This window comes from Blennius ocellaris (genome assembly GCF_963422515.1).
Source record: "Blennius ocellaris genome assembly, chromosome: 19".
Taxonomy (NCBI): domain Eukaryota; kingdom Metazoa; phylum Chordata; class Actinopteri; order Blenniiformes; family Blenniidae; genus Blennius; species Blennius ocellaris.
The window spans coordinates 14,077,215-14,219,114 of NC_137668.1; the positions used below are offsets into that span (position 1 = coordinate 14,077,215).

General features: G+C 43.1%; 12 protein-coding genes and 1 long non-coding RNA gene across 14 annotated transcripts; 7 read left to right on the forward strand and 6 right to left on the reverse strand.

The window, feature by feature from the left end:
* Positions 1–1,387: 1,387 nt before the first annotated feature.
* pdcd6 (programmed cell death 6) lies at positions 1,388–18,992 on the reverse strand. 2 transcript variants are annotated; one of them, XM_080514762.1, is made up of 6 exons: positions 18,802–18,992; positions 14,468–14,529; positions 5,407–5,451; positions 3,959–4,117; positions 2,858–2,967; positions 1,388–2,377 (listed from the first exon to the last, which is right to left on the reverse strand). In XM_080514762.1, exons 1-6 carry the CDS (start codon positions 18,882–18,884, stop codon positions 2,279–2,281), a joined length of 558 nt encoding a protein of 185 aa, XP_080370888.1. In that variant the 5' UTR covers positions 18,885–18,992; the 3' UTR covers positions 1,388–2,278. The 2 variants fall into 2 exon arrangements, with proteins under 2 accessions (XP_080370888.1, XP_080370887.1); XM_080514761.1 differs by having other exon boundaries at positions 3,947–4,117.
* An 832-nt stretch (positions 18,993–19,824) lies between these two features.
* rec8b (REC8 meiotic recombination protein b) lies at positions 19,825–30,658 on the forward strand (the record flags this gene model as incomplete). The annotated part of the gene is made up of 18 exons (XM_080515270.1): positions 19,825–19,880; positions 19,982–20,050; positions 20,951–21,093; positions 21,971–22,046; positions 22,410–22,518; positions 23,512–23,575; positions 24,204–24,271; positions 25,120–25,201; positions 26,102–26,165; positions 26,285–26,516; positions 26,613–26,747; positions 28,285–28,360; positions 28,594–28,751; positions 28,870–28,909; positions 29,036–29,111; positions 29,397–29,498; positions 30,296–30,402; positions 30,532–30,658. 18 exons carry the CDS (start codon positions 19,825–19,827, stop codon positions 30,618–30,620), a joined length of 1,746 nt encoding a protein of 581 aa, XP_080371396.1. The 3' UTR covers positions 30,621–30,658.
* Positions 30,659–35,396: 4,738 nt separating this feature from the next.
* ipo4 (importin 4) lies at positions 35,397–45,013 on the reverse strand. The gene is made up of 32 exons (XM_080515108.1): positions 44,932–45,013; positions 44,786–44,856; positions 44,337–44,419; positions 43,958–44,044; positions 43,792–43,871; positions 43,488–43,529; positions 43,239–43,368; positions 42,905–43,084; positions 42,737–42,802; positions 42,544–42,645; positions 42,353–42,436; positions 41,981–42,136; positions 41,834–41,887; positions 41,637–41,746; positions 41,401–41,509; positions 40,620–40,749; positions 40,307–40,420; positions 39,961–40,074; positions 39,731–39,854; positions 39,499–39,610; positions 39,266–39,399; positions 39,078–39,155; positions 38,791–38,848; positions 38,582–38,687; positions 38,151–38,344; positions 37,991–38,041; positions 37,626–37,751; positions 36,919–37,145; positions 36,698–36,830; positions 36,473–36,577; positions 36,066–36,135; positions 35,397–35,960 (listed from the first exon to the last, which is right to left on the reverse strand). Exons 3-32 carry the CDS (start codon positions 44,400–44,402, stop codon positions 35,830–35,832), a joined length of 3,273 nt encoding a protein of 1,090 aa, XP_080371234.1. The 5' UTR covers positions 44,403–44,419; positions 44,786–44,856; positions 44,932–45,013; the 3' UTR covers positions 35,397–35,829.
* Positions 45,014–46,318: 1,305 nt separating this feature from the next.
* On the forward strand, positions 46,319–50,599 carry cops5 (COP9 signalosome subunit 5). Its single transcript, XM_080515234.1, has 8 exons — positions 46,319–46,584; positions 46,840–47,074; positions 47,458–47,586; positions 47,998–48,063; positions 48,258–48,343; positions 48,481–48,592; positions 49,341–49,489; positions 50,405–50,599. The coding sequence occupies exons 1-8, from the start codon at positions 46,448–46,450 to the stop codon at positions 50,493–50,495; spliced, it is 1,005 nt and encodes a 334-aa protein (XP_080371360.1). The 5' UTR covers positions 46,319–46,447; the 3' UTR covers positions 50,496–50,599.
* Positions 50,600–55,078: 4,479 nt separating this feature from the next.
* ppp1r42 (protein phosphatase 1, regulatory subunit 42) lies at positions 55,079–59,290 on the forward strand (the record flags this gene model as incomplete). Its single annotated transcript, XM_080515271.1, has 7 exons — positions 55,079–55,210; positions 55,295–55,461; positions 55,552–55,690; positions 56,606–56,722; positions 58,369–58,486; positions 58,627–58,774; positions 59,224–59,290. 7 exons carry the CDS (start codon positions 55,079–55,081, stop codon positions 59,288–59,290), a joined length of 888 nt encoding a protein of 295 aa, XP_080371397.1.
* Positions 59,291–61,266: 1,976 nt separating this feature from the next.
* tcf24 (transcription factor 24) lies at positions 61,267–62,002 on the forward strand (the record flags this gene model as incomplete). The annotated part of the gene is made up of 2 exons (XM_080515135.1): positions 61,267–61,698; positions 61,895–62,002. 2 exons carry the CDS (start codon positions 61,267–61,269, stop codon positions 62,000–62,002), a joined length of 540 nt encoding a protein of 179 aa, XP_080371261.1.
* A 1,411-nt stretch (positions 62,003–63,413) lies between these two features.
* On the forward strand, positions 63,414–65,711 carry LOC308144049. Its single transcript, XR_013937043.1, has 7 exons — positions 63,414–63,492; positions 64,320–64,358; positions 64,451–64,500; positions 64,713–64,783; positions 65,056–65,086; positions 65,303–65,350; positions 65,526–65,711. It is a non-coding gene; the product is annotated as an uncharacterized lncRNA (long non-coding RNA).
* Positions 65,494–71,816, reverse strand: mcmdc2 (minichromosome maintenance domain containing 2; the record flags this gene model as incomplete). Its single annotated transcript, XM_080515058.1, has 14 exons — positions 65,494–65,660; positions 65,947–66,056; positions 66,536–66,675; positions 66,759–66,938; positions 67,049–67,206; positions 67,300–67,505; positions 67,616–67,853; positions 67,954–68,082; positions 69,236–69,337; positions 69,440–69,562; positions 70,237–70,432; positions 71,339–71,398; positions 71,491–71,621; positions 71,720–71,816. 14 exons carry the CDS (start codon positions 71,814–71,816, stop codon positions 65,494–65,496), a joined length of 2,037 nt encoding a protein of 678 aa, XP_080371184.1.
* A 1,223-nt stretch (positions 71,817–73,039) lies between these two features.
* sgk3 (serum/glucocorticoid regulated kinase family member 3) lies at positions 73,040–82,854 on the reverse strand. Its single transcript, XM_080515401.1, has 17 exons — positions 82,799–82,854; positions 78,702–78,884; positions 78,489–78,572; positions 78,251–78,323; positions 78,049–78,124; positions 77,741–77,816; positions 77,470–77,522; positions 77,300–77,357; positions 76,941–77,024; positions 76,713–76,844; positions 76,106–76,218; positions 75,670–75,706; positions 74,808–74,894; positions 74,575–74,670; positions 74,272–74,427; positions 74,020–74,109; positions 73,040–73,829 (listed from the first exon to the last, which is right to left on the reverse strand). Exons 2-17 carry the CDS (start codon positions 78,795–78,797, stop codon positions 73,659–73,661), a joined length of 1,482 nt encoding a protein of 493 aa, XP_080371527.1. The 5' UTR covers positions 78,798–78,884; positions 82,799–82,854; the 3' UTR covers positions 73,040–73,658.
* Positions 82,855–86,020: 3,166 nt separating this feature from the next.
* mybl1 (v-myb avian myeloblastosis viral oncogene homolog-like 1) lies at positions 86,021–94,063 on the forward strand (the record flags this gene model as incomplete). The annotated part of the gene is made up of 16 exons (XM_080515122.1): positions 86,021–86,043; positions 88,554–88,653; positions 88,821–88,892; positions 89,164–89,256; positions 90,018–90,238; positions 90,322–90,511; positions 90,596–90,670; positions 90,977–91,087; positions 91,868–92,098; positions 92,187–92,579; positions 92,661–92,800; positions 92,877–92,991; positions 93,077–93,193; positions 93,332–93,439; positions 93,518–93,697; positions 93,792–94,063. The coding sequence occupies 16 exons, from the start codon at positions 86,021–86,023 to the stop codon at positions 93,915–93,917; spliced, it is 2,295 nt and encodes a 764-aa protein (XP_080371248.1). The 3' UTR covers positions 93,918–94,063.
* An 11,088-nt stretch (positions 94,064–105,151) lies between these two features.
* Positions 105,152–106,358, reverse strand: rrs1 (ribosome biogenesis regulator 1 homolog; the record flags this gene model as incomplete). The annotated part of the gene is made up of 1 exon (XM_080515272.1): positions 105,152–106,358. The coding sequence occupies exon 1, from the start codon at positions 106,346–106,348 to the stop codon at positions 105,152–105,154; it is 1,197 nt and encodes a 398-aa protein (XP_080371398.1). The 5' UTR covers positions 106,349–106,358.
* Positions 106,359–127,405: 21,047 nt separating this feature from the next.
* On the forward strand, positions 127,406–127,918 carry crhb (corticotropin releasing hormone b; the record flags this gene model as incomplete). The annotated part of the gene is made up of 1 exon (XM_080515377.1): positions 127,406–127,918. The coding sequence occupies one exon, from the start codon at positions 127,406–127,408 to the stop codon at positions 127,916–127,918; it is 513 nt and encodes a 170-aa protein (XP_080371503.1).
* A 1,647-nt stretch (positions 127,919–129,565) lies between these two features.
* trim55b (tripartite motif containing 55b) lies at positions 129,566–134,042 on the reverse strand. The gene is made up of 8 exons (XM_080515205.1): positions 133,770–134,042; positions 133,110–133,279; positions 132,200–132,377; positions 131,599–131,694; positions 130,984–131,217; positions 130,864–130,886; positions 130,483–130,607; positions 129,566–130,391 (listed from the first exon to the last, which is right to left on the reverse strand). Exons 1-8 carry the CDS (start codon positions 133,887–133,889, stop codon positions 130,252–130,254), a joined length of 1,086 nt encoding a protein of 361 aa, XP_080371331.1. The 5' UTR covers positions 133,890–134,042; the 3' UTR covers positions 129,566–130,251.
* Positions 134,043–141,900: the final 7,858 nt, after the last annotated feature.

Below are 141,900 nucleotides of genomic sequence, written 5' to 3' on the forward strand. Positions count from 1 at the left end.
GGAGATTGTCTGGACTGATGTCTTGTTTTGTTGTTTTTTGTTTAGCAGGGAAAAATGGAGATTAAACTTCAGGATCATGTTTTAAGTTTAATTTGGGGAGGGAGTTAATGGCATGCATTTACAAAAAGCCATTTTACATGAATGCCCTTATTAATTCATAAAACATGCATTTAATAAACTCAAATGATGTCTTGTGCTTATTTGTTGTGTTAAATGCACTTACTTGTGGAAAAGTAGAGCTGCTAAACTGTTTCATTGTTTTAAAGTACTGACAATTAACACCTTCAGTGCTTCAAGACTTATAATAAATATATACTCCCCCCCACACTTATGTTATCACAAATAAGCGATTTTTGTCATACTCATTTATATTATGCCTGTCCGTTGTTCTGTTTTATGTACGAATTACATTTATGTGACAAACACACTTTCCATGTCTAATTTTTCAGAAATATATTCGTGTAAGGCAAATCGATTCATATAACACCATTCAGACAAAGCACAGTGATTTACAAAGGAATAAAGAAAATGTGTGTTATTTAAAGGGATTAAGAAAGAGATAAAAAGGAAGAGTAAATAATGTAAAAGCTTTAATACAGATTTTACTCGATTCATCACATTTATTATTGAATGGAAGGCATTGACATAATAGTGTTTTGAGGGCAAATTTTAAAAGGCTGTTATTATTTTAGTGTAGTTGTTGAATTCCAGGTACGAATCCGTAATTAAACCCAGATATCTGGATTGATTTATCCCTTCATGTGAAATATATCAAGAGGTCATTCATAGTAAACAAACCTGTGTGGGTTGAAGGCAGTATGGCGGCCTCTGCCGCCATCTATCGGCCACAATATGTCACTGCATATTTTCAACTCTCCTCTCTTCCGTCTTCCGCCCTCTTTCACACAGCTCAAACATTTCTTTGCAAACAAAGTCGTGGTCACCGGCAGCCCGAAGCTCTTGCTCGGACACTTTACGTGTCTCGTTGATGACAAACAGTGTCTTAATGCCATTTAAGCGAAAAGCTCGAGGCTTGACATGAACTAAAATAGGCGACAACTTCACCACGATCGATGGTGTTTCTCGAAAAAAGAAAAGAAAAACTAAACTCAGAAAGCTACGAAGTTAAAACATGGAACGTAAAGAAAACTTTTGACAAACTACGAATTCTCAAACAACTCCTTATCACGGTGTAATTGTTTAAATCCGCCCGGACAGAAACGACGCCACCCGTAGAAGGTTCCGGACACTTGGTGCATTGCGGTGGTAAAAACTGCAAAAGCCCAGCAGGGGGCGACATTGAGCTTGTTCAGAGTCAACCTGGCCCCCTGCAATGCACATGGAAACTCAGCAACTGTAAAATAATGACAGCAAAAGCAACTTGTCTTCTTCTTTATTTTTTTAATAAAAGATGTCTCTTTTGTGTCGTTTGTTTTTACACATTTTTAAGGCATCATGCACAAAAAAAAAAAAAAATCAGCCATACTAAAGGCATTATGCTTTACCCTCTACCAAAAAATTATATGTTCTAACATTTTGAAGATTTCGCCGTTAAAAATAAGTTTGTACAAATATGGCATGTAAGCTGGCATGTCAGTGAATCCCAAAGCAGAGCGCCACCTGCTTTCACAGTTTTTGTAAACATGGCTTTGAGCAAAACAGGGCAGAGGAAAAGTCGAGAGAAAGGGAACGCATGCTTCAACGTGGGGTTAAGTTTCCCTGAAAAAGCATGCAATGCATTTTAAATCATATTTACAATGCATTATTTTATTCTCAACAGAGATTTTTATATATATATATATATATATTCTTTTTTTAATTCTATCAATTAAAGTTAAGACATTAAAAATGTTATCAACATTAACAGACAGACTAACAGACAGACAGAAACAGATGTTCATATCATTCCTCCCAACCCAGAGTCCCCAACAGACATTTATCAGATTGGTCAACCTACAAAAACACTACAAGATCTTTTTTTTTTTTTTTTTTTTAATAAATGAAGCATTAATGTTGTGCTTCCAGATGAGTACTGTCGTCTGGAGGATATGACAACCTCAAAAGAAAAAAAACTTAAGGTATCACCAAGTCATTTTTTTTCCTAATTTACAGCCCAGCTAGGGGTAAAAAAAAAAATGTTGATTAAAAAAAAAAAAAAATCTTGTAGTGTCCACCAAGGCAGACATCCAGGAGGTGCCTGTAGCTTTGGCACAGTTGTGTCCAGTTGTGCTCTTTTTTTAAATTGTATTTTTTTTTTATTTTGGGTGATCCGTGTGCGTTATACTATATTGAAGACCATGGAAAGATACTGTTCATATGAAACCTGGATCCAGCCATCCTGGTCTGTGTCGTACCGCCTGAAAACATCAGTGAGCCTCTGTGGGGGGAAAAGCACAAAATGAGCAATGTAGTCAAAATAAGTCATTCGATGCGATTAACAATCACAGTTCAAACCTACGCCGGCGCAGTGATGCCGATCGACATGTCCAGGGTTTAAATTTAGCTCAGGATAAAAGACAAAAGCTTCTGCGCCGAGCAAGCGAGGCGGTTCTTATTTCTTCAAGCGTCAGTTGGACTTGGCAGCTTCCTCTATCGTTGTATAAACCTACAGTTAATATGGGGAATGAGCACTCGGTCTCAAGTAAAATCAAAGACTGCTCTCCTTTTTGAAAACTTGAGCTCCTCGCAATCTTTGGAACGCAACAGCGCAGAACCTCTTCTAATAGTGTAGGTATGTGGGGAGAAAAATTATATATTTGATGTCATGGAAGTAGATTTGGATACCAAATATTACCAATAAACACATATTGAACTAAAAAAAAAAAAAACTCAGTATTGACAGATCTGCATGCATTACCTGTAGTACAATACAGCACTGGATGAAATCGTCGAAGGCCACCTGTCCCTTCCTCTGGCGGTCGAACTTATCTATCAGCGTACCGTAGAACTGGTCGGACAGACGATATCCTGCACAGCAGAACGATTTCAGTCAGTCTTTCCACACAAAGTTCAATTCAGCAGATTCTTCTACTGCAACAGAAACCGATTCTGAATCCAGCTTTCACAGCAGACCTGATGGGGGGGGGGGGGATCAGCCCAAGGTTCCAGAAAGCTCCTCGGCAGTGAGAGGGCAGAACAGCCGAGTACACAGGGGGCCTTGGCCGGGTAATGACTTCTTACTGAACCAGAACATTTTTAAATGGACTGTGGCGGTGTGGCGGCGGCGGTGTGCTCCGAGCAGAGCTGCTGTGGGCCGGCTCAGGTGGATTAACGAGTTTCGGAAGTGGCAGAGACGCGTTGTGATGCGCTCCCATTAAAAGCATTTTTGCAAGGCCGGCGCCCTGATGAGGACGCACCAGTGTAGAGCATTATTGCAGTCGCTGAATTTAAACTGGAGCTCGGGACACCGTTTTAGTGACGACGTCAACACAAAGAATGAGGAAGCCTCAGTTTCTTTGGTTTTACTTCTTTATGTCTCAATCTGGTGGTTGAGACATAAATCAGGTAACGGCTATTGCAAATACATTCAAATATTTTTGTCCTTTCAATGACCGATATCACCCAAAAGCATGAAGACCGCAGGTCTCAAAGAGGTAAACAAACATTTATTTAATGCTCGTAGCTTGTAGCTTGTAGCTTAGACACAAGTTGCAGCTAAAACTGATGCCAAGTGTTTGCTGCAGTCTTAAAAAAACAACAAAAAACCCCATCTTAAACTTTCGGCCATCTCCCATTTTGTGCGCGGCCGGTGACGTGGGAATCGGAACGTGTTCGTTACACGGAACAGCCAGTGGAAACCTGCACGCTCTTCTTTTGGAACAGTGATCTTAAAAAGAACTTGAAACCTGACCTGCACACCCAGAGAAAGCAGAGACACGGGCCACGGAGCGAGCCCTCCACCACCGGCCATCGAAAAGTTTCAAAGAAAAAAAAAAAACGAGCATACTTTGCTGCTCACCGAATCCAGTCAGCGCCTGTTTGAGCTCGTTCTTGTCGATGAAGCCGGAGTTGTCCCGGTCGTAGGTGCGGAAGATGTTCTGCCAGTCCGTGATGTACTTCCACACGCCGGCAAACTCGTTGAAGTTCACGCCACCTTTGTTTTCCCTGTCGAACATGGCTGCGGGGGGGGGGGGACGAAGGAGAGAAAAGGAGGCGCGTTACAAATGGTGTATGAATCCGGAGGAGTGGGGAGCCAGTGGGGCGTCGCGCACAGTTTCATCGGGCTGCTGGAGGACAGTGGAGTTGACAGCGCGGTTCAGAAAGACTCACACTTGACTAACCCCACCAGCGCCTCATGAGACGGTGCTAGAACAAAAACGGCTTGATCTCCCCCCCCCCCCCCCCCCCCCCTCCCCATCGATACTCCTCTCCCTCACGCAGTTCAATCCAATTACCTCCCAACAAAGGGAGGCTTATCACGATTGGGTTTAGAGTGCGTGGTACAGTGGGAAGTGGAGAATTCACTGTGGAAGTCACGCAGAGGACCCAACATTCTAAATCAACAGACGGTCATTCAGGGAGATGAGCTTTTCCGGCTACTTCGTAACCAAAAGATGTGCGGAAAGCGATCAGATCTTGTATCATTCAAGTACACATTGATGAATTGTTGTCGTGATGGAGGTGGTCTCATGAACAAAGCACTCATGGAGTCCAACATCAGACAGTCGGAGGAAGATGCTCCATGATTGAGCTCATAGTTCTTATTAAAAAATGTAAATAAAACAAACATATCTATGACCTTGTGGAGAAACAAGCTCATGTGTATTTAAGGGCTTGGAATGCATCACAGTAGCTGTGGCTACAGGCTAATGCTATTACTATGTATAATTAGGCGTCCGTCATGTACCGTTAGGAGTTAGGAAGTCTGGGCAACTCCGGGAACAATGAGGAGTTGCTCAGGTAAAACAGGAATTTAGTGAAATAGTAACGGAGCTGCACTGAGACAACAGCTGCGAATTATGCGAATGCTACCAGTCAACCGTGTTGTAGACACAAGTCGCAACGCATTATTCATATTGCAAGAAACATCTAAATAAGACAATTTTAATTGGGGAAAAACACGATCTTGGAGATCAGCTGGGATCTGGAAAAGCCCTCGACTTTACATTTAAAGCTTTCATCGTCGCCAGTTAATTCCAATTTTCTTAAAAGCAACGACTATTCACTGTCGGTTTCCTGACGGGTCCTCTCTGTCCTCCACTTTATTAATGGCTGCAGGTTTCCACTAGTGCAGCACAACTGGATCACAAGACCAAGTTTGTTTTCCGGCCTCGCTCCCGTTGCTCACAAGCCAATCAATTGATCACGCGGCCGTGGCGACGGGTCGAATCAACAACCGCCGCGGCCTCTCGGTACAAGCGGTCGCCGTGCGGAGGCCCGAGCGCGTCACAGTCAGCAGCTACTTACAAATGATGGAGCGGACCGTCACCGGGTTGAAAGGAGTCCATGTGCCTGTGAAGCAAAAAGAGTAGAGATTATTAAAAAACAAAACAAAATGTCTTCAGAACGCACTGGTGAAAGACCACGGAGCTGCACAGGGAACAATTAGGAAAGAAGAAAAGCTGTAAAAGAGTGAATTATCCACAAGATTACACTCCGTTAACAAAGCACACGAGCTAAAAAGTTGTTGTTGCAGCAGCAGGGGATCGTTTTTTATTTTGGTGCGACTGTCTTAAGATTGCAATTTACATTGGACTTTTTTTTCCTCCGTTAAAATGTTTGTTTTGTCGTTCTAACTAATTAAAATCTGTCACGATAATTACATTTTAATAGATATATCGGTTTTTAAAGGGCACTGATGTACTACCACAAACTTATGAAACAAATTCAGTTGTTTTAATTAATCTATTCTGAATTATGTAGGTTAAATAACTTTATATAAGAACATATTGGACTGCCTACATTTTGGAATTAAAAAAAATATATATATATATTATTGTTTGAAAAGTAATTTATAGTCTCAGTTTGTGCAACTCACAAAAAAATTGTCTTTTGTACTCGTTTTGATTGTCATATGATAAAATATGATAAATTTATCATCAACAAAGACTCGTGTTGGTTTATGTGGTGGCTTACTGACGGGTTTTCATCATTGTGGGCCAGTTTAATGTCCGCTGCTCGGTTCGTGGAGTTAATCATGAACAAGAGGGGTGAAAAGCAGAAAAAGATTAGTCTCCTGTATGTTCTCCTCCAATCTCAAGGTTGGCGGTTCAATCCCTGATCTTACCCTCAGAAAATCTCTCTGAGCAACAGAGTGACGACATCTATATGTGAGATGGCAATAAAAAGCTTTCTGAGGTTCGAGTGCATTGTTCTTTATGTTTAATCATCTTGTGCTCGTATATCCACGAGTGTCCTGCGATTAGTTTTCCAAACAGAAAAAGACCATTTCAAACTTTAACTTGTAAGGAGGTTTAAAGTGATTTAGATTTTTTTTTTTTATACTAATGAAGGCAGTTGTTAGAAAGCCACCATGACAGATAAATTATACGACAGAACATGCTTTATAACAATATGAAGCCCCCCCGTGACACGTCTGAACCGAGCGCTCGTCAAACACATAATCTCACTCTGCAATTGTCGGTTTTCTGTAGTTGAGAAAAATGGCGACTGTTAAATTCCACATCTGTCAGTGACCTAAAATCCCATCTGCATCATACAGGGAGCAATGAATGACTGAACAAGGGAGCGATTTTGGACGCAGGCTTTTTTTTTGACAGCAGATGTTCACTTGTCAGTGCAGGAGAAGGTCCAGGTGGATCGACAACATTCATTTGCACCGTTGGGAGAACCTGAGTCCGTAAACAGCCACTATCCTAAACTCCCGGGACCTGCCACCGAACATTAACACCATTACGTTCAACATTACCCGCGTTAAATCCACCAAATTTGGACGGCAGTGACGTTCGAAAGCCGTCGGCAGCTGAAGCGACCGGTCGCGTAATGGAGGTTCGCCGTCGTGATTCAACAGGATACTCAGGAAAAGTGATGTTTGCACGTTCTCCCTGCGCATGCCTGGGTTATCTCGGCATGCTTTCTGCCTCGTGTCATCGTACAAAGATGTTAATCTTGAACACTGAAAGCACAACGCGCTGGAATCTAGAAAATCTGTGCTTGGACACATGATGGACAGAGGCCATGTTCAATTCCCACACTAATAACAAGCCGATAAAAAAAGAACAATAGAAGCATTCACAGCAAAACACCAGAGACATGATAAAAAGAGTATTGTGGCTTTCATGGTCGTTCCAACTCCGTTTGTCATTTTTCACTTAAAAAAGGACAAACTTCACTGATACTTGAATAAAGCCGTCAGTTCAACGGCGGGGAGAAGACTGGTGGACCTTGCGTCTGTTTCTACTTTACAGCCTGCCTCTCAACTCTCAAGACACGGAGATTTATCAGGGGCGCCTCAATCCTCGCCGACTCACCGCCGCAACTTATCATGAGCGACGGCAAGCAGTTCAGGCCCAGAAATAAAGAGGAGTGAGAGTGGGAGGATGCGGCGGAGAGGAAAAACACATCAAAGAGAAACGACGAGTGGAGGAAAGCTAAACAAAAGGGGAGGAGATGAGCTGAACAAAACACTTGCAGTTTTTTGTTGTTGTTTTTTTTTCTTTTCTCTCTCTTGGTGAAACTTGAACTCTCCAGCCCACTTCTGCTGACCCAAGATTATCCCCCTGCAACTCGATCCGCAGATCCTAAAACGGCATGTGCAGAATTTTAACGCATTGCCAACGTTGTGGAGGATTTTTTTTTTTTTTTTTCCCCCCCACACTGTGCTGTTTGGTTTCTGATTTTCCTCTCCAGCTCAAGCTACAAGCAGCGGTAAGCAGGTTTTGCAGAGGGTGGCTGGAGCTCAGATAAGAGCACATCGCCGAGAAACTCTGGCTTGATTGTTTACGTTCACCTCGATTTTTTTTTTTTTAACTTTCGAGTGCAGCTAGAGCCTCCAAATGAATAATGAAGAACGAGAAATGAATTTAGGAGTTTGGGACTTTACACTTTCTGACTGCTTAAAATACTGGCTGCACTACAGAAGTCACTCCGTCCCTCTCGGTGGGTTTGTTTTATTGATGGGTGAAGCCGTGTGGGGTGGATGTGGATGGGGCTGCTGTGGGACGTGGCCTCCGGCTCTCGCTGGAGCCGGGGACTGGGCCAGAATCTATTTTCCTCATTTATCTGTTGGAGCGCTGACAGAGAGCCACACATTAAGTATCATAAGGATATCGATTTGAAGCTAAATTCGTCGAAACTGGTCAGCTTGACTGAATTCACTCATTGCCAATCCTATATTATCTAATTACGCTAAATCTGCTTTTTTTTTTTTTTAAATAGATGCAATTACTTTTAGAGCTAATTTCGCAGAAGAAGCATATCCTAATTGGCTGGTGAATGTAAGCATTTACATTATTGGCATTGCGTCACAAGTCCGAAAGAAACGTGTGGTTGTAAAAGTCCTCGTTTCATGTCGGACCAGCTGGAAAACTGTAGTTTCTTGTGGTGAAGTGACATGAATGTTTTTTATAGTGTTGCACGGTTCACAAAAATGACTAAGGTGTGACCTTTCCCGATCCACACACGCACAAGTCGCTCGCTGTGAGGTCACCAGCGTTTGCCAGACGGACTGCGGCTGCCCAATGTGAGGTGGTTAGGACTGCTGAGGTGTGTGTGTGTGTGTGTGTGTATATATGTGTGTGTGTATGTGTGTGTGTCTAATGGCAAATGGGGACAATACCCGCTCTGTCCCCTCTGGACACTGGGCTCTCTCACTGGGAGAGGAGGGAGGCTGGCCGGCCGGTGGAAAAACAGAGTGGGCCGACCGCAGTGTGTACCGTACATATAACGGTCGTGGCGGCGCTCACCGAGATGCTTATACACACACACACACACACACACACACACACACACACACACACACCACTAATGCAAGCACATACAGAAGCGAACTTCTCCAAACACATGTTAAATGTTGAGCTTTACACCTCACAGATTCTGGAAACACACACCCAGTTTGAGCAAGTTTGACCTTGAAGGGGGGGGGGGGGGGGGGATCACTTTCAAATTCAAATGATGACAGAGAAACCGCAAAAACTCTTTCAGGCTCATCAACCATGTCTCATCATTATTACTATCAATTTAGTTCTTCCTTCTGGGATTTCTCCAAACAGTAAACCTGTCATTCACCGACCAACACGCTGGAGCATTTACAAACCTTATGATAGTATTCATACTGCACGGCACAAGCACCGGCGTTATTTTTCCACTATACTCATAACAAGCAATTACAAAAAGAATTTTCAAGTAATTTCGAGATATTGGGTTGAAAGACGAGCCATTAAAAATCATGGCACTCGTACTTGTTCGCAAACTGTTTCCTATATGAATTATTATTAGATTAATGGGATGTCTTAGACACGAGCTGTACTAATTCAGTAAAAATAAAAAATGAAATCTACTTTTATAAAGACTTGACACGATCACAATGTGCGAGTAATTACAGGCACTTGACACCGCAGGTTGGTGAGAGCTGGCCAATGCGGGGAAAGTGGGGAGAAACCGAAAGAAAAACACTTCAACTTTGTGAAAAGTGATGCAGAAACGAGTTCCAATGAGCTTTCAACAACTTGATCTGTAAAACCGTAAAACGTTATACAGACTGGGTATGCATGTAATGTTAAAAAAAAAAAACAACGCAGAAAATTGGGTCGAGTCTCATTTTAAAGCGAGCAGAAATGTGTCAAATAACGCTGCAGGTTGAAACTAACAGTTCTACAAAATGCCGCCCTGCATGTCAGCAGTTTCATGATATCACTTTGCTCGACGAAACCCAAATAAAGAAGTGAAGTGGCTGACGGCTGGGAGCGCGACAGCATGTCGGTACAATGTCTGCTCTGCTCACTGCCGAGCGGAGAGAAGGCCGAGAAAGCCATATTTGTAGTAAGTGACGCAGCTACAACGCACACAGAACCGATTACAATCTCATCGGGGATGATACGCAGTCGAGAGAGAGAGAGAGAGAGAGAAGGAAGGAGATAGACAGAGGAACAGAGGGGGAGGCTAAATAAGAGAGGACAAACAGACAGAGGACACAGCAGGAAGAGAGTCGGTGCCATATCCTCCGGAGGAATTTAGGGAGGAGAAATAGGAGAGGAGAGGGGAGGAGAGACATCTCTCACGTATATATATATATCTGTCTTCTTTCTATCCAAACCAAATCTGCTCCCCTGCATCTCAAAATCTCAACAAGTCGGATTTTTAGTGAGGTAAATCATTTTTTTCTATCGACTTCATATCCACTTGTAAATGAGGAAAATATGCCTGTAAGAAGTGACATTTATTTGCAATCAATATATAACATCTGCCAACTGAACAGGTTGAATTTGTCTTGATTTTTTTTTCCAAGTGTCTAAAGGAAGAATCCATATATTAAAGTGAACTGGTGCATATCAAGTCATTGTGTCTTATATTACCCTGCACATTTGGAGTATAACCTCGGACTGAGAGGAAAGGATGAGTGTAAACAACAGCATTGCCCTGCCTTGCTTCAGGGCTTTGATACTCGCTGCACTCCACACCCAGGAGAGAGAAGAGAGTGGGGGGGGGTGGGGGGGGGGGGGGGGGGGGGGGGGGGTAGACGTAGACCAACAAGAGATGGATTACGGTGCCATGGCCGGAAAGCTGGGTCAATGGAAGGAAAACGGATGTAAGTAGACGCAGGGTCAGTCGAGCCACGACAGACCGTCGAGGAGCCGCGGCGGCTGGTTTACGCGAGTTTGGCGAGCCGCAGGACAGGATGCGCCGCGCGGTGCGCGGTCCGTGTTCGGCTTCACTGGCTCCGTGTCACGTCACGGTACGCAATGAGTCTAACGAGCTGGCCGGGGAAACCTGCCGTTCCTGACGCGCACTCACAGCGAGGCACGTAGACACGACTGTGAGGGAACACGCAGGCACGCCAAGTCCATAAACAAAAACAGTGCTCACACTGGCTATTGGCAAGTATGGAGATGAACGCAGCACACACACACACACACTCGAGAAATACATGTGTCCATGCATGCATACACAAACACAGGAACACTAATCAGTATGCTGAGCCAGAGCCGCCGCGCACTGCCCTGATAACAGCTTCTTTCACTGCTGCTGCTTGCTTCAACACTTCTTTTTCCTCTTCCTTTGAAGTGCCCACAGAAGAAGAAAAAAAAAGGGGGTTTCTGGGGAGAGAAATCTGTTCAAAAGTCTTTGAAAAGCAGAAGGAGTGGTTCAGGCCCAGCACTTGATGGGGAACACATTATATTTTAATGAGAGGACAAACATCAACCTGCGCGACAGTTTCTGGGCGAGCGTCTCCCCGAAATCTACGTCTCATTAGGCGCTGCTGTCGCAAGGTCAAGAAAATATGCTGGTACAGTCGTACGTATGTATGGCAAGAAAATGGATTTCTCTTCTCGAGCGCTCTGGTGTGGCAGGCCTGCTCAGCAAAATGAAGCATTAAAAAAAAAAAACAACCCTCCCTTTCCCTACAAAGATAAGAGTAGAGAAGATGACCTGTGTGATTGATTTAGCACCGTTCCCTACATCTGCCAGCAAAATCTTAAGAAAGGGTGGTTGTTTGTTTTTTAAATTTGTTTAGGAGGCCCGGTGCATAATGATCCCATAATCCTTTTTGAATCTGTCTCCACCTGCACCACATAGAACCAAGAGGGGACTGCACTTCCAGCATCAGCAGCTGTAATCCTCATGTTACATCCCGGAGTCTTTTTCATGCTGAATTTTGAGTCATTTCTTCTCGTGCTCGGATCAGATTAGCTGTCATCCTGCAGCAATGCACACAAGCTGCTTGGATTATTCCCCAAACACGGCTTTTTTTATTTAGCCACTCAGTATGAGCACCCATGCTTGTGGGTAACCTCATGAAAACCTAAAGACAAAAAGCAGCCCTTTAATAGTTTTATTATTAAGAACTGAAAAAAAAGCTGTTACCAGCTTCGGCTGCAATCATAGAAATCCAACTGATAACAAGCTGTGACTGTGTTTTTAGGTAACTCGTGGGTATTTCATGAAGTCACTAGTCATACAAATTGTTTTCTGGGCTCGTCAATTAATCCAGAAAAGAAACTTCCCAATGTGCCGTTTTAAGCGTGAAGCCTCCTCGAACACAGCCCTGCTGCGTGAAAGCCCTGCAGTTCTAGCGTGTTGTGGGCAGTTGCGTGGCAGCCAGGTTGTCTCCATGAATAAAATACTGAATGAGGTTATCAATTAATATTTCAGGTGCCGGTGAGGGAGAGGGCACACATTTTCCTCCCATTCACATAAAAAACACACATGCTTAAATACATGCGTGGTATTTTGCTGACGGAAAGACAGCCAATCCGGCATGTTAAAGGAAAAACATCAATATTTAGGCATTTTGATGAAGCTGGCTTTAAGAGGAATTGCCTCTCTATAATTGAAAGACACAATTGCTTACTCATGCTCATTTATGTCGTGAAGACTGTACAGGAATGTCATTTTTGAGGGTTGTGGTTCAGGTGGTCAAGGCATCTAAAGAAAACCTGCTCAGTGTGTGAGATTATCCCCGACACAAGGTGCTAAGCTCCAAGTACCTTCTGTTGGAGGAGGAGTACCACCTTGTATAGAAGCTCCGCCACCCTTGGTGCGTCTGTTAAGGAGCGTATGTGACGGATTAAATGTACATGTAACATATGCTAAACGTCTATTTTAAGTCAGGAAGAACATGTTTCAACAAAATAAGATATCAGCATTGTAAGAGAAGGTAAAAATGATTCATCAAAGCTTTGTGACAACACGAAGGCGCATTGGATTAAAAGGTCCTTGAAAGAGACTTTTCTGGTTCTTTTTGAGATGCTTGAACTTTCTTAAGAGATCTTGACCTTTCATTGGTACAAGTCTACTCAGTGGTTTCCAATCGGCTCCTCTAAACTGTGGACAAGCAGCGGTCCCAGGGGATGGGTCATGCTTCGTCTGCTCTCACGTTGCACGTTTGGCTGCGATGTTCTGCAAGCCTCTCTTTCTTTGGGTGAAACGATGAGTTCAGAACATAAAGATGGGAGTCACCGGCCCTAAGTTGACCCCAACCCATTCAAACAAAATTAATCAAATGTGAAATCACAGAGTCATTGACCTTCACCGACATAGTTTGAGTCACGTTACGCCAGACGAAGTGTGAAAATGTTTCCCTTCACAAAAATTTGGTGACGAACCACATTTTGACAAAAACGTATTTGAACCGACATGCGATGCGTTTTGGCAGAGAGTCCGCCACCGTCGTCTTTATCCCCAGTGACTATTGGCTGGTCGCCCTCACCACTGTAGCCATGAAGCGCTTTGAGAGGCTGGTTATTATGGCCAACATCATAGAGCGCATCAACACTCATGTCATGTAACGAGTGTACGAATATGACATTAAAAGAATCCTCGAGTTAGAGAGTGTGACAAGTAAAAATGCATCTGACTGACATTTCATTCCACAACAACCCTATTTATACACTGACAGACATGTGGTTTGTTGTAGCTATTTTTAAACAGTCTCACGTTCAACACTGGAGAAGTTAAAAAAAGACAGGAAATGGCTTTTTGTACTATAAATGGTATTTTATCAGCCAGTTTAGTACCAGAAATAGTTTGTCTCCCGTCATAGTAGTAGCCAGAACAAACTGCCAGGGAAACGCTACCAAGGGACAAGAGAGCCACACAAAAAAAGCCATAAAAACATAAAAAAGAGAAGAGTTAAAAGCAAAAACACGAAAAATCTTCGTTTGTTATAATTAAACTAACCCCTCCTTGCAAAGTGTGATTAGGTGGTTATTATGGCAGAAGGGCGTTAATGGGAAGATTGAAAGATGTTTATGTTGCAGAAAAAAAACACAACAATCCAACTTTTCAAATGCAGTTGATCGATTTTACTACGACATCCCGGATAAAGCTGTATTTGCTTCACATTTCATATTATGAGTTATTGCAAATGAATCAGATAACTGGACTTTGAGGACTGAGACTGAATCCACATATAATCTGAAGTGCCGTGTTGAGTCGCGTCGACTGCCGACGCCAAAATATATCAGAGCCGATTTTATTTGACGTTAGCCTGATAAACTTTTCACCTGCTTCTCTGTAGTCGGAGGCTAAAAATAAAACTTCATTCATTCATTTTTCACGTCACCTGCCACCCAGAGATAAAAATAAAATCCTGATGCTTTGTTCTTCTCTGGGTTTTTTTTTGGCTTGGGCTCAGCAGTGACTTAAATCAAAAAGAGGCAGAGACCAGCGGTGTGTGACGAGGAGACGGGGGAGAGAGAGAGAGAGAGCGATCAAAGATGAGGCAGAGAGAAAATCATAAATGAAGAAAGGCGAGCCAGTGACAAGGGGAGCAAAGAGACGTGCTCAGAGAAAACAGAATATTAAAAGAAAGGAACAAAACGGAGAACGGGGGAGACAAGAAACATACCATTCGATAAGGCCTGCTGAAGCTCCGAGTCTGATATCACGCCGCTCCGGTCCTTGTCCACCCTGGGGAAGGACGAACACAGATTAGATAGCGCCCGCTTTAACCACTTCACACCCACGCACAATCCGCCACACAATAGTGGCGGGCTTCCTCACTCGCCAGGTGAAACGTTACCCCTCGGAGCGCGTGTGACCATTTCAACAGTCCACAAAGAATGAATGGAGGTCTATAATCAGGGAGCACAAAGCAGCTTGTGGCTCGGAGCAAAGAGCCCCGATCAACTCTAAGCGTCTGTGTGTGAATAAGTGTGTGTGTGTGTGTGTGTGTGTGTGTGTTGATGCAGAGACAGCGAAAGTGAAACTGAAGCCTGTGAAAGTATCTTTCAGCGTGAGCGGCACAGTGTCAACTTGCAAGGATTTCACATGGTGCGACATATTTTTTTTTCCCCAAGTGATGCCGGCAAACAAACACTGAGAACAGACGACTGCTGCAGATAAGTGTCTTTACAGTGGTACCATGGGCCAAAAGTAACACTTTATAGAGGTTAATTGATATTAAAAAAAACACTTCTACTGAACATCTTTTGAAGCCATCAAGAGGTAATATACTAGAATCACACATGTTAAAATAAACGGAGTGTCTTTGGAGGGCACGTGTTAACACGGCGGTTTGACCTCTCACCTCACATTGAGAACACTCGTCAGCGACCCGAAGGACTTGTTTACATGCCAACGATCGACTGAAAGTCCCCAGTTCCCTCTGGGATCCAGAATTGCAGTTAAATGTCTACTTCACTGGAGAGGCGCTGCTAAACCCAAAAGGGCCACCGGCACAGTCTTCAGTGATTCCGAGCACCGTTGTCGTGTAAACAAACACCACAGGCACCACAAAGGTTTGCCTCAATTGCATGCGTGTGTGATTGTCTGCATCCGTGACTTGGAATCACACCGGGGGCTTCTTCGAGAGCGCCAACCACTACGGCCTACTGAGCCTGGGAAAATCCACCGGGCCAATTTATTCAGGACGAGGAAAGTTTTTATCACCGCTGCGGTTTAGAATAATATTAATGATCATAACACTATAAAAGGTCATAAAATGAGGGGGAAATCTCAGTCTAAAGTAATGTTCGGCACTTCAGCGCATCCATATAAAACTCTTCAACTCTAATCAAAATCCTCTTCAAGCGACTGCCGCATTAATTCATTAGGTTTTCCTTAAAATACCATCTTTCTCACAATGCCCACGGAAGAATCAGCTGAACGAAACCGTACGACTGAAAAAGGTGACGACTCAAAATAGCCAATAACGTGATGCGAGAATTAACATATTCACAAAGCCTAGTGAGAAATAAGTCTTTTTTTTTTTTTTTGCTGGGATGCCGAGAAGACACCAAAACATTGGGCGGCGGGAGAGCGGCTCACATAATGGCTCTCGCAGCGCCGAGAGGCCGCTCAGTCAAACATCCCATGACTCAGTTGCTCCCTAGCAACCGCAACCTGTTGACGCGGAGCTCGTTTAACAAACAGTCGGAATACCAAGAGGGGAAGAGGGGGGGCAGTGGAGGGAGGGTGGGAGTTGGGGAAGCCCCAATTATTTGAAACAATGAAAAAAAACTGGACACCGATCCCAGTCCAGACTTTGTGAGCTGGATTTTTAACCCCTAAATGTGACATTTCTCCTCCATGTTGACTGCCTCTTTTAGGTTTTCTGTACTGTATTAATGTATGTGTATAAGCGTGCTTATGTTTGTGTGTGTATATATATATATATATATATACACACTTACTTTACTGCCACTGCCTTGGGGGAGAAGAAAAAAAAACTAAAAGTAAACAAACCTCCTTCAGTTTTCTTGGAAGGGAAAAACAACCTCTTTATAAATGAGCTTTTTGTCACACTGAAGGTGAGGAGTGGCCCAGTGGGTGCAGGCTGGAGGGGTACCCTGCCTTCACCAAACATTAATAGACTGACTCAAATATGTGTGTGTGTGTGTGTGTGTGTGTGTGTGTGTGTGTGTGTGTGTGTGTGTGTGTGTGTGTGTGTGTGTGTGTGTGTGTGTGTGTGTGTGTGTGTGTGTGTTAAAATTCCACTTTTCTCGCTATTCCCCCTTTGCCTGTTCTTACCAACCGAGTCACTCAGGCGCAAGCAGAATTACCTGACCGGTTAAAAAAAAAAAAAGAAACAAAAAACAAAAACAAAAGAAGAAACAGTGAAAGCATCATTAAACATCCCATTTGCTGGCAGAACAGACAGTTAAACATCTGGCGTTTCCATCTTTACACTGTCAAATAACGAGCTCGTACGCGGAGCGGAGGACCGGCGTGAAACAGCATGACTGGGTCGGTTTTTCCATTCTCCCAGCGTTTCACTGTTTCCTATTTAGCCGAGTCTCATATGAATATGGTTTTTGGAACGAATGCTCGTCCTACTTTCCACATAAGTGATCCAAGAGAGAGAGGCAACGTCTAATTTGGCTCCAACGGAGGAAAGGTCGAAGAAGATCCTGGTGTTGAACAGTGGATTTCACTGCTGCAGTAAAACATCAACACGCCATTATGTAATCTGTTGAAATCTGTTCCTAATTTTCTGTAATCGCCAATCGAGGCAAGCAATTCTTTTGCACAATCGCTGATTGAATGTTCAAGTTGTGCGAGGACTCCGTTTGAATATGGATTTCACTTGTGTTTTAGCCAATGTGCTCAGTTGTTGTTAGAACACTTTTATCCTAAAAATCTGAATAAGTAAAGAGACAGGCAGACACTTGGTGAACATTGTTGTCTTTCCATAGCAACAAATCTCCACCGTCTCGAAGGATTATGGCGTCTTAGAGGGCAGGGTGCAAGCATTTCTGTCATACCAGCGTCACACGCCGTGAAACAGACTTCTCGGTGCTTCATACCGAGCCGGATCGCAGGAGTTGCACCAGGAGCTTCAGAAACAGAGGGAAATTAAGACGCCAACTCGCAAACAACTCTGGCCTACTCTCATGTCCGCCATGTGCCCAACACCTCGCGAATGAATGGCGTCTCTGACGCAACTCACACGGAATCCTGATTAGTCAGGACAAAGGGTGTGTGCGACGGTGGATTTCCAAAAAGCTCCTCAAGAGAAGGCCGGTGAGTCACGAATCGGGTAGGTGTGCGCCTGCGTGTGACACGGGGGACTGAGCGGCGTCCCGCGTCAAACCGTGCTCTATTGACTCTTGATCACATGACTGAGGGAATTCCAGCACAGCTCTGCCAGATATTCACCAGAAGGAAGCAGATGAGGCAACAGCAGCCGGCTCATATGGAGAGAGAGAGAGATGCGGTCAGAATGCCTGTTGTTTATCTCATGCATCTGATGATGACTCAGTAGATGGCCGTCATGAGACACAGGGAGGGTACACACCAGGCAAAAATGTTTACACCCGGCCTGATTTCTCTGAGGTTTTGCACCATACATAAATAATTTGTTAAGGCTGTTTGAAGCCTCAATGCCCGCAGCCTCTCAGTGTTGTAAGGGAGAAGAAGAAGAAGAAGAAAAAAAATCCTCTGCAGTATTACATAACTCTATAGCTTACTATTACCAGGGGCCAACACGTATCAACACTTCTCAGTGCCTACTACTATGACCTTCTTTAGCTGCTGACACACTTTTTTGACTGGGGCTGTGGTGGAAGTGATATCACCATCAGTGGTCATGGCAGTCGCTGTACAAATCACACTTGTGGTGGAAAAAACATTAACAGTGAAATATTTTGTGCTTGTAGGGATGTATATAATGACATCAACCCCCAGTAAATAGACAGACTGCGTCATGTCGAGGTACTACTGTCAAGATCTCCTCCTGAAGGGAACCCACTGGACGTGTTTTCTTCTACTAATGTGGTACAAATTGATGCGCAGACACAAGTGGTTGTGAAACAAGTCATTCATTGAGGTAATTTGTAACGTCTGGTATACAAGTTTGTGCTGTCTTTTGTTTTTGCGGGTGGGGGAAACCCCCCCCTTCAAGGACTCCTAGAGGTCCCAGGCAACTCATCTGACTTCATTTTTTAACGCCGTTTTGAAAAAAAACAATGCAGCCGTGCGGCGCTGTCGCGGTGTAGTAATGAAACGTACACTTAATGAACGTTGAGTCGACGGAGATACAAAAAACTGGTAAATCACTACAGCCACTCAGCCGGGAAGGACACGAATAAGAAGAAGAATTTAAAAAAAACACACACAAAAAACCGAGCTGTCACATTAATATTAAGTATCAGCACCACCCAGTCTTGTCTCCGCGGCTTTCACTGCGGAAGGAGTGTCAGAGACGCGGCGAGGCGAGCCGCCGTCCGTCCACACACTCACCTCTGGAAGATATTCCACAGGAAGCCCTGGTCCGGGGGAGCGTTGATGTGCGGGGCGCCTCGGTACGAATTGTGGTACGCCATTTTAAAGGGAGTGCTCTGTCCGGCAACAACAGAAAAAAAATAAAACTGAGCGGGTAGGGAGAGTATTTCCTCCTGCCGTAGTTTCTCCTCCTCTGTGAAGAGCTTCACTCCGACGTCCACGTTAGCGCCTGCCGGAGGGGCGGGGCCAGTCGTTCTGCTTGGGAGGGGCGGGGCCAATCATTCACCACTTCCTCGCAGGGCGGTGACGTCACACGTTCCTCTGCTTTCCATAGATTAAAAATAGAAACTGGAAACTTTAACTCACTAAAACTCATGACAGAAACTAACTGGACTGGTGAGTTTCTACTTACCCGAATTCATGACAAGTTATATTTTCAGAAGGAGACGTACTTTACTTGTTTTAGTCCCTTTATCGTCATAAATCTTTTATTTTATAAATTCACCCCTTTTATACCTATTGCTTTATTTTAATGTTTTGCCTCGATGTACAGCTTTTATATAAGGCAAAACATGCATGTTTGATCGATGATGACTTAAAATATAACAACTGAAATATAAACGTCTCAAGGATATTTTCATAATTTCCAGTGCATTAATTATTAAACAACAAATACTGCACCAGTTGTGATGTACTAACGAGTCCATAAATTTGATGAATGAAAATTAAGTGAGTACATCTGCTCTGAATTGGTTCTGTGGGAATGGTTAGTGTTTCACATTAATTACGCAAGAAAGTTTTTGTTTACACTGAGATAAACAAAACAAGACAGGTACACTGTTTTATAAACGATTCCCTAAAATACCATGTTTCTGGAGTGTTGAACGCCTCACGGCTGTTTATGTTCGATATGAATCTCTGCTCTCTGATTGGTCGAGTGATTAATCGCGGGAACTGAACTGGCGCTAATTCTTAACCAGCTAATCTTTTCCATTTTCATCCATCGCATTCTCAAACTTTTTCATCTTCAACAAAAAAAAAATGTTTTACTATCCATTTGTCCTCCACCGTCAGTCTGGATGTTTCTCCACGATTTGGTGAGTTTTAGGAAGTTTGATTAGTTGTTGCCTGGAATGTAACTTTACTACTCAGTAAACTCACAGATACATGTTTATAAACATTATGAATGTTTATTTAGGTTAGCGGCGACAAAGGGGATCAGGATGAATCGCAGAGAGCTGCTCAGCGTCAATATCAAACAAACATGGTAAGAATCAGATTTTTACTTTGTCCTGTTTTTTTTTTTCTTCTAGTTCTTGCCAGAAATCAGAAACATAAACTAAATTAAGTTTTCTTTTTCCATTATGTCTGATTAAGTAGTTTTTCTAACGCCTGTGGGCTAAAACCAGCCTGCAAGAGGCTCCAATCATAGATTTTCTTTCACACATTTCCCAAGAGTAAAGAATACAGCACATTTACTGAGATCCGAGCTGTTATATTGTTGAATGAAAGATAGTTACCTCAAAGCATTAGTCTCAGAGCCATGTTGTCACAGTGGGTTTTGGATATTTCACTCTATTCTCTACAAGAATGTATTGTTAAAACTGGCTTCATGTTGAGATTGTATAGATTTTGCGTAGTAATTTTAGTTTTTGTGAACAAATACACATTTATATCACATACACCCTGTGCCACAACAAGGACAAACTTTAAAGTTTAAATTTAAATGTTATTAAGGAATTATTATACCTGTCTGGCTCACTCAGGATGAAATTGGACTGTATTTGGCCCCTGAACTAAAATATGTTTGAAACACCTAATTTAATACTAAAAGTTAAAAAGAGTGAGGTGTCATACTTGATTTTAGCATGTTGAACATTATTTAAAAATGGGAGAGCAGCATGGCACCACTAGAAATTGACTACTCCGTACCCAGCCCTTTTTAAACATAGACAAAATCTACATGTATCAGGTGTATTTGGAAGCAGTCACCTTTATATGATTATATAAAAATGAGGTGGGGGGGAAGAAGGCACATCGAGATAAAGTCAAGATCTGATTGTCACTCTCAGCAGGTGACACACAAACAAGAACAGTCCATGTATTTCTCTATTCTTTTTTTGTTGGATTGTAGATTGTGTAGCTGATTTTTGTTCCACGTTTACAGCGGCGACATCCTGGACTACGTGACCGCACGGGTTCCTGCACCTCAACCAAACCAGCCGAAGCCGCGGTTCTCCCTGTACCTGTCATCCCAGCTGCAGTACGGGGTGATCGTAGTGTACCACAGGCAGTGTGTCTTCCTGCTCGGTGAGGGGGGGAGAATAAAAAAAAAAATATGGCTCAGAGAAATGGGCTAGCCTCTTGGATTGAGCTAAAACCTTTAGGAATCATTTTTTTTTACTTCTGTAAGATTACCAAAATAAACCAAAGCTTTATTTGGGATATTTTCCTCTTCAAACTTTTTTATGTTGGCTGAGTTTAAATGTGGAGATGCTGCTTGTTGTGCTTATAGAAAATGCCCCGAAGCAATTGTTTTTGTAAGTTCTCGATCTCAGAGGTGCCGTTTGGGTGTAAAACCAAAGCGGAGCCGTTGTCGTGCATCTGTTTGCTCCTTCTCAACACAACCTGACATGTGTGATTTGGAAACCAGCAGCTGATAAAAGCCATATTATCCAACACGGCTCGACACTCTCAATTCATGCAGGTGTTAAATTACACCCTGATACTGATATTGCATCAGGCAGATTTGCAGTCATGCTGTTGTCACGGTTGATGGAAACAGTGAAACACAACGCAGGATGATCGGCAGTGGGAGAAGCCAAGAAAGCAGCCACTGCCTGTTGTCCACAATGGATTTGGCAATGGTATTTAATTACATCCACCAGTAGAATAGAATAGAACCTCCCAAGGCTTCAGTTATGTGTGAATACATTGCACATAATTTCAGTATGGCAGAGTTAAGCTTATCACTTAATTATGGAAAGAAAACTGCATTGGTGTGCAGACAGTAGTTTGGGACTTTGTTGAAAAACAAGAACCATTTCATGAAATAAGAACCTTCTGATGTTGACATCGATGAGTCCTGTTTATGAGAAAATTGTTACACTCACCTGTGTGACATTTGACGGTTCCTGCAAGCATCGACGCACAGCCGTGACTTCTTAAGTTCTTTTCTGTTTTCCAGAGGAGGTCCAACAGACAATCGGCCGCCTGGTGCGTTTCAAAAGCTGCATCCATATCGACCTGGCGGAATCTGAAAGGTCTGCTTTCAACAGGCAGTCTTGTACCCGGGCACATCTTTAAATTATACCGTATTGATGAGGTGGATTGTTTTGTGGAAAGACAAAGAAGGTTGAGTTTTTATTGTTGAGTGAGCGATTGGACGGATTGAGCGACTTTCACACGAGTGCCTTTGTAAATGTTTGATAAGCCACATTATGGCTCAGCGGTAATATATGAGCTCGCGTGTCTCCAGATGAAATGTATCATCGCGCACCGTAAACAGGCTTGGACGTTCATTTGTCAATCCACAAAACCAAGAGTTCCTTTTAATGACAATTCGGTGCAATATTAAACGTTTGTGTAACAACCATGTTGAATCACAGTTCATTTGTATCTGGCAGGATGATGTTGGACCTTCCTGACCGCCTGCACACGATGGAGGAAGCCGAAGGAGCTCAGGACCCCTTCTTTGGTCTCATGGGACCAGACGAGCTCCCCAGTCCATATAAAGTACACATGGTGTGTCTTTAACCTGCACACATGAACAAAACTAACAAATATCAACAAGGATCGCATATAAGACAGTTCATTTGTTGTGCTTCACAAAGAAATACATGAAATTATTCAAATCCTAGAAATGAAAAAGACATTAAGGAACATAAAAGTGCAATTAAAATAAGAGAATATATCGGGAAAGGTTTAGTAAATGAAGCTAATAAAGATGCATTTCGAAAAGTGAAATAATTAGAACGATTTCAGGGAGTGATGTGTTGAAAATCATGAAAACTGAAGGTTGGTGCTCAGGTGTAACTCCTTCCAACAGGCCATATAAAGCACTAATGTAAATGCATGTCGTATTCAGACATGCGTAAAGGTTCTGCTGTAGTTAATCCAAACTGTATGGTCTCGGCTCAGGGGAGGTGGAAGGGGGAAAAAAACGTCTTTATCTTTTCAGATTTCAGATGCTCTTTGAAACAAGCATCATAAATCATTTTGCGACCGAATAGATTGTAAGTGTGCGCCACTCCCTCGTTCCCATTACGTGTGCAGTAGCGACTCCTCCCTTCAGTCCTTTGCCTTTGTCAGACAGTAAATCATTATCATTTGCCACGGGCGCACTAAATCTGACAAGCATGGCTGAACTTTGCCCCACGTGGAATATTTTGCTGTGTAAAAGCAATTTTGTGGCTTTATTCACCAACACATGAGAATACACAGCGCGGGGACAGTAACACTGGAAGAATACCAATGAAAAAAGAAGACGTCTGTAAATATGAATTCAAATGTTTTGCGCTGTGGCGGCAGGCAGGCCGTACGCCGTCAACACCCAGGTCAATGTATCCACCTGGACAAAGCAGCTTCGGGCTTCTTTGGTGCACAAGAAACAAAAAGGAGAAAGATCAACTATTTTGTTTTGAACAATTAACCTTGCGTTTCGATCACCTCAGAATGAAAGTCTCTACCTTGTGTTTGCTGCTTAACGCCTGTCATGTTTGTTTCCAGGCAGAGTTTGTGATTGAAGAGCACTCCCTGGTGCCCAGTTCTGACAACACGCCCTACGAAAAGGGTGAGGGGGATTTTTTTATTATTTTTTTTTGTTCTGGTTTACTTCAGCTCAGGCCACATTTCAAAAAAGTTTGACAGGTCCTGGTGGATTAATAAGGTCATTCCATTGTAATATTTTCCAAATAAAAAAAACCAAAACCTTAAAGGAAGTGGTCATTTCATGTGTTTCTCTCAGAGTCTATAGTTGTATTCCAATATAATGACAATTAATTCTGATGGGAAGGTTTTAAAAGTTTAAAATGGGCAAATTTACTGTATTTATGTTTCTACGTGTGCTATCCATGAAGTGACAGTTCATTGAATTCCGTACTTTAAATCAAATTTCGGTAAGACTCTTCAGTTTTTTCTGCTCTGTGGTGGATGTTGAAGCAGCTTTGTATGATGTGTTTAAATGCTACTACGTTTAAAGTTGCATCGTCTCTCCTTCCTGGGAAATTGTGAATATATTCTGAGACATGGGAAGAGTCATCTCATTCAATCTGCACAAGCCGGGCTCAGATCTCTCTTCTTTTTTTTTTTTTTTTTTGCCCGTTATTCGAGCGCCATTAACAGAGGTGACTCGGCTTTGTCTCACATCCTTCAAACATGGCCGCCCGTTAACCCCCCCCCCCCCTGCTGTGCTGACCCAGGTTTCAGGTCGACTCCAGCTGCTATCACCCTGACAGAGAAGGAGCAGTTCATCATCAACGCTGCTGAGGTAAAACTCTCTGTCACATTCGAAGGACGAGTGGGGAGTGCGGGGGGGGGGGAACCACCACCGTCATCAGTTTTAGATGCAGCGCGACGTCCTGGTGAATCACTGGACGGGGATGTGGACCGTGTGTCCACAGCAGCTCCACTTACTGTCTTTGTCAGTGTGTTGACTCCTGTTTCTAATCCCACCTTCCATGTCATGCTCTGGTGGTGGAGGCCCCCCCGGAAAGTTCTGTGCATTTATGACAGACCTGCCACTTTATTGTCCAAGCAAAACCAGGTTTTCTTTCACAGATATGTTCAGAAGAGCCATTTATTTTCTGAATGGGGGTGTAAAAAGCAGTAAAGTTAATGGCGCGGAGGAACGAGGGCATAAAATATGTTGTCTAAATGACCGTCCTGAATTCACCTCTCTGTATTCACAGTGGGTAAAGCAGTGCGAAGTCACATTGTCATAGTTGTAAAATCCACCTGCGCTTCGCCACCGTGACTCGTACCTTCACACACTATTAGGCTTCTCATTCTGTCACTTAGGGACTGATAACGCTCCTCCTCGAGCCTCATCGGCCGACGAAGTCCATCTTGGCCTGATAAGATCTGACTTAATTACATCAGTCTGCGCTCACAGCTTGTTTGCGGAGATGTAGTTGCTCTCATTTCGGTTGTCCTCCGCCTCCTCTCGTCCAGAGGGTTTATATTTGCTTTGCAGGCACAAATATGATACCTGAACTTCTTGGCCGGATCTCGCTTTGGCATTTTGCACCACATCACTTATAATCGCTTCATCTTTAGTTTTACATTCCCTGAATCTCGTCTCGTCATTTTTTGTTTTGTTTTTTTTCTCTCTTGCAGCATTTCGAGGGTGATGACCTTCCCGAAGCGACGGCCAGAGACATCGACCTCCTGATGGATCAGCCAGATCTGTTTCGAGGAGGTGCTTGTTTCTGCTATTTCCTGCTTAACAACCATCACGCCTCTCCATATTCAGCTTTTGCTTGCTTGGTGTAAGAAGATGCCGTAGGCTTTTGCTTTTGTCGCTTTTTGACTGGCAGGACTCACAGAATAAGATTATAGATTATTAATCTACTCTGCCAACATGAATTACTTTGAAAATATTCAGTTTAATGCAAGCTTTCAGCTCAAATCTAAGATCGGAATCATTTTTGAATAATCAATTAATTAAATATCCACTCAATCTATAAACCTTTTGTTAAATAATCCTATCAGTTTTCATTGTAGGGCCTGTTGTCGCTGTAATAAATCGGCTGCACTCTGCCAATGTGAAAAGGAGGTGGCAGCATTGTTCTGAAAAGTTTTTTGACCATGTTCTCCAGCCACATGAGATCACAGACGTAACAGGCATTGAGATCTGTGTAATGGAGGCATGTTGTAGTTTTACTGTAACATGTGAGTCTCAATTGACCTTACATGCATGTATTTGGACTGTGGGAGGAAACACACACAGAAAGGCCCGGAGTCAAACCCACAACCTCCTCGCTGTGGGGCGAGAACATGCAGCCTTAGACTTTAATTTTAGCCTCCTGAATGAAAGTCCTGTATGTGTGTGAGAGCCAAATTCACAGCGAATGTTTTGACAGCTTTTCAATTGCATCTGTACGTATGATTTACACACCTGCTCATTCAGAATATACAACATTTTGGAAGATTGAGTTTCCTTTCACACTTTCTTTCATTACAGCGGCTGTTTAGTAACAAAAAATAAAGAAAAAAGCCTGTTCCTGTTCAGTCAGCTTTTATCAATTGGGATCATTTTGGGGGACTTGCTGTCATTTTAACGCCTGTAAGGCTCTTGTTCATTGTTTTGTTGACTCAGGAGAGGAGCAGCAGGCCGAGGAGAGGACGGGGGAAGGCGAGGTAGCTGGGTCATTTATTGACCAGTGAGTCTCATCAACAAACTTTAAACCGACACTAATGAGCTCAGGATCAAACTGCCAGTCTTCACTTCGTTTTCGTCCTTTTTCGTTCGTTGTGTCTGACTTCGTCTGCTGAGGCACAGACGCTTTGACTGCACTGACCGGTTCAATGACTGCAGGCTGAAGGAGACGATGGTGGGGACGGAGCTGGACGGCGTGTGGCAGCTGGACGAGGAGCCGGGGAAACCGGCGGAGGCTCCCGGGGGAGACGCAACCCGGGAGATGACCCCCGCGCAGGTCGTCCTGCCGTCTCCCCCCTCTGGACCGTCAAGGAAAGACAGCAGAGACAGAACCTCGTCAAGCTCTTTTGAGGAGGTGAAGTTCAGATGAAACACTGATTCTTTTTTTTTTTTGTTTGTTTTATTTCTGAGAGTAAACCCCTTCATTTGCGTTCTCCCGATCTGCCGTCAGCTGGCCGTCAGCCCCGTCAGGAAGAGCACCGCGGGACGCCGGCGTCAGCTGGTCTTCGCAGATCCCAAGATTCAGCTCTCTGACCGAGCGATGAAGGAGCAGATTGAGAACCCGAGAGCTGAGACATTGGAGCTGGTAATTAAACTTAATGACATGTTACTACTGCACATGAACAGCTTCCAAAGGATTTGGAAATGTTTTTAATTAATTATTTCATTTGCAACCAAACACAAGATCGCAAGCATGCCGTTTCTGCATATAGCTAAAGAAATTGGAGACTAAATCAGCGAAGTGATTACCGCTTTGGTCCAGTTAGATGTAGGAACGGACTGCAAAGCAATCAGATCAGAAATGGAAGAAGTAACCCTGTGAAGGTTATTCCTGCCGCCCATCTCCGTTCTCCTGACGCTCCAAGATAAGGTCACGAATGGAGAACGTATCGCTGCTCTGCATCTGCTCCATTTTCAAGGTCGTCTGCTTCACTTTCACTGTAACGGACATCATGTGCTCCTTTCTTCACCCACCGAGGCCCCCCACTCTAGTTTTACATCAGTTAAGTGTGAAATGCCCTGACGGATACATAAATTATCTTCTTTTCACATTTTGTCACATTAGTTTAGGCAGAAAAAAAAAAAAAAGAGCCCAAAGTACCTGTTAATAAATCAGAAACTACAACTTGATGTGTATGCTTGATGAACTTGTTTACCTAGGATTGCTTTCTCTGACACATATAAACATCTTTATTTATCGAAATGAATGTCTCCTACACCAGGCGGCGCTACTGCAGCTCATTCTGATTGAAGGCGGCTGCTAATCACTCAGTATCACTCCATTCTTCTCCTGGTGTCTGCTGAAGAGCTGCGAACGCTTAAATCCCTGACCTTGTTGATTTTCAATGGGAGTAGTTATAAGCAGTAACATGATTTTGATGGAAGTCTTCATTTCATTGGCGAAAATATCTTATGATGGTGCGACTTTGAGTTTAAAAATGGACCAAACGCATGATTTATTAAAAATATTAAATATCATCTACATCGGGACATTTAGTCTGTGCTGCCCGACCTCAGTATGATAACTTCCCTGTCGTCCTGCAGATAAATGCAGGTCGTTCCCAAGGTTCACTGTCGAGATCAGTGCGTCGTTGCTCTATTGAATTTTCTGTCCTTGCTGCTCTGTAATCAAATCTCTGCCATCAAAGTGTGTATTCACCAGGGTGTCAGTTAATTAAACTCTTGCTCTCCACTCCCTTTTCTCGAAGACTCATTGACTTCTTCACCAAACTCCTTTTCCTCCTGATATATTATATGTCATATATGGTAAATGGTCTAGATTTATATAGCGCCTTCTAACCACACTGAGTGCAGTCCCAAAGCGCTTCACATATCAGTCATTCACCCATTCACGCTCACATTCACACACCAATGGGACAGAGCTGCCATGCAAGGCGCTAGTCGACCACTGGGAGCAATTTAGGGTTCAGTGTCTTGCCCAAGGACACTTCGACACATAGACCAGTGTAGACTGGGATCGAACCTCCGACCTCTCACTCCGAAAGACGACCACTCTACCACCTGAGCCACGGTCGCTATGATTTGATTCTTATCTCAACTTTGCTCAGGAATAAAGTTTTCTGATCTCCTCTGACAGTAGCATTTTGTCTTTTCTCTCTCAGTCCGAGGTGCTGCTGGACTTCCAGATTCTGACCCGGCTTGCCACCCCAGCTCAGCTCTTCAGCGCCCCCTGTGGATGTCAGTACCAATAAAAGCTTATAGCTTTCAGGTTTATCTATCAAGATCTTAAGTGACAAGCCTTGTAAAAGCGTGAAGTCATTACTTTTATTTGTACTATTTACAGCACTTTATAGCATCCTGGCAATCATGTTTTGGTTTTTTTTTGCTGCAGCTACAAGACTTGACAAAAGGTCTTTACAAAAGTCCAAAATAGTCACAATAGACATTTAATCAATCTTCCCCTCCAGCAGCTCTCCTCCATGCTGACCTGCAGTCATTATGGAAACAGCAGGCCTTTATTACGGCCCTGCGAGATGAAGAGCGAGGAGGACAGGAGGAGGAGGAGGAAGCCGGAGTGGAGTCCGAACAGGACAGAGAGATCCTGAGGGCGGAGAGAAAGAGGAAGGAGGTGGGTGTGCGTCGAGCGACAATGTAGAGAGGAGCTCAAGAGCTCAACCTGTGTGGAGCGACACTAATGTGATTTGAAGCTTGCTTTCGATTTAATGAAACCGTCTTGTCTGTTGCAGATGTCCAGCGAGTCGGGACTGCATCCCGCAGAGTTGTCATGTGGGAATTTCTCTTTGTCAGACACGTCACATTAGTTATCGCATCATTTAAATTAATTTTTTTAGCAGCACATCATTTACTTCGAATGTCCGGTAACTGGCGGAGCGTCTGTGTGTGTATAAACAGCTGCGCTGGATGTGGCCCTGGACGTGTCCAAAGAAGACAAATCTGTGAGCGATGTGATGACTCCCGTCAGCAGATGGTAAGTCTCAGATGGTCAGACAGACGAGATGGATATGAAACGGCACGTCTGTGTGTGTTTTTCTGTCTTTGTGGGGTCTGAAACCTCTTACTGCACTTTATGGGGATTTGATCGACCTGGGGGGGAGAAAAATGCTGAATTTGTATTAATACAAGTGTTAAAATGTAGCTTCAGGGTGAAGGTTCACTTGAGTTGGTAAAGTTAGTGTTTCTTGCTAAGGAATAGTTTATAGCCAGAGGTGGGTTCCACAAGTGATGCTCTGCAAATGTGTGTGTGTGTTTGCAGGTCCATACAGGAGGATGTCCATCCACTGATGGAGCCCATTGCCGAAGAAATGATCGAGATGCCCGAGGCTCAGACTGATGTAGAGTGCAGGGAAACTCTCAGGTGCTTCGGATATCCCAAAATAAAAAAAAAGTTCCTGAAACACAAAAACACACTGAAGCTTACCAGGATTTTCTCAGTTACTTCAAGAAAGTCATGAAAAGCTTTTAACAGAGGCCCCCTGTCCTGGATTAGCCATAATATACTGTTTATATAAATGAATATAGAGTATGTTAGATGTAATGGTGCCATGCCGTCACATAGTGTGATGGATCCTCCAGTGTCGAGCATGGCTAAAAGCCAAATCTGTTTGAACGTAGAAGAAATGAGGCTTCTTTCTGAGAGCTTTTTCCAAACAGTTAAAGATTCTCTACTGAGATTCTCCCCTATTTTCTTTTTTTTGGCAGCAGCAGCACTACCTGAGATGTGTTCAAAAAGACAGCCTTTTTACATTTCATGAACTCAGCCCAGCGTGCAATGCTTGTAGTTTTACATGTACAATGCAGAAAAACCCTGAAAGTAGAATTGTGGAGCGTTTTTAGTATTCTGCATGTGATCGTACCCATATTTCCCTTGTGTGCTTATCTGAAGCTTTCAAATTTGACCTTCTTTCAACAATCATCCTGGGACATGCAATATCTTGTGTTTAAACACTGACTACAGGGAGATAAAATGTTCGCATCGCCCCCTGGTGGTGCATTGCACTAATAGTAGTGTGGAGTAGTGGTCTGGAGGTGAGAGAGGTGGGCTTTGTGGCTTGAAGGTCACAGGTTCAAATCCTTTATTCCCACCCTCATCAACAGCAGCTGTGATGGATGCAGTGATCACACCCTGCTCACCCTGTTCTTTTCTTCTCTTAGCTTGATCGCCTCCCTCCTACAGAAGCCTGGCAAAGTCTCCTTCCTCTCGCTGCTGCCCCCGGGGGCCGACCGCTTCACTGCAGCTCACACGCTCGTCAAACTGCTGGGTGAGGAAATCCCAAGTCCAAGCAAACAAGAGGCCTCTGTTCATAACCGATCTGGTCTTAATTACACGTCTGATGAGATCTCCTTGATCTGGTTGAATGATTATGTTGATGTTTGTGACGTTTCTACAGAGCTCGTCTCCGCTGGACAGGTGACTGTTCGCCAGACCAAACCGTACGCGAACATCACTGTGAAGCTCAAGGCTGCAGAGTCGCTGTGACTTCCTCTCAGATCATCTTGGTGTTTGCTGTTTTTACCCGGTTAAGATAATGAATTGGATCTCGCCTCCTTTAACCAGTTTAAAATGATGGTGTTATTAAATGTTGTTTAAAAAAAATGGTGGGTTAAATGGTTTTAAATACATGTGTTTTGATTCTAATATGTTTATACAGTTGTATTTTCATATATTTATACTCAATGACTTCATTACTGTTTCACATCCTGTTATTTAAATATGGACGGAAGATTTTGACCCAAATGAATTTCTGTAATTTTGAAACAACTTTCATGTGGTTTGTACCTCGTTATTTGTACTCTTCAGTTTTTAAATTCAATAAAATGTTATCTGCTCTGCAGAGAAAAATGCAATCTTGAATTATTTGTCAGGAGTGAATGCATTTAGACTCATCTTGTGTGATTATTATTTAATAAAACATAAAAATAAAATGATTAAAGATCATTCTTACAACTTTCCTTTGTTAAATGCTGTGACGTGATGATGCTGCCACCACGTTTTACAGTATGTAGAGTTCAGATTGTTTTCTGGGCCCAAAAACGTTCATTTCAGACTGGTGATTTCTTCATCTCTGCATTTGTGAACTTGTTTTTATAAAAACTTTCTGATGCTTTGTCTGCATTTCTTATGAAAAACAAACTGAGAAACAGCTTCTTTTAATGCCGTCAATCACATTGGCGAGTTCAGGTCATGTGACCACCACAAATGTAAACACGAGTGAAGATGATTTATTTGTTTCTTAGTGTTTCTGAATCATGGCACAAAAACGGCGCCTAAAGTATTTTTTTTTCACTTAACTTATTCAAATTTATAAACTTTATTTAGACTTTGACTGCACTGAATAGGTTTATTTACATTCATCTACCGAATCCTATACCTAAAAATCCGTTGCACATTGAAAATGGGCAGAAGAGCAATTTACAATACAATAGTAAATAGTAAACAATAATGAGATTTTCACCAATTTTTTGCAAGCGCTGGCACACAAAAAAAAAACCAACTGCCCAAAAACTTGGACAAAGTCTCTTCATGGTGCAGAAAGGAGGAAAATGTATGCAATGTGACCGGAGGGCACAGAAGACTGTGCGTCTGCCCTCCAGCAGGATCCGATTGTGCCTTGCTGGCAGAAAACGCCTGTCTGACCTCACGCCTCAGCAACCCCACACAATTAAAGTGTTTGCTTGTTAAATGCGCCGCTGTGTGTGCCTGCGAGAGGGACCTCATCAATGTGGCACCTCATTGTGACTGGGAGGTCTGAGCCGGGGTCAACGCCGCAGTCAGGGAGCACAAACATTCACATCAGCACGCCGGAATGGTAATTTCCTTTTATACGACCTGTGATGCATTCAGGCCTCAGAGCTATTCCCGGGAGCATCCTTCTCTACCTCCTCCTAATGTTTGGATGCAAAAAAAAAATATTTTTTTAAATACATTCTTTTCTGCTGTTTATAGAAAAACTCAGCCACATATAAGGCAAATTCAATGCAGTGTTTACGCGTGCCCTTGGACGCTGTCGCCTCGAACACATTCATCAAAAGTCGAAAATGTGACCGTGCACCGTGAAGGGTGAGTGCATCATCGTCCTGCTCAGCTCAAAGCTGTCAGGGGAAGGCAGAGGGCACTGGCGGGAGGATCCCAGCGAGAGACAAAGGCAAGACGCGGTGGAGAGGATTTCTTTCATTACACACTCATAAATCTACCGACCGCACCATGACGGGTGGCTTCCAAAACATCTCCAACATCCCAAACCTTTCCGAACAGGAATCCTGTGTCTGAGATCTGTTGGCTTAAAGAGTTCTACACTCATCCTCTCAAACCAACATTCAATCATAAACACAAGAAGTGTCTCTCTATTGTTACAAATGTTCTAATGTAGACAAAACAAGAAAGTGAGTGCACAATAAAGAGAGTAGCCAGAAAACAGTGCAGACCAAAGTGTGCTGCAGGGGACAGTTTGTGCGGAAAGCAATGAGACTGACGCTGCAATGGTACACTGGTATTTTGTGTTGCTGCACCTCATATCAGTAACTTTGTGTGTTTTGCCTCTGGACTGATGAATCAGGATACTTCGCCTCAAGGCGAACATCTGTTTTGGACCTGGAGAGACAAAGGCTCCTCTAAATAGGACAATTTAATCAGGGGTGGGGTGAGGACAGAATATCAACATCTTCTGTTTTACGAATCAAAATGCTTTTGCTTCGATATCTCTTTGCCAGTAGCTACAAATAAAACTACATTTAAAGCAACTTCACTAATGGCTTGAATACATACACTTATGCAGACACAAATGCAAACATCTGTGAAAAGCTGAACCATGGATCTTGTGGTCTTTAGACTGAAATGACATTTTCTCCAATAAAATGTAGTTTAAGTTCAGTTAAAGAGAGTCTTGCTTGTTTTCTTTATCAGGAATAGAATCATTTGTACTGTTTGTATTTATGATACAATTATAGCATATTAAGGGAAAGTCTCATCTTTTTCATTTGTACCTTTATGGTTGTGCCTGATTTTCTCTCGTCATTTTTGCACTACTTTATTAATATCGAATGTCTCTTTGTGGCCAATTCCATCAATTTGTACCTAATTTTGAGATTATTTTGTGGATTAACAAGGACATTTTACATTTTACAGTCTCTCTCTGTCCATGCCATGCCTCTAAAGCATTTAGAATTTATGGTACTGTTATTCAACATTCCTTCTGTCCACACTGAACATAAACAAGTCATGGCAGTGACGCTTTCAAAATAAATTCATTTGCATTCATTTCGTAATAGCCGTGTTGTCCAGGAGGCCACAGTCTGGAACACTGTGACTTCACTGTGGTCACACACACACACACACACACACACACACACACACACACACACACACACACACACACACACACACACACACACACACACACACACACACACACACACACACACACACACACACACACACACACACACACTGACTCAAACACCACCATGCGTACATCACTCCCCTGACAGTCTAATAAACCTAACATCTGAGTGACACATAGCTCACATTCGCAGAATCTGTTTATATATCAGCCTGCAGGGGCAGAGCTCCGGTCTGTATGCATTAGACGCACTCGAGCTTTCCACGAGCAGAGCTCTGAATCATCCACCCGCCCCAGGACGAAGGAGCACAACCCGAGTCTGTATCTGCAACTTCACGCTGTGGATGAAGGCTTGTTGGATGGTGAAGGTGCAGACACAGAGTCACAGAAGCAACAGATAAAGACAGAGAGGAGGGGAGGTGGAAGACCCATCGCTCTTTTCAGAGACGCAACTCGGTGAGTCAAGCTGGCCGCAGACGAGACAAACCACCCGGCGGAGGACGGGGAGGCCGGCGGACAAGCAAACGCCACGGCCCGCCGGCACAGCTCGCACGGCAAGCTGATCCGTGTGGAGCTGGAGTGGGACGTCCCCATGTCGGTGACGCTGCCCGTCGAGATGCAGCTGGACCCGGCTCACCAGCCCTTCCCCTTCCTGGACACCACGCTGGCCGACCTGGGCATTGAAGAGTGAGCGTGGCCCCTCCCTGAGTGAAAACAGTCCGTTTTCTGGGAACGTTTGATTAACTAAACGTATCGTTTTGTGTCTCGTGTGCTGAAGGTCAGAGGTGAAGGAGCGGGTGGTGTGGGTGGACACGAAAAAGACGCAGGTGAAGAACAAAGCCGGCAAGTTGAAGGAGAAGGAGATCACCATCCTGGAGGTGCCGCCCGACGCCTGCTGCCACGGATAACACTTGGATGCGGGTGCGAGGTAAAAGGCAATTTACATCTTTCCCCTTTTGCTTGCAGGTGAGGGTGAAGGCACAGAAGCCAGGAGACAAACAACTCCAGGAGGTGTTGTACAGCACGGAGGCCCACACCAACCGCTCCTTCTGCCGCACGGGGATGGATATTCTACCGTGGAAACAGCGGCACACAGGTCTGGATACACTTTACAGAAACAGCTTGGCTTCTAATTATGAACATTTGAGTCCAACTTTTGCAAATCTTGGTCAGATTTGTTGTAAATATCAGCATCCACTACTCAGATAAAAGAACAGGACTGTAAATAGATGTGTGGTGGAACAGTAATGACACATTTTGGGGGGGGGGATGAGCTACAATGGTGTATGGAATAAGATTAAAATACAATTTGTGGAAGTTGATATTTGGCAGTTTAACTCCCATGATAATCTTCTGCACCGCTTTATCCAACACAGTTCTCCTGGTGAGGCGTATACACATTCTCAGCTGCTGGGTCGCCGTCACAGACGTGTGGTATTTGAAACTCATCTGCAGTTTAAATACCGAGTATTCACAAATACTTTGTGTGTGTGTGTGTGTGTGTTTTCATGCCAGGGGAGGACGGGTTGACACCTGTGGAGATGACAATGGCATTAGACATGGAGAACAAGCAGCCTGGCGGCACAGAAGCTCAGGGGCAGCGGGACATCTGAGCGTCAGGATCCATGTCATCCAATGTGTTTGGGGGGGGGATTTAACATGACTCAACAGTTGGATGGGAAAGTTAACAGTAAAGGACATGTTTGATACAAGCCTGCAGCTTGCAATTAACTGCTTTCTATTAATATTTGGCACATTTGTAAAAAACACTTTGTGCACGTGTTGTTGAATTCTATTTATTTAGACTGAAAATGAGCACCGAGATGTTTTAGTTGTGCCTGTGGAGCGGATGTCCATTAATCAATTGCACAGAGTCTTTTTTTTTGTTTTGTTTTTTTAATAATGACTGAGGAGTTAGTGAGCTTTGCACACCGTTAGCCCAGTACAGAAACCACTTTGAAAGCAGACGAGGAATCTCTGAATAAGGCAGTGCTGGAGGTGAAACACATGAGGCTGTGAAGGTTACAGTCAGCTTCTTTACACATTGTAATACATGTACGTGCTCGATGGCAACGGGGACAGAAATCCTGTATCATTACTAACAACACTCTGCAGAAAAACAAAATACAAACCACAGTATCATGAAGCAGAACTTTAACCAATAAAACTTCAAAGAAGCATGCAGACGAGTTAATAAATTAAAAGCCAATTGTCAGAACTGTTTGAATTTCAGATACAACTTGTGGAATCGTTGAAGGGCTGTATTCACGCCCCCAAAACCCGTCCTGTTTTTTTTTGAAGCCACGGTATAAAAATTCTTCATCTTTGCCGGCTGTTGCTGCCTGCGGGCTACGAGGAGGCGACTGCTGCACTCAGATGGGCCTGCTGCTCCGCGGGAAGCGAGGTCACAGCAGCCTGGAAGTCGGCACAGTTGTTCTGGGCAAAATCTTTCAAGAGCGCCACCAGAGTGCCCTGCGCCTCTGTTGGGGGAGAGACAAAACAGTCAGGGGTGGAGAAGCGACCGCCGTCGTTTAGAAAAAGAGAACGGAAGCAGAGGTGCAAAAGAAATAAAGAAAAATCTTCACCTTCGTCAATGTTCTTGTTGCCCACGACGTGACCCGAAGCAGCAACGATGGGCTTCATCAACTTCACGACCTGAAAGAGAGCGGTGGATTTTTCACTCAGTCGGGTTTCCACGTTTTAATGAGACGTTTGTTCTGAATCGGATGCTTGTGTTGGTTCCAACAAGACGAGATACTGCAGTCATATTGGAGTGTTCTGATGGAATATGCACTGGAACATGGAACAGCTTCTTAATAATAATAAAAAACTTTGGCCTGGTGGTGTTTTGTATGATTCATCGTTCTCAACAGCCGACTTTATGTGAAATGTTCAACACGTCCTACAAGTGTGCGTCACCGAGTGTCCCCCTGATCAAACTACATTCAGCAGGGGGCGCTCAGGATCCAAGAATCTTGTCATTTCTCCTCACCAGAGCGGGACTGTGCTTGTAGAGCAAGGCCAGGCAGCTGAACACCGTCTTGTTCTCCTCCATGTCCTCTTTAAGAGGAAGATGACCCACGACAGCAGGTACAACCTGTTGGTGAGCAAATCATTCGGTCAACACATTTATGTCCCAGACTCCGACTTCAGATCAATACTATACTGGCAGGGTTTCTCACTGAGAGGTCTTATTATGGGTTTTGACGGGACCAACCTGCTCCAGAGGGACGGCCTCCACGTTGCTCATGATCATCCGGCACAGAGCAGCGCACAGGTTGTCGATCACTCGCAGGTCCGACTCCTTGGACAGCATATTGGAAAACACCGAGAGCATGGTGGGGTAGTCTCTGGGGTGCGTCGGGATAAGGAGCAACTTTTTTTAACGTGAACTCAAATCACTCCAGAGCGAAAGCACTTGGCGCGTGGGAAGGATACGACACGATGATGGGTCCCGCCGCCTGCGCCAGGCAGCCCAGTCCAAACACGCTGTTATTGCGGACCTCGGCGTCGCCGTCCCTCACCCCCGCCACCAGCACCGGGAGCAAGCGATTGGACAGGCGGCCCGCTAAGCCACGGCCTCCGTGCACACTGGCAAGAGCGTGAAGGATTTCTCCAATGGTGCCCACGGAGAAGGAGCGGTCTGCCACCGTGCATGACGATTTCTTTGAGGGTGAACAAACAACTTCAGTCTTTAAATGAAGCTTCGACTTTAGACAAACCCACAAACACAAACCCAGGCGATACAATCAAGATCACCCATTTAGACACGCCTGGCCTTAAAACTCCTCAAACTGGTTGCCTTGGAGGCAAAACATCATTGGACTTCTCCATGTCGTCATGTTCTTTTTGGACTTAATGACTTTGTATCATCAGTTTCACGTCGTACCTTTCTCCAATCCTGCTCCTGTTTTAAAGCAATCACATGTCCTTTTTGTAATTACACAACGTGGCTGATGTAAGCCTGTTAGACCAAGTGGCGTCCTTGCTGCAGGTTAATGAGTAATTTATTTAGAAGAGTAAACAACAGCTAACGGTTGGTTGTGATAGGGAAAAAAAAAAAAAAGAAGAAAAAAAAATCCATGCTTGCTTTATTAGTGTGGTTTGGTTAATCAGATTTTAACTGCATTGATGTAATGACCCACCGCTTTAGCCATGATGAGGGGAAGCAGGTCGTTGAGGAAGGGGGCGAAGCTGTCTGCGGCAACTGCAGAAGCCAGTAATGGGATTCCCTCTCCTGCAAACTCCTGAAGCATGGCGTCATACTCCGCCTGCATCAAACACACAAAATCAAGGCGCATTGATGAAAGAAAAGATATTGAAACCATTTCATTGAGGGCTACGTGTTCTACAGGCAACACAATCAATAAGAAAAGCTGCGTCCGCTAAGAAATAAGTAGCAAATAAAACAATCGATTAGTGCATTTGTCCCGAAACTCGGTCAAGAGCAGATCGCTGGTATATTGCGTGTGCAGATGGAATCAGTTATTCCTGTGACTTTATGTAGTACCTGTTGTTCTTCATCTTCAGCATCATCACCACCGCCATCCTGACAAACAGTCTAAGCAGGAATGGACAAAACACAAAACTTTTAACAACGTGAAAAAGAATATGGCACATGGGCTCATTTCATCAGCATGAACGTGGCTTTGTTTTTCTCTCTTCCTGACCTTTTTCTTCAGCACATCACGGATCACGTAGCTGATGGCTTTGAGGTGCGTTGCATTTTTGAACGCTTCTCCTTGACATGACTTGATGACGCTGTTCATGGTCTCGAGGACGCCCATCACGACCTGCCGCTCGGTCTCTTTTCTCACCGTCTCCACAAAGCAGGGAAGCACCACATCCAGCAGCTTCAACAGGGCTGGAAACAAAAACAAACAAAAAAAATGGAGATTTAGAAGAAAACATGAAACCAGCAGTGCTCCTACTTCAAAGTCTGACACAAGTTATGGACATGTACAGATTAAGCAGATCGCTAAACTGCTATTTATACCAGATTCTTTTTCTGACAAGAGGCTTGTTTGAGCTCCAAAAAGTCATTAATCGACATAACGGTAAGCATTACTGCTCCTTCCCCTCTCCCGGTCTACTGTATTACCCTGGTGGTTGGTCTCGGTGGGATTGTCCTCCCACACTTTGTGCTGAGCTCGGCAAAACTGGCCCATGGCCCCGTAAGCCGCCCTGCGGACGTCCTCGTGGGGAAACTAGGGGGACGACAAAGAGGAATCAACTTCGAATGCTTTTTTGTTTGCAGGCACAGAACGAGCGTGCAGACAATGTTCTGACCAGACCGCCAGAGTCACTTACGTCTCTCAACTCGTACACTTGCTGGAAGCTGGACTCCAGGAAGGGTTGAAAGGCAGCCCTGCGACAGAAAACACCAGCCACAAACTCAAATCAGAAACGTCGGATGGAGGGGGGGGGGACTTTCAGATTCGACCGATCTAAATGACTGATTGTTGACAAGCCTCAATATTGAGATCACACGATTTAATGATGTGACAGACATTGGTTGTGAAACTATTCAGAGTCTAAGGAGGTGGCAGAAGGATCACGTAGGTGCGAAGACAACATTTTATCAATATCTATAATACCCCGTGTTGAAGGCAATCTCTCCCAGAGCGTCACAGGCGTCCTCCTTCTCATCGATGTAGGAATTTTCCACACTGAACCTAACAGACGGATGTTTCATGGCATCAGGCATGAGTGACAACAGTTTCTAGCTCAAAAGAACGACGTGCTTGTGTGTGTGTGTGTGTGTGCGCTGGTGTGTAAATCCCACCCTGTTACGTCATGCATATTTTCCTCCGGCTCCTCTTCCAGAAATTCCTCCGCGTCGTTCTTTTCAGTGTTATCATTCTCGTCGTCATCGTCTTCATCCAGCAGGACAAAAGTCTTGTCCTCCTCAAGGTGGGCCTGAAAAAAAAAAAAAAGGGGGGGGGGGGGACAGAGTGAGAAGTGTCACGTTGTAAACGACTCTTTTCAAAACGCATTCCGGGGACTGCTCTGCTTTACCGTGATGCCTTCATTGGATTTGAGGGCGAGCAACATGATGGTGGTTATGGCGGTGAGCTGAGGAACGAGGCAGTCGGGGCTGACCGTGGAGACAGCAGAGTACAAACTGTACCTGCGGCGAGGAGGAAAGACGGACAGGCTTTGTGAAAGATCACATACTGTCGGATAAAACGCAAACCCTATTTGGTTATTTAACGATCAAATCGCACACGGATTAAAGTAAACGACGTACGTGCAGCGTCTTAGGTCCGGGTCGTCGATGGTGTCTGTGAGATTGAGGCCCAGCCCGACACACTCCGCGGCAAGAGGACTGAAGACGTCCTTGCCAATGGTACGGGCCAGCACGGAGAGCGTATCTGGGAGCAAAAAAATTCAATGACAGCAAGTACCACGGTTTGTTTTCCGGTTACTCTCGGGGTTAAAAAGCGGCTGGGATGTCGTGAGCGTGCACAGGCGACGTACCCAAAGACTGAGTTTGCAGAGGCCTCATCTCCTCGGTGGTGGTCGTGAGGAAGCCTTTCAGGCTTTCAATGACTGGAGGGAAGTAGGGAACCAGCAGCTCCTTGGCAGCGTTGGCTGACGACAGAAGGCATTCGCCACATTTTCAACAGCGTGGCGGCAATAACTTTTCTTTGATGAGCTCTGCCTTTGTCCACCAGGCATTGAGAGTAAACTTAATGCCGTACAAATATATAATCGTCAGCCTTCTGTCTGATGCAAAGAATGCCAATTAACATCTCTAACTAAAATCGAGTTAAAAATCATTACATTTAGGCATTTTGATTGAATGAGCGTTTCACTGCTTTACCGATGGCTCCAATTGCAGATACAGCCAGCGCCTTGATCTTGAGGCTGTCGGTGTTGTTGAGTGTAGACAGCATCGTGTCCATCAGGGTGGACAGGTAGGGCTCAATGTCGGGTCCTGTTTAGAGAAAATGGAAAACACGGGTGTCATTCAAGGCTACGTAAAGCTGAAATGTGCAGCGACTATTTTTTTTTTTTTTAACACGACTGAATAACTAAGCTGTTGTTTAGTTTATTGGCATTGGCTTGTGCTGTACATAGTCATTTTTCTACAGCGGGTGAAGTTAAGTTAGAGCATGACTGATGGTTTAGCTCACCAAGGTTCTCCATGAAGTTTTCCAGGGCATAAAAAGCCTTAGTGACATGACCGACTTTGGCGTTGCTCAAGGATGAGAGGTAGCCCAGCAGCAAGGGCATCAGCTCTGCACAGTACTTACTGACTTCAGGCTGGAATGCAGAGAAGTGAAAAGAGAACAAAGCAAAGAAACTAAGACAACTTGTGGTATTGTCGTGCTCATTTCATTATACTCTTAAGAAAAAAATAGCGTAATTTCCGGACTATAAGCTGCCACTTCCTAATAATTTTTGCGGGTCAACGAGCTTCATGTCGCCAGATTCCACTTCCGGATGTAGATACATGCTGTTTTGAGCCTCTGCGTCAGAACTCCAACAGCTGACTGCCGCGAGTGATGCGTTCAGGTACATCGCGTAAAACCGCCCTTGCTGGCCTCCGTAGCTGAGAAATCTTCCTCTTCAGAATCACAATCGGCAAATAGCCGGTAAAATACTTTATCAACAGAGATAAAACCCTGCGATTGGGTTTTCCTCTCTCTTTCAGTGGGATTAAACGCAGCAGGTGGACGACACACGCACTTTGCACTGCGTGCAGGAATTTCTAGCACCATGAAAGCCAGATTTACAGGAATTGATGAAAATATGAGCAATTTCTTTTTAAATTTTGCAGGTCCGGCTTATATCAAGCTGTGTTCAATAGTCCAGAAAATACGGTATTAAATATCCTAGAACTCTCCACACTTTGTATGAAAAAGAAAACGACAGGAATTGATTTAAAGTGACACGCCGTGTTCCCTAACTCACCTGTAAATATTCAGAGAATTGCCCAAGGGCAAAAAGCGCAGCGCTGCGGACCACCTGGTCGCTGTCAGAAAGACTCTGGCACACCGTTTGCAGCACTGACGACAGCATCCTGCCGCAGATGTAAAGACAAAAAGACGCTCAGATCTGGCAGATTATTATGGCCTAAGCACCCACAGCATAAAAGTCTTCTTTTAAATGATGTTTGACGACAGGTAATTCATTAAAGCAAGGCGTACTTGGTGCGGATGTGGTCTGCGCATCCTTCAGCCAGCACAGCCAGGCACATCAGGCCACCTTTCTTCTGGTAGGGATCTTTACTGGTGAGGCAGGTTTGGGTGAGGGGCAGCTGTCAAATGACACACAAAGGCCACGTACGGTCAAAATTGGCATATTGAAAGACGTTATACATTTACTACAGATGCAGATGACTCACAAGATGATGGAACAGCTTCTCCGGGGGCATGTGAAGCGCCATGGTATCAATTATCTAGAAAATAAAAAAAGAGAAACGACTCGACGTGACTTTCGACTTGACGCTGAACGTCACACGATATGGGGAACTCCCGTTGCGTCTCGTCACCTGAGCGGCAGTGTGTTTGGGATTTTCGTCGTCTGCGCCGTCGCCGCTGTCGTCCTCCTCGTCCTCTGGATCCTGCTGGCCGGGCGGCGGGGACGCGGTGAGCACCGGGAAAATGGTCTGCAGGATGGGATTCAGCAGCTTCTGCTTCAGCACTGTCTGCAATGTGGAGGAAAATACGAGCTTGTTGTTAAAAACGCATAAAGGAAATGCTATTCATCCATCCGATAACACGTATTCAAAAGACTGGAGTATGTTTAAGACGTGTGTGCAGGTATATCTCAATATAATGCGATTAAATGAGGGTAAAACCTTTTTCTCTGTTGTATATCTATTTTTTTTTTTTAATATTAAAGAAATGGTGGCCATCTCTACCTTGCTCTTTAACTTGATGAGAAAGGCAATGCAAGAAAGCGCCTTCACCCGCAGGGGGTCACTTAGGGAAGTGTCGCTGCCCACCTAAGACAAACAAATGCTGGTCAAATTGTCTTGCATTCGGATACAAATTTAAATTGCGTTCAGAATACAACACAGACGGTTCTTGATTTTGGACTTTTGCAACCTACCTCCAAGCAGAACCGGACAATGTCAGCGACATGAGGGACAATGATGGACACTTCACTCTCCATGAGCTCATTTAAGACCTCCATGGCTTCACCAGCCTGGTCCTGTGCAAACGCAGAAACCCCCATTGCATTAGCTTCTCTGATTAATCCACATATTAACGCTGCAAGGTTCTTTCAGGACATCGCAGTCGACCTGATCAGCCTTGATGAGGTGTTTGAGAGCAACGATCAAGCTCGGAATGATAGAACGCATCTGGGCCTGTAGAGACACGAGGACACGTTCGTAAAAAAGGCATTCGTGTTCTTGAAAATTACATTTTGACTCCAATTCGAGTATATATTGAATGGAAGTGATGCTCACCATCTCCTCTGTACCAGTGTAAGCAGTGATGGATGTGAGGGTCAGGATGCAGTAGTACAAGGCCGTGGGGTTGCTGTGGTCTTGCAGCACAGAACTAAAGAGTTGAAGCAGCTGACAGTAGTGAGGCTTAAAAGATTCCGGGTTGGAATCCATCACCTTATTCAGCAACAGGAGGCCAACCTGTCGGGGCAAAAAGGTTTTGACATACACAGAGAAAGACAAAGTCGGCATAATGTACAGTACGGGGGGAAAAATCCCTATCACTATAAACAAAAACAAAAAAAAAAGAATTAAACCCGACTTAAATTTCATATCTTTTGCACAATAACTGTACCCGTCTGTCGTGAGGGTTGCTGCTCTTGGTGGATTGGTTCAGAAGCTCCAGCAGGGCGGGCCAGCGATCTGGAGTTTCATGTTTCACCATAACTGCACACAGCTGGGAGAGCGAGTGCTGCACGGTATGCCTGCAAAGCAGAGATACAGCAGCTGAGACACTTGGCATTTCATGGGTACGTACAGCAATGTGTGGAATATACACTTCAGGCAACATTTTTGTCGTTAAAAAAAAAAAAAAAATACTTACTCTGTTTCTCGCATAAAGGCCTGCAACACCACAGCCTTAAGGCTGCATAGAGAAAGACATTTATTTACACTTACGACAACATAAACTTAACTTGAAGCTTAAAACAGGGTCTCAATATAATGACATTGATGAAAGTTATCCATGAGAGAAAAAATAAATCTGCCCGAATAGGTGAGGTCCAATATCCATTATACACCCCTGATTGTGCATGAAGGAAGTAAGACTGAATGATAGAAATCAGAAAAAAGCAGTGTTGAGGATCGCAGGACTGAGTGGCAATTAAAAACTGTGAAACGACTCGAACCTCTCTCTGTCGTTGGGGTTAATCTTTTTCCAGTGTTTTTTCACTCTCAACCTCAGCATCACCGCAGCAGACTGGCGAACCTACACAGAGAAGGTGAACATGGACACGGGGGTTTTGTGAAGTGCAAGTTACAGTAAATAAACCACTTATTGGCAGTTAAGCACACCTGGAGGTCTTGAGAACTGCTCATGACAGCACACAGGGCAGGGATGATGGCTGGATCTTTGAAAGCCTGTTTCAGCAGGACTGTGGCCTGGAAAGACAGAAAAAAAGATCCTCAAGCAACGACCAACGGAATCTCACCCGCATTTCGTGTGAATAGTCAAGAAGCAGAATAAAATCCGAGCACTGAAGTCATATTAAAAATAGGTGGCAAATGAAAACATTTTGACTTATCTAAACTTAACAGCGCACAAAGTGGGGTTTTTTTCAGGGCGTTTTTAGAAGTTATACTCGCAAGTTCGTTAGTTCTTTACCGGCGAACGTTGAGCGAGGTTTGTTTGCTCGACTAAAACAAAATAAGAGTATTTAGTCGGTGGTGTTACCTGCTGGATAATTTCATTATCCGGCTGTGTCAGCTGTGACAGGATCCGCTCCAGTTCTTCAGTCATCTTGATATAGTTTAAGCCTGGCACACACAACGGGATTTTATATAAATCTTCACAGATCAAGAGAACACACGCTTGACCAAAAAAAAAAAAAAAAAAAAAAAGACAGATCGCACAAGATCTTCCTCTTCTGGTGTGATAATGGTGCAAACTACGGAGTTCACCACACACTAACATATAGCCGAGTATCAGACTCTGCCTGCGCCATATCTATATGCTAAACATCTATAAACAAACTATTCTTTTTTTTTGCAGACATCCGACAATCGAGCCCGTGCTCCCGATGCTCTGGGAGGGGGAGATCGGGACTAAAATTGGCCGGATCATCCTGCAGTGTGTGCCGGTGTTATGGCAAAAAAAAAGTGATGCCCTGCCAAAATACTGGCCTTTTCGGTTCCAACTCCTGAAGCTTGACTTGTCCTTCGTCCACGACGTGGCAATCCCGAGTATGCTAGACCTGTCAAACATGTAAACAAAGTCTATGAGAGAAAGTTTGACCACCCAATGGGTGAATGTGACACGGAAAACGCACTTAAACACTCGACTGGGTGTGACTTTTCCCGAGTGGTCGAGCTGCAAAGTGCGGGAGTGTCGGACCTCCGGTTCTGGGCTGATCCGTGAACGGCTCCTGCTGCCAGCACGCGGGTCTCGGCCAGCCAGCGGCTCCACGTGAGCTGAGTTAAAGGGACCTGGGAATTTTCAGCTTCGTGGACACAAACAGCGCCGACAGGCGGCGAGGAGGTCACAAATTCAATTTGCACAACTTGGAACATCTACGTGAACAATGTTTGGAGACAAATGTGAACAAAATTACTGAAAAAAAGTAAGAATGATGGTATGACATAATCGGATGACAAATACAAAAAAAAAATAATATGTGTACTGTGTGACTTAAGCAAAAATAATTAGTGTTGTTGTCAAGACCAAGACCAAGTTGAACTGGTCCTCGCTGCTTGAGGGCCTCCGACTGAGAATGTCATCTGGATAGCAGACAGATGTGGAAATGTTTTAAAAGTTAATGTAATTCTCTAACAGAAAGCATGGCGAACCTGTAGTGGTTCAAGTTTGCAAGGAGTTTAAAGATAAGTTGAGGGGGTTTTCCTACCCACTTCAAGGCAAAAACAAAATTTTATATAAAAGTTTAAAGATTCTAAAAAGTTTAAAAGATATGAAAAGGTTTGATTGGGTTTTATTTTTTTAAAAGTTTAAAAAGTTGAATGTTATTAAGTTATTAAGTATCAAAACGTGCAACAAAGGGAATGTTTGCATAATTTTAAGATATGAAAATAAGATTCTTAAATTGCACAATCTTTTCTAAGCATTTAACGCAGGCTCTGCAACAATTAAACCAGATGATGGTGGCAGATGATTGCAACCTGATTGTCATCCGTCCCTCTGGGCTGGAGTCTCGCGCTCCAGTGATAGGGTAGGCCAGTAGGGTAAAAGGGCAGAGGGGTTATTGACTCACTTCTTACGTATGCCTCACCCGATTAGAACAGGAAGTATAGACCCCATGAAATTAGTGTAATCTCAATGAAATTGAATGTGCGACATATCTACAATAGAACTTTAGCTTTTATTGTAACATGGTTGTACATTTTATATTTCTGGGTCAGTTTCGTCGAGAGGCACTTCTGAGATCGGCCGCTAGATGTCAGCGTCTCCCTGACCAATGGGCAACAACGTATCTGGGCGAAACTATTTCATTTGGAGGGGTGGTTAGATGAAGTAGAAGTTTAGAAGTATTAACTCCAACTCAAGTCCCTTCGGATAGTATATCAACAGCAGCGATTCGGTTGCAATACATGTTGGAAACAAACCCCAACTATATCAACAAAGCAACGCTATTTTGTGCTACATTAACAAATTACCTCCCTTTGCGACTTCACTTTGTCACGTTGGTATCGTTCGGTGTCATGGCTCCCTGAGCGAGTGGACGTCCGAGTACGAAACGCTTCCTAAACCGCTAGAAGAAATAAAACGTCTCTTCTTGCGATTGAGCAGCGAATATTTTAATCTACTTACCCGTTTGGTGTAGACAATTCGTCATGGCGGGCAGCAGTACGGCGCAGAAAACATGGGAGCTGACGAACAGCATGCAGGAAGTCCAGAGCATTGACGAGATCTACAAATATGACAAAAAACAACAACAAGAAATCCTCGCTGCCAAACCCTGGACGAAGGAGTACGTTTAAACCTTGTGTTTTCCAGCCTTGCGTGCGAGGTGTTCGTGGAGTCAACCGTTATCTAATGTGCAGTTTTGTCCTGAAAATCCCTGATCGCTTGCTACTACTCGTCAACTAGCATACCTCTCTTATGTGTGTGTGGGCAGCAGCGTCACATAACTGTGTGATGTGTATTTACAAATGTTGTTTTGTTTTTGTTTTTGTTTTCTTCTTCCATTCAAACACTTCGTTTTGTGTGTCTCGTTGGCCCACAGTCACCACTACTTCAAGTACTGCAAGATCTCCGCCCTGGCCCTGCTGAAGATGGTGATGCACGCCAGGTCCGGGGGGAACCTGGAGGTGATGGGCCTCATGCTGGGGAAGGTGGATGGAGAAACCATGATGATCATGGACAGCTTTGCCCTGCCCGTGGAGGGTACGGAAACCAGGGTCAACGCCCAGGCTGCAGCCTACGAGTACATGGCTGCCTATATTGAAAATGCCAAACAGGTTGGTCAATTCCTATAAGTTAACAGTGTATACAGTATAATTGTCTGAATGAGAGTGTGTGAGGGGTAATGCAGTGACAGATTATTCTCCAATATATATATATATATATATATATATATATAAAGCTCACAGTGTCAAACTTTCAATTTATGATCAGATTTTTATTTTTTTTTTCCATGTGGCACCTTCCAAAAACTCAAACTTAAACAAATGGTCACTGCAGACATGCAATCAAACTTCCATTTCAATATTGTTTCACGTCATCGTAACAGTAACTGAGTTTAACTGAATATTTCATACTGTTGTAATTTAGAAACATGTCATATTTCTTGTATTTATTTCTCGTACTGAGTCATTCCTGTACGTTCGGCCCGGTTGTTCAGGTGGGCCGTCTGGAGAACGCTATTGGCTGGTACCACAGTCACCCGGGCTACGGATGCTGGCTGTCAGGCATCGACGTCAGCACTCAGATGCTCAACCAGCAGTTTCAAGAGCCTTTTGTGGCTGTTGTGGTAAGATCGGAAATACTCACCATTTTTTTTTTTTTTTTAAATTCCTGGTCATGTTGTGTTTACTTTGCTTTCTAATTTCCTGCTGTTGAAAGTGTAATGATACACAAATTATGTGTGTGTAACTGAGAAGGGAGCGTGATTTATTGGCGTACGAGTTGTACATTTCCTTGTAGTGCTGATGAATATTTTGCTATTGCAACCATATATGCTATTTACACTCCCATTTGTTTTGGGGTTGTTTTTTTTTGCGGTACTTAAATGCCAGGGGCGTCATCTAATGAAGTGTGCACCTTCAGCACACTGACAGCCACAGTGAAATTGCTCCTGGTGGGGCATGTGTGAGGAGTCCCTGGAGGTTTGCACGACCCCTGACTTTTGTTTTCCTGTTCTACTGTATCTCGCTTCCTCCAGATCGACCCGACTCGGACTATTTCTGCCGGGAAAGTCAACCTGGGGGCCTTCAGAACCTACCCGAAGGTAACGCAACGATTGATTTGCATGACAGCAATTTTCTTCTATTTGAAAATGACAAACATGAAATAGTAAGAAGTATTTTTGGTTGGTGTTTTTTTTTTTTTTTCCCGTATTTTTTAAAAATTTGTCTTGTAGTGTCTATATGCCATACGTCGTGCAGGAGTGTTTATTTAAAAGTTTCCTGTCTGGACTTTTAGGGTTACAAACCCCCCGATGAGGGACCGTCAGAATATCAGACAATCCCTCTGAACAAGATCGAAGACTTTGGTGTACACTGTAAACAGTGAGTCATTTACATTTTACAAGCATCGTTAATCTCGAGTCGAGTGGTCATGTCATTTTTTTTTTTTTTTTATTGTTTACTTTTTATTCGCGCCACTTAATTTACCCGGTTTATGACCCTTATTCGATCTGTTTTAGGTATTACGCCTTGGAGGTTACATACTTCAAGTCTTCCCTCGACAGAAAGCTGCTGGAACTTCTTTGGAATAAATATTGGGTTAATACCTTGAGCTCCTCAAGCCTCCTCACGGTACGTAATCAAGGTCACAAACCAAATGTTTGTTAATAGTCTTGACAGTTTTGATTTATGATGAATAAATGGCACAATAACTCAGCGAGTCATGTGGGCACCAGTTTGCGACGAAGTGATTCATTGCGGTTTATCGGCCCTGCGTCTTTGTTTATTGGTTTTAGCAATAAGCTTGGATGTGAACTTTATTTTTTTCAACAAAGCGGACGGGGGCGTTGAAGTCGGACCCGAGCGCAAAAGACACCGATGCTCCTTCCTCCAGCGCTTGGCTCTAAAGATTGAAAGCCCCCCCCCCCCTCCCTCATGTGAATTCCCATTGTGACTGCAGTCACTCCGTCCCGAGCTCGACTTAACGGGCTAAAAAGGCACCGGGCTTATCCAAACACTTCGCTCTCTGGCATTCGGGATGAAGATGAATTGACTACATGTCAGGGACGAGCCGCTCCTCGGCTGACGGGCTTTGTCAGTTGCTACACTGTCACCCCAGTCAGGGTGGGGGGGGGGGCACCTCATGTCATTGTGTTTTAATTACCTCTCCTACTATAAACACAGGCCTCACCTTAAGCAAACTCTTCACTGGCTGCCTTTCAGTCACCACAACACTCTCCTGCCGCTCGGTCCACACGTGTGTTGTCATTTGGTCAAAAATGTCTTTGTGGGAAATCTGTTTCCCGGCTTTTGTGAGCAAATTGTGCATGAATTGGTTTCTCCCATGTGTGTGTGTGTTTTGTGTGCGTTGTCGGGTCAGAACTCGGACTACACCACAGGCCAGGTGTTTGACCTGTCAGAGAAGCTGGAGCAGTCGGAGGCTCAGCTGGGAAGAGGCTGCTTCATGCTCGGGTTGGACACACATGACCGCAAGTCTGAGGACAAGCTGGCCAAAGCAACACGAGACAGGTTGTTTTGTTTTTTTTTGAAGTACCGTGTTAACATACTTTCATTTCAGTGTTTTCTATAACTATAGCCTAATAATATATGCATCACATCTCTTTAGGTGATTGAAACAGGGTTGTTGTTTTCGGTTTTATTTGTTTTACAGTCGTTTTTAAATCACAATGTTAGTTTGTAGACTCAGGACATTTTATTTAAATGAAATGACAAACAAAACATAATTGGAAAATATCAAATATTCACCATTTTGAATAGCTTTACTAAAAGACATAATTAGATATTACATTGATGATGGCCTCAAAGTGTTGATTTTATAATAATCTCACTATTTCATTATTACTCTGGATAAAACATTGATTCATGTCGCTTATTTAGCAGATGTGCAATATAGGTATTAATAATCTATATAAAGTTAGACTCATGCAATCCAGACAATGACTGCAGTATATTATTTTCTCAGCTATTTAGTTACCAAGTGAAATATGTTGTAGTTTAAATTCATACAAAACAGAAAACAACAGTCTTCCACGCATTACAATGACAGAACTTTTTTATTTTCCCTTCTTCACAAATAATAAGAATTGTAAAAGCTTGGAGTTATTTTATTGGTTTTGTTTTAATTTCATGTGTAGTCCATATTTTAATTATTTATGGCTTGTAAGATTTTTGACAATAACTAAACAGCTCATAAAGTAATGGAATATGTGCCGCTCATGTTCCTCACAAATGAGCCACCATTTAAATGCGAAATAAGCTTTCCAGATTTCCAATAGGTTTCTTAATACAACTTGAATATTTAGACTAAAAACCTTAATTTTCCTTCACAGTGGAACTAGATTCTGCTTATTGAGTGTAGAGCTACCACTCTAGATATCGTTATTCTATCTGGGAGGCTCAATATTCTTCTTTTTTTGGTTTCAGCTGCAAGACAACCATAGAGGCGATCCATGGCCTGATGTCCCAAGTCATTAAAGACAAGCTCTTCAATCAAATCAACACGTCTGCCAATTGAAGCTGAACCAGCACAAGATTTCTCCTGAAAGTGATTGAATGTGCACGTCAAAACATGTGTTGGTTGATGCTGTTAAACTGCTAAGAGTGGCGTCTGCGTGTGACCTTTCTACGGAAGGGGGGGGGGGGATTTTCATTTCTATTCCGTTTTGTCTTTTTCCTAGAAGTAGCCAAGAAATTAATTCTGGACAAAAGCAAAAAAAAATAAAGTATAAAAAGTAAAAGGACTGGGTGTGGACTATTTTTTTTGATGTAATGCAACAATGTCATATAAGGCTTCAGGGGCATATTGCTGAAAAGAAACGTTGACCTCACCTTGCGGTCGCCCTCGACACCCGGCTGAGCCAGTCAGTCGTCCACATGCAAGCCCGTCATCGCAATTACATAATGGAACAGCCAACCCGAGGCTCCTGCACAGGGTCAATCAGACCCGGCTGCCACTCGTGGGACGTCTCTGCGGAGTGACTTCCCCCCGCACAGCTTGGCTCCCGGTGGCCTCGAGCGGCGGCGCACACTCTGGCGGGAGCGGCCCGCTCACAGTGATGCAGCGCAGAAACAGAAGCCGCACACACTGGAGTCCATTCACGCCGCGCGCCTGCTCTCCGTCGCAGCAGACACTCGCTGCGTCTGCCCTTTTTTTAAACTGACAGCTGCTTTTGGCCTGGGCTTGTGTGATGTCTCTCTTTATGGCATTGTAATGGCAAAATGTATATTTTTGATGTCATGTATCGCGGAGGAGGGAATCCCACCGGGACGGCGGCGCCGCCTGCTTTTTCTCTACTTGCATGAGCTTTGGCACCGCTTCTTGTAATGATTTTCTTTTACCATTATTTAAGCCATGTTTCAAAATGGAAGATTTTTTTTCAGTATTGCGCTTTAGTAAGAGGAAACCTATTAGATTATTTCTAACGTAGTTTTTGAAAATGCAAGTGTTTGAATGAGGTTTTTTGGTGCACCTCAAACTGAATCGCTTGTGTTTTTTTTGCCAAATATTTAAATGTATTACATGGATGAGAGTCACGGTGCTGAGGAAATATTTCAAGTATGCTCTTTTCAAAAATAGTTTCCCTTAAATGTTTGGGATTTCATGGTGATTGAACACTGAAACATATTGAACTCGTTGGGACATGTAAATATTGTGATTATCACCAGATGGACATTTGTATGCATGACCAACGCTGCAATAAGGAAATTTATGTTAATTCTAATCAAGTCAAATTGTGGGTAGCCAAAAATCCGCGAGCCCTTCTTTTTTTTTTTTTTTTTTTTAAATGTAGTAATGTGTCTGTGTGCTCCTCATTACTATATAAAGCTTTCTTAACTGAAGTGCAAGGCCTTCGTGTTTGGTGACTCAGATGAGAGCTGAAGGCTGATAAAAGAGATCCGTAATAAATGCATAACTAAACTATGTAGGCCTCGTGGCCTCAATAAGATTTAGGATATGTTGTATTTAACTTAACTCTGACCACGGGACCAGTTGTGAAGAAGTTGATCCCAACTCAAAAGATGTAGGTGCCACAGTTCCTTGACGCTGTGTGCTCCTGCATAAGTGAATTCATGTCTCTCTCACACAGGAAACCCAGGTCGTGACATGATATAGATTACACTGCAGGGGTCACTGAGAGACATGGCTCCTTCTCTTGACTTGGCATGTCGTCTTGAATGGAAAACACTTGAAATTATTGTTGCCACAAACATAGAGCAAGTTAAAAATATATATTTAACAGCATCATAACGGATTGCAATTAATCAAATGTGTGTTGCTGCTGTAAGATTCACCATTTTGACTTCATATTATTAGCCTTAATGTAGTTTATAGTAATATTTTCTGATTTGTTTTTGTAAAAACCAGCTGTGTCCTTGTAGTTCAAATGAAAAAGTTCAATCACAAACAACTAAAAACAAGGATGGAAGTATGGAGTGTGAAATACTTCAACGTCATTAAGTAATACTTTGGGTAAGTTTGCCATTTTCTCACACATCACTCTAAGCCCCAATCTTGTTTATTGTTCTTCTGATGGCTACGAACCATTTTCCTTGACAAAAGAATTAAAATATAATGGAATGACCTAATCTAGCTAAATCACTACTATGCACGCCCTTACTTTGAATTATTAGACTTTGATCGGCCTTTTCAATAATTTTTCTCTTAAAACTAATACAATTACTGTTTTATACCTAGATTTGCTTATAAAAGAGGTATTTGTTTAACTTCTCGGATCTATTTATCAAAAAGTAACAAAGTCTTTGAATAGTTTTTGGTAAAAGTATAATATAGTTTGCTTGAGTATATTTTTTTTAACAAGTGTACTTTTTCTTGTAACTGAGTAGAATCCACGCAGTATTAGAGGAGTTGTATTTGAGCAAATATCGTGAGTACTCAATTATTCCAGTCTGTTTTTGGTGGTGTTGCGCCAGATTCGGTGACCCGTGGTAATCTGGGACCCCGCTCGCGTCTTCCGGTGTGGTTTCTATAGCAACGACTTGTCGGTCTCTAACAAAACGTCGCAGCTTCGGTTACAACTCCTTTTGAAAAACTGCAGAGGTTCGCTCACCTTTGTTAAGACCTTTGTTAACTCTCCGTCCATGCTCAGAGGTAAGAGAATTCACCCGAAGTTGTTTGAAAGTTGTTTAAATCCGCCATGACGTGGGATTCGGTCACGCGCAATGTGTTTTATCCACCGCTTTAATTTTTAATCTCACATTCAAAGGTGTCAGTCTGATAGCTGACACGTTACAAAGAATCCAGCAGGTAACGTCTATGTTTGAGTTCATGCAAAAAAGAACCTTCCTGATCAGCAGGTTTTAAAACATCCATGTGGAACTTTAAGCATACAGCAAATCCAATCATCTTATTTTCATAGTTTAGAATTATGACCCTAAAAGAACGTAGCACCTGCTGACACAGAAGCGATAATGTTAGTATTTTTTTTTTTAACCTGACAACACTAACATTGGGTGATTTTTCGCCCAAGCAATTATTGACACTTGATTGTGTGAATGCTGCTCCTGAGAATTATTTGCATTTTTTTTACTCGCTTATCCATCCGAGTATCAACATGAGCAGACTTTTAAAAGCATTCATGCTAGGTTGTAACTTTTTCATATCTTTTACAATTAAAAATATTTTAACAAATATTTTTATCTCTTTCAACAATTCAACTCTTGAGCCTCTTCAAGCATTTTCATACCTTTATTAAAGTTTTATTTTGAACTGAGCGATATCCTCGCTTTTATTTTGAAGTGACACATCAGAATTGTTCAATATTAACTGAGTGGAATGACTTTATAGCTGAACATCCTGAAGTGGTCTACTATCAACCTGACATCTAATGGTTTTATGATAACAGGGAATTTCCTTTTAATATCAGAACAGATTTTGAGGCGGTGGAGTCCAAATGTTCCAAGTCAGTGGGCCTTTATTTTGATATGCCACATCAGATTGGGCTGGTAATTTGTGAGTGACATTGACTTGACCTACTACTATTGACCTACTATCAGTCTAACATGGGATGGGTTCATGATAACAGGGAATTTCCTTTTAGTGTTGGTCTGAAATTCGAGGTAAATAATCCTTTATGTGCTTTTTCGGACGGGTATTATTTTTGATTTGTCACGTCCTGAACTGGTCTACTATCAAGCTGAAGTGAAATGGGTTTATGGCAGCAGACGGATTAAATTTGATATCAATCTGAATTTTGCAAAGATACACTGTTTTGTTGTGCTTTTAATTTCAAGGACGTCATCAGAAAGGGCAGATGTTTATTGTATTATAGTAACATTAATACACCACTGACTGAAACTGAGGTTGTATTTTTGTTTGTTCGTTTTCTCTTCTACGGGCAGAATGTCTAATGGTTGTTTAAAGTATTAAAAATGCACTCATTTATTAGTGTTGTTGTTGTTGCCTATTTTTATTAGTCGTATTCATTTGTGTTTTATCAAATAACAGAGAAATCTCATCCACTTGAGTGTCACTTTTTCTTTAAAATCCGTTTGGGTGTGCTCTTACGGCTGAACAGAGTGGCGGCTGGCTTGACACCAGTCAGTTCCTCTCTGTAGTTCAGCCTCTGTTTTATCGACCGGTTTCATTTGTCTCCTGATACGTTGAGATCGAGTGTTGGAGGAGACCCGTTGCCGTATCGCACAGCTTTCAGCCGCACGCACTGGACCTGCCACACGGAAGAATCAACGAGCAAAACCTGAGCTAATGAACCACCCCCACGAGGAAATGACATTAAAGGGGAAGCCATCACCCTAATTACAGACACAAACTTCAGTGGTCTTACTCAAGCAATTTCCCTTATTAGCGACCTTCCTGGAAAAAAAAAAAAGTCATGTTTTCTAATTATTCCTACTTGTAACACTGACAATTGTGGTTCCGGAGTTTAAAAGTAATACGAGTGATCGCAAATCCTCCTGCCATTTGCCTTCATTGGGATTCAACATTTCTGGCTGCTCATTCAGTCCACGTGTGTCTTTATATGTTTCCTCCCGAACAGGCCGTGGACATTCCGTGGACTGAATGCTTGGCTGAAGCTGAAAGAGACCCCCTCTGAAGCAGAGGCCGTGACGAAGCCCGGCATGGTGCATCTCACTGTAGATCTGATCGCCAAGTCCAGGAAACACTTCAAAAAGAAAAGGGGTCTCTCCTTCATGGAGTACCTCAGGAATCTTACCCACCTCTACTTTTCCGGCAAGAATATTGACTCTATTGTAAGTGGCCCTCACCGTGAGCTTTTAAACTTACACGTTTGTCTTTTGTCAAAGGCCTCTCATTTATTTTTTCTCTCCCTTTAGGGAGACCTCTCTGTGTGTAGAAACCTCACGGTCCTTTACCTGTACGACAATCACATCACATCCATTCACAACCTTGGCTTCGCCTCCAACCTCACGCATCTCTACATGCAGAATAACGACATCGCTAACATCGACGACCTCCACGACCTGCGGAGACTCTCCAAACTGTGAGTATAGAATTGACCCTCCTCTGTGCCGTAGCTGATGGTGGAAGTCTGAGGCACGCGAGTGTGAAGGTCCGTCTTCCTGCTCTCTAGGTATCTGGGAGGAAACAGGATTTCTGTGGTGGAAGGCTTGGAGGGGCTCCATGAGCTCAAGGAGCTTCACCTGGAGAATCAGAGGCTGGCACCAGAGGAAAAGTTGCTCTTTGACCCCACAACACTCCTCTCACTGGCTGTATGACCTATTTTCTTTTGTTTTGCACTCTTTTGTCCAGAAATAGCACCGGAGAAAGAAAAACAAACAAACAAACTCTCCCTCACTGTCTGACTAGTTCAGGTTCTGCTCATATATTTCACTAGAAGTTCTTCTTGTGGGATGAGAGTTATGTGTGACGTGTCAGACGGGAGGTTATCTTGTCTGGTGGAGAAGATTCTCGGGTTTCTGGTCGCGTGACCCTTGTCAAAACAGTGCTGCGCGACAGTTTTGATGATGTCAAAGAGACCTCTGTTGCTCTCCGGACTGACAAATCAGTTTTGGTTTGTTGACTTCGTTTACTGCCTGGGCTACGAGTAAACACACCCAAAGTCTGCGCTTCGAGTTTGTTTGGATAAATTAAAGAAATTGCTGTGCAAATTTAAAGAGTTCCAGCTTTTTATAAATGTGCCATTGTACACAACTTCAAACCAGGATGAATATTTAGCGAGCACTCCACATAGATCCTGATTTGGACGAGATCCTATGAAATATTCTTAGGCGTTCTTCACTATTAACATGTGTCATCATTTTAGAAATGTTTTTGAGAAGAAATCCTGATTTAAAAAAAACCCAACAACAACAACGCAAGGATAAAACTAATACATTTAAAACACATACTGAGAATAGAAGACAGATGGTTGGATATTTTTTCCTGAATTTACTACTAAAGACAGATCAGAATCATTTATTATCTTTTTTTCTGCAAACTATGAGCGTTAACAGTTACAGACTACATATAAAGACTTGCCGGATAACAAGCCAAGGACGTGTTATGGTTTGTTATCGCCTTTTCATCATGACAGCTGTTGGGGTTGGTTAAAGTTCCTCCTGCACTTTGAAAACATCTGAATGTTAATCTGACTTATTTTCCTCACCTGATATGTGTTGGTCCAGGAGTCTCTGTGCGTCCTGACTATTGATAACGACAACGTCGATGGCATCCGGGACCTGGCCGTGCTGAAAGGACTCCAGCATTTTTCTGCAACTGGCAATAAGTTGCGCAATATCGAGGTAAATGTGTATCTCTAAAGAACTAAAGATGCTTGTGAAACAGTCGATTTGCAAGATTCGTCTTCAAATGAGACAGAAGTTAAAGCTGAATGGATGTGGCGCTCTTAATACTGCATCACAGCAGCTCCGTACGACACGAGATGTTAAAATCTGGTTTATTAGCTGACCGTGTTGGCGTTAAGGTGCCATACATTTCTGCAGCGGTGTGTGAAATTCTATGGAGAACTAGGTTGTAAAGAACCAAATCCGGCAAATCCTGCCAGGGGTTCCCAGTCTGTGTGGCTCGCAACCGGGTCAAAATTATTCAACAAATCAGCGAGCTATTCCCCCAGGAGACTTCCCTCGCTGACAGCTTTAAACAAGCACAAGTTTCTCTCTTTCCTCGGAAGGGTTGAATTCCCCCCCCCCCATTTGCCTTAAAATCCTCTATTTGAGATCCTGAACCACCAGGATATCGCTTTATCTGAGATTGATCTGAGGCGGAGGTTTGATTTATGCTGGTGGACTTTTGAAAAATGAGGCCTACTCTATGACGACGGGGATTTTTCAGTTTTTTAACTCATGTACCGGCTGAAAGGGATAATATATTTCATTAAAATTACATAATTAGTTATTATCGCCGGAGATTAACACCAATAGCACCGAGCATTGACGGCTTTGTTACTCCTCTTTTTGCAGATGTTGATGCAGGTAATTGTGCACGTGTCATTTTTTTTTAGTAGATATCTCCTATAATTTATACAACCCGTCTGCCACTATTGATTCTGCAAAGACAGCACTCTGAAGGATCAATTCCTTCTTCCGCGCCATTTGGTCAAAATCCAGAGGAACGTTATGGATTTTTTAAAATAGATTATGACAGGCAGTCTGCCAGGGTGACAAATGGGGGGAAGCATCTTCTGAGGCTGTTAGCTTGCGCGCAGGGCAGGGAGGACGGGGGGGGGGGGGAATCGAAGCTCTGGTCAAATACAGGTTCATAACTGGACCCATCATTAGTCCGGGCCAGCTAGCCCGGCACGCTCGGCCGCCATCCGGGCCCCGGCTGTTCCCCACGCCTCCGTGTGGGGGGCAATTTGGCGCTGGGCTCCTCTTCGGCGAGGGCCTTCTGAGTGACGGCCCTGACACGATCATTTATCAAAGCCTGGGAGCGCCGCGGTGCTCAGGGGGTCCCCTCTGAACTGATTGCAGCTCGAGCTGGAAAAGTGGAAGCGCTTTGGCCAAGACAGGAAGGCAATGAACAATCAGAGCGTGTCCAGAGAGTATTCATATTTCCAAAGCTTTGGATTAATGTGCCTTTTAGATAAACATACAACTGCAAGGCAAACTGAGTGGAGGAGCCCGGCCCTCGCAACGGCCCCCAGGAGAGAACTTGTAGTTACATGACACCGGCGACACTGTTTATTAAGACAGACTGATGTGTTGTTTATGCGCTTTCTTTTGGCCCTTGTGCTTCGCATTTGCCACTCACATGTCTTCACAACTTTTACTCTTATTGTTGTTTCTAATTAATAACCACATAACAAAGCGCGGCATGTTTGCCGAGCACAAAGTTGGGGCATTCTTTCACTTGCAATCAAATCGTTAGGTCATTGTTTATGTTCTGTTTTGTTTGTTGTTGTTTTGTGTGCGTGTGTGTGCCTTTTCAGGAGTTAGAGGAAATGTTCAGCCACTGGCCTCGGCTTCGTCTGATGGACTTGTCTGGAAATCCAGTGTGTAAAAAACCAAAATATAGAGACCGCCTGATCACTGAGTGCAAAACCCTTGGTAAAAAACTATTTATTTTCTCATTGACATGTACATTTGCAAATGTATATAGATAAATATTACCAACCAACATGGTAAATCACAAAAAAACACTTTATTTCCTTTATGGTTTTCAGTATATATTCGTAATTTATTTTCAGAAATCCTCGATGGGAAGGAAGTTAACAGCTTAACCAGACAGTTCCTTGTTCAATGGAAAGCATCAAAACAAGCCAGGAAGGCGACGAACAAGAGAGACGTGCTGTCTGAACCGTTGCTGTCCTATTCTTTAACAGGTTTGTCGCTCAGGTTTGCATTTTACAAGATTTCTGTATCGTCACAGTTAATATTGATGCTAATTTGTTTTAATGCTGGGCAAAAGCTCCACACACGTCTTGTGGATTTGACTTTGTTTATGTTGCAGACAGCTTCTACGTGGGTCAAGGTCCACCTCCAGCAGGTCACATTGCATCCACACTAACAGCGCAAAAGTCGAGATTAAACTGAGTGATGTTACTTGTGATATGAAAACGGAGCTGAAATGACCTTATGTTAAAGGTGCAAAAGTATTGCATGACCTCATACTGTCTCTTAATTTATGGCTGTAAATTAGGAGGCCATCATTGTCTCTTTAAATCATGATGATAATGGAATTTACCCATTTTCTCCTTTAAAAATCTTGAGAGGAGTAATAATTATTTGCTTGAGCTATTATATAAAATTGTGTTGTTTTACTATGTTTTTCTTTGCGATTTTAGGGGATGGGCATTGGGGATTCCCATGAATGGGCCCAATCACGTTCCAATCACTCACATGGAGGCATAAAGCAGCAGACCTGTCCTCTGAAGGATCTACACACATGCCTCTACCCTTGTTGAAGCACCTTGGCCTCGAAAAAATCTGCGGATATGTCGGATCAAGGGCAGACTGGGAGAAATCATCTCACGATATCTGCAGAGTCGCCGCAGGATCCTGAGGGATTTGAGAGCTCAACAAACCTCTCACGTCTCACTGCATGTTTTCATTTTGTGTCCTGATGTGGCTAAACTCCAGGTCTTATAGCTGAATTAACATCCTGGGAAATGCTACAGAAATTAAAGAGTAAATGAATATCCCTGTATGTTGCTCACTCCCAATTTTCACAGCTGCTTCATATCTACATGTTATTTTCTGGGACTGACCGGATAAATAAATCGAATTGTTGCTTTATAGACCGACATTTTCTGGGATGTTTTTAATATTTCTTCCATAATACATTCCAGTAAAAAAAGTGTGCAGCCAGATCCAGAGTGGCACAATATAAATGACCCCTCTGCTTTATCATTACAAGCCTTTACACTATCCAAAGCCAACACTTCATGCTCACATTCAAACAACTGTGAGAAATGACTCTGACTTTTTTTTTTATTTCTTAAACATTGTTCCTCTGACTTTGAAATGAGATTTTTAGGAGCCACTTGGGAGTGCGTGTCTACTGAAAGACGGAAGATAATAAGAGCAACAACAAGCTTTACTTAACCTCATTTCACTTTGCCTTGTAATTGAGTGGCCTGGAAGCAGGACCGTTAACCCCCCCATCCCTACAAAAACAATGTTTATTAAGAACAGTCCGGGGATATACATATTATGAATAATTCCTTTCATTAATTCGCCGACATCTCCGTTTTGGAGCCACGAAAAATCAGAGTGATTAATTTAGGAGTCTCGCAAGAATTTCCTCAATGCCTGCCTGTTGATTGCAGCGCCGGAGTTTATTTATTAGCTGTTCCAATGAGCTTGCAATTCAAGACACCCGGGCAATTCGTCAAATGTTTTGCATATCATCTTACACTTGTCAGTTTGCCTTCATGGTCTATTGCAAATAGCGTTTGGCTCCAATAGTTCTTTTTATTTTCTGTCTTTTTTTTTTGGAGGGGGGGGGGGGGGGGTGATTTTGACTGCGTTTCTTGCTTCTTTTTTTTTGCCACTTTTTGATAGGCTTATAAAGAAAATACAGTGTCAGGTTCGCAGCCAATTAGAGGTGGATATGGCCCAGCACAGATCACAGCTGAGAAGTCCTGCCTCTGGCGTTGAAAGCGAGCCTCTGCTGCCCTCACAACTGAAACAAGTAAAAGAAAGGGGAAAGAGTCGCACTCCGCTGTGAGGAGGCTGATTAATTGCGCCGGAGTTCAAATACGTGTCCGGCCACTTTGTGTATCCAATAAATGAGGCGCGCCTGAGAGGTTGTTTTTTTGTTTGTTTTTGTTTTGTTTTTTACGCACAGGTGAAGCGCTGGATGCGCGCTCTGGCACCGCGGCGCTCCGGTCCTGCAGACTTTATAAGGACGTTGATCTGGGACTATTAACGACTAATTTTCCTCCCTCTTAAAGACATTTTTTTGGGGGGAGGTTCGCCTTCATGTCGTTTTCCAAACCAGCGCCTTTGAGAAGTACCAGAGGTAAAAACTCCTTATCAGCATGGCAGAATCTTCTGATGTGCCACTGGGCAATCAGCAGGATGTCAGTGTGTCACTGAGGATGAGAAGCGTGTCTGTTTGGTTTATATACATTCAAAGTTTTCTATGACGTGATTTTTTTTTTTTTTTTTTTATATTTGATGACTTTGTTTGACAAATTAACAATTTGACAATTTAAGTTTGAGACAAAAGCGTTTGAGAACATTACTTTAATATTCTGGATTCGTCAGTTAGAAGTAACGGTACAACGTGAAACATGTTCTAATAAATAAAACCACATCATAAATAGACTGAAACTCCCCAAAGTGACGGCTTGTTCCTCTCCTCAGGTCTTTGAGAGCACCGGATGGTTGGCAGGCAGACGCTCCGGATGGACGGCGGTAACTGCTCCGGGACGGCGGCGGCGGCGGCTGCGGATGACAGCCCGGCGTCCAGCCCGAGCTCCAGCCCGAGTCCGGACGGCCGCGGCCGGGAGCTGCACCGGGCCAGAGTGCTGCAGACGGCCGGACTCGGCGGCAGAGGCCGGCCGGCGGCAGCGAACGCGGCCCGGGAGAGGAGCCGCGTGCAGACCCTGAGGAACGCCTTCCTGGAACTGCAGAGGACTTTGCCGTCGGTGCCGCCGGACACCAAGCTGTCCAAACTGGACGTGTTGATACTGGCCACCACCTACATTGCCCATTTGACTCGAACACTGCAGGAGGAAGGCGCCGAGGAGGGAGAGAGCAAGACCGAGGCGTTACACTCCCTGAAAGGAGACGGATACCTGCACCCTGTCAAGGTCAGGAAAAAAAAAACCCAACTACAATCACGTTTTTTTTTTCTTTTCAAATTTGTTAAACATATGTGCAAATATTTATGTTTTCGTGTCTCGAAAAAAAGAAAACCATAGGTTTTGTTTGTTTGTTTGTTTGTTTGTTTGGCCTTAGAGATACATTTAATTAAAAAATAAATAAATAAATGTCATATTTTTACAGAAGTGGCCAATGAGATCCAGACTGTACGTCGGAGCAAGTGGACAATTCCTGAACTCTTCAAATCCGTCAGAGGAGAATCAAGGCCCATCATCGTCCACGTCCCAGTAACATAAATTAAACCATCAAACAGTATCATCACAATAATAATAATAATAACACAATGTGCATGATTTCATGCTTTACTGCAGCCTGATCCAATTTCCACGGAGATCCCGCCATGAATGCAGTGTAAATTAATATATTAAGTGAGTTTAATGTATAGAACTTGTTTTGTTTTGAGGGGTTTCTTCCCCGTTTGCATTGTGCAGTTCCACACATGTCCCAGGTTTCTCTGTAGAAATTCCACAACGGGGGTAGCGAGCCCGTCATGCTTGACTTGTGCACTTTCAGTGGAGACATTTGCACTAAATGCATGTGTGAATAACTTATCATCTGTCATGTGAAGTGGACTGTCAGGGAGCCAACAATGGAGGCTCTTCATCTCATCTTCCTTATTTTTCCATGCATGGTTGTATTTGTGTTCGTGAATAAATAACGTGACAAAAGAAGTCTATGAAACTCTCATTGAAAAAACCCCCCGCCATCTTACCTTTTTTTAAACACATTTATTATTATTATTATTATTATTATTATTATTATTATTATTATTATTATTATTATTATTATTATTATTATATTTAACAAAATAAAATTTGTTTGGCTTTGACTGGACACATATTTTGTATATCAAGGATTCAAGGATTCAAGGATTCAAGGATTCTTTATTGTCATATCATAAAATGATACGAAATTTGGACTCAGGTCCCGGTAAGCCAAAGTAATAAAAATATCTGCTCTGATACACACGAAATATTTGTTAAATAATAATAATTATTATTGTTGATGATGATAATAATAATTAACTACAATCAGATAGTATAATGGATAATATAATTTCAATTGACCTTTAAAGTGGATGAAATGTGATTAAAAACAAAAAAACAAAAACGTTGTATATGTTAAATCGCAACAATTGTTTTTAGACCTATATGTCGATTCTAGGAGGCGTCTCATAATCCAGAGAAATAATAAGGTTCGTAAATCCCTTAAAAAAAAAAAAAAAAAAAAAAAAGATGGACACGATGGCTTTTATTCACTGTTAAAGGGAAGAGCATGAAAATGATTAAGTGGAGAAAAAAATCCTGGCTTATTTTCAAGGTAACAAGTGAACTGAAATCAACAGAATCTCCACTTACAGAGGAACTGCACACGTTAGGAGATTATCGATAGACAGATAGATAGATAGATAGATAGATAGATAGATAGATAGATAGATAGATAGATAGATAGATAGATAGATAGATAGATAGATAGATAGATAGATAGATAGATAGATAGTCAATACCAAAGCAAGATTTCTCCAGTACTGAAGCAGACAGACAGACAGACAGACAGACAGACAGACAGACCAATGGGAGCTGCAGTGCGCAGCTCCGGGGCGCAGAAGGAGGAGCAGCAGCCGGAAGCTCTCTCTCTTGTTTCGGGGATGGCCGCAGCGAGCAGACGTGTCTTCTCTCTCGTCTCAACTTTGACTTCTTCGCCCTGCCTGTGCAGCGCAGGTGAGTAGCGGCAAACGTGTTTTCTATACGAGTTTATAGCCTGGAACGCGTTGAGTTGTATCCAAGGCTATATTAATGAGGATTTAGATTCCAGCACGAGGCGGCCGATGGTGAGTTAGCAGGAAGCTAGTTAGCATGTTGGCCACGTGGGTGGCACCACGTGCGGCCCAACAGGGAAAATGTACATTAAATGTCACAGTATGACGTGTGATTCCCTTTAGGGATGTTATAGTCATGCATTGCACGCTAGTTTCCTTGTATGTCGTCGTCAGTGGATATAGGAGGACTTTATCAACACTATACGGTTATAGTCTATTGGTTTCAGCACATGACGAGTTTTCTTTGACGTAAAGCCATCAATCATGGTTTTGGACAGTTGAAAGGGGGGGGCGCCCCCGGTGTCACTCAGCTCCTTGCTGCTCTGGTCCTATGGGGGGGTCTGGCTTAGAGGTCAGCAGAGGAGCTGCTGGTCAGGGAATTGACTCCTCCATGATCACCCCGGGCAAAGCCCCTCGTGGCCCCCGGATGAGGAGGTAAGGTCACGGCAGAGGTCGTGACCTGCTGTTGAACCCGTCCTCGGAACTGTTGGGTCGCACTGTACCCCTTTGACCTTCAGGTGATCAGTCATCTGCTGTCCCTGTATTGGCTATTCCTTCAGTATATGTTCTTCATCCGAGGTGAAAATCTATAATATATCACCCTTGAGAGTAATTATTTATACTACTTGTCCAAGTTAGTAACAGCCCTGCGCTGATCTAATGAGGTGATGATCCAAAACTGCACATGAAGACTTAACTTTTAATCAAATGGGACTTTTTGTGTTTTAGGAGTGAAGAGGAACAATGCGTTTTGGTACACCTGACTAGGTAAGAAGTAACCATCATGTAATGTCGTTTTATTTTTTGTTATAAAAAGGCCGACAGTAAATGAAATCTACAATCTGATTATCTAATTTCAGATGCTGTGCCTCCACTGAAGATGACCACATCTATTCACTGAGCCTATAGGGTGAGTTCTTCACTGTTGTCATCGGTGCTATTGAGCTTTTCCCCAAAAACTCAGCTGCTGGTAAAGTGATGAGTTCAATCTTTGCCGTTTACCCATCTGAAAATTCCGTGGTGAATATGTGATAAACTGAATTGCCAGCATCGCACCAACTTAAATTGTGAACCGACTGGCTCATATGTGAAGGTTACTTATCTCGTGTGTTTTTATTTCAGCTGCTGCCGATCGTGTGCAGTCGTATATAAAATGTCCCAAGTGTGAACCTCTGGTCTGCTGCCATGATGAGGTGAGTGATTTCAGCCCAGTTTGAGTAGGATTAAAGTTATACGTGAAGTTGGATCAGGACATAATGTGGTAGAGAACTTCAATTCCGCATGTTGGGAGTAGTGGAAACTAGTGGCTGTTAAAATGATGAGTTCATCTTTTCGCCGTTTACCCATCAGAAAATAGAGTGATGAGACTGTGACTACTGAATTAACAGCCACGTGATTAATCTAGTCTACACTCTTCCCCTCCCGTTTTCTGCGTATTTACTTGAAATATATTGATTCTTTACAGATGCTGCGGTGTTTGCTTCACCTCCTGTCTGGTGAGTAAGTCCATGATGGACAGATCATTTAATATAACTGGCCGTTGTTCGGCTCTTCAATCTGTGTCAAATTGTGATGAGTACACCTTTTCGCCGTTTACCCATCAGAGAAAAGTCTGATGAGAATGTGACTAACTGAACTTGAGCTCAGCATCATAACTACTCAGTTTTCCATTTCTTATCTTGGACTTATCACACTGTTGTGTTTTTCATAAGGTTCCGTGTCTGAAGCCAGAAAGTAACCGGGATGAACACGAGCAAGTGGTAAGTACACAACCTCTGGTAATCTGGATTCCTGCCTAAATGGTTTTGCAGCTCATTAGAAATGTGTAAGAGAAACGCCTGTATATAAATCTTTTGGCCTAACTTATTCCCACCTACCTGTGCTTTAGATCCTTTTAGAGGTCTTACTCTTCTGCAATGTATGCCCCTGCTCCAGGTGCGTAGGTGAAGATGAAGCGCAGGATGTTTTGGTGGAGCTCGTCCAGCGCGGCGTCCCTCCTGCGCAGGCCGTCGACAGCTGCCAGGTCGCAAGGAAACACTGCATCGGGTGGAATGACGAGAGCCGAGGCTCCTGTGGGGGAAGAGACAAGCGTCTCATGAGAAACTGTGACGATCAAGATGTCCATTAAATAAATATTTTGTACAAGCATTTGCATTGAGTGAATCTGTATTTCACCATGTTTAGACACAAGATGTGAGTAGAATCATTTTAAGTAAATTAAAACTGTAACCACAGTTTTAATTCTGATAGGATTTTATTTAAACCAGCACTTCAGTGTTGACTATTTGAGTCACTAATATTTAAAATATCCTCAACCGCACAGTGAATTACTCGGAAGTTTTTCAAATGACATTACCATGCTTGAGAGTGACTGAGTTTTCACACAGCAGCACAGCGATTACTGCGTCCTCCTCCAGTACCAAAGTCCTGAGGCACAATTTGCAGTGAGCTTCGGCCAATGAGATCCTGTGATTTAAAAATGAGACCAGTCAACTTTAATTTGGTACAAATATTGTATAGTGATAATGCAGCATGCAACTGAAACCAAACTGGACAGAACCTTTCATTTTTATAGATGTGACTTGTGAAAAATGGGGTTGTCATTGTATTTGGATCTGAAGTGTTCAGACTGCCATCTAGTGTGCCGTTGTGGCATTACACATCTGCCACTGCTTTGTACTTCTGCATGCGTTCCAAGTATTTATTACCATATATTCCAAAAGATTCATTTTCTAGTGGATGATTTGAGTGTGTTATGTTGAACAGTGTCTTGTTTTCTGCCTTTTTAATACACATTTGATTTGATCGTATCTGCACTCTGAGCCATGTTTTAGTGTGTTGTATGATAGAAGTGCCAGCAAAATATCATGTTTTGTGGAATATGTCAAGTAGACCCACTGAAGATGTTGGTGTCTGTATGTTGTAATGAACCAACGAGTGCTTACAGTAGTTTGATAGAGGCTCCAGTTATCTTGACCCCCTGCCTCTGTGTCCCGACTCTTCGAGCCGCCATGTAGTAACCGTGGATTATTTTCTCAGCTGCTGAGCTCAGCTCCACTTGGAGGCCCTGTGCATGAGCCACCAGCTGAAACAGAATTAATTAAAACAAATTGAGACGATGTTCTCACCGAGGTAACAATCCTCAGGAACATTTCACGTTATGTCAACCTCCTGGTACTCTTGGGTAGAAAACTCCCAACAGGTGGATTGGGGGAGGTTTACAGTCCGGATTGCCTGCTGGAGGGTGTGAACCGTCTGGGCCAGCAGGGCCTTCTCTCCTATTCCGTCCTTACACTGAACGACCAGTCCAAAGGCGTCGGCCAGCTGAATTGGTACGGGACCCATTTCCTGCTCGCAGCAAAGAAAGTCGGCATAATCGTGCATAAATTTCCTGTTTCACATCTGCCGCTGACAAAACAAAGATCACGTTGATTACTCTGGTCTGCAATTGGACTCACGGCTGTTCCCAGTAAAGTGCAGTCTGCTCTCCCAGCCCGGTGATGAGAATCTGTGAAGGCCCAGAAGCTGCACTGGACCGGGAAGGACAGTTGCTGGTCCGCATCTTCACCGTACTTCTTCCCTGGGATAAACACAGACACTGCGCGGCTCTCCAGAACTAGAGAAAATCAAAACAAAAATACACGGCGTTGTGTTCGGCAGAAGTTATTAAGAGTAGAAACCAGCTTATCGTATCGGTGTGTTACAGTACCTGACTGAATGGTCTCCAACTTGTCCTTTTTGTAGCGGTTGAGATCTCCCAGCATACAAATGCCCTCCGTGGCGAGCAGGGCGGAGCCGGCGTGGATGTTGGCCGTGCCTGCTCCGTGTTCGTCGCGGGACAGGGACGCAAACATCTCTGCAGAGGCCGGATGCTTGACCCCGCGACGCGCCAAGCTCAAGCTGTAGGTCATTAATCTCAACACAAAAGGACAAAGAAACAATTATTTCATCCGAAGCTTTGACGGTCCCGTTTACGAAACATCATGCTTCATAAATTGGGAGCATTAGATTCTCTTTTTTTTTACCTGTCCACTGTGAGAGTATCAGAAGTGACAACGAGAAGATCCAAGTTGTGGAACGCGTCTCCTGCGTCCGTCCTGCTCTGCATCAGGCTGAGCAGCAGGCTGAGTTTCAGTGGGTTGTACATCCCTGGAGGAGCCACATGAAGCCCAAAGCAGTGGGCCACAACGGCCGAGAACCTCCAGCGAGAAGGGGACATCTCCTTCCACAGCCGCTGGAAGCTGGCGCTGACTTTATGGCAATCTGAAGGTACAGTGAGAAAAAAGTATGGTCTACCTTTAAAGCACACGGTATGGTATATGCATGATTGGCATTTCTACAGTCCCGAGACAGTCTTGCTTACATTCTGGCTCCCACGGCTGGACGCGATTGGCCTCGATGCTGCAGGTAATGCTGGGCCACTGATGCACATGCGCGGGAATACCGAGCACTCCGTAGAGTCGGCCGACTCTCATCGAGTTACACAGCTCGTCTGCGCGTTGCGAGGAAAACAAAGAGGTAACACTCAGGGGTGGTTGTCCTCTGCTGCCCGGCGATTGAAACATGCATGCCACCTCGAAAGCCACTTGCCAAGAGAAACAGAGAGAGGCCTCCGACACAAAGAATTCACTGTGTACATCGCCGGGGCCGGCTAATGAGTGTTCCTTGCACTTATTAACATATATGTTTAGTAACAGGAACCCACTGTATTGAATTCCTCCACAGGACTAGGTCAACATAATATGTTAATCCTGTTGCTGAGATTTGCTAAGCTCTGGGGGGGGGGGGGGGCTGGTGGGACAATGTTATTAGACGGGACAGAAACACTCAATATCCATCCACGAGGCACTGCACACACAGCTGGCTGCACAGAAATCTTATTTGTTTAAACTCTCCCCTACCGAGTTAGTGCGCCAACGTGAGCCTCATTTAAAAAGCCAGAGAAAATTAATGGCGAGCCTCAGTCGATCTGACGGTAAATATAAACTCCCCCCATCCTCATTACTCAGGAATAGGAGCAAATGTGATAAATGGGAATGTGCTTTTACAAATAAATAAGCTTTGATAATTGAAGGGAATTAACCTGGTTAAAATGAGTTTAAAATACCAGTGTTATTCAAAATAGAAATTTAAATTAATTCTCTTCAATGCAAATAATTACAATGTGGCATCAACTGTGTCGTTATAGGGTTAGGTTGAGATTTCATGCACGATACCAGCATCTCTTTTATGCCGTGCCAGATGGATCCTTTTCCAACTTTAACAATGTCGTAACACACGTGCTGGATAATGTAATTAAATCATATAACAACTCATGTCTCTCGGGCTTGTAAAACGTGACATGTTTTTTCTATTTGCAGACACTTGAAAACAGAGCCAACAGATCACGTGCTGGTTAAAATACCTTTAAAGAAAACATCTTTCACTTCTGTGACACAGCTGTGTTTCGGGGCCCAAAAGAGACACACAAAACAACAGCGGTTCAGAAATGACCTTTATCTATACATAGACACACTTCACATTATTCAGATCACAACGTTGTATTCTTTATTTTAAGATTATATTACCCTAAACTGAACACGTGTGTTTCTGTTCTTTTTTTTTTGACTTATCGACCAGTGCAGATTGTTAAACGTGAAGCGTACCTCGGAGAAACAGAGTGACAGATTGATATCTGAGCGAGCTCTGTTGACGGCCCGTGAGAACCTCCAGCGCTTTGACGTGAATTAGCTCCACCAGCTGTTTGTCTAATTCCCAAAAACAAACACATACACAGTGCACACATATATAAAACCACACGGCGTACACAACTTAATAGAAGAAACCCTTTCGGTTCTCCTCCCTCTCACCTCCCAAAACTCTGAACTTCACATCCTCTGCCAGTGGGGAACTGCAGCTCGCGCAGCTGAAGTCACTTCTCACGGTGGCCGACTCCGTGGCTCCAGGTGTGTGGACCCGGATGTGGTGGAACCCTGTAGTTTAGCACACGAGAGGATCTGAATCCAACGTTTTTTTTCTTATTCTTTACAGTTAACACTACAATCTAGGCCAGGGATGTCAAACATGCGGCCCGGGGGCCAGAACCGGCCCGCCAGAGGATCTAATCTGGCCCGCCATGTGATTTTTCTTTATTTTTAAAGTATAAATATGAAAACTGACAGAGGCTGATCTAAAAACACTAGATTGGCAAAAAAATGACATTGGTCAGAATTTGACCCCTGACATTAATGCATCTGTGGAGGTCACATAACGCAACACCTTTCACAATAAAACAACGGGTCCAATTTATGTGAAGTGATACTTTAGACACGTAAACTCAAAAAATGTTTCCCGATGATGACAAATTGTCTTAATCCTGAATAAAAATACGATATCCAGATAACCCTTTTTTTTTTTTTTTTTGCAAATATAATAATATCTGATTAACTTTAATATGTAAATTTCAGAATAGACTGGCAAATTCTTGCAGTTCCAAAAGGATCAAAAGAAGGAAAGACTTTGACATTTGTCCATATCTGCAGTTTAATATGTTACGTTTGACTTGTTCGGCCCTCCAGAGGTCAGATTAGGGTGGATGTGGCCCCTCAACTGAAATGAGTTTGACACCCCTGATCTAGGCAGTCTGAAAGCATCTTCTCGGCATTACCTCCAGAAAAGGGGCAGTCGCCGTTCGTGCAGAGGAACCTTGCTCCCTGGGTGTACTTTGTGACCCTTGTAATGGCGATGACAAGGCCCTCCATGGAGACAGGCCTCACGGGGCGAGAAACACGGGGAAAACCACAGAGGTCCAATGTGTATTCAGGAAATGGGGGCAAATGTGTGAAGTTTAGGGTGACATTGACCTAAAGAAAAGAAGAAAAAAGAAAAACAACATGACAACTGAAAGTGCTGATATAAATAGGCAGGTCAGTTAGTAATGGAACTACTGCATGCCAAAGGTTTTTGGTTTTTCTCAAGCATACTGGTACTATATCATTACATCATGTGATGCCATGAATGCGTTGAGTTGTAAAACTAATTTTCAGGGACAAAAAAAACCCAAACCCTGCCCAGTTTCATTTTAATTGTTATGAAAAAGTTTAATGATAGCATAATAACCTGTGAGTATGAACAACTCCAAGTTTTCTCTTAGTTTTGGTCAAAAAAAGTCTGAAAAAATTGTGAAAAATATTAAGAAATAGAAAGAATATTAAGAAATTCCTGCAGAAGAAGCTATGCACTCTGAAATCAGGTACACCACAGTGTTTCTAAACGAATCAAGTTGCTTGGGTGAATGATTTCTGAAGCTTTCCGGTATATTTTCCACCAACTAACCAGCTTAGTATGACTTCCTTAATAATTCAGTTCTTCCTGCAGCAATTTAATTAAAACCACAAGTACAGCTACGGCCCATTGTTACATTTAGAATTTTCCTATGTGAAATAGTTTTATTCTGGGGACCAGATGGGACCACCTGCTCACTGGTTGGGTTTGATTTTTCCTGCACTACCCGCATTGTTGACATCTGCTATTTTAACTACAAGACCAGCTTTTCTAGGAAAGCTGTTTGGTATTGGGAAAGAAGATCTGGACATTCTTTATTGGCACAATTCTCCTGATGCTCATCCTACAAATTGGCACAGTTGAATGAGATTCACTGCTGAGAAGAATCGCAACGATAAAAGAAATAACCCACAAAACACTAGATTTCACTACTTTTTAGGGCATATTTCTTTTTATATCAGGTAACTAATGACGTCATTTCATACCTGGCTCTCTGTGTGTAGTTTCCCAATAAGGCAAAGCCTCTTTATGACCTGGAAGCAAGCCTGGATGAGGGATTTGGTAAACGTGGTTAGCATCTCCAGGTTATAGCATTTGAAATATCATGTTAGCAGTTAGTAGTTTAGCGGCCACGCACAGCCTGAAAGAGGGTCGTGGCTCTGAGGGGGTCGTGGAGGACACAGTCACCCAGGACAGGGTCCACCTCCATCACGTCGGAAGGATTGACGCTGACGGGGAACCTGCAGGCCGCCTCGGTCCGCTGCGGGTCTGGAAACAAACAACAACTTCTTTTTTTTTTTTTAGCTCCTGTTGAATTCTGAACGCGTTCAGCCGCATATAGCCGTCAATATAGCGGTGTAAGATACCGTTAAAAGGCTTGCAGTCCTCCACCAGTTTCTCAAGGCCACCACTTCTTTCTAAATAGATCAAAATTGATTTATTCAACGATAAAAAGTAAGCCATTTTCGTTAAAAAAAAAAAAAAAAACTAAGCTGCTGTGAAGAAGCTAGTGCTATGTGTGGGCTCGCGCCGCGAACTCTGTTGCCATGGTGACCAATTGACAAGCGACAGCCCTCGTGCTGTGATATGATTGATTATAATCAACATATTAACTACTGCTGCAGTGCCTGCAGACATCTATCACACTATTTAAAAAAAACAGAGTTTACATAATTCATTTCTGAAACCAAGTCGTACCTGGGAAAGCAAACAAGCTGTTTTGGCACAGTTTCTTTATTTTCCCAATAAATCCCTCCAGCAAACACCAGGTTCGAGACACTTTAAGTGTTTTCAGTTCGAATCCCAGGGCTGACAGGACAGCAGTCCACCGGCCACAGGAATAGGATGGATTAAATGCAGGGATTATTTCCCAAGAGGGATCAATATAGTATACAAGAAAAAAAATGTCTTTCTCCAGATAACTTGTACTGAACTTAATGTATGAATTACCATGACCCATTCTGAAAGCAGCACACGGTTGTTTTAAAAGGTGAGCTGATGCTTATTTAAAGCTACTGAATTATAACAGGAGGATACAAGCAATTGGTTAGTCACTAATAGTGGGACATCATGTTGCTGCCAAGAGGACAGAGCAGTTCAGCATTAATGAGGTGTCAGGTACTTCAAGCTCCAGCTTTGCATGCCTGCTTCCCAAGGCTCCTGCTTTTACTGCACCACCTAAAAGGAACTGATGCACTTTGAGCTACTGGGGAACTATGTGCTACAGTTTCACTTCCATCCCACCGATTCTTGTTTAGTCATGTTATGACACTGTGAGTCTTCATTAAGGTGTCAGTATGTGGATGTGCAAGTCTCTTCACACCCTCAAAGTGTTTTGTTTTGCCTGGTGTACATACACACTTTTCAATATACTTTTGCGTTTAAAACAGGGCACTTACGATGATCACTGATATCGAATTTTGCGAAGATGTGACTGAGGTGTCAAGGTAAAGAAAGGAAATACCAGTAGTAGTCATTAGGGCATAAGCTTAACAGTTGGTGTATATAAGTACAGGATAGACAATGGTTCTGCAGCTTTAAAACACACAAGTGTTTTTGAACTCAAAGTACGACAGCTACGAGCGCAAGAGCCCAAAACGGTTGAGCTACAGTAGAACATCACCTATATTAAATAATAGACAAACACACTTGACTACTTTTCTTTGATTTTTAATCACTATGCAGGAATATATTTAACTTAATTTCCAGGCGAAGAAAAGCATTGCAGAGTTTTACTTTCTGAATATGAATAAATGCATTAAGGCAAAAAGTAGCAAAAACCCAAACATCAAATAAAAAATTATCAGCATTGACAAACACCAAATGAAAGGTAACTAAACAGCTTGAAGCCGGTCTTTTCTTTAAACGCAAACGTGACCTATATGAATCAAAATGCTTCACTTAGTGGTATCTCAAGTAATCCCCACCTCCAGCTTACATATAATGTATGGTACATATTTGTTTATACAGTAATTACATAGATAACACAATTTCATCTTACACTTATTCAATTGTGACAGTTTAGGTCCAGTGAATTGTTCAAGTATGTTTCAGAAACCTGCTTATTGAGTTTATTTAAGGGACAAATGTAAGGCATCGTAAAGGCTTAAATTAGAATATATATATGTATATATATATACATATATATACATATATATATATTGTGTGTGTTTTTAAGTGCAGTTTCTTCTCAGCTGCTTGCTTTGGCTTCATAGAGAAAGTTAATCTATGATATCAATGCTTCCCTTTTGTCAAAAGTTTCAAAGGTTACAAAGGTTAAGGCAACACTGACTCATTGGGAATGTTTTATAGAAAGGAGTCATCAGAGGGTGGAGCGTAGGAGAAGCCCACGAAGGCGTCGTCAGCTTCCATGACACTGGCGTTGACGATGGAATGTTCTTGAGACCAACAGACCGAGTTGGGAACCATTTCTTCCGTGAACTCGGGATCGAAATTTGAGATGTCACTGAAGGAGCTCTGCGAAGATAAAACAGGAACACGATTCAGGAAAATTAGTTTGCAAACTGAACCAAGTCTCATTCAAATATAGCAGCAGTGAAAGAACAGAGGAATACATCATGTCTAAAAATATTTAGAAATGTAAAAGCAAAGCACTGAAATAAGCAAACTTCACTGTTAATTTGCTGACAAGAGACAAAATGTTTACCACGTTGGGTGTAAATGGGGGAGGAATCGCCTTCCGTTCAAGGTCACCCCAGTTAATGGAGGAAAAGAAGCCGTGTGCTCTGATCTCATTCTGAAAAATAAATAAATTCCAACATGAAAATAAAAAATAGTTATATATAAAGAGTTTAGATTTGATCATTTTCATTGGAACAGTATTCTATATATATACATATGAGCCACCAGAGGGAGCTGAAAAGCCAAGAATTCTTCAAGAGTCAAAACATTTGCTTACAAAGTCATCCCTGGACCCGAGTCTGCGTGTGCCGTCTTTCTCCAGCAGGCCTTCCAGCAGAGCCCAGGCTGTGCTGGACGCACCGGGACGCTTCGCCAGCGGCTTGTGGAGGATGTTGTCGTACATCTCATGCGTGTCCCTGCTGTAGAACGGGGGCTGAGACGTGCAGAAAAAGAAGAAGAGAGAAGTGGGAACACGTGGCCACGCAGACGGATGATTCAGCATTTAGAAGGCGCGTTCGATTCATATGTTCAAACTCAAAGGTATTTTATGGAAAATTGCGGTTCAAAGCAGGAAACTCACCAGGCCAAAGAGCATTTCGTACAGCACTGACCCCAGACACCACCAGTCCACTGTGTTGTCGTACGGCTGCTTTCTTAGTACTTCTGGAGCCAAGTACTGATGACAAGAATCACATTTTATGACATTAGGTTTGACTTTTTGCCTTTTTCTTAAATTTTATTATTAATTTGGACATTTTACAGAACAACCTGGTGGAAAAAGTCGCACTCGGCAACGTCTATAAATCCTCATACCTCAGGCGTTCCACAAAATGTAGAGGTGGTATCGGTCTGGGAAATGCCTTCCTTGCACAATCCAAAATCCGTCAGAACGACGTGTCCCTTTAAAGACAGGACACGGGGACATTTTCAGTCAACATGTGCCACACAAGCCGCTCATTATCCCCGCAGGACTGAGGATTCTATTGTTACGCAGGAATGTTGGCTGCGGTCAGCCCCATTCACGGTACCCTCACTTTCTCAATGAGTCGAGGCAGAAAAATCATTAGTAGGATCTAATCCAATCACACGCCCGCTGTCTCGCTGCAAATGGAAATTAAAAAAACTGGTGGGAGAAATATGAATAGAGACCAAGGAAATGCGTGCCGGAACTGTCATAGTTTTAACATCACAGAGCAAGTTTGTTCAGAGCATGCAGTACCAGGTGCATCTCAAAATATTAGAATGTCACTGAAAAGTAATGTGTTCTGTCAAAAAAAATAAAAACATAGATGATTGTGTCAAAGTTTAAATGAGTGTTCAGAAAAAAGTAACATATGTTACATATTCTACAATTTCAAAATATAGTAGTTTAAATGGCTGTGATTTACTATTGAAATTAATAAGCAAAAACGGCTTAAACTGAGGCATTTAACTAATCTAAAGAGGGCAGTGTGGTCATGAGGTGAGTCACTATTTTGTTTTAAGGACATTAATCCCCAACTACTGAGGTGTCAGTGAGCGCAGTAGAAACACAGCTTGTGCCAAATATCTGAATCTCTTCACGGTTATCATTAAATTACGGGGAAAATTAACTTTCTAATTCTTATCAATTTTTCTCACATACACCTGCAGTTGTGGTTTCATTAAAATATGACTCACCTCAAGGAAAACTCACCTCATTGTCAAGAAGAATATTTTCTGGCTTCAAGTCCCTGCAAAGAAAAGGTAGTAAATAAAGTATTTAGACGAATGATTCTCAAAGCTTTCAGTGTGTATCGCCTGATAAAATATCAACCTCTCCAACCGTCACCATTATGGCTGACCTGAACATACAGTAGCGGAGGCTTACCCTGTTTGTTATAGACAACTAAAATGTATTCTATTTTGATCATTTGTTTTGTATTTTCAAATAAATGCTATTAAAATATATAATTATGACTTGCCCCCACATATTCATTGTGTCACTGAGACCTTGAACTTGATAGAAACCTTACGTTTTTATATCTCAGACTTGTAGTAAAGTGAGAATTTCAACGCTTACCAAGGAGGTATGTCGGTTGATCGTTACTGTATTTTAACACCATTTGTCACACTTTAATTTACCACTGTACCTGTAAACGATGTCGAGCGAATGCAGATATCCGAGCGCACTGGCCATTTCAGCAATGTAGAACTTTGCTCGGGGTTCTGGAAAGGTCCGTTCTCTTTGAAGGTGAAAGAAAAGCTGAAATGAAAACAATCCCAGCGGAAGAGTCGGGTTAATGTGTCGGTGAATCAATAATCTTTTAACATTCAACTTCACAGTTGGTGATAAAGCTTCCACTCTGATCAGACTGTTTATCTGAGAGGTTTGAGCAGTCATCGTGTACAGAAGGGCAAGAGGAGCAGATTTCCTGGGACACAGATTGGAGTTAGTCATCCTCACACAGTCACACATGACAGCTTTAAAAAGAAAAAAAAAAAAGCTGATCACACTTGAAGGAGCCCCACTGAGGAAGTCACACTCACAAGATATTCTCCCCACCGAGTAATGCCATCATCTCTTATAAGACGTTTGCACTTGGAGGTGTGCAAGGGAAAGTATTCGATTTGGTGATGTTGGGCATATTCGCCATTTCCTGTTTTACTACATTTCTCAGCTGCCGTTGATCTTGTGACTCACGTCAGCATGGTCGGATTATTCATTAAAAAAAACAAAAAAAAACGAAGACAACTCACTTCTCCTCCATTGATGAAGTCCAAGACGAAGTACAGCTTGTCGGCGGTCTGGAAGGAGTAATGCAGCCCCACGAGGAACGGGTGTTTGACATTCTTCAGCAGCACGTTGCGCTCCGCCATGATGTGCTTTTGCTGAGCGGGAAGAACAATTTGAAAGAGGCGTCAATCGTACGCGTGTGGACGGCGAAAGGTGGAATTGACCAAAGTCCCATGTCATAGTCGAGTTACCTCTTTTCTGTTGAGGATGACTTTTTTTTGCAAGACCTTGACGGCGTAATACTTCGCGTCGTGCTTTCGCTTCGCAAGGAGAACCTACGACACAAAGCGCAACACAATTAACATGTTTTGAAAGGTCACCAAGCGAATATGATAGCGCGACAACAAAACAAAACTGGATTTCACTTCCTGCATGAAAGACCAACACATGCAGAACTAAAACTTGTGCTCCTCCAACAGAAATCAATGCAACCCCTTTCGTTTGCAATAATACTCCTTCAACTAGATTTCCACCTTTATTACAATCTTACTGAGCAGTAAACACAAACAGCAGGTTGTTTTTTTGGTGTGTTTTTAGCATGAATACATACCTTTCCGAAACTCCCTTTTCCGATGACTTTTAAAAAGTCAAAGTCTGAGGGCTTTGCACTGGAAAGAAGACATTGTTCCGATTTCAACAATGACAGAATGTGTCTTTACAAATATCCAAAAAGTCTACAGTACTTTTTTTTAATTTAATGTCAGTTAATAGTGAACTTACTGTGGATTTCCAGAGGGTCCCAGGTTAATGTTTCTGGAGGTAGAGCTGTTCTGCTGAATACCAAAGCAAAATATTATCTACATTAGTCACCATGGATAGTAGTGATAGTAGCTGAGAAAAAGCAACACTGTCAGAAAAGTGTACATCTATAGTCTCTATTTAGATCACCTCAAGAAAAAACGAGATAAAAAAAAGCCCAAAAACATCCTGATGTGTTAAACATAATAAATGGCGATTCAAGATTCTATTCAAGATGATATCAACAGCTTACTTTGTCATCCTCGTCCTCCGAGGCATCTGAAAAGTTTTGCAGTTTGTCCATCAGTAGAAAGGTTCTCACGTCTGGACTGTGAATTGAAAGTTTGAAAAGGAGAAATTAGGAAACACCAGAGAGTAACTCCAATGCCAAGTTTGATACTTTGCTCTGATAATATTTTTTTTTTGCCATTCAGGCACTGAGGGAACAAAATGACGATGCCTATGTCGATATAGCTGAAACTGTATCAGAAGCCATTAATATCACCAGATTACACATGATGATACAAGATAAAAAAAAAAAAAACAAATCTCAACACTTACTGGTTGCAGAGCTGAGGATGTGAAACAATTCGCTTAATGAAGTCATGCAATCCTGCTCTTCTTTGCATGATGAACTCTATTTGGATAGATGCAGATAAAAAAAAAACCACAATAAATGTGCTTGAACAAGTCAGGGTTCTGCATAAACTTGATAAACTGCTACAAGGCTGAAGTCACGTGCTTCAGTGATTCAAACACTCACCTGGTTCAAAGTTGTCCCCAAATATCCTCTTTGCTGGAATTTTCAAGTTCATAGATGGAAACTGTTTCCTTAACTGTGTCCAAAGATAAAGAGGAGACAGAGAGAGCACAGTGCAAGAAAAGTTTACAGCCTATAATTATTCTAAATGCCAGGGCTGACACCGTGACGCACAAACTACGCGAAGGTGTTATGTGCCTCATCGGATGTGAAACGAAAGTGCCGTTCTGCCACAGCTCACCGTGTTATAGAGTTTATCAAACTCTGCATAGCGCCGGAAGACGAACCAATCCTGTCGCCCGACAGCGACCATCACTTTGTAAACCTGCAGAGAAGCCCCGAGAACCCGCGTGAGCCCAAACCAGAGTATCGGAACTGCTGTGAGTTCCTCACGTGTTTTGCACGAGGTAAATGAGAGGTTGCACTCTTGGGCAAGGCGGACAGACGTACGCACCGTGTAGCGTTTCTTCTTGTCCCTCTGCTCATTGTGGCAGGGAATGCAGACGTTGGGGAGGCTGGAGCTCTCCTCCATCCTCGATCCCGTCGGCATTCAAAGGTGTGAGGTCACGAAGCGATGCGTCCTCCAGGAAAAGAGCCTTTAAGTATGCGCCTGGCCGATCCGCATCCCCGGTCGAAGCTGCGGAAGGGTTCAGGAGAACAGACACGTTCTGTTAACCGAGGCGCCCTTCTCGTTCACGCGCCACTTTGCTGCTGATGCGACCGCTTTCCGACGGATAGATCTCACGGTCCGTTTACAGAAACGCCGACTTAAATGGCCAGATGTCTGTTCGGGTTCGTACGCACCAAGAACAGCGTCCGATTTTTAGGTAGTAGGTCAATCCCGTGATGCTTTGCACTGTGATGTTGGCTTTTTTTTCCCCCTGCTGTGTTCACACAATCTAAATACACTTCACAGGCACTGCGATCCAACATTTAGACTTAAGAGACCCTCTGTAACACACCAAGATCTCAACCTTTCAAAATCTGTCCCTTCTTATAGCTCATCAAGCGGTGCGGTCTACTGAATTGAGTTTTTCCAATTAGTGAACAAACAATGGTATTAACTCCAGATATCAAGAATTTTCCACTCATAAAAGAGAACTAAACACATATTTGGCCATTGGACTTCATTTGTAAAAACTGTCATAGTGGCCCATTTGCCTTTTTGTAGATAGCAGACCGTAGTGAGAGTCGAAGGGCAACACATTTCAGGTCAATGGGCTCTAACATTAGAGCAGGTGTCCGACGGGACAACCAGCGAACGCCCTCCTTCCTCCAAGCAGCAACATCACATCCTCACTCTTATCTGGCGTGTCTCACTAAACCAACACGTTCAAGACAGAACATACTAATCAATGACTCTCTTGTTTAACTTTTTGCCCTGTTGTTAAAGGCACTATCTATCTTCCCCAGCTGAGAGATAAGTCTGTACCACATGCATTCATCTCACACACACACACAGACACACACACACACACACACACACACACACACCCTCTCTAACATAGAAATGCATACAAACCCACATACATTTATAAGACGCTTTTGCTTGGTTGATGTGTAGAAGAACGCTTTTTTTTTTTTTTTAATAGCCATCCAGTGTTATTATTTGACAATGAAATTCCACAAAAGGTTAAAGCTAAAAACGGGATTATAGAAATCTTATTTCTGAGGCGTAATTAAACAGTTGCCAGGCCGAGGACTTTAATAAAAAGGTCAGAACGACAGGCATTGAAGCTGCATCCAGTCTGCTAGAATAATCAATACTGTCAATTGTATTTCATCTGGAGAGCTCATTGAAAACTACTGCAATTACTGGAACTATCTGGCACTCTAATCTAAAATTAACAAAATGACAAATGCAAAGGCGGATCCTTCGCCGTGAATTATGTAACGTCTATTGGTCTTACAACAAAGCTCTTTGTTTGCTGCTCTGACTTGTCCATTGTTGTGTGTCTGTGAGGTCAGCATACTTTGTTTGGATAGTTACCCCCCCCCCCCCCCCCTTCTTACTACTACATTCTATTTATGTTGCTCAAAATACAAGGAAAACATGCTTCACGTCCACTTTCTTTCTGTGCAATAGGGATCCTGAAAGCACCCCGAAGGGATATCTCATTCAGCTCACGTTGGGCTGAACGGTAAAAGAGCGGCACCTCTTTAAAATGCATGTGTGCAGTCAGAGGGGACCGACATGCCCTCTTCATCACTGGCTGTTTCTCCTTCGGTTACTACGGCAAACTTTCAGTTTTACAGTCACATAGGCCCACGAGACCTTGGTTGAGATTCCTCCCAAACACTGCTCTGCGTTTATTCTGTGGAAAAACGAGAGGTGGTGACTAACAGCGTTTGAGATATTTGTCTCAATAAAGTCTCTTAGAGAAACAAGTTGAATATTCTTTTGCCACCCCAACATCTTAACTGCTTGTCTGATTGATTTGAATGTTCATATATTGGTGGGAGCCGATCTTAAAATACGAAACGTAGCAAATCAATACCAGTTTTGTGAGCTGGCTTCTATTCCAAAATCATCTAATAAAAAAAAAATAGCATTATTGCTTTTTGCGTTCGGAAAGCCTGGAATCCATGCAAGTCTGGCAGGTTCACACCAAACAATGGCCGCACATCTGTGCTTGTTTTCATGGTTAATTGGGGGCTGTACATTTACAGGGGTAGGACCCGCTTTTTAACATTCCAGAAATTGTTTCTGCTGAACATAAAAATAACTTATAAGCATCATGTGCGAGTGGCATTTTTAACTCAACGCTGTGAGTCCGACACAGGGACGTCTCCGGTCACCACACCCACCAACATACATTGTGTAGTTGACTTGGTGCATAGATAAAGAAAACAAACTAAACTTGGAAAGCAGGCCGACCATTAGCAGGAGCAAGATTAATGTCAAGCGTGTTCTCCTCCCAAAGTTTAGCCGCAGCCCGCCCCCATGTTCACACCACATTGTGAATTAACTTGTGCTGACAGGTCTAAAATATGCTCGGCTACTAGACGAGATCAAAAGTAACATTCTTCTTGCTTTGCTCAGACACACACTCCCCTGCCACCGAGTGTCCTGTCGGGATTTGGAGGGTTTAGTTTTATTGAGTTTTTTTATACTGTGGCTCTGAACCACATGTGTCAAGGACTCTCAGAAAGGAACAAAGCAGGAGTCACAGTTTGAACGATTAAAATCTTTTCGAGATCAGCAACATTTTCCAATTCCAAATAGTTTGTACAGAAACAAAAAGGATGCTTTGTGAGGTGTCAATGGATCACTTACAAACACCGTCTTGGTTTTCATTCTGAAGCGTCTATTTCAAATGTGAGGGGCAAAATCTCTCGATTGAGGAAGAGCAGCTGGAGAAGTTTAAGAGGCATGAACTCAGTCAACCCCGATGCGTGCAAACAACCGCAGCACTGACCAAAGTCTTACCCTAACCTGACAGCCCAGACAGCACACAGACTTCCTTTTCTCGGCAACAGTTTGAGACACTGGCGGGAGGGCAAGTTCATCAGAAATCTCACGTCAGGACGCGACTCTACATCTCTGCCCTTTAAGATTTGCTGTACCACAAATACGTCACCATCCACGGCCCATTTGCTTGGCAACACGTAATGTATATAAATACAAATGCTTGCTGCACAAAATATATTGGCTATGAAAAACATTGGCGTATAGAAATGACATAGATTATCAGTTGTGAATCAGAGATGTCAAACGTGTGGCCCATGACCCAAAACTGGTCCATGTGGGAGTCCAATCTGATCCAAAACAGTACGAAGTAGGAGCAAAAATCTGATTTGCATCAAAGAATTACAAAGCTGAGTTTGTTTCACTGTGAACAAAATTGATGTAGCAAGTAGGATAGAGCATATAGATGGGATATAGTCAAGATAATCTATAAAGAGACAATAATAGAGTGATTTGGTATTTGTACACAACTGAGATCAAACTGGACCCCGTGTGGTTTCTGGAGTGAAATTTGTTTTTAACACCTTGCTAAAAATTGTACTTAATTAAACCAGACACGCTGAAAGAACAAGGCAAGGCATACAACTTAATCACAGTAATGTGAGGAATTGTGTAATCCGTAACTTCCGACCCCGAGAAAGAAGCAAGTACTCACAGTGTTCGACTTTATCACATGCATTGTGGGGGGGAGGAAAGTAAACTTTTTCCCAAAGAGAAGAAGAGGTGTCGAGAACAAAATGAACCAGTGGAGGGAGGAGCTGCACGCAAATAAAAACACCAGCAGTCACGAAATGAAAGCTTTGGACGTACAGTATTTCCTCCTAGTTGCAGTGAATAGAATCGTGAATAGAATCGTACTATCCGTCGACTCAAGCTTATCGTAGTTTAAGATCAGAAAGAAAGAACAAAAAACTTCCATTATGTAACAGTGATCACTTATCGCACCGCTATAAGGTGATTTTGTTTTTTGTTTTGTTACACATTAAACTGTCTTAATACTTAATATAAGTTAAGTCCACGTTACCCGACATCACGTTAGTCACAACTATGACTGTGTTGACGTTCACTTGGACATCACGTACCTTACAGTCTTTTGATGCGGCGCTCATCTAATTTTCCCTCCCGGTGTGTTTTTCCCCTCTCTCTCGCTCTCTCTCTCGCTGTCAAAACAGCTAGCGTTTCCCCCCGCCCAGGGATTCGACGTGAATCCCCCCCCCCCCGCCGGTGAAGCCTCAAAGTTTGGAGAGGTCTGGCAAGTGAAAGGAGAAGCAGGAAACATCAGTCACAAAGTTCCGATGAAATGTGTCACGGGATCTCTCAGCACGACAGCGACTACAACCGCCGTCAAGGCACGCAGGGTGGGCCGGTGTTTCAGAACGACTGGCTCCCCTGCTGACTGGTGACCACCGTCCTTTAGCGTCTGTTGTTGCCGCTAGTAACAAGAAATTATTAAGGAAAGGACTCGCAAAATATGCGACGTTTGAAAAAATGCTTGTAAATGCGGTTGAACGGCGTTCGTCAGGACAGTTACGGTTTTTAACATTTGCTGTGACTGGCGGCAAACAACGGATACGACAGCGATTCAGTCACCAGTTACCAGGGGAACAAGTTAATCCGAAACACCAGGAAGTCTCTTCAAAATACAGCAGAACTTCAATGCACGAGCATAATCTTAATGCATTGGGTTGAATAGAAATGAGGTTTAATGGTACCTGCACAGTGTTATAGTCAGTAGGAGGGCGTCTGGCTTGAACCCTGAATATAAATGTTCTCCCTGTGCATTTACAGGTTAACTTTAGTCTTTGGACTGTCCCCATTGTGAGTGGACATAATGGGGAATTATGGCCAGTCGTAATTATTTGTTGAATGACTACTTTCATAACGTGTTTCACGTAATCAAATAATAAAATATATAAGATAGACCCTATTTTCCCACAATAAGGAAATTCAAGTGTTGCAACTGTGAAAGATGAGAGACAATGATAGCTAAAAATGTGAAAAGGATCAAGAAATATGAAAAGTAAAAATGAAACTACATAAATAAAAGTAAAATACAACAGGTAACAGCAACAGCAATGATCAATGCTATTAAGCAATGTTTAATTGTATACGTGAATGTGTATTATATGCATGAAACATGAAGTTATGTATAATGTAAACACACTGTAAACGTATGCACACACACACACACAGACACATCACATCACATTGTAATCAAAGCGAAAAATGAAACATATACACCCAATAATAAATTACAGTAACAGAGCTCATGATACATTTAGTATTTCAAGGGATCAAGGGAACCGAGATATGACATTTATTGACACAAATTAAGTGCAACTAAGTTATTCCCAACTCTGGAAAGGTATTGGCGCCAAGACACTGCACAGAGGATGGATTGTCCGAACATTTCTTGGGCAGGAAGAGTCAAAGACCACCGTCAAAATGAGCAGATACAAAACACAGGATGTCACGAAAGAGTTGTGGATGTTTATTATTGAATGGGCCTTGATAACGACGTAGTACTTCGCAAACTGCTGTCTTTAATTTTGGAGGCACGGAAAGCCTTGCTTTTGATTGGTGATTATAGCTGACTTTACACTCAGGAATATGACAACGCCGAGAAGTCAAACAACCGAACACTGCCACCTACGGATAGACGTGCGGGAGACGCTTAATAACCACTCAAACCATCCTCGTTTTCATTTTATACAGCGAGAATGTCTAATACACGCAGGAAAAACTCTCATTGGGAACAAGGAATATCAACATTTTAATTCAAAATAATATATCCCTATAATTAATTAGCGATAAAAGTTGATATATTACATTGAGACATCTGATGATCGTGAAGGAGACTTAGTAACAAGTAATGTCGCATATGATTTGCATCCCAGTGTTAGCTTTAACTCTTGACAGTGGCATCTATTGCCTCAGTCCAAATAGACGCATTGCGCCACTTACCCCAGAAAAAAAAGAGACCATGTGTCCCGATTCGACCCCTTCTTGCAGCTGCGCTGATGTATTAGAAGAAGAAAAAATATGTTGTTGGTGTGACATTTCTATAAATAAACTGATGTGGAAAAAAATACGCAACAGAGGAACAATACACACTCATTGATAATTATTCAATTTGACATTGTATGAATGAAAACAGAGTGCAAGACCACAAAGTTTTCTCCGCAAGGTGTCAGCAAAACACAGCGCAAGGTTGCTTGTCAGAGCAAAGGGGAAATTACAGGCCGATATCATTTTCACCAACGTTCAATTCAGCTGCATCGATTGAATAATGTGCATTTATGAAATTCAATGAAGTGTTACGTTTGTTTCAAAGCTAATCCGTGAACTTGGGGGGGGGGGGGGGGGGGGGGGGGGGGGGGGTACACGGAGATACTCTGTAAAAGCGCCCTGTGTTGTATTTGGCACTATAGAAATCAAATTTAATTTACTTGAAGTCTAAACTACAAAAAAATATCTATTGCGTGCAAGTATGTGAAAAATATATGGTTGAGATAATTTATTATACTTTTAATATGGATTTCATGGCGCCTTCAGGACACATTATGAGGGTGGGAATCGCATCCACCCCCTACATGGCCTCCAGAAGCCCCCGCACCCCGCTTTGAGCCACCACCACCTGGATGAAAAGACCCTTTCTGCTCCAGAGGCTGACAGTACAGTTATCCAACTCAAATCCCGCCTCCTCAAGTCTCCGACCAATGAGAGAGAAGCAACAGACAAGCTGATCCAATCACCTTCGAGCTACGCCAGCTTTCTGACCTATCAGGTTCGAATACTGTCCCCCCCCCCCTTTTTTTTTTAGTAGCCTCGTTTCTGGCCAATCAGAAGCGAGGCCGCCCGCGCAGAGGGCTGGGCGCGAGAATCGGCGGGATGGACAAAATATCATAACGCCAAACAAGAAGAGAAAGATTACCATAGAAACAAGCACGGAGAGAAATGAAAGTAACATAGAAGTACCACCAGCTCAGTGTCCGCTTCTTATATGTCAACACTGCATCGGAAGACACACGCATGGGAAGACATCCCGACGCCTTTTTTTTTAAATTTTTTTTTTTTAATTCGTGGGATTATGAAGTCTGCGCTGATGGCTTGTAACCAAGGGAGCGTAATGTTAATAATGTGCGATAAGTTAGCTCGCTGGCTAGCTCAGTACTGCTAGCTCAATGCTACCGGCAGCGACGGACAGCACTTTCTATGGATACACGTGCGTTAATGTGGGATTTTAGTAAACTTGCCACACCCGGGGTCGCCTTCGAGAAGTGTCAATCGTCCTACAGGCTGTCATGGACAACGTGAAATCGCGCAGGTGGGTGCCAGCAGTAACAACCACGCCGTAGTGTTTTGTTCATCTCCAGCCATCTGTTTTTTTTCTCAGTCAACAGTAAAACTCTCTGCATCTTCATGTAAACATAGCTTGAAATGACTCGCATATAGCAGTGTGTTCATTCATTTCATAACATGTGTTGTATGTGCACCTGTCCACTTGAGATGTATGGTGTATGGATGGGTATGGAAGACTACATATATGACGTTTGCACATCTCGACAGAAAAAAATAGAGTTTGTAATATTTTGCATTACATTGGAGGCCGGCTGGTTTTTGGTCATATAGCAGTTGTGCAACCTTCTGGCTAGTTATAAACTATGAATAATAAACCCAGTCAAACAAAAGAATGGCATATGCTGCAGCTGGACCATACAGTTGTCTGCTCTGCAAATGAGAGTAGATCAAAACATACAAACAATTTTAAGAAGCCAAACGAAATCAAAAAGTAAATGCAAAAAACACACACAAAAAAAATCTACACAGACCAATGAATATTTGTTTTTCAAGAAAAGTACGATCTCTAATTTTATTGGGATTAAATCTGTCATGTTTACATTCATTCATTATATAAAAAAGTTTCAGTTGAATAGGTCAATAATTGTTCAGTAATATAAAATACAAAACAGTTTCTGTCATTCATGAACTAAAAATAAAAAAATATATATCTTGCGGATTCCAGTGTGCACATTTTGGACTGTTGTACAAAACAAGTTATCTGGAGTCTGTGAGAAAATCTATCTGCAGTGAATTATTGATGACAATAAACAAGTAATTACAAATGTGAACTGATGCTTAGAAGCATTTGTAAGCACATTATTCCATATAATTATAGGCATCTCAAACTTTAAACAACAAGGTTTATCTTTGTTTATGTTTTTTTTTTACAGTATCACAACTTAAAGTAACCGCTTATGTATCCTCCCTACCACATATCGTTCCTTCTCTTTTGATCTGGGAATGGGTGGGCTACTTGCCATTAGAACACTTTGGGGTTTGGCAAATGCACATCATGTATTTAACATTGCAACATAAACATGTTCTGGACTGTAGCCTATTCCTATGAATAGCTTGCACTGTGGCAACTGTTTTACTTACAGCTTAGTGATTCATTCATGACATGCTTAAGATTATTAGGTGAATAACGAGCCTGCTCAGCTACATGATGCCAAAAGCTTATATAATTATGCCCCCCCCCCTCCCTTTTTTTTTTTTTTTTAGCTTTTTTTAAATATTGGACCGTTAGAGCTTTGCCATTCCCCTGACTGACCGCACCTCTGCACACCTCCTCCATCCCCTATACACACACACACCCTTACACACACACATGTATGCACCTCGAGAAGTGAAAGAGCCTCTTGATGTGGGATCCCTCCTCTCCTCCAGCCACCTTTCACCCCCCCCTCCCCTCCTTCCTGTTTAGCTGCAGGTCGAAGCTCAGTCCACTTTGTGTCCCTCCTGTGAAGAATCAGGCAGCAACACCATCTGACTACAAGTTTCGATGTTTCCTAATTAAATGGGACCGTTCACACAAGTCCTGAAGAAAACACTGATTTTGTCTGTTTGTGTGTGTGTGACTCTTAAGGCCTCCGGTATGGTAACAACTCCCGGGAGCTGCTTAGGAATTCAATTTCTTCGCCATTTGTTAACGTCTGCTAAACAGACTACAATACAAAACGTTATTTCCCAGAGGGACATCCTGGTGAGCACTGCAAGCCTTGGAGTGCAAAATTAAATTCCAGCCTCTTGTCACGTTTGGTAAAAGTTATATTAGTGTTCCTATACATGGAACTTATTTGCTTTGACTTTGTTAACATTTATTATTCTGTAAAACATGTTATATTAAATGTATCTGTTATTTAGGTGCTAGGACTTCAATGGGCTGTCATTTTTATAGGCAATGAATAACATTTACCTTTAGGTGTTACAAATAAACCCTGAATATATTTGGCCGGTGTCACCTGCATTGTGGTGCTTTGTTTATGTCCATGTATAGTATTTTTTTTAATTGTATCACTAGCTCATGCTGTGACATCAAACAGTGGTCAACTACCTCCTGAAATTGTATTCAATAAATTATGTTCATAGAGTTTTCTTTTTTTCCCTCAACTTGATGCCACAGTGAAATAAAATTGGCAAAGAAATACTCTATCTTCTATTCTAAGTTCGATGATATATCTACGGTGATAAAGTAAAACTTTTTGAACCATTTCGGAATACTTTCTTTGACCCTAAGGAAATACTTATTATTTCTCAGGACACAGTTTTGTATGGGAATTTCTGCAACAGTGTCGTTTAGGTTGTTTATTGAGCTTGAGGGAAAAAAACGATGACATTTCCTATTGGTGTATCCGAGAGAACCTTCCATGCAGTATTGTTTATTAAAATTACTGGAGGTCTTACTACAAACAGCCCCTGACAAAGATGTGGTCTCCATTACTAATATTTGTTTTGCTTTTACTCCTTTTCCACATTTCTAATACTGTCCTCTAGTAGTGATGAGGATGAAGAGCTGCACTCAACTGATCCAGAGAGTAAAGAGAAGATCAAAGATAAAAAGACTTTGTGCAAAGTAAAGTGGTCACGAGATGAGGTGAGTTGATTGGATGTAGATATCAGGTTGGGACTGAGAACTTTCAGAATAAAACTGATGCTTCATTAAATGTTATCTTCAAGCAGATATGAATATATTTAAGTGTAGGATCAGACTTCGTTTTATTCAGTTACATTTTCTTTTTTCCCTTTCTTTCCTGCTTGAAGGACGACAAGCTGAAAAAGCTTGTTGAGCAGCATGGAACTGACTCTTGGAAACTAATTGCTAACCTTTTCCCCGTGAGTATCCTCTTTTCTGGTCTGTATAATACACGTGTTTGTTTTTAGGGGCAGCTTTGACTTGAGTCACACCACGTTGTTCAGTTTCTTCAGTTTGTGACCGATAGCCATTGTTCTGCCTTTTCAGTAATCTCCATAATTGCACATTTTCCCTGACGTCTATGACGCGGAGTACCTGGAGGGGATGGTTTACTCCCGAGTGGTCAGAAGAAGGTGTAACTGTGACATGGCCGTGCAATGAGGTGTTGCTCTTTGTGTGTCTCAATCACAGGGCAGGACAGATGGCCAGTGTCAGCATCGCTGGCAGAAGGTGCTCAATCCCGAGCTGGTGAAAGGCCCGTGGACAAAAGAGGAGGATCAGAAGGTAAGACGAGCCGGGAGCTCCCTGGTACGGACAGAGAGAACGATGACAAACTAGGTAAACGATCGGGGGGAGGCGAGGGGAAAGCCGTGGGGAGAGCAGAGAGCCGCTTACTGGTGCAATAGAAACGCAAATGTCACAATGTGCAAATGTATCGCTTACCTTTTGACTGTTACGACATTGTGCACATGCGCAAGCTTGCTTCCCGCCAATTCAGTTTTTGCCTTGGCTTCTCTTCTCCACTACGTAACTCCTAATAAAACACAGACTTTCCAAGTCTGTAGTTTTGCGCCCTGCCCTTTTCTTTTTTTCCGTACAGTGTTGGAACTAATATCCTCCCCAGCTCTTTGATACCCGTTTGCATTCCTTGAATGGTTATGGTATTGTTTAAGAATGTAAAAAAAAAAATGATGTTGCATTCCTCTGAAAATGTGTCGTCATAACAGAAACACAAAGCTTATCAGTAACAGCGTGGTCTGCCAACAATGACATCGCAGCATTTTTCCAGACTTGACGGAAATAACTGAACATGCTCTGCTGCTGCCACAGGCCAGACTGTAAACACCGGGGCTTCTCTTACGAAGGAACCTTTTTTTTTTTTTTTAACACAAGGCTGTACTTTGAATTAAGTGCCGAACCCCACTGAATTTGTATGATATAAAGATTGCACCATATTGTTGGAATGTGCAGCAGTTAAAGGATAAGAAATTACCAACATGAAACAATCGTTAATATTTCTTATATTGTGATATCGTATGTTGCAGGTTATCGATCTTGTGCATAAATATGGCCCCAAGCGCTGGTCGGTGATCGCAAAGCACCTCCAGGGAAGGATTGGAAAGCAGTGCCGTGAACGGTGGCACAACCACCTGAACCCGGAGGTGAAGAAGTCTTCATGGACCCAAGAGGAGGATCGAATCATCTACGAAGCCCATAAGAGGCTTGGCAACCGCTGGGCAGAAATCTCCAAGCTTCTTCCAGGACGGTAATGCAACGTGGCTCCGAGAATTGAAGTGAAGGAACAGTCAACATGGAGCTCATTTAAATATTAATCCGATGTCCCAACAGCACAGACAACTCCATCAAGAACCACTGGAATTCCACCATGAGGAGAAAAGTGGAACACGAGGGGTACCTGCAAGACGGCTGCAAGACTTTCCCCGCCTCTGCTGGAGTGAAGAAACGACACAGTAGAGCATGTCCTCCAACTCCAACAAAGCCCCAGCACAGTCCTCTGCCCCTGCCGGGACCCACCCAGGTTTGTTCTGAAGTCGCCGCTTCACTCTGTAGGACATGTTTCCGAGTTTTCATTTGTTGCTGACTGTGCCCTGTCGTGTTGCAGATGGGTGGGTATTCCTATAACGCTCACAGTGGCCACATGATGGACAGTCTTCCGGAAATCTCAAGCTACATATCAGTGAGTGTTTATTAAGATCCTCTGAATGCATTTCTGTGCACGCAAGTGGAGAAACCTTTACAACATTCCTCATTTTCCCACCTCTCTATTGTTAATCTTGCGATTGCTAACTCTGCACTTGAAATCGGGACACGTGGATGTCTTGTTGTTTTCATCTAACTCTCAATGAGATAGAACTCAATGTACATTTCAATTCTCCCCTGGGTGTTTTATGTGTTTTCCTGATGATCTTAACTATCCTAACTCTTTCCTTTCCTTTTTTTTTCCTCTCAAATTTCTCTCTTCCTGAACGTTTGTTTATTCCAGCCATCCTGCCTTGATGATCCTGACAGAGAGCAAAGAATTAAGGAGCTTGAGCTGCTGCTTATGTCAGCAGAGAACGAAGTCCAGCGACAAATGCAGTGCAGAGTGTCATGTGTAAGAACACACTCCAAACGTGTGTTAGCGTACTTAGCCAGTATAGCCTGCGTGTTTGTAGTTCACACACGCTGCAAATAGGTTCACTGTAACATCGAACACTGTTGATACTGAAATCAAGTCCAAATCTGAGAAACAACGTCACAATTCTATCATTTCCTAATGCTAATGTCAGTGACTTCATCTGTATTTAAAAAGATGATGATGAAAATCTATTTAAATCTCATTATTTCTGACCAAAAGTGAACCTTTTGCAGTGTGCATGTGAAACAAAGTATGGCGTAAATGTATGCGTGCCTGTAGCCTGATTTGCTGTAGTGTTGCTATAGTAACTACTTTCCCCATCTCGCTACTCACTCAGACTGGCCTGAAGCTGTGCTTGGTAGTCACACTACCCCTCCCCACCATTACTTCAGTTTCAAACATGAACCCACTCTCTCATCCATGGCGTCTCCACCTCACAACACCATTACCTCAGTACTTAGCCAGCAGACTGTATGTAACCCAGAACTCTGTCTCTCCTGTTCCTATTCTTCCCTCATTTATATTGATTCTATGCATCTCTTTAGCACCCGATTCTTTGCAGTAAAGACTTGATACTCTATGCTTTATTGGTCAGAGGTGCTATTTTTTGCACTATCACCTGGCGTTTCCCCCACATTTTTTGCACTCACGCCATTGCCCGAGCTGCATTTTCTCACAGCAGCGTAGCAACCTCACTCCATCACGTCGGACGGCCCAATCTTGCTGGAGTTCTCACGCTGCTCTTCTCGCCCTCAGAGCGCGGAGCCATATTCAGCCTGGTCCGACAGCGTGTCCGATGACGCGCTGACCACGAGCAGCAGCAGCGTCGAGGAGCAGGCGGAGAGCACGCCGTGGAGGGGCCCGCAGGGAGCCCCCGCGCAGCTTCCCGTTTCTCCCAGCAAGTTCTTGGCTGTCGAGGCCAGCACTGTGCTCTCCACCCTGCAGACCATACCGGAGTTTGCCGAGACCATGGAACTCATTGATTCAGTGAGTAACACGAGTGAAGAAGACGGAACAGTTGCATCTCAGTCTGAGAATGTCGAAATGACCCGTGCGTGTTAAAAATGTACTGTAGATGTGTTTTGCTCTGCAGGACCCTGTCGCGTGGAGCGACGTGGCCAGTTTTGATTTGTCCGAAAGAGTGACGCCTCCCCGGCACAACCAGGCGGGCTACAGCACTCTCCTTCAAGAGAGGACACCTTACGATCCGATGGGCTACACGGTCAACACTCCCACCGCCGTCTTGGGCCAGGACGGGAACGCTGCCCCTTTAGGCCTGGGAGGCAACGTCTCGCTTACTCCCATCAACTCGTCCAGACCGAACCAGGCAGCCAACGAGAGGAGGAAGAGGAGGGAAAGGGCGGAGCTGTCTCCTTTGTGCGACAGGACGTGCGCCTCCTTCTTGGAAAATATCTCAAACTCGCCTAAGAAAACGCCTACAAAGTCACTGCCGTTCACCCCATCACGGGTAAATAGACTGATGGTACAGATGGTAGACCAGTGTCACTTGTATGCGGTGACTAAACATGGAATTTCTGTTTCCCCCAAGTTCTGCAACATTTCAGGGGTGGAGCATCTGAATCTCGAAAATCCTGCTCTCACCTCAACTCCAGTGTGTGGTCAGAGGTGTCACCTCAACACGCCCCTCCATAAAGAAACTACACCGAAGTACCAGAAAGAAAACGATGGGTGCGTAAATAAGTTGAGACACGTAAAACAAAAGATTTCCCATGCTGGATATTGTTTATAAGGTATAATTTTGTAGTTCCAGGACACCAAAATTTCACAAAACAGTCATGATTCCGACCCCGAGGACGCCGACGCCCTTCAAAAACGCTTTGGCCGCCCAGGAGAAAATGCACGGCCCACTCAAGATGGAGGTAGGGCCGCCAAGTTTTATTACTCCCAGCGAAGCGTTTGGACGTCTCTGCTGGGGATTCTACTGCTGTTGTTTGTGCTTCGCAGCCCCAGCCTTTGGCGTTTCTCGAGGAAGACATTCGAGAGGTTCTGAAGCAGGAGACTGGGACAGACATCTTCAACAGGACAGACTTCCAGCATGACTCCAAAGCGTGGAAACATCTTGTACGTGAACTTTGCATTACTAAAAGTTTTACTCACTCTGTTATGTGTATATTTTTTTTAGTATTTACATTTACATACACTGTAAATGATTCTGTGCAAATCCAATGCTCCAAAAAACTCTTGGACGTTCATATTTAGATGGATGGACCTGCTAGAAAAGTACGGAAGTCCTTAGTGTTAGACCCTTGGAGCCACAAAGACAGTCACAGTGTCCAACTCTTCCAGGAGCAGCTCAACGACGCGCAGGTAAGTCGAGCTGACGACACGCTCGTTAAATCTACGACTTGATGGGAAGGAACGCCGAACCGAAACGTCTTGTTGCAGGTGTCCGACGAAAGTCAGTTGAGCAGTTCTCCGCTGGACACCTCGATCCCCGAACGAGAGGAGAGCAGCCGCCCTCTGCCTCCCGTGGCCAAGGAGTCTCCATTAGGCGTTTCCGTCCACCCGCGGCTGAAGAAACGGCCTCCCTCCTCACAGAAAGCGCCAAGACACCCCACCACACAGGTTGGTACAGAGAGTCGAGTGTCCTGCAAGTGAAGCACTGGATGAACGCCACGGCCTTCACCACGTCGAATCGCATGTATCCCCTTCTCTGCAGGTGAGCGAGTGGGAAGCAGTGGTGTATGGTAAGACCGAGGACCAGCTGATCATGACCGAACAGGCCCGCCAGTACCTGAATCCCTACCCGGCGTCTGGGTCCACCTCAAGAGCCCTCGTGCTTTAAAAGAAGCCGTCCTCCCCAACCCGCCAGGCAGTGCGGCGCCACATCTTGCCCAACAGCCCCACAACCTAGTGCTGATTCCCGTAAGAGACAATCCAGTGAAGACACAACAATGTTGTTCTACTTCTAAGAACTTCAGGAGCGCGCTGCTGGGGACGTCCAACACAGAAGCACGGCCGCCGCCGTCGTCGTTTCCGAAACACTTCTCGGTCACTGCCAAGGTAGCCGCTTGTCCGCGGGTGCATTTCATTTTAAAAACGCAGCCTGGGCTGCTGTAGCAGCTTTGTACAGAAACCGTGTAGTTTCATCCCGCACCAGTCGGTAAATGTTGAGCCAGCCGACACACACATACAATAGGCTGTAGAAATAGTGTGTATTGCTAGCAGTGGCTGCTTCCGAGTTTTATATCGTTAATATATTGTTTTTGAGTGAGACAAAGGACTTTTATGCTGTAACGCTACTCATCATGTATCTCCTCCAGCTTGTTTCGTGGGACTATCCCACTTGCTGCCATCACATGAAAAAAAAAAAAAAAAAAACCACGTAACTGCAGCCAGTTAGCTTTTTTGTAGACACATTAAACCCACATGAGGGTTTTTTTTTTAACAAGACACTCGGCACAGAACTCATTGTTAACCATTGATTTACAGCTTAAGACTCTAGAATGCAGTCGCGTGGTTTTTGTGATGATGATGATGATGATGATGATGATGATGATGATGATGATGATGATACATCTGTCTGAGGTGAAGTTTTGAGGATGGAAATAAGAAGCTGTCAGTATTGCACTACTGCGTTGATTTTGCTGCTGAAAATGTAGCAGTGTTTTTAAGGGCAAACTGGATAGAACTTGTGATGGTATTTGTTTTCTTTTTTTCTTTTTTTTTTTTTTTACAAAACGGCGTCTCCTTTCCAAGGCCATCGAGTCCGCGGAGACATCAGTTGAATGTATTACATTGTAATGTACATGTGTAAGAAGCTCGAAAATTGAAGGGTACCTTAATGTTTATTTCTGCTTGTTTTATTTATTATCTGACGGCTCGAAAGCTTAGATATTAATATAAATCGGACGCCACGAGTTTCACGAAGTTTTAACGTCGCTGAGAAAACAGCCTAAAAACTCTCACTCGCTCTAAAGCAGTTCTCTCAAATGGAAAAGGAACGGATGTTTCCATGTGCGATCGCTCACACTGACACACTTTTCATGCGATTTGTGAGCAACAACAAACATTTGGTTCAGAAGGATTTTACTTTTTTGTACGGAGGCTGTAGGTTTTTTTTTTTATTTATTTAATGTCTACTAATTTATTTATTTCTAAAAGAAACATTTAAGAGAAATTATTGCAGAATTATATTGTCTTTTTCTCTTTTAAAATCAGGATTGGGTTACCATTCAGTTCCATTGCGCCAAGTTAGAAGTACATGCACTGCCACTAATGTGATGTTAATTTCTGTTCCTGGTCAGGCAAAATCTAGCAAATACTCACTGAGTAGTTTTTACATGTGACTTTTTGTAACATTTAGATTTGTATTTTTGTCCAGCTGAAACGTGTTCTACACTTTTAGGTAGCAGAACTCCATCTCCGAACTCTAATCATAGACAAATTGCACTTTTTTTTTCCTTTTTCTTTTTACTCATTTATTTAGTTTTCATGATGTAGCTCTTGTCTATAATTTGTGTGTGGTTGTGTGTGTCCGAGGGTAAGATGGATGTTTTCCCAATTATGTAATGAATGCTAACAATAAGGTCATGCTGCTTGATTTGACTTTTTTTGTTTGTTTTTCTTTTTCTTGTTCTGCAAAAATGCATACGTAAAGAAAAAACACTTACCTGGGTAGTGTTTTGAGAGATAAGTAGCTCTGGGGATTACAAAACACAACTATTGCTAAAAGCGTAATATTTAAAATTTGATCGCTGCAGCAGTCAGTGTTTCCCTTTATCCTGCTGAAACGCTCTGGAGCGAGATCCAAAATTCGTATCTATTCACATGATCAAATACACATATGTGTGACTTTGAAGGCAATTGATAAAAGAGGTGGTTTCATGTTAACGACCTGAACGGTGACGTGTATTTTCCGTCCATCCGTCTTCATCCTGTGCAGAGTCACCGACGAGAGCAGGACTACACCCCCTGGACAGGTCGCCAGTCCGGCACATTGACGCTATTGACCCCCAAGATACAAACTCTAATCTGCTGAAGTAACACTGCAGCTTTAAATGGGCGAGCATTAGCACATTGAGTCTCAGTTATAATCTGGATCATCCTGTATTACGCCTTTTGGGTGAGAATAAGAAGGGAATCTTGTCAGAGAGATCAAGTGGAAAAAAAATCAGGAGAATACAGTATACTTTGACTGAACGTAGCCCAGCATCCATTTATATCTGACTCTGGTGGCTGAGATGTGTCTAATCTGTATATATATATATTTGTGTCTCATGTGGAGTTTGTTGTTTTGACTTGTGTTTTGTTGTACATTCCATTTGCGAAAGTCCAAGATCAGACAGCCGTACCTTAACAACACTTTACCACGTAACATCATAGGTTTTAAGGGAATTAAGTACATATACAGGTTATTAGCAGTTGTCGTATACTACTGTAGTTATGCATGAGCAATACACACAAAATGCTGGACTTTGCTTTCATTTACAACGTGAATCACAGATGTAACTCTTTGCGCTATATTGCATAGCATTTTCAAATTAAACTCATAACCAAGGTACCATAGAAGTTCCGCCAGCTGATTTTGTAACCTTGTACTTAACTTGGGAAATAAATGCATTTATTGCATGACTTCTGGGGGAGTTTTGACTTTCATGCTTCTACGGTTTTTTTGCCTCTTTCTGCTTCTCCCAGTTGCTCCTGCACAAATCTGTGTGTAGCGTGGCTTCTCCCACTTGATAAAGATTTCTGCTGCTCCGTTTACATTTCCTGACACGCTCACAGCAGGTGCTGTTACTTCATGAGCTCTTGCCAAAACACTGATCTCTTAAGTCTTTTTTTGTGGAGTATGACTCCCGCCAATTTTCATTGTCGTTTGCTCACCAGGTGGAATTGACAGCCGAGCAGGTGGAGTCTGTCTCTGACAACTGATAGAGTGCTTTAAGCCCCCCCCCCCATACCCCCCACCCACCACCACCACCACCCCCTGTCACGCATGCATGTATATGTTGGGATGTTGTCAACTTGGCCTGGGGTCCAGGGACACGAGCCCCCTCCACCAAAACAAGAGGCCTCTCCACAGGGTCAGCTGCTGGCCCTAAAGGGGCCCACTCACCCATGACTTAATGCCCCCGGGCTCCTTTGTCCGGAGGGCTGTTGGTTTTTACAGGCTCCATTCACTCAATTGCCCCCCGAACGGAGGGAGGCTCCGAACGTGACGAGTTGCCTTATGCTAAAGCGGGCAGCGGCGCGCGTGCGTCCAAACAATGTGCGCCATAAACACGCGGGCGCCGCATGCACGCTACGTCCACTTAATCAACCTGCCCTCCCTGCGCTCTCATTCTTGTACAAGAGGGGGCTTTTGTTCCAGACTGACCCTCCCCAAGACTTGAAAGATGTCAAGGACCTTTTGCCTCTTAATTGGTGATTGGCGTCAACCCATCCACCTTATGTTTTCTGTACGTACTTAGGAGAGGTCTTCTTTGGCCACGGTGACTTATTGACAGAAACGCACACATGCGGGGTTTTTTAACCTCTGAAATAATGTCATATTTTCAATCCTTTTATGCAAATATACAGAGATTATTGGGAATGCCATAGTTTGCGCGACCTAATCCAAGTTCTCTCATTCTTCTTCTATGTTTATTGACCCGTCTTGTAATCAGACTCTGTGAAGTATGCATGTCTTTGTTTTTGTTATGCCCACCTTGTACATTAAAGACATGAATTAAGAGCCTGAAAGGCGCCCGACAAAACCTTCCTCTCTTCCCGCAACACACCCGTGAGTGAGTGCACCAACTCTCTCTCTGTCACACACACACACACACACACACACACACACACACACACACACACACACACACTGCTTTGTCTTTGTGTATGCTAGACAGCAGATGGCAGCCCATTATAGGGCTGACAGAGCAGTCATCTGGCAGGCACCCCATTACCCCTCCTCCCTCCCCTCCACCTCTCCCAAAGACACCCAACACAGCACAGCAGGGGCAGGACACTTTTAGGCGGGAGAGTCCACAGCCCCTGAGTTGTGCGTGTGTGTGTGTGTGTTGAAAATGGACCCCGGCTTTTCTGCCTGATATAGGTCACTGTTTCCACTGCTGTGTGTCAGCAGCATGTGAGGTAATGTCAGGCTCTCATCCGACGAGGATTTTCCTCTGCAGCGACACGGACGCGATTAAATTGCTTCCCTCGATTTGAACGGGAATTGATGTGCGACGGCAGTTTGTGTTGTCCTATCTGATCCCCGAGCATTCCTCTGAATACATGAGCTCAAACAGGCGAGGATGTGGAGCACAGTTCTTTGTTTTTGCTGCTTCGTTACTGATCTCCAAAGTTGCTCGGTAATTCCTCTGGTATAAAAACCCGAGTCGCCAGCAGCAGATTATCTCTATGAGTAAGTGCAGTGGGAAGGCTCACTCGCATATTCGCCCCATGAATTGGCGTTAGCTCACAGCGCCAGTGGCACTGTCTCTCTTTTGTAACATTAACACCCTTTTCCCGTGCAAAACAAGCCTCCCAAACACTGGCCCCAGAGTGACTGCCTCCTACAGCCTTGATCACAAAGGATTATACAACAGTGAATATCAAACAGCGGGGGTGGTGGTGGAGGGAGGGCTGGATTTCCTTACGGAGGTCAAGGCCAAAGTTAGGGATTGGGTTTGCTGTTTGTGTGCCCCATGGAAGGAGGTCGCCTTCAGCCTATGTAGCGATCCTGCCGCGGCTGGGAGGCACCGCAGAAGAAGAAGAAGCCTCCAATGCAACTTCTGAGAGCTGCTTTGGTGTTGCTGGGGCAACTGACACAATCCCTGGTCCTTTGGTGGAGGCTTTCAGCAGGCCTCAATCACACTTCCTTTTGCTCGAAAGACTTTTTTTTCCCCCTTCTTCTTTCACTTCAGCTCTGGTAAATAGGAGAGAGGCCCAACACGTTCAAAAGAAAATGAACAGGAGCTTAAGTATTAAGTAATATGTTGAGGCATGTTTCTACTGCAATAAAAAGACGTCAGCCAAGAATGGTTTGCTGGGTTTTTTAATCATCATCTGTTGACTAATTGCTTGCATATTATATAGTAATAACATAAAACACATGCGCCAATGAGCTAAAGAAAGATGAAAAGGACAAAACAGACAAGAGATAAATATTTCATTAGGCTGAGGGGATCAACGTTATAGAAAAAGAAATGTTTTCAAACATAAAGCTTTGCTAATTGCGAGCACATATTTTTACGCTGTCTGTATGATGCATTTCCAAAAGCGTTTGATGTTGAATATCTGGGCATAAAGGAACAGCAGCTCAGCTCACTCACATTCAAACTGTCTGACATGTTCGCTTGAGTTTCACGCCCCCTTCGGTGATGTCACAGCACGCCCTGTCCGTCGCATGTAATGTGCAAACGCCCTGCATGGCATGACATCACTAATTGGGGTGCCCTACATCCTCCCTTGCATTCTGGAAATGCAGCCAAGTCAAGAATTTCAACAGCACCCGATATGGCACAAGCAGAGACTCATGTCAGGATTTTCAGGACTTGTCACTGCATCTCCCCCCCCCCCCCCCCCCCCCCCGAAGCTCCACCGCCTAGACCCAACCTCTCCTCTGACACAGTCTCACCAGAGTGAACCCGGCGCTGCCAAACAGCAGAAAGTCTCTTTAGTCGCCCTCGAAGGCCCCATTGGTGGCTCCCTGGCATTCGCTCTTTTTCCGGCACTTGGACAAGATCCTATGGAGCAGGCTTGGGGATCGGAGCGGCGCGTGAGGCTGAGAGGCCGCGGGCTGAGGCAGAGGGATCTGGGGCCTCCGCACCGGGAAGGGGCCCTGGCGCTCACCCTGGCGACCGTCCAGCCCGGCTCCCCCTCCTCCTTTGCTCCTCCTCTTCAGGGCCTGCGGAACGTATCCACTGGGGGACAAAGAGGAAATAACAAACACAAAGGCCCTGTTTATTCCTTATGACCCAAATACTTGTGCGAGGAGACAGGATGGGCTGTGCAGGGAGACCTGTGTTTACCTTACGTGTCTTATATCTCACAGAAATCTGCCTTGTCTGCGTAACAAACTAAACAGGACATAATGTAATGATAGAGACGAGCTATTGAAATGGTCAAATACAGAGTTTGTGTCACACTGCACATTTGCAGTCTTTTCGACGACGGATCACAATGTTTTGTTTCCCTCTCACTCGTTTTTTGGCTCTAATGAGATGCTGAGAGAAGGGATTGACAAGCATGTGTGTGTGTGTGTGTGTGTGTGTGTGTGTGTGTGTGTGTAGGGGGCTTTGCAATCAGTGTGCTTTGTTAACTAATGAGGGACGAGAGAGGCCACCTGTTCAGGGGCGCTGGGCGGAGAGCATCGGGAAGGGAATTGGAGATGGAGGTGGGGGGGGGGGGGGGGGGTGTGGAGGAACATCTGCCGGATGCTGAGTGTGTGTCCACGGTGTGAACACTTGTTGGGGGTGGTGGGGGTGTTACATGTAGTTGGTGAAGAGGTTATTGCTCATGTTTACACTTACTTTCCGTACCTGCCAGGTTCATTGTCCCCGGCTGAGGGCCTCAGAGAAACACTCCTCCTCGGGCCTTTAGAAGACAGACTTGCCTGAAAAGTAGAGACAAGAAAGTGTTTGGTTTAAAAAAAATAATTAAATAAATGTCCCGAAACGTGCAGGCTCACTTCAATTCTGCCCCCAGTCTATTCTACCACATATTCAAAATATCTTAATAAACCACAAATAACTTTTTTACTTCTAGAACCTTTGTAAATAACGTTATTATTTATTTATAAGGAGTGGCTATGAATGTTGTAGCAGCCAAATGTAATATGACATTATCGACATGAGGATTTGAGGTGATGCACATTGGCCTTCCTTTTTGTGTAACTTTAAACAAATATTACGTCAGTCGACTCTATTTCCTATAACATCAATGGTTCCTGTGAGATGAAAAAGATTGAGAAAAATGTCAAAAATCAACAAAGGAAGAAGTGTTATCATTTTTAAGTCTTCTTGGTGAAGCTCCAAAATTCACAAACGCAGTTTTCCATATTTACGTTTAATCAGAAGGTGACTAAAATTCTATTTTTGGTTCATGATAATGGTTCTGCACTGATATTTGTTTATTTTGAGATCTTGCTTTACGCAGAGTAAAAACTCCTTTATTATACTTAACCTAACATATATATATATATATAGAAATATCATTATTACATAAATATCATGATCTCGACTTTAGGACTGTGGGAGCATACTTTATTACATGAGCCTGTGTGTGACTTTTGTGCAGCAGGCTCAGGCTCCACTGGTAACAATGTTTTGGAAGAAAATCCGACACAGAAACTCTGACGCGTCCTCCAACTGCAGGCTCGGTGTGCATCAGCGAGAACGCCACCCAAAAACCCACCTGGCCCAGCTCCATCACGCATGAGGCGGGGAAGTATCCCTGCTGGCCACCCTGCAGCCTCCCAAACCACCTCTCCTCCTCGTGCTTGGACAGCACCAGGATGACGTCACCCGGAGACAGCTCCAGCTCGTCTGGCCAGTGAGGCTTGTAGCCGTGCACCACTACCATCTGCTGGACAAGAGGAGGAGTTACACGAAACAGCTTCGCTTGATTCAGGTTGTGGTTATCACTGGGGTTTTATGTTGTGTTGTCTTCTGTGGTACTATTGACACTTGACTGACTGTGTCCACATCCTCCAGGCTCAGAGAGTGGAGAGGATTACATGTTGGGACTTGGAGATTAACCTGCGCGCGGTGAAATAGAAACCCTAAATCCAAGTCGACTCTCGATTATCTGTTCCACCTAAAAATGGCCCACGTTTGTCAGAGGGGCTCAAACACTCAAGAGCATTATAACAATGCAGGGAAGTTTACATAACTTCAATGTCACATTCAATGTGGGGAATGTTGTTTTGCAATTTCTTCCTTCTTACGCGAGGCGAACTGAAGAATACAAAAGCCAAAACGAACAGAGTTTTGCCTGTAGAATGATGAGGTAGAAGAAGTTTGAACTTGCCTTTTCGGATTCTGCTCGGTAACGACAGCGCCCTGTTAACCAATGACAGTGAAAATGAATCAGCAGAAAACAACAAACCGCTTGTTTAAACATTTGTCACAACTGCAAATATCCATGAGTGTTTATACACATAATTGCATGTGCACATGCGTCATCATCGGTAAAAAAAAGACAAGACCCCCCCCAGGGAGAGCAAACTGAGGATCTCCAGCATTATTTATTCATCAGCTGATACTGATATACCCTCTTGCCTCCCCCCAGTAACAAACATAAATAATGTCATGCTACGCCACGCTTCACTGCAGAGATGATTCCACTCACCTTGTGGGGCAAGGACAGTGGTGAAGACTTCAAAGTGTTCATTGCTGTGCATGTAGATGCGCTGCATCTCGGCGATGTGATGCCTTCACTCTGACGGAGGCTCCTGCACTCTCCCCTCTCCCTCTCTGCACTACCTTTAACTAAATGCAGCTGACTAATCCACTGCAGCACTGGCCGGAGCTGGACGCAAGAAACGACACATCCTCCCCAGGGTGGAACACACAAGCATGAAAACACTTGCAAGGAAGAGGAAACAATAGAATCCTACATCACAGAGCAAAGATCTGAGTCCACCATCAATTAGAAGGTTAAAATAACTTGTCAGAGACCTGCTTTTTAATGTTTAAGGTATCAAAAGACAACCTCATTCTTAGATGATCACGCTGGATCAAACCTTCTTCAATGCCAGCCTATTGTTATTTTGACCATCTGGCCACATGCATGACAAGTTTAGAGGTCAGTGCCGCCGTTCACTCTGACATGGATGAGGATTTATCATTTTACCTCTTCTGGGGAGCCTGATTGATTTAGAGTTATTGACTGTGTCCCACTTCCCAGTGGCCTGGCAAAGACTGGACAAAGAGGAATGGGGCTGGGGCTGGGGCCGGGCCGGCGGGAGACCCATCAACAGATGGTGATTGAAATCCCGCCGCCACCCCTCTCTCCCCGCCCCGGTGTGACGGAGCTTGGCTGTGAGCTCGTGTCAAGCGATTAGGAAGCATCCGTCAATATGAATCACTCAGCCAGACAATCATATCCGCACAATGGAGCAGCCTGTAACCATAAAGAAAAAAAGGGCATTTATGCAGAGCGAGGAAACATATAAAAATGGTCTATGAAGTTAATCCCTAACAGGACACATGTGCCCTTCGCTTTGTATTCTATTTGCAGTCCAAGTCGACAGGAAAGACAATTGAACTCCTGTCAAGGAGGGTTAAGGATTAACTTGGCTCCCTTCACTTGTTTACTCCCTGAAATGAAAAAAGCACCTCCGACTGGATGAAACAGATCCCATTATCTGTGGCGTATAGGTATTTAGGTTTTGCTTTTTTTAATAAAAACTGTCAGAGCCTGTAAACATCCCCACAGAGCACGAAATCCCAATCGAACGCACAGATAAATCACAGAAAAGTCAAGATGGCCTTGGTTGCCTTTCCAGTGTACTGAAGATCAAACTTCTGGCATTGTGAGGAATCTGTTGCACCTCTCACTGCTCCTAATTCGACGTGATGCCTCCAGTCTAGACACCAAGGCCAAAAGCAAAGCCTTTATATAACCCAAACCATAGCTAAGCTGCTTACCAAACCAATCGGACGCACACTTCCAAGGAGGAGAAAGTGGATGAACGCTGCAACTGAGAGATCAATCAATTTTTTATTTATTTTAAATCGCGTAAACTACAAAGTTCCATATGAAAGCGTCGGGTCCATTAATAAAACATATAGATCACATCATATCTGCGGCTGAAAGGCCGACGCAGCCCACCTGAATACAAATGAAAGTGAAACGTGCCACCAAACAGTTCAAACTGCATCTTGTATCTACTGATGTCAGAACACATTGAATTTAAGGTCTTATTTGTTTATTTGGACATATTAGTTGATTCAGCATACTGAAGTGGCTTCAGATTCATTTTACATTTGAATAGGGTTTTTAGAAAAATAGACTCAGCGACAAAATTCAAAAGTAGACCTCTAAAATATTTACTGTATTAAATCAATGACACACTGAGAATATACACAAAGGCAACTAGAGCACAATGGACATGTATATATATATATATATATATTTTCAGTTATGTCAACAAGGTAATTCATAGCATTTTTTATTTATTTCAAAGATTTTCTGTAATCATTTTAATGCTTTTCAAATGTGGGGGATAAACCTGATTAACTAGTCACTAAACATGATTTTTTTTAATCAATTCTTGGTTTAACAGCTTTTTCCAAATCAGCCTGGTTGAATTTCTAATATATCTTTCATGCATATCATAAAAAAACAGTTTTATATATTATCATAAAACATAAGAATATCAGTAGATATTGTAGTTGAAGTCAAACAATTTTTTTTGTCCCAATAGCTTTACAGTCTTTGTGGTTGAACCAAATTAAACAAACAAACAAAAAAGCCTACAAGTCAACCGTAAAGTTGAATTTAATCCCAGACTATATGCGGATGAGCTAAATACTAATATAATAAAATAATTTGACTTTTGACACATGGAACTATAACCTTGTTTTGTTTCTTGACAATTTAAAACAGCCATACCAATTTTAAAACTGCTCGATCCAGCAGAACACACAGCAATTCCACTTAATTCCTAAACAGAAAATTTCTCCAAACACATTCATAAATGTATCCTGACAAAAAAGTGATATTGAAGTGTGTTGACTCGTGCAGGGTGGGACAAACACCACGCACTATATACTGTATAATCTGCGATAAACCAAATATATCCTGGCGAGTTATTCCATAAAAATGTGTCAAATACAATAAATGTATGCATCAGACGTTCAATAAGACAAAAGGGAAGAGTCGCCATCTGAGTTTAAGCTGCAATAGGAAAGTGTATTTGTAAAGTTTTTAGTTTACATTTATGTTACAGTTTGAGCTCCACACATACAGTCACAACATCACAGTTGTCAGTCCCAAAATGAATCCCAACAGTCACATTTCATCACGAATGTCCAGGAGCTTTGAAGCCGAGGCACATAGATGTTATAAGGCAGGACTCTACAGTCAGTGTTTACCTTTCTTCTTCCCTCCACCTGCTTTCACTCCCCCAGGTTTCCCCCCAGGCCTCCCTCCTCCAGGTTTCCCCCCAGGCCTCCCTCCCCCAGGTTTTCCTCCTCCAGGTTTCCCCCCAGGTTTTCCTCCTCCAGGTTTCCCCCCAGGCCTCCCTCCTCCAGGTTTCCCCCCAGCCTTCCCTCCCCCAGGTTTCCCACCTGCCCTGCCCTTGCCCCCCTGTCCCTTGCCCTTCCCTGGCATGTTGCCCCTGCGCCCCTTCTTCCCCGGCCCCTTCTTGTATTTGGCCGCGGCCTCCTCCCGGTCTTCCTCCCTCATCTGCTTGTTGACCGCCTTGGTGATGTCCAGCTTGGGCTTCTTGGTGCCCATGACCCTCAGGAGCTCCAGCTGCCTCTGCTTCTCGCTGGAGAAGTCCCCGACGACGGGCTCGAACTTCCTCTTCTTGCCGGAGCTCTTGGCCGGCTTCTCCCTGGGCAGGCCCTCCTGGAACCGGCCCATGGAGGCCGTGGAGGTCTTGGCCACGCTCACAGCCCGACCCAGCTCGTCCTTGGACTGCTGGGCTTTGGGGGTCAGGCCCCCCATCCCCGGGACTTTGACTTTCTGCGCCCGGGCGACGTTCCGCAGCCTGTTGAACTCGTTCCGGGCCACGCGCTCCTTCTTGGCCGTGGTGCGCTTGGCGAACTGGTCCTCGTTGGGGTCCGCGTTCTCCGGCACCTCGATCAGCCACTCCTTGGTGTCGTCGTTAGCCCGCTTGTAGCCCCACCGCCGCTTCCACTCCTTCGCCGTCTCGTCCCACACCAGATTGGTCTTCTTCTTCTTCTGGATGCCTTTGAGCTTCGCGAACTCTTCCCACTTCGTCGGCGGCCTGGGCTTCGGGGGAGGCTTCTCCCTGGGCAGCCGGGTCGCCGGCTCGGGCAGCTTCGCCACGATCGTCCCCTCCACCGTCTCCGTGGGCAGTTTCCAGATCTCGTTGACGAGGAGCTGCGTGTTGTCTCGAGCCAGCGACCTGAAGAAGTCCTGCTTCTTCTGCCCCTTCAGGTCCCGCGGCTCGATGCGGTTTTTGTCACACGCGAGCAGGTTTCCGGTGTCGAACTCCAGGTCCAGCTCCTTCTGGACGGCGATGCTTTTCAGCTTTTCGGCCTCGTCTCGCTCGGCTTTGGCCAGCAGCTCCTCCACACTGCACGCGGCCATGTTGGCTCATGCGTCTTTCTACGCACGTGCGCAACAGAAACACAAGAACTGAGACTGGGATAACTTCCGGGTCACATAAAAGCGGAAGTTCTCATCGTGTCCTGCAGGAGGCGGTAGTGTTTCGCTTGGTATAGCAACGTCCAGACAAGATACAAGAAGCATATTAACTGTGTATATATGAGCAGAAGTAAGTGTAGTTTTCTTCAGCGTTTAAATAAGCAACAACAACAAAAAAAATATATGTAAAGAAAGGGGGGGGGGGCATTTTGTTGTTCACTGTCTTGCTCAAGGACACGTTGACATATGGACAGTGGGAGCTAGAGAATTGAATTAGCAACCTTCCCATTAAGAGCTGAGTTCTCTACCAACCAAGACACTGCTGCCTAAAATTTTTTTTTATAAATCAATATCACTCAGAAAACAAAGACAACACAAATGAACGCAGTTCTACACATTCTAACTGAATGTGGTTGTTTGGTTTTCTTTGCTATATAAATGAAGTTGAAATGACCATAACAACAATGGGAGAGTTACTTTAGAAAACAGCAACCAAATCATATGAACGAAAAAGAAGCAATAGTAACAAAGGTCATCCACAGATTGAGCTGTTTTGGATCTAAATTAGATAAAAACTTTTGTCAGTGTCCAGGACACAATCTAAATATGTTTTGATTACTTATTACTACTTAGTATTAGAATGCATCTATTGTATAGACAAAGGAAGCTACTATACACACGCAATCTTAAAATCTGCTAAGAGGATCATTAAACACGAGACACGGGTGAAGAACTTAGTAAAAAACATAAACTTTGATGTATTTGCAGTGTTTAGGTGAAAAAGGGGGAAATTGATCGATACTTAAAAGTTTCTATTCCACATAAGTTCATGCCTAAGTCAAATAAAGAGTCACAGATTGGCTTTTAGTTCGGCTGTGATGTTAAACTGCGGGTTCAGGTGAGCTTTCCTTGTTTGAAGATCAATGAGGACACGTACGGCCTCGGAGTGTCAAATGCTGCATCTCAATCTTTCTACCCAGGAGAGCTGAAAGCCACTGAAAGTTAGCGAGAGAAACTCCTATTTGAACAAAGAGCAAATCGAGTTGTGCATTCAGAAATATATATATGTTGTATATTCATGATGTTGTTTCACAGCTTAAAAGTTTATTTAGGACTCTTATCTCTGACACTATGACATCATAAACAACAGGTGGGATATTGTGACGCCACATGAAGATGCACAATGGTTGGAAATGGTTCCAACGTCCTGTTTCAAATCCGAAACATAACTGAGTGCTACTATGTGATAACAATATGCTGTCAGTTCTCGGATAATATCCTGACATGTTTTGACACGTGGTCTCTGACTTTATTTGACCGACATCTCGTCAGCTAATGTTGTTACTCGTCCAATAAACAGTGCAGTGTTGATGCATGCTTCTCAGCACTTTCAACCTATAAACTAATTGTGAGTACAATTTTGTTTTTGGAGACGAACATCCATCCATCTACCCATTAATCCAGATCCATCATCTGAAAAGCACATTAAAGGGTATGATAAAGTATTTTGTATGTCCAGAGTTCACCAGAGGGGAAAAAAACCAACACAACTTATTAAAAAAAGCCTTTGTATATATTTACTGTACTTTATGGTTCTTTAAGCTGTAGTTACCAGACTCTCCTTGGTGTGACTAGGAAGAGCATTCAGTGTTTGCATATGTTTTTGACAATATATACAATACATGTATATAGTCCTCATCTGTGTTTATGAACCCTGTGACTTACTGTGACCACACGTCATTTTTTTTTTTTTTTAACAAGTTCTGGAGCTGTAATAAACTTTATAATAGGCTTACTCCAAGTGTTTCCATGAGAGATTAAATTCTCAGAATTATTAATATCCCTTTGCTCCCCGCCAATATATTCAGTATGGATCTCTGTGATTGAGCCCAGGCTATAATGACTCTATTTTTGTCCTTGTCTCCTCTAATTTGGAGGGAGGGTGGGGGTTTCTATTTCAATTGACTGGCTGCTGGTTGCTCAAAGGGGACGGTGTTGTTGTTGTATTATTTTGGGCTCCAGTAATTACATTCATCGCCACACTTGCCACGTGGACGCTAACACTCTGACAGGCGCAGAGATAAGGTCACAAGTGATGCTCTGTTTGGAGATGTGAGGAGGAAATGTGTAATTAGTGGCTCAAAGTCCCTGTCGTGATTTAGAGGAGGCTATAAGGTCCTCTGTGACGTGGATATACGTTGTCTAAAAATCACCCAATTTAAACATGGCCCGCTTGTTAACTGGCTGGCCTCGCGGCTGCCTGTGTCGTTTCTTGCTGACTTTTGACTCAGGGTGAATCTGACCAAACAGGATTATGTTTTTCATGGTGTATTTTATGTGAAAGGACCAGATAAAGTTCTCTGAAGTACTGTGACCATGAGGCAAAGACTTCCCATTTTTCCACTCTCTGCATCTGCACAGCTTTAAGTGTCTTTAAAAGGATAGCACTCGGAAAGAGTTCTCTCCAGAACATATCCCCTTTTTTTTTTTTTGCGTGACCCGAACGTTTTGAATTTTTTTTTTCTTTTGTATTTGTTGGTTTCAGTTGAAAGAATCAATTTCCTATCCTCTTATTTTCCAATACCTCTAAGAGAAATGACATTTGGGACTTGCAGGGGGGGGTTTGACCTTAAGCAAGCGGATGAATTTTGCTGGAGTTTTGCCGTGTAGCTAATGTAAAGTGTAATATAACAAGAAACAGAAAAGGTCATGTTAACGAGGGATTCATCTTGAAATATTATTCAAAGAGTCAAACAATTTTTAAAGAATTCTTCTGGGCAGGAAACAAACAAACAAACTATGTGCATTATATTGTTCAATACCATTTTTGAGGTAATTTTATATGTAATACTTTTCACCTTGATTCATTTTTTCTCTTTCACTTTAATTGGACTGGATGCATTTCTGTCACATTTCTCTCCTGAGTCCCTTTTGGGGTAATGAACACAGCTGATCCTGCAGGAGGCGAAGTCCACACAGTACATGAATGTGTCTCCATGATAATACGTAAAGTCTGAATACTGAGAAGAAATACCATGTAACCTCACCTTTCCCAACACCCTTTCTCCGAGTTTTATACATAATTCCTGCAACATCTTAAAGGAGGACGCCTTCATTTTATTTCCCGAAAGCTTAAATGAAAAATCATAGTCCAGTCACTTTTCTGATCTGCCTCATTTTTTACAAAGTGGGCTGTTGAATTATGGAACTTTGTTGTCCTCTGTTCAATTATGATAATTATGGTCTAAAATAACCCATCTGATCTTAGGAAGTAATTTTGCTCCCTTTTCTTCTCCTAGTTAGAGGCTTTTATTTTGGTTTTGATTACTGTTACGTTGGTGATTTGGCACAATGGATGCATCATTATTAATTACTAATTCATCTCCATTATATGCTTAGGATGAATTCAGGTCTAGAAATGTCCATTTTCACTAAAAGCGATGAAGAGTTTTTAACGTCCACTATTTTCTTTTTTATCTAAAGCCCCCCCCCCCCCCACTGCTTTATACCTTTCAACTGGCCATACTTGTGTGATGAACCTTCTATCTTTGCTGTCAGAGACATCCTGCCACGTAATAGAATATGTGAGATATTAAAGGATACTTTATAAACTGAGAGAGTTCTGAATAGTTCACTTTGCATCAACGAAGCTGTAATTCCAATGAGAGCAGTGTTTTTTTTATGATGATAGAGGGGTACAGTCCTTTAAAACAGCGTGCACGTTCCTGAAAAAAGGATGCAGTTGTTCAGTTTATCTGAGTTTTGCTTAAGACTGATCTTCACATTTCACAACTGTATAATTACTCCACGTTTCTTCCCGGAGGCGAATCTGCTGTTGCTATTTAAAGATCAGTGTACATCACCTATTGTCATCATCTTGAAATATCTACTGACTGGTGGGCACGGCGACCTGCGAAATCGCGGGGGGAAAAGAAGGGACATCCATTTGCGCACAAAGTTGCCTCGAGGCTAAAAAAACAAAACCTTGCTTCTCCTTCCAAAAGTTTGACCAGTTAGCGTCAAAGAGGTGAGAGCGCCGCAGGCCCAGATATAGGAGAACAAAATAATCTCATCAGCACCACCCTGGCATAAATCGGGCATGATTAGCCAGCCGACAGTTTGCATGTGTATTTATAGGCATTGTGTTATTACATAAAGTCTTTGACCTACTTGGCCAGAGGACGACGATGACATTTTTCATACATTTTTTTATTAATTTTTTTCAAGGGTTGGAGGCAGATTTGTTTTCATGTTGCCAGTGAATGAACGGCCTGCTGTGTCTTTGCGTGGCACAAGGTGACGTCTGTGTGCGACCGTGAAGGCATTTCACATTGTCGCGGGAAGCAGCGAGCGTGCACAAAAAAATGCACTCTGCACACGCACTGAACCTACAGATCCATCGCTGTGGTAAGTAACATCATCATGGTACAGTAAGTCGCGGCTTCATGTGGCATGATTTCTCAGACAGGAATCAATAGTTGGTTCTCTCTGTCCATGTTAAACCCCGGCTGCTTTATTTCAAAAGAAATCCACATGACCTCACTGATGATCGAAGGCACTTTTGTGGACTGCCTCGTCTATTTCCCATTTCACCGGGGAGGAAAATGAGTGTCCCCTTGTGAAAAGAGTTTAGTTTGCTGACAGCTGAGGTCAGAGCCTTTATTGATCTGACGTGTTTGGGACGGAAGCACCATTTGGTGATGAGCAATGCGTCACAGGAACCTGCTGCTCCCAAACTACCGCCTGCCCCGCATGGCATCCTTCACTCTGAAAAGATAAACAGCTTTTCCTTTTTTCTTTCCTTTTGTTTTTTTGGGGGTTTTTTTTGCATCTCAACAGGGCTTAAGCAGGGGCTTGCCTCATCATTTCATTTCAAGCACATCAGACAAGGGGCGAAAGGTGATTCCAATATAGGACCTGTTGTTGTGGCAGGCGTCGCCCCTGCCGCACCCTGAACGCGGGGCCACGTCTTGTTTACAGATGAGTAAAGAAACCCCGCTGTGGTGACATAGGAAGTGCGCCCTCACTCTGTCCAGCTGACACGAGTAAAACAGTTGAGCTTCTCCCAAAGAATCTGGCCTGATTCCTGGACACAGCAGGACAAGGAGAGGAGAGTCCTTGAGATATCATTCCAACTGCATTAGTCGTGTGTGTGTGTGTGTGTGTGTGTGTGTGTGTGTGTGTGTGTGTGTGTGTGTGTGTGTGTGTGTGTGTGTGTCTACATGAGGGAGTACGTCACGCAAAAGCCCGCATGCACTGGACTAAGTGCATATGTGCTCGGGTGACCCCTCACTGAGCGCTGGACACAGGCGGACCCCGGGTAGTAGCCCAGCCTCATGTCAACTTCCAGAGGTCGTCCATCACTTCAGCATTCAGCACAATTTTTGGAGGCGGTTGATTGCAGTGACATCATTTGGTTTCAACTTAAATACGCTTGAGCCAGAGCCTGGCGACTTTGCCTCGCGACTTTCCAAACTGATTAAAAAAAAAGCTTTTCGGGGCGCTTGAAAAATCGGCAGGGCTGCAGAGAATCGTTGACATATCGACAACATAAGAACCTCTCAACACACACGTGAGAAGTGTTAACATTTTTTAAAATTCTATATCACTTTATCCACCTCAGCTGGCTCGGACGGATCCCCGGCAGACGATGGATGATGGCAGATTAGACACTGGAAATGTTGCCAGTCCGTCACCGGGCAAACACAAAACAGAAAAATATTTCCCCCCCCAAAGGCAGCGTTGAGTCGCTAATCAATCGCTAAAACATGTTTTTGGAAAACAGCAGTACCCTTCTCTCCTCAGGTCTCTATCGTCCTGAGCTGACCTCTGTTAAACTTTCTGTTCCACAGATTTGGATCCTTCCTCCCACTCAGCTCCTTGTTTTCCTACTTTTGTGTTACTTTTCTTACTGTCGTTAGTTGTGATGTCCCAATCTCTAAGATTAAGACTAATATATTAATATGAATGGTTTTGTGCATTTATATTGATGTGTTTTTGTTCCAGTTCATGTACACCTGGTGTGTTTTAATGAATCAACCCTTTATTGGTAAAGTGATTTCATTTGGTAGCTGTGGTATTCCTGCACATTTCAGATTTTCTGACAACTTGTCTTGGAGTTTTTAGAATTTATGCTGAATTGATGAATATTATAGTGACTGATGCCTCACAGGTATTCGATCACTTTAAAGCTGACATTACCTTGTATAAATGGGCTAAAAAAAAAGCCTTTTTCATCATTTTGAAAAGGTAAATTATGTGAAAATATGATATATTTGTCTAAAACCCATAGATTCAAACTTTGATTGGATTCGATTATTAGTATGTCAATAAATCTCCTAAAAGTGATCATAACCAAAGGGATAAATACCATGACTAGAACAATAACCTCGATATAAAACACTGCATGATTTAATGCGTTTTCTATATTGCTGTCATAGCAAGCTTTATCATACATAAATAAGAATATAATAATTCATTTCAATACATAGTGTTCCTAAAACCTTTCACCAAAGTCCTTTAAAGCTTTTCTCAGGCCTATTCTGGACATTTTATCACCTAAATGTCAATTTAAAGACAATGTTGCATAAGTGTTACACAAAAGGAAAGCAATGTCATATTTATAGAAAAGGTCTTTGACGGTTATTGGTGGTGCATGAGATAAAGTTGACTGTGACTCTCCACGTTGGAATCCCACTGGCCACAGGAAGTGCTGTACTGCGATGACTGTCTCGGTAGAAATGGACAGCAATGGAATTGACTCTTTGTTTTGGTGGTCATAACCAGCTCAAGTAATGAAATATTGCATTTATTATGTAGACACACCATAGATGATGTAATAACATTGGTATTACCCACAAGTATCAAGAGAAGATTATTCTTGGAGACTGTTAAGATGACGTCTGCCTTACAGGTCAGCAGGAAGTGAATGATTGGCTCACGAATGATGAGCAGTGTCAACCTAATACTTTCAAATGTGTGTTCCCACGGGTCCTTCCGGTCTTTCACCTCGTAATCATGTTAAATGTCCATTGGACATTGGTGACTTGCAGAGTGCCTTTAAATATCTCGTCGCCGTCTCCCGCAGCCTGTGGCTGCGTTCACATGCTTGAAATCGCGTTCCTCCAGCGCACACAGATGTTGAAAGAGGGAGAAAGGGAAGCAGAAACACCAACTTTTGCCAAACCTCCAGTCTAATGTGTGATCCAGCCCCCTCGGGTAGAGCCGGAGAAATCCTCTTTGAAGCCTCGGTGCTGCTCCAATAATGAGGGGGCTGAGTGCTGGGCCCTTACGTGAGGGGCATCCAGGGCCCTTATTGATTCACCATTAATTAGCCCATAGGTGCAGATTGGCGCATAATTAGACTGATACCGACTTTAATGAATGCAGGCAGCAACTAATTCCTCTGAGGGATTGTTCACTGCAAGAAGGATGGAGAAATGTGTTCAATCAGTCATTATTTTGTGCAGAAAAACATCCCTCTAACAGCCTGAAAAAGGATATATATCACTTAAACTAATTTCAATGACCACTGATTATCTTGTGTTAAAAAAGAGGCTTATAAAAAAAGAACGGAAGCACCGATGATGGTGTATCCTTCACTTTGCTTTAAGATAAGATAAGAGGGCTTTTAGCCACTAAGTGCTGTTCATCATGATGCCAACTAATTTGATGGCTTTGGACCATGGGGAATGCAAGAAAAAAAAAAAAAAAAACTCCATAATGATATAGAAAGACACAGTTTCAGAGAAAATACGTGTTCTGACAAGCGACAAATTGGCCTTTTCAACAATGCACTGAGGAGGCTACGGAAGTGCTGTCGTCTCCCTGGTGGGCCAGGGGTCACTAACATGTCAAGAAGGATATGTAGAAACATTCTGTCCTTCTGCTGAACTTGGAAAAACTTTGAACCACTTGAGAATACAAGCACAATGTGCTGGGTGAGGAGGGCAAGTCCAGATTCAGGAGGAGGAAGGAGGAAGCTGGAGGTGAAATGAGTCAGCTCCTATACGCTCAGGTAATCGTTAACTAAAGTAATTATGTGGCTGCCATTTAAGGCACTTTTTCAAGCTAAAAGAACCAAAACAACATTCTGTTCATTCTAAATTCATTCCTATATTCTGACAGCTTAATTACAGTAAATGTGATTGGAAGAGTGGTTATGATTTCTAATCTCAGTAAATGAGCATGAGCCCCTGAGGGCTAATTAGAAATAGTGAGGGAAAAATGACAAGTTTCGTCTTTCTACACTTTCCAAATGTTTGTCCAATGTTTGTGTGTATGTATGTATTTGTTTTGCATTAAAAATGAATGTAAAATTAAAGTAGTTTGTGTTATTTAAAAGTCATGCTATAATTTCACTGGTTTGTCTCCATTGAGATCAAATTAAACTATATGTGTCCCATGAACTCAAATGGGTTTGACTCCCATTCAGTTTTTACATGATATCTTGCATACATTTCACACTTGAGAATGTAACTCTTGTCAAATTTGTTTTGGTTTTCAGTCAGGGATCTGGGGTCTTCCCGTCTTTCGGATCTTACTTTGACTGCTGCACAAGCTCATTTATTGAGTTATGCGTTTATTTCACACCTGCATGTTTTTTAAAGACATTTTATCGAGCTCTTCGTATGGGCACATTGAGCGCTCAGCAGCTTGTAAAGTCGTAGTTTCAGGAGAAATGCACTGGGGAACATTGACTTTATTCTCTTGTTCCCATTTAAATGGAACGACTCATGGATCAGTCATCGTTATTGGACGAGCCAGAGGAAAGGTGCTCATTAGCAAAAGGGCAGAAGTCACCTTGCTCCACTCATCCTCGGGGCCACTGTCACTTATTGCCAACAGAGTGTCAGTGTGCTGTTGGCATGCTAAACACTCCCGTATGATCAGATTCATGTCAGAGGAGAGAATCGGCCACGGTATTATAAAGCCCTTCCTTGACTCTAATGACTGCGGTCCTCAAAGTGACTCCTGTCAGCCAGTTTGCTTTGTTCTCCAAAAAGTTATCTGATCAATGCCGCGATTAAATGTTGGTCACGCAACGCGCAACTCTTTAGCTTGACGTGACGCAACAGTTCCTAATTACCCGACTGTCCTCCTCTTGTAGCATGACACACACCAAACAGCGTCAGGATCCCAGGAGACATTCCTGAGTTATAAATAATATGGATCACATACATCTATGCAGGGACCCTCAAGCATCAGTGTGCCGGCTTTGATATGTAAATGTGATCTCGGCTTTTTCCCCCCATGCCCCAGAGTTTCAGTAAGTGAAACAATTTATAAGGATTTCATAGGGCGCCTTGTCTTGGTTACTAAAATTACATTGGATTCTGAAGTTTAACCGTCGCTATTGCGAAACTGCCGCGCGCGTGTTTGCCAAACAACACGAGGAACCCAGCGGGCCCTGAGAAAAATAAACAAACATCGGCAGGTAGACAAAGTGCGAGGAAGAGAGGCGCTAATAAATCGACGCCTCAAACTGCCGCTGCTAAGTGCGTTCAGATGTGCAGACTTTGGGAAGATCGCTAAATTGAACAGGCACCTCAGTCACTCACGTGCAAGAAAAAAAAACGGTTAGGTTGTGACCTTCAGCATGTGAGGCATGAGTGTATGGCTTGCCGTTCAGAAAGCACTTTTATCTAACGCCTGTGCACAAAGAAGGGAAACCTGGCGTAAAGAAGCCCAAAATCTGCACCCTTGAGGAATGAAAAGATCTAAACATCAATGAACCTTCATGGGGAGTTTTGGATCTCAGCGTGCAAAGCAGATTTCCACCTCCTCCATCCTTCAAAAGGGAATTTCTTCTATTCAAATAAACACAGTTTCAGACTGTGGCAGCATCTGAAGATGGCTCGAATCTGTTTTCAAAGCGAAGTATGATGCTGCTCCTTCATAGGTGCTCCGCGTTTATTTGGCGTTCCTCTTATTTTGTCCATACTTCCCCATGCTCAGAGGTTCAGTGGTGGGGTTTTTTTTTTGTGGGACTCCTGCTGCTCCTGTTGCCATTTTGGATCCACCTGTGATCGAGACGGCGGAAGTCAGCAGGTGTTTTGAGAGGGATCTGCTCTTCAAAGTTCCTGTAAGAATACATCACACATGTTCAAACATTGACTTTTTCCACTTTGGGGTCTTCTTCCTTCCACAAACAAGTACCTCAATATGAAACCAAGCGTCACAACCACCCTGCTAATTCTCAGGTTTATTTCGAGTTGAGTTTTTTTCTTTTTTCCTTCTTCTTCTTCTTTCCTCTTCGGAGCAGAGATTTGCGGATAATTCACATGCTGGTTTCTTTTTGCTTGTCGCCTGCATACATGTGTCAACAGAGAGTGATGCAGAGAGACCGCCGCGAGGCCTTGACTCCATATGTACACCCCCCCCCCCCGAATAAAACATGGTGATTCAGTGCACAGATGATTTTTGAAGAGAAAACAGACGCCGGATCCATTTTTTTGTGAGTCTTTACATGTTGTCACGGGGAGTTGGGGCGCAACAAAGCAGCATCTCGACTGCGATTGTGCGAATGGCCTCAGGCTAACTACAACCTACTTGTGGTTAGTTAGGCTCCCGCTCCTTCTGCCCTGTTTGAAAGTCATTGCCAATCCGAGTTAAACCAAACTGTCTCCACCCTGAGGCTCAGCGTTGTGTCACACAATTCAACCGAACAGTAGGCTGCATATATTTAGACCCAAGCTCCTGATCTCTGCTGTAGGTTTATTGGTCCTAAGTAGGCATTGTTTTGAGAACACACACACACACACACACACACATACACACACACAGACATACGTGCATGCATAACAACAAACTCCAGCGTTGTAGTGAACCGCGGCTTCCGGCTCAGTGCGCAGCAAGAGATTGGTGATGTACCGATATCCAAATCCCTCGTCTAATTAACGTTTACATAACTGTGGGTAATGAAATTCCTGCTCGCCGATGTTGGGGGTGGGAGGGGTCAAGGAGCTTGGGGAAGCCCACCTGAGTTGACGCTGGCTTGCGTGGGAGTCGCATGCACAGCCCAGTGAGCCGGACACATCAGGAGGCATCGACGGGAAGGAAGGAAAAAAAACAAAACAAAAAACACTCTAATTAAAAAAACACCGGCCACAGAGCAATTCAGTAATCGTGCAGCCTTCGAGCTCCGGTCCTTGAATATATGTTCACCGCATTCCATCTAATTTGAGCAACGTTAAAAAAAAATTTTTTGCATAAGAAAGAAAAAAAAAAAGAAAAGACTTCTTGGCAGTGAAACTAAATAATTCAACAAGCCTTTAGTATCTCAAATTGAAAACAACAATTATGAAAATGCAGGTACTCAAATTTAATGACTTGAATGTAAATTTTTCTCCTCTTTATACAGAATCCTGCAGCAGAGAGAAACTCTGCAATCACACCCTGCTCCGGCGGTAGAGCACTTACTTTTTAAAGGCGCTGTAATTTAATTGCAAGGAATCATGAAAGCCAATCTAAATCGCTGCCTTTACAGAGATAAGGCAAGAAAGACAAACCTCACCTGATTGATAAATCACTTTCAAGGGGCCAAAACAGACTTTATGACGCAAATCCATGTTATCTCAACAATAGACGTTGTTGTGGTTTGTAACTAAATCACCGGAAATTGAAATCCTCAGACTAAATAAACCAATTAAGCTCCATGAAGTTAACAAAAGAAAGAACTCAAACTCCTGCAGCACCCAAAAGTAAAATATAAAAATTACAGAAAAACATTACATTTAGATATTTATATGAATGAGTTTTGATAAAGTGGGACGCTAATTAAAGAATGGTCTCATTCTCGCAAGCACCGCACAGCATAAATGATCATTGATCAAATGCAATAAATAACATATACTGTGCTGCTGCTTCCTTTTACAGAAGTTGTCACAGAAATTACTTGCAACTTTGGAAAACGTCACTTTTTTAATTTTTTTTACGCCACATGTCCTTCCTGCTGTTTCTTTAAGTTCTCTCTCATGACGGAGAACAAAAAAATTTGCCTAAAATAGACAAATGTCAAAGTGAACTGTAAGATAAGAGAAATTCTGAGGCAGGCAAAGACACAGTTTTGTTGATCTGGTTAAGATGACAAAGATGGTATAAAAGGCATCTTGCAGCAAAGAACAGCTTTAAGGGTTGAAGCTGGATGTGGTAAGCGGCTTAGCCTACATACAGAGGTTAGTGTTCACAAGCAAGCCGTATGTGTTAAGTCTACAAATCAATGGCTATTATAATATAATATGTGGAGACAGACCAAAAGAAGAAGGATGTTCAGGCAATAAAAGCTGCAGCGTTTGGACAGGAAAAAAAAAAAAAAAAAAACCCAATAAAGCTGCAGAGGTTTCGACACAGATAACTCTATAGGGGACAAAACTGAAGAGGCCACTGATTTGTAGTGCAGCAATAACGCATTATCAGCTGCAGCATGTCTCTCGAGGTCCGCTGGAGGAGATGAAGCAGAGGCAGTGGAGGAACACAGGTGACATATACATTTATATACGGTATAACGGAACATGACAAGCTCAGGTGGGGGCCGCGTGAAGACCATGTCCTCCAGGCTCAGACATACCAGAATACAACCAGTTTCACAAAGCCAGTGTTCTTTTCACAATACAGGAGCCTGGCAGCAGCAATTTGAAGCATATAAATAGAGATAACTTTCTTATATATCCTTTAGCTATACGTGATGTATACAAAACAAACTTTGGAGAACTAGGACAGTCAGACTTTTTCAGTCAAAGGGCTAGTATTTCAGTCATGAGAATCTGTTTTATATCATCAGTGTTTGCGTAATCATTCACAGTATATCCCCACTGATCTTCTATACTGCTTTGTCTAACTTAGGGTCATGTTGTGTTGGATCTGATCACAGCTGAAGGTGGCCAAGGGCAGCTTACGTCCTGGACAGGTCATCACAACACAAACACATAGAGACAGATGACCACACACATTCACACCTAGTCACAAATTTGCCTTAAACGCATTCTTTTTGGGACAGTGGAATATAATCGCTCTCCAACTAATCAAGACATAGCTACGCAGCGCCCACCGATCCCATGATTTCCTCCCGCTTCTACGCCCCCATTAAGCTCTCTTGTACTGCACTCAAGTGTCCATGCTATGATAACCACTGTAACTCACCCTCATTCAACGGAATATATGCAAATATACTGGAATGAACTCTTCTTAAAAAGATACATGCCATTTGTCTACTAAAAGCACATCAAGTCAAATAAAAAAACAAAAACAAAACAAAACTGATGAACAAACGATATGTTTGTAAAATCGTTTGCCATCACGTTCATTTTCTTTCAGATCGAGGTCTTCTTTTTTCTAAAGGTTGCGTATATTGGACTTTCGGACACGAGATCTGATTTCCAGTGATGTGAAAACCATGTGCTGGAGGGCTGACCTGCAGAGTCACAGTGCAGGTATGATGTCTATTTACACTGACAGCACTTGGGACAGTGTGATCAGATCCCCTATGCTACTAAATGTTTTGGATGACCTCCCATTACGTCTGGGTGAGGAGGCTGTAGAGGGGGCGCTGAAGGACAGGGCACTTCCTGGCACCTCTCCTCCGTCTGACGTCGAGCAGCTGCGTCGCTCATCCTCTGGAACTGACGCCGCTCTCAGGCCATCAAATCACTTCCACTGATGAGTTTATGAAACATGACGGGCCCCGGCGTGTGCAGCCGCCTGCCATACTGTACCTTACTGTACTGGAAGTCGCTCCTCGGAGGCTCTCGCTCAAACGTTTTTGTGGAGCTGCAATCATACAAAAAAAAAATCTCCACGTCGCTCATTGCCGGGAGGGTTTAGAACGTTGTCGAAAGGCTTCCGACAGAACCGCAGTCCGGATTAACGCGTGTATCTCCGCTGATTGATTCATTACATTAGTTTTATTCGACTAGTTCAGTTGATTGATGCCAAGCTTGGGAAGCTTTTAAATTACAGCCACTCAATTGAATTAATCACAGAGAACAAGGTTCACTCCTGCAATGATTCTCTGACACACTTGATGCTCTCAACACAGCAACACCGATATTAAAAACATATTAGTCATTGTAAACTGACAAAAGGCAGCACCTTTTTTTTTTTATAGCTATTTTAATTGCACAATATGGGAGTGTTTTCACTGAGCTCAGGTTTGTTTTTGCTGTTAGACTGCAAAGATAGAGTGGATATCATTCCTCTTGTCTTGCTTTTCCTATACCCCCCCCCCCCCCCCCCCCCCCAAAGTGCTGTTGTCTGTCTGTAAATGTCTCGTTTTTTTATTTCAACTTGGTTCCACTGTGTGTTCAGTGCCTGTTTGCTCCTCACCGAGGACAACGGGAAAAAACCAAGGAGGAGCTCTGACACCTACACAAACAATTAAAGAGGAGAAGTACTTTTCAACTCGGAGGAGGAAACTTTCAGTCATCTTTTGATCTTTACCAATAAAACAGGAAAAAACCCAAAACAAAAACAAACGGTGAGTCATTCGTGCTACCCAGGGGTGAGGCATCGACGGATAAGGAAGTCAGTAATGTACGAGTCTTTATTGAACATACCATTTCCCAGTGGCCTTCTAATGCAATAAACACCAAAATCAAAAACTACATATATTTTATGTGGTGGCGAAAACAGTCCCCATTCTGCACCAGAGGTCTCCAAATAATTTTGACCCAGTTTGCTCTTCCATCATGTTCTCCCATTAGACTGTTGTGAATGCACTTTTCTCCCCCCCCCCAAAAAAAAACCCCCAAACAAACTCCAACAATATCTCATCTTACACAACCACTGCCGATTTCACAGCATCTTCACTGGCTTGCATTCGGTCTAATGTGACGGAGGGCATCCATTATATGTGTGCTATGGGGCAAACATGCCGAGCGTGGTCATCTGGGTGTCAGGGTGCACATGAAGAGGCAGCGCCACTTCCCCTGTCTGAACGCACACACCAAGGCAACGCGAATCTCATGCAACCCACAAATGAAGCCGTGGCGACGGCACATCGGCGACTGTTTGCCGACAACAGTTTAATGTGGACTTGTTACATTTTGAAGCGCAGTTGTCGTAATGTGTCTTCATGTCTGTCCTCACGCTGAACTACAAGTTAATGTGAGCACTTCGGTCTATAAATAACCAATAGCACACATGCCGGGTTGAACAAAGAAAGACTCCAGCTTGGAAATACGAACATCTCACGGTTTCCAAAAGTAATTGTGTCCTCAAACAGAAGAAAACGGGAAATTGTTAAACGTGAAATGAAAGTGTAAAATGACTTGCGCAAGAAAATATACCTTCGTTACGCAATAGCTTGGTCTGTTTAACACCTTAACCCTGAAAAAAGACTCACATAGACAAACCTGAGCTCCTTACTGCCCACTGTGTAATAGACATAAAGAAATGACGGCATATGGGTCTGCCTTTATGCTTCCGACTGCTTTGTGGTGAAGAAAGTTGCATGAGGAAGAAGTTTTAAGGTCACTGACGCTCTGAGACGTGCAAAGTAAAATATTCAAGAAATATATTTTTTGGGGGGGAATGTTTCTTTCTTTGAACGCCTCCTGGTAATTTGAACTGTCAACGCATGTGATGTATGTCAATCACGAAGCATCATTTTTATTTTGATATCCTGCCACCGGTCACAGCAGCATAACAATTCTATAAAGACTTGACAGATTGACTGATTTGTGGAGGATTCAGAAACTTTATCGGAGGGAAGAGAGAATCAGCATCTTGTGTCCAGATGAAGGGGCCCAAAGAGACAATTATGGTCAAAGACTGTTATCAAACATCAAAGAAAACCAGGTTACAATTTTGGTAAAATGGTTTTGACCTAGATTTCTCATGAAATTCGAATTTGTTTCATCATACTGAAAAGGTATAAAATTGGACAATTGCTGCCTTTAAGTCACATTATTCCGCTATGTCACGATTCACTGAATCCCTGAATATCACTTAATGACAAGAAATCTCACACAGACGCAGGACTTTCAGTTCTTCCTGAGACGGAGACAAGTCCTTAACCTACATTGCTTATAAAAATTTAATAAAATTGACAGAGAAGAATTTGACAAAAGGGATTGACTCCCACAGCACACCAAAGATCTTTAATGCCCTTTATTATGACCGCAGAAGGTAGAATCTCCAACTGATACAGGTGCTTCACACTCAAGCACGTTTTATTTAAGTATTCTACGTAGTTGCTTTCAGGAGAAAATGGAATGCGTCTTCAAGTTATCAGTGAACAACAGCCAATGCTCTACGTTTTTAGAACAAATGCAACATTTTCTTAGGTTAACACTCAAAATAAAATGCCAATTCCTTGGTGCCACATAGATTTATTGAGATATGTATATATATATAATTGTTTGTTACCTGTTTTGAAAAAATGTTTATGGTTTCTGGTCTTTATGGCTATAAAGACCAGATTATAAATAATTACACAGTGCAGTTACAAAGAGTTATTCTTGAATTTAACCTGCAGTATAATATCCCCTGCTCTTAAGTGATGAGTGTTTGCTTGGAGAACCGCTTCTTCGATTAAAACAAACATGTTTGTTGACAGTCATGGCTGCAGTCGGCAGCTCAGATTCAACTCACAGAGAACGAAGACAAGCATGTGGCCAGTGGACCAAAATATCGTCATATAAAGACTATTTTAGAGTTAATATCTTTGTAGTTTTTCCTTTGTTGTTGTTGTTTTTTTCGTCATTTGGGATTTTCCTGTTTTAGTAAGAGCAGTGGACATCACGCAGCACTGTGACTTGAGGTGAGAGATCAGTGATGCAGTGGAGCATCAGGATCAAAGTTATTCTGTCAGCGACAAAATGACAGGCTTTGTAAACATCAACCTGAGTGAGAGGAAACACCGCAAAAGACAAGTGTCCACATGTTTCTGCAGTTTTACCAAATACAGTCCAGAGTGTTGAGTTACTGGTCGCATTTTGGATGCAAAAAAACCCAACAAAAAAGACATTTTTCGTTGTATTTTGCAGCAGAAACTATTGTTAGAAGTGCCATGAAGTGGAATTTATGCTTGTGTTCTTCTTAAGGTTCAACTTTTGGAAGACTAAATCACACCTAATATTCAAATTAATGTAAATTTTAGTTCACGACGTACCTGTACACATTTGCACCGAAATAGAGGGCGAAATAGAGTTGCCAATATGTCTTTGTTATTGTGGCCGTACAGTAGTGTCCACTGGACTTCAAACTTATCTCTTGTTTCAGAATGAGGTCGACGCCCTCGATAGTGCAACGCCATCACTATCAAGAATTAGCAGTTCTTTCTTTCAAGCAACCTAATTACACAACAAGAGCAGACCTGTTAAAACCTTTTTTCCCCCGACTGCCCTTTCCAAGTAACGAGCATTCATTAAAAGAAACACTCACAGCAACACCCACTTGTTACCTCCGTGTTCCTTTTGAAATTGGTCTTTCTTTCTAGGCACGCATTTCGTCTCCAACTGCCGGCAACTTTAGTCTGGGTGAAGTCAATATAGAAGATAGATGGTCAGATCGTTGCGCCACCATTTCCGTGAGGGGGTGGGGAAACAACGAGAATATTTTTTTAGCGACACCCGATGAGTCAAACTTTGATATTTAACCGTCAAAGGGCTTCGTTACGTGTCGGCGTATATTGTCTTTGTACGAATTATTTTCCCGTCAAAGCCCCGGTGTTGACAAGACTGGCATGCACGATGTGAAGAAGCATTAACAGGGCCTCTGACTTTACGTCTTCAGACCTACACAAGCCAGATCGGTATGGACAGGACGCCCCTCGGGGATTTCAATGCGTTACGAGCAGCTTCGCTTCACATCTTCTCATGCAGGCCGTGTCCAACGCTGATAAGTTGCATGCAAATATAAGAAACCTAAGAAAACCCAGCTGCCACGCATTCGATGTGGCGAAGGGGGATCTCGCCATGTTTGCAGGATTTTTACGCCTCCCGTGTTGGACCTGTTGTTTTTAAAATACAGACGAGTTTGATGTCAAATAAACCAAACCACTAGTTTTTTTTTTTTTATTTGAACAATTATTCAGCCTGCCATAAACGCACAACTAAAGGTTACTGTACATTGATAACCCATATAACGACACAGGAAATTGTATGACCGCTTTGAACAGTTTTGTGACCAACTATAAAACAAGAAATGACGTTTCTTTCATATTGTTCATGTCTTTTTAGGAAGATGAAAGGGCAAGCTCCAACTCCCCCTTCTATTAAAGGTGTTTTTATCAGAGGTTTTTTTTTTTTATCACTGGACCGTAAACCAGAAGGGCACCTGAGCAACAGGACCGAGGTCAGGAGGTGGTCGGAGCAATGAGCCGTGGGCTCAGCAGTCCCTGTAATCATACTCACTTAAACAGCAAGAGTGACTTTGATATTAAAATTTGTTCGGTAAAGTCAAGAAACGCTGGGAGTGTTGAGGAAAAACATGAGCTCAATCCTCAGGGGAAAAGCTGTCCAACTGTTTAAGGACAGTTTAGTGACAAGTTCTTGTCCTGTACTTGTAACAGACCGGAAATGGAAAAGCAAATGATCAATTAATGAATCTGCTTCCAGGAAGAATTTATCCATCTGATGGTTATTCTGTGAAATGCCTCCCCGGACGCATCTCCCCGCTACGGAAATGCACCTTTTCATTTTTTGCTTTCGCTATTTGCGCATAAAGGTCAAAACCAAAGGTTCATATTAAGTAGCAACATCCCAATTTCCCAGGAACAATCATTAAAGCATTACCTAATCTATTCACATGAAGGATTCGCTTTAATTGAGGAAACAAAAGGATAATAATTTAAGTCTTTTCCGGTGTGGCAGCACCGAAGAGGATTTCTCTCCCACTGATGAGGAGCAGGGACAGTGATTTGAAAATGAGGTGACGTGAGTTGACCACGAGCAGTCACCCTTTAATCTGGCGGTGTTTTCTATTTGTGTCAGGCAACATGTGTTTCTCATGATGGGACCTGACACCTCCCCTGCAGCAGCATGGAGCACGGAGAGCGACAAAGTGGCGAAGCTACAGGCTGAACAATTTCACACAGAGGACCGCAAAGGACGCACTGATCAAGAGAAAATGTTAAAAGATAATGTGCACATTTTTGGAAAAAGGGTGCATATCTCGAGGAAAAACTCACTTTTGGCTACATTTGTAAAATCAAATTTTCTCTCCTGCTCTCACTCAGTTTGGCCTGTTTTGATTTGAGTGCTCAGTATCTGCTAAGTCACTTTAACCAATGCATACACTGCGTGTTCGGAACTTATTTTTCCCCAGGCTGAATGTCTGGGTGAAATGGATTTACTCTTAAGGATTAATGAGACGGGTATTTACCACATTGTTATAAGGTGACTCAAAAAAATATGCTGAGTTCATATGAAAGTAGAAAAGTCACAGGTTTTGCAAATCATATTTCACTGCACATTCATATGCACATATTTCACTGCATCTGTGTACGTAGTTAGTTACTTTATGGCAATTGCACAATAGTTGAAGTAAGGGCGACACGGACAAGTCACACACTGAAACTCTTTAATATTCTAATGGCTTGTCAGATATTGAATTGAGCTCCCGTCTTGGCTTGGCGGTGGGCCCCTCCAGAATGGTCGAGACACCCAATGGCGGAGGTAGTGACGTACACATGTGCAGCAGCAATGAATCACTGGCAGACAGTGTCTCGCTCACCGCCTGAGATGTTTGCAAATGCTCGTTCACTGAATACACCACAGGTTTGGTGTTAAACTGATGTTGAATGATTAGTGTGGGCGTGCACAATAGTGCAGAATATGAGCCAGTTGTGCAGGATTGCACCAAAATGTACCTATACCTCTACATTTGGAATGCATCCACATCTTTTACTTTGTCAATATTGCTTATTTCTACATCATGAAAACATATTTCCAACAATGAAAAGATCACAACAGTTTTTTTTTTTTTTTGTGAATGAGGGGTTTATTTGGCATGCAAAGTAAGAAGAATTTATGCCACATAATCTGAAAATGCACTAATTTACAAATTGTCATTTCTGAATAATTTTCCTATTAGCATCCACGAGGCTCTGCAATTATTTTCAACCAACTCACTCAAGTTAAAAATGCCGGCAGGTGTGGCACCTAATGGGCAGGTTCTGGAAGCACACAAGTCGACGCTCGGGCACGCGCGCACACTCACATATGACTCATCTCATCTAAACTAAAGCACTTTGTCAGAGGCGTCCATTCACGTTACACCCATGCAAGAACGCGCAGACTCAATCTCAGCTTGGAGCGCGACACTTATAGTGAGGGTGGCTATATAAATCCATTCAGCATCTAACCCTTAAGTAACTATATACTTGTTTCTTCCAAGAGGTGAAGGAGGGCGGCATCTCGCCAACTACCTGGCAACCTAAGAGGCTCTACTGGACCTCCTCTAAAGTCTAAAGGTATGAAAAAGCTTCATCGGTTTTACTCTTTTTTACCACTCTTCATTCTTTCACCGTCTTCATTCTTTCTTCACTATATCCTCTTTATTTCTGACAGATTTTAAATCTATTCTGGTTTATTTTGATGAAAGCAATCTATATTTGAGATTGTAGGCTTTTAATTATTCAGAGAAAGGTGCTTACGGTTCATGAAATGCATCTGTGTTCTGCTTTGGTCTTGTTTTTTTTATAACCAGTGAGCACATATGAGGATGCATACTTAAACTTTCATCCGTACTAAAACATAAATCGGAGTTTTCTTTACGCGCAAATATCCCACGTTAATACCCAATCACGCAATATATAACGACATTGCCCCTTTAGAAAGACCTTAAGCCCTTCCCAAAAACATCGTAAGATATATTTAAGCTTTAACATTGACAGTAGTCGTTATTCAAAAAATATTGTCTCTGTCAATCTTTCGTGCGTAAAAGTGTTTTTTACGCAGCACATTGTATGGCATATACAAAGAAATAGCGCATTCAATTCATCCCACAATGTCTCTTTTTTCTTTCTTTCTCTTTTCAGATTCCTGTTGACATCCTGACATGAAGCTCAATTTACTTGGAACCACCGTGATTCTGCTAGTTGCCTTTTTACCGCGCTACGAATGTCGGGCTATTGAAAGCCCTGGCGGTACCCTGCGCGTCCCAGCCCCCCAAACCCAAAACTCCCTGCAGCAGCAACAGCAGCAGTCTGGTCCGATTCTGGAGCGGCTTGGAGAGGAGTATTTCATCCGACTGGGCAACGGGGACTCTAACTCTTTCCCATCAGCGTCCATGTATCCCGGCGGATCTCCTGCCATCTACAACAGAGCGCTACAACTCCAACTGACGCGGCGTCTTTTGCAGGGGAAAGTTGGGAACATCAGGGCGCTTATAAGCGGGTTCGGAGACCGCGGAGATGACTCGATGGAGAGGGGAAGAAGATCCGAAGATCCCCCGATATCCCTGGATCTGACCTTCCACCTGCTCCGGGAGATGATGGAGATGTCCAGGGCGGAACAGCTGGCCCAGCAAGCGCAAAATAACAGAAGGATGATGGAGCTCTTCGGGAAATGAAGAACTCTTCCCTGTCCGCCAAAGATCTCCCACCCATTTCTTTTTCTTTCTTTCCTCGTTCCTCTCTCTCTTTCTCTTTCTCTTTCTCGCTCTCTCGCTCTCGCTCTTTATTTTTTTTATTTTTATTTTTTCATTTCAACCATCAGCACAAAACATGCTCTGTACAATATAGTGCTGCTTTATCACTTCTATTGTTTATAGCTTTAACCTCAAACTATGGAGCATAAGCGGGCTCGACTTATATTGAGCCGATTGTACCTTGCCATTTTAATGTTGGTGTCAAACTGTAGAATTGCACCATTTCTTCATTTTTGAGATGAATACTTTTGGTTGATACATGAATTGCATTGACAAAAGTGGCATTTTGTTTTAGATTACTGATCACTGTATTCATGATATTTATGTTTGTTAATAAACTTATGTGCAACCAGTCAATTTTCTGTTGTGCAACAGAACGTCTTATATCTATATTTTTTAATAAAAAAAAAATAAAAGCAATGTTTAAACTTCTCTGTGGAAATCCTTACATATCAGGTAATAGGAAAAAAATATATAAAATATTCAGTCACTAAATTTAATTAATCGATCAAAAATATGTCCTAATGGTTTTTGGAAACGTATAAACTTAGAAGGAAAACATTAAATACAGGATTCAGGGTGGAAAAAAAAAGCAAACTTGTGGTTATAGAGAGCACAAATGGCCACAGTATCTTGAATCATGCCTACACAGATATTGATTGGATATCACAGAAGGGAGAGGTTGTTTTTTCTTTTCTTTTTTTTTTTCTAGCTGAACACAAAAATTGTATATATGGTGTAACCATGGCATTGCTCTGGAGCCAAGTCGTGGGTTAACAGTGTGCCTCCTCTCTAACACTGATAAAAAAAGCTTTCAAAGGAACAATTTGCCAGAGATGCGAACAAGCATGCTGCAGGGGTGCCTGCAGTCATGCAGGTAAACATTTGTACAGCATCCTTTCTTCTAAATCTTTAATCCTCAGGAGGCATTCCCCATTATACCGGCGGAGGCAACCACAGATAGCTCAAAGACGCTCCACTGATCGCTAATGAGTGCAAAAGACACAGTGTGTGTGCGTGTGTGTGTGTGTGTGTGTGTGTATGTGTGTGTGTGTGTCAATCCCTGACCCACTGTGTCAGGGTAAACTAAACAAGAGCCATGGCTGTGAGTCATCCTGTTTGGCCTGCGCAACAACTTGGGGCTCAGTGCTGCATTGAGCCCACTTGTAAACCCACCGTGAGTGCGATAATTAGCCAAGACTCAATGGCGAAGCACCTCAGTGGTGGATTTATAGAATGCCGGGAACCATTGCAGGGCAACAAATAAGATAAGATAAGACTGAAGATGTAAGCCTCGACGTAGCGTCTATAGCGGACAGTATGCACCGGTGCTTTTGTTAAACCCACAGCAGGAGCAGGTTCCAGGACTATGAGAGCCGCCTCTAGGCAGGGTGCTAATCTCCAAGCCGTATTTCCTTTGACGGTGGATAGAGAGACAAGGAGAAAAGAAAAAGAATGAATGAAACCGTTGTAAACACCAAAAGACAAAACTATATATGTTGCATTTCATTAAAAAAAAACCCAAAACAAACAGTAGCCTGTGCGTTTACTCCAATTGCTTTTAATGTCACATAATGTGTCATATATATATACAATAAATCTGTATTAGTTGATTTGTCTGTAATAGGAAAATACATCTGTTTGACAACAACGAATATGACAGAAAACATTATGTGTAGGAAATACCGAAATGTCACAGCAGTAGTTTTTCACACTGGTGCTGGACCTATAAAGTTAGATCAGTCATAAAAAAGTGTATGGCAGGGAGAAAAACCCGAGGCCCTCCTGTCAGGCACTCTAATGATCTAGTCTAAGCGGTGAGTCGCAAAAGGTCAGCCGCATTAAAAAAAAAAAAAAAAAAAATGAATGAATTTGTCAAAATTCAGGAAATAACCCACAGCTTCTCATTGCTAGTCGGTCAATAAATCTCGGGAGGAGAAAAGAAGACCCCCCCAAAACACATGTTTAATGAGAGGAAAACAGAAAAATGTGTCAGGAGGCAGTGATGCACGATGACACAGCAGATGAGGGATCGGGAAATTGAAATATTCTGCCTCTTCCTTCAGATCTACCTTCTAACTCGGGGGGGTTCCCCCTTCGGCACCGATCTAAACTCGTCTCACAGTTCCCCAGTCTGTGAGAAAATGTACCGCGACTGACCTGAAATCAACATCTCGGAGCTACAATTATCGTGCTGGGTGTTGTCTGGGCCGGGGGGGTGGGGTGGGGGGGGGGTGGGGTGGGGGGGCTGACAGCTAGGTCGAGGCGGCGCTCTTGGCTACGCTGGGGGAGGAGCCGATCTGAACCGAGGTGGCGGAAACTGCCGGGGCCCCCTCCCCTTCCTTGGCGCCCGCCTCCGCGTCCTCGTCCTCCTCGTCGTCCTCGTCCTCGTCGTCTGCACAAGGGGGGGAAGAGAGAGTTAAAAACCCACGAGGACTGAGGTTCATGTGGTCTTTTGCGGCCACGGCGAAAACCCGTCCCGTCACCTTGGGCGAAGTCGAGGCTCCGCAGGGCCTCGCGCTCTTTTTTAAACTCCACAGCGTAGTGCTCCATGCTCTCGTAGCCGCGCTCCACTTTATCCAAGTGCGCCGTGGTGGCCGCGTCGGCAATCCTGCGCACACGAGGCGCAAACAAACGGCATATTTATAGTCGGCAAGGTGGTGCCTCTCGAATATATCCCATCTGTGATGTTCGGCACATTTACGGCACTCGTTTTAGCATGCGGAGGTTAAAGATAGGGATTAGCAACACTTCACAGATTTACTTTTCCACAGCTACCGAGTAAAGGTGTGACTTTGATGAATGAGTTGATGATAGCAAACCATGAAATGAGGAAAGTAACGTTTTTCATGAAAACCTATACTCACTTTTTAAGGAGAGGCTTTGTGTTCTACAAGAGAAAACAGACCAATAGCACGCTTTTTTATGAAATCATGTATGTCATGCACATTTTTTTTTTTCCAAATGTATTTGATATAAGCCTTGACCTGAAGAAATAACGCCATTTCAGATTCCTCCATAGTCTGGATGCCCATCTCCACGACTTTACAGCTCTCGTCCAGGTGATCGCCATATTTCCTGGTCAGGCCCCGGATATAATTCACCTTCTCCTCCTGTTCGGCCGTCACCTTCTGACTCATTTCCCTCTTCTTTTCCTCCAGGAGCGAGTAAAGGTGGTCAAACTTTTCGCACACCAGCGTTTTCTGTCGGCGGCCATTTTCCTGGATGAGAGAGACAGAAGAAGAAGACACAGACAGATAAGGGACACGTCTTAGACCCCTAAAGCGATACTAAATCAAAACAGGCGTAGAGAGGAATGTATGTGAAAACGTCTTCAGGGCTCCACAGAGTCTGAAACCAAGGGGAAGCGAGTTATTAGTTAATGTCAGGTGGTTGTGCTTTACAGAAAGTTCCGCCTTGTATTTGTGTGGCCTTGGAGCGAAATGTCAAGAAGGGGCAGCAAAGCTCCAATCGGCATGTCTGTGGCGATTGAGTGGAGGCGACGAGGACACGTTATTTGTTTGTACGTCTGTACAGGTGCATTAGTGAGCGTGCAGAGTGACGCTCGCTGTGTTGAGGCGACGCAGCAGCCGGACACTGACCTCTATGGCGCGACAGGCCTCCTCCAGCTGACTAATGATGCCTTGCATCCTGTCGTTGTGGCCGACCATCATGGCGATCCCGTCACCCAGCTCTGTCTGGGGGACAAGGACACGGCGGACTGATGACGGACTTAAATCTTGTGTAAATTAGCAGAACATCAGAACATCAGCCCCCCAATTTTTTTTTAATTTCAAACATTCACAATATATGAACGTCAATTTATGTGTTATGAATTAGGAAAACATCAGATCACAACCCTGGTGTTTAGCTTTGCATTCTGTTTTGTCTTTTGTCTTCGTGCTTTGTTTTGTCAACATTGAGATGATTACTCCCATTTTGTTCCCTCTGGGGTTTTTTTTGTCGCATTCTATGTCCTTTATACCATGTCTTTCCCAATCAACACATGTGGTTCATTAATGTCTGATTTATTTCCTCTCCATACAGTGCTGGAGCTGATCCCAGCTACATCCTGGACAGATCCATCACAGGACAAACACACAGAGACGCACCGGCATATATGCAGATAATGACAGAGGGATGTTCGTCTTATACAATATCAGCGGCAGAAATGGTTTTCCACGCGGACGAACCAGCCCTCACCTTCTTTGTCTGGTAGATGCTGGTGATCGGCGCCACCTCACAGTCTTTGTGGGCTCCGAACACCTTACACATGGAGCACGTGGGCACGCCGTGGGTTACGCAGAAGATGTTGATCTTCTCGTCCTCGTGAACGTCGCACATGGGCGTCTCTTCGCTCTTCGCCGGTGCCGGCTTGCCGCTGTCGAGGTGGAAAACGAAAACAGTCGCGTTTTCCCGTCACGCCGCACATCTGGCTGCATACTGATGTGACGTGTCACGCCACTTTGATAATGTCACCGTTACACATCTCAGCGGTTTATCGGCGACCTATCAGTCAGCCTCGCCCGACACACGGACTACCGGCACTGTAATCGATACTCCTTTTGTGCTGAGTAGTACACAGGTGTGGGTGCAAGTCCACAATGATCCCTGCACTATTTCTCTTTTATTAACAGCTCAAACTCACACTGTCATGTATATTTATTCATCCTATAAGAATGGCATCAGATTATTTCCTACTAAGTCAGACTTTCCACAAAGGAGCTACAAAGACCTGATTCAGAGGGATGCAGAGCCCCCCCCCCCCCCCCCCCCCCCAGGAGCGCCCGAGTAGAAGTGTTGTGGATCTTATGTCACACGAGCCTCTTGGCTGTTCAAGTCAGATCCTGGACACATCATGTGAAGATGACTACCACTGAAGCATCTCCTCGTCATCCTACTCCAGCTCTCTGACTAAAAAGCCACTGGCATTCAGGCCACGTGCGCTAACTAGTCACAACAGAGATCACCCATTCACTGGTTCACTACAGCCGTTCGCTTGGCCCCCCCGAGGGCAACTCCGAATCGTAAACAAACCCCCATGCCGTGGCGATTTCTTTTTTTTTCGTGGTTAAACGAGGAGAAACCAAGCGTTCGCTCTGGTCGGCCTCACCTGCCGGACTCCTGTTTGAACATGTCGATGATGTTCTCCACCAGCAGGTTCCTCTGCAGGCCGTAGACGCCGTGTCTGTCCAGGACCACCTCGTGTCTGCAGGACGGACATCTGAAACGGCCGCCAGACGTGAGTGAGCCACTTCTCGTTGGAAGGTACGGGTTTGAAGCCTGCAAACAGTGACAGTTCAAGATCCCTGAGTAAACCGGAACGGGTGGATTGATCTCTGTCAGAACAAAAATAAACAGTTTTAATGAAGCGCTATGAAATGTTAATTTGGTGGATTAACAGCCCATAAAAAAATATCATCATTACCAAAGCTCTAATTGATGATTCACAAGGCTTTTAATGCAGCGACAAACACATTTATATGAGTAACTCCAAGGTCTGAACATTTTCCAATTGCAACGATCTGTCATGTAAACGAGTTGTTGACCCAGCGAATAGATATCGATTTGTTCTAAATTGTGACTGCTCTTCAGACCATTACCCAAACAGTGACTGTTTTGCTCTTCAATGAATCAGAATTACAGGCCAGGCCATGTGATATAAATATCAACAGTGGAACTCCCTGATCAGTGGACAGTAATCCATAACTCCTTGAGCTAAAACACAGTTTTCTCTAAATATAAAAGCCATAGAAAGACATGAGTTGCTTACCTGGAAAACATCATTAGCACATTTTCTGCAGAGATTGTGCTGGCACGGTAGGATGACCACAGGCTTTGTAAACATTTCCAGGCATATTGGACAAATCAGCTGTTTCTCCAAGTTGTCCATGGTCTCAGATCTGGGCAACACAAGTCTATACAAGAAAAAGAAGAAGAAGAAAAAACAAAAAAGACAAAAGAAAAGTGTGTTTGTTGCTGAAAGCAATCGGCCGTGGACCCGCTGTCTAGCTGAAAAGTAGGCCTGCTGCCCGTGTCCTCGAGGGTGGAGGCTCCTATCTCGCTGGTGTCACGTCTGTTTTTAGCAGCTTCTGCTGTCACGTCGAAGGTTGCCATTTTTACCCTGCCCATATTTGAAACCGAGCAGGGGAGTACCGAGCGAACAGCTGCCTGTCGGCACACAGCTTCCTCTGCGCTGCCCTCAGGAGTGACCCGACGTCTGGGCGGTGTGGACATTCAGTGATTTAGCTTTCTACATTGGAAGGATGTGGGAAAAAGCTCCTCTTCAAATATTTGGCCATTTAGAAAGGTTTATCCACGACATGCAATATCACGGCCATTGTCCCTTTTTAATCTTTAAGTAGTCTGCACTATGTAACAAAGTAATACAAGTAACTATAGATTATAGATAATAGATTATAGATAACTATAGATATCTATAGATATATTGCATTGCATAGATGTACATTTTTTTTTACACTTCTCCAAGCCAGCAGTAGTAAAATAGTTTCCGTGCTCACCTCAGATTAATGTTCCTCTTGTGGTTTTTTTTTTTTAATCTTCTGACTAAAGCCAAAGAAAAAAGTGCTGAAAATTACAGGAACTGTAGAAAAACCTAATTCATCATTGTCAGGACAGATGGAAGGAAGTGTGTAGCATCTTTACATTCTTATACTGAACAACAGTAGTAGTAGTAGTTTTTTATTTTTTTTAAGTTAGACTCAGCTAGACTAGAAAAATATTATTTTGCCATATAGCTGAGCTTTGAATAATTTTAAACTATAAGGCATATCCTCAAGTAAACCGATTAACATTTTATGTTTGTATTTGACCTCATACAATATTGACGTGCTCGACTCGAGCCAGATTCTTTTGTGGGGGGGATCAAACAGCTGTTCAGAAGACTTTCTCATTTTATGCATATTGACCATTAGATTTATTTATTTAGTTTTACATTCTAAGATCACGAAACAAGGAACAGCTTGCTGACTCGACTCGTTCATTGGTTCAGAACGACCCAGCAGAGCAGACCTGCATCGCCTGGTCAGCGTCGTAGATGTGGATTTATTTACTTTGATAAAAATGCGAAATATACCCGAATGTGTTATCGAAACACTTAAAGATAAAAAGGTACATTATTTCAGCTTCAACTTTGCAATGTATGTATTGTGTGTATATTGTGCAAGGCGGACTGCTCATCATGCACATGTAGTTTTTATTTCCAGTTCGCACGTGAAACCTATGTTTTGCACGCGAGTCATTGACTATCTCGTGCTTAAGCGAAACTTGGCGTCTTGTTTTTTCTTTTTTTTCTCCGGCATGTTGGGCTGGGTAAGTTTTCTTTATCACCCTGCTCCTAACTTTTCAGACAGTTTGTGGGCCTGTGAGCTTCTACGTTTGCTTTTCAACACACACTCCAAAGCAGCTACTAAAAAGGTATGAATGAATAATAAATGTAAATTCAACATTTGCGCTCTCATTCTGAAGAAACAGTAAAAACGTTTTCTGGAGAATGCGGGCATCGATCCCGCTACCTCTCGCATGCTAAGCGAGCGCTCTACCATTTGAGCTAATTCCCCTTGCTGGGGCGGTGACGTAATCTGTTTATGAAGTCGTAACAATGCACTGCGCCTTCGTTATGTTTTTATACATTGTTGCTGCTTCCCTGTTACTTGAAGCTCAGCGTTGAAAATAATGCTATGATATGGTTAAAAAAAACAAACCAGAACACCACCTCGGCGTGGCCGAAGTAGCAGGCTCGCATTACATATAAAAATCAATGACGTCACCTCGTGGTGTATCTCCCTTCGATAGCTCAGTTGGTAGAGCGGAGGACTGTAGAGTGTGTATGGGCATCCTTAGGTCGCTGGTTCGAATCCGGCTCGAAGGAGAGTCAGTGTTTTTTCCATTAGTTTTTAAATTTTTCCTTTATAATCTTTAAGAAAACTTGACTGACGTAACATTGAGGACAAGCTGTGTGCGTTCAGTCATGAGACATGTAATAACTGTTTTCAAAATTTTATATTTGGAATTTTTTCTCCTTATCAAACATGAATTATTGTGAAGGGTTTGTTTATTTGGTGAACATCCTCACAGATTTCATGTCAAAACCTTTTCTTGCATTTTTTTTTTTTTTTACCAGGGGTCGAGACAGACCTGGACTTTATGGTTTCAGGAGCAGAGACAAGGACCCAGGAGTCCTCTGCATGTTAAATGAACAAAAAAGATCACAACTGCAAGCACTCAGGTTCAGCAGGGAGATCATTAACGATGACTGTTTGGTGTCTGATTTGCTCGCCACTCATCGAGAAAGCAAACATCATAATTTGCTTTCACTGTCAAATGAATTACAACTGCGCTCCTCTGAACACGTCCCTGTGGATGACTCAAAAAGGAAAATTGGCAGTTGTGTTGGAGGACTGTAACACACATCACACTCTAATGAAATGTTTTCATCTATAATGGAATTTTTTTTTCATGTATGTCCAGTGACTTAATTTTACAGTATTAATTTAATGACAAGATTCTCTACTAATAGAGCACTTATATTAATGCTTGCATGCTTTTATGTAAATGAAAGCGTTTGCGATTTCTGAATGTCCCCGCAAGAATAGACACTTGAGACAAATCCAAAAAGGTTATTTTACATAATTTTCAAAGCATTTTAGTCAGAATTTGGATGATGGATCCACTTTTTTCTTTCCACAGTTTTGCATTTTTTTGAACCACTCCCATTTGTATTTGAGTAAAGATGGATATTATTTATTTTTTTGTGTAAGTCAGAGTTAATTTTGTGACATTTTTAGATCAAGTTGAAGTTGACACTGAGTGTGTCAAATTGAATATGTGAGATACCTAGTAAATTGTGCTCAACTTTGAAATTATTGATTAAGTCCAGAGCAAATGAGGTATAAAACCATCCCAACACACCTTGTGCTTTTTTTTTTCTTTCTTTCTTTCTTGTGACTCATACCATCACATCAGCCCTCCTGCGAACTCTGTTCTTGTTCTAGTGAGGCTTCATGGATATACACACAGCAGCACAAGTGCATCAGGAGCAGTGAGTCATATTTAAACATCTTTAGACAAGATGATTTCAGTGTAAATGGATAAGTGTCTCTATTGAGTCTCTTCTCTTCCCTTTATAGCGTTCGATCATGTACATACACACTGCCCGAGGTTTCAAACCACAGCGGTGAGCACATGCGTTCCTACTTTTTAAGGTTAAAAATGAAACGTGAAGTGGAAGCTCTTCCATTTGTACCTGTGAAGTTGTTCCATTAACATGACATTTAAATCCATGCAAATGCGTAAAGACGGACTCATTCATTTTGTCAAAGTGTCACATGTGTTTTACAGGTTTGTTTGTTTTTTTTCCCACTCATGCCGATGTGTTTTAATGTGATGCACGACAAATCGTGTTTTTTTGAGAGACTTCGTGGGCTGTGGGCACAGCATATTTTCCCCCCTTCCCCTCCCCAGTTTAATCAGTAATCTTTAAAAGACTGAACTAGTATGATTACATATTCATTGACAAAAAAAAAAGCAAGTACTCTGCCTCAGTGCGCAAGCATTTGGAAGATGCCGAAAAGTAAACTCAAATGACATCAATTAAGATGTTCTTTTTGTTTGAAATGCATTCAGAATTTTTTAAGCCATTACTGTCTGACTCATAATATTGGAGTGCCTGTTGGTTAAAATTCAATAAAGGTCGACAAATTAAGAGCGCCATGGAGATTTTTTTTTTTTTGGGGGGGGGGTGGGGGAGATGACAGCCCACCATGAATGAGAGACAGTGCCGCCTTTGACACTAAAAGCTGCTATTTTAAAGAGCACAGTGTGAAACTCCTGCTCCCCCATTTTGCTGGGTGGCGCTATGCGGTGCCTCATGTATATAGTAAAAGGGTGTGCGAACACAGCCAAGGCCACATAATGCACCGGGGGGGTTATTACACACATGCACACACGGATTTTAACACACACGTGAACGTCGACAAGCACGAAAGCGACATAAAAGTGTACGTGAAACGGAAAAAAGATGCCATCTGCTCACTTTTATGAATATTTCAGTTGGGTGGAAGTCATGTTGTATTCATGCAGATGGTAAGCAGTCACAGGCTCCAATGTAAGAGGGCCTGTTATGCAGAATATGTCAGAAATGTCTATTTCTGCATTTCCACGTTTGTCCTGATATGACTGGCTAAGATTTTGAGACATAAGTTCTCGTGGCATTTCGTAGGATGAGATCCAGGTGAGAAATAGCACAGATGTAAGTTTGTTCTTACGTGTAAATGATTGACAGTGACGGCCATGAATCACTATTTTTTTTTTACTGATAGCAATAGTTGGTGGTGGAGTCATGTGTTATTTATAAAAACATCTAATTAATTGACGTAAATAAAATGAAAAAGATGTTTGTGTGTAGATTATTATGAAAAAAAGGATGTATTCTTATAAAAGAAAAGTGCCAGAGTGGTGTAGTGTTTGGTGTTCTCAGCCTACAGTGTAAAGTTTGCCCTTACTTCCTGTCCCGGAATGAGTTGAGTAAAAAATAAATGCACAATCCAACAATATGTTTCTCGCTGTCCATATATTGCTATTGGACATTTTTTCTGTGATGATCCGTAACTCAATAAATAAACAGATATATCATTATAAATTAAAATTACCATTAGATCTTCCCCCACAAGATCTTCATGGCTTTCAGGTTGCCATGGTTTGGTCACAGCTGACTTGAAAGATCTTTATGTGTGCATTCTGGTCACAAGAACCTCATTCCTCACTGGAAAGCCCATGCTGTGGGCAAGGCAAGACTGCACGACCACGTAATAATACACATCGACCCACAACTTTCAGCTCACCATAATCCAGTTGGAGAAGAATAGTCACTGTGAAAGCCGTCACAGATTTAAAGTAATAGCCTGACGTATTGCTGCAGGCAGATCGGTGAGGAATTCACAACAGATACAAGTTGAATCCGCACACCTTTACCAAGGAGATCCATTGTGATATACTAGACGTGTTGCCGACTCGATGAGAAGAAAGACCCGTTTGAATAGCCACATTTCTGCACGGAACTTTATGTAACACCGTCTCCCGTACCGTGACGTAAAAGAGACGTCAGCCTGCTCGAGCAGACGCCACTGCAGCTCGCTGGTCTTGGGGAAACGGAGAGGGTGCTCAGCATTCATGTGCTGGTCTCAGCCCGGTTTAAACCTCAATACCCTCTTAAATCACAAGAAGCAGTGTTCTCCATCTCCAGCCTGCTTCAGAGCAGAGGGAAGCAGGCAGTGGGAGCTCAATGTTGACACATCATGAACTGCCTGTGTTGATCAGAATGTACTGAAACTACAGGATCGTGGCATGTTTAGCTCTTTTTCACTTGTTCAATGACTCGAGGACCGGGAGCCTAAAAGAAGACTATAGACTAGAGAGAAGTATCAGTGAGACGTCATCATCATCATCATCATCATCATCATCATCATCATCATCATCATCATCAGCATCATCATCTTTTATGCAGTCAATGGTTCCTCCCGTCATTTTATGCCTCATTTCATAACTTGTGTGTGCAATAATTGACTTATCTTGCAAATCTGGGCACATGTGCGATGTAAAAGAAAAGGAAGGAACAATACTTCCACAACAAGAGGTAATAGTACCTTATACAAAAGAAAATATTAACCGTGAGTGTGCGTCTGAGCTTTTATTTCAACTGAGAGACCAGGATCACATTACACCGGATTTAAAAGGCATTGCAGTTGCACTTTTAGACTGGATTTTAAGGTTATTTTAATGTTGTTGTTGTTGTTTTTTTCGCTGTCTTTTAAGTCCGAATGGTCTTGCGTTCTTATCTTTCAGATTTACTTTTATGAATCACAGTGAACCCCCTCAGGTTAATCGTTCCCATCATTAGAAGAATAGAAGCCTGCCGCAGAGAAGCTGCAGAGAATGTTCATGTTTTTAAAGCCGGCTCAACATCTTCATTTTTAATAAAGCTTTAAACTAATGTCCAATTTTTACTATTGCAGCATTTTCGAATGTTATATATCTTTGATATGTGTATACATTGGCAGGGGGTGGGCAGATGTGTGGGTATCACTTAGTGTTTATTTTTGTTTTTAACCTCTAAAAGCACGTTGTGCTGTATTTTATTGTACAAATATTGCTGTATAAATAAAGTTTGACTGGTTGATTTGAAGCCAACATATTTCATAATATTTAATAAACACGATTACAGATTGAAAACACCAAACAAGGTGCAGACCAGTGGAGCTGCAGCTGTGAGGCTTGGCGGCTGGACTTGGTCTTCAACGTGATGAAATGCTGCCATCGAGTGTTTCAAAGAGGGATATGTATCCGTCGCGTTCCCCAGCCGCATACTTGACGTCATTGCAGACGTCACCACGGGAAGAAACCGGCTGCGTTTTAAATTCATGCAAATCTCAGTCAGTCTGTTGTTGAACCATGGTGATGGAAAGGAGAATGAAAAACACCAGCAACACATTGCAATAATAATAATAAAAAAAGTAATGTTCTCGGTGTAAATACTTGGGGATCATGTTCCTAAATTTGTTAGAAAAATAAAATAGGAATTTGCACGCACATACACCCGTTCACATTCAGTTCTGATCCTCCATTGCAGGAACCTTTCCCCCCACAAGGTGGTGCTATGTACACGCAACAACACACTGCAGGGGCCACCGTCCAGTCCTTCGACGCTCATTGTGTCAAGAAAGCAGAATTACCTCAAATATACATCATGACTACAATTTGGGCAGAGACGTGTGAATACTTGTTTTTGTGTGTGAGTACATTCTGAAAACATTGACTTTTTGCATCAGTTGACGACCTGAAACTTGTGAAATTTCATGAATTCACCCTCACAAGCGTGGATCTGACGTGAATGCGTTCAATTGACAGAAAGGCTGTTTCGGTTTCACTGCTGCGTTTTGCTGCAGTTGGGTGTGTTAATCCCAGTACAACATGTGCGGTGGATACGTTGGAAATAGACGTTTAAAAAAAAAATGCAATTAAAATATATTTTGACATCATTAAACTTTTCCACTATCATGAAATGGCCAAAATGACGCCTGTGTTGGTCCACATGCTGTATGTTTCATAACTCTTCATGTAATTGTGTGTCGTAAAAAAGAATTATTTGCTATTGTTTAGTCTCAATCTTTAAAAAAAAAAACCTATAAAAACTCAGTTGAAACTCATCGAAACGTACGTAGGCATGCACATGTGTGCATTATGGTGTGCCTGTGTGTGTTCCCGTTTATAAATATGCACTGTTAATCAGTTTGAAGATAAGTACAGGTGGAAAATTGCTTCATGGCTAATGACGGAAAACATAACGACCTGCTCTCCGTGCAGTCAGAGGGTAAAAGATAAAACAATTAGGAGCACCGTGGTGGTTTGTGGAGTCTACTGTGAGTTCTCAGTGGAGGACTGGGGGGGGGGGGGGGGCTCTCGCGCACTCACCACACCTGTCACCCCAAGGGGAATCAGCAGGCATGCTGCTCACCTGTTCCACCAAAAGCTCCCGAGGCTGACGCACGAGCGCTTAAACACACCTGCTGCAGGGACGCGCACGTGCTCAGGGTGTGTGCTACTTTTGTGTATGTGGCAAAAAAAAATAAAAAATGGCTGCAGGAGAAATTAATTAGTGGAATTGCCTCCCAAATCATTTCCCCTGACGTGTACTTAGATGAGTAGGTGTAAAATATGTGCTGTGGTGTGCACGCACGTGTGATATGCCACTGACACAGTTATATGCCAGATCAAGCAGTTTCAGGGTTGTCTGGCAACAGCAGGTTTGTAAACCCAATGTAAAAACAGAGCCACCCTTGTGTGTGTAGCCGCCTCTGAAGTGTCTGTGGCGGGTTAGTCATTTACAC

What these genes read in the sequence shown, in the direction of transcription:
- pdcd6 (XM_080514761.1), bottom strand. Translation starts at nt 18,884, where the DNA reads ATGGCGTACCACAATTCGTACCGAGGCGCCCCGCACATCAACGCTCCC. An exon ending in GACGGTCCGCTCCATCATTT is followed by an intron (nt 4,118 to 5,406) that starts GTAAGTAGCTGC and finishes CCCCCCCCGCAG; the next exon opens with CCATGTTCGACAGGGAAAAC. An exon ending in AGTGCTGTATTGTACTACAG is followed by an intron (nt 2,378 to 2,857) that starts GTAATGCATGCA and finishes TTCCCCCCACAG; the next exon opens with AGGCTCACTGATGTTTTCAG.
- ipo4 (XM_080515108.1), bottom strand. Translation starts at nt 44,402, where the DNA reads ATGACTGAAGAACTGGAGCGGATCCTGTCACAGCTGACACAGCCGGAT. An exon ending in AAACTTCATGGAGAACCTTG is followed by an intron (nt 40,421 to 40,619) that starts GTGAGCTAAACC and finishes TTCTCTAAACAG; the next exon opens with GACCCGACATTGAGCCCTAC. An exon ending in AAGTGTACGAGTTGAGAGAC is followed by an intron (nt 38,688 to 38,790) that starts GTAAGTGACTCT and finishes TCGTCCCCCTAG; the next exon opens with TTTCCCCACGAGGACGTCCG.
- cops5 (XM_080515234.1), top strand. Translation starts at nt 46,448, where the DNA reads ATGGCGGGCAGCAGTACGGCGCAGAAAACATGGGAGCTGACGAACAGC. An exon ending in CCTTCAGAACCTACCCGAAG is followed by an intron (nt 48,064 to 48,257) that starts GTAACGCAACGA and finishes CTGGACTTTTAG; the next exon opens with GGTTACAAACCCCCCGATGA. An exon ending in GCTCCTCAAGCCTCCTCACG is followed by an intron (nt 48,593 to 49,340) that starts GTACGTAATCAA and finishes TTGTCGGGTCAG; the next exon opens with AACTCGGACTACACCACAGG.
- sgk3 (XM_080515401.1), bottom strand. Translation starts at nt 78,797, where the DNA reads ATGCCGACGGGATCGAGGATGGAGGAGAGCTCCAGCCTCCCCAACGTC. An exon ending in ACAAGAAGAAACGCTACACG is followed by an intron (nt 78,573 to 78,701) that starts GTGCGTACGTCT and finishes GCTTCTCTGCAG; the next exon opens with GTTTACAAAGTGATGGTCGC. An exon ending in TGGGGACAACTTTGAACCAG is followed by an intron (nt 78,125 to 78,250) that starts GTGAGTGTTTGA and finishes CTATCCAAATAG; the next exon opens with AGTTCATCATGCAAAGAAGA.
- trim55b (XM_080515205.1), bottom strand. Translation starts at nt 133,889, where the DNA reads ATGGACAACTTGGAGAAACAGCTGATTTGTCCAATATGCCTGGAAATG. An exon ending in GCATCTACCAGACAAAGAAG is followed by an intron (nt 131,695 to 132,199) that starts GTGAGGGCTGGT and finishes CTTGTCCCCCAG; the next exon opens with ACAGAGCTGGGTGACGGGAT. An exon ending in AGGCCTGTCGCGCCATAGAG is followed by an intron (nt 131,218 to 131,598) that starts GTCAGTGTCCGG and finishes TCTCTCATCCAG; the next exon opens with GAAAATGGCCGCCGACAGAA.